The sequence below is a fragment of the Dipodomys merriami genome, unplaced genomic scaffold (assembly GCF_024711535.1).
Source record: "Dipodomys merriami isolate MVZ:Mamm:240054 unplaced genomic scaffold, mDipMer1.0.p SCAF_9, whole genome shotgun sequence".
NCBI classification, from domain to species: Eukaryota; Metazoa; Chordata; class Mammalia; order Rodentia; family Heteromyidae; genus Dipodomys; species Dipodomys merriami.
Window position 1 is genome coordinate 10,082,083 of NW_027206512.1, and position 125,217 is coordinate 10,207,299.

General features: G+C 38.8%; 1 protein-coding gene across 2 annotated transcripts; it reads left to right on the forward strand.

Annotated features, from left to right (window-relative positions):
- Positions 1 to 54,097: 54,097 nt before the first annotated feature.
- Abcg2 (ATP binding cassette subfamily G member 2 (JR blood group)) lies at positions 54,098 to 109,654 on the forward strand. 2 transcript variants are annotated; one of them, XM_070012812.1, is made up of 16 exons: positions 54,098 to 54,438; positions 73,332 to 73,545; positions 81,415 to 81,474; positions 83,488 to 83,602; positions 84,436 to 84,588; positions 89,592 to 89,749; positions 91,563 to 91,714; positions 93,255 to 93,359; positions 94,767 to 95,023; positions 98,649 to 98,731; positions 101,109 to 101,198; positions 102,365 to 102,489; positions 103,377 to 103,531; positions 106,713 to 106,802; positions 107,505 to 107,596; positions 109,441 to 109,654. In XM_070012812.1, exons 2-16 carry the CDS (start codon positions 73,343 to 73,345, stop codon positions 109,586 to 109,588), a joined length of 1,986 nt encoding a protein of 661 aa, XP_069868913.1. In that variant the 5' UTR covers positions 54,098 to 54,438; positions 73,332 to 73,342; the 3' UTR covers positions 109,589 to 109,654. The 2 variants fall into 2 exon arrangements, with proteins under 2 accessions (XP_069868913.1, XP_069868914.1); XM_070012813.1 differs by lacking the exon at positions 54,098 to 54,438 and adding an exon at positions 55,293 to 55,301.
- Positions 109,655 to 125,217: the final 15,563 nt, after the last annotated feature.

Sequence of the window (125,217 nt, forward strand, 5' to 3'; positions counted from 1 at the left end):
CAGTTTTCAACAAGCACAGAGAGGAAAGTCCATGAGATTTGAATCTCCACTTAACCACGAAAAAGCCAAAAGTGGAGCTATGGCTTAAGTGGTGGAACACCAGCCTTGAATGAAAAAGCTACGGGACAGTACCTAGAACGTGAACCCTAGAACCCTAGTACCAACATGTACTCTCTCTCTCTCTCTCTCTCTCTCTCTCTCTCTCTCTCTCTCTCTCTCTCTCTCTCTCTCTCTCTCTCTCTCTGTCTGTCTCTGTCTGTCTGTCTGTCTGTCTGTCTGTCTGTCTGTCTGTCTCTCTCTCTCTCTCTCTCTCTCTCTCTCTCTCTCTCTCTCACACACACACACACACACACACACACACACACACACACACACAATCTAGGATTGATGTATCTCAGTCGCAGAATCTGTGCTTATCATGAGAAACACCCTGAGTTCTTTCTCTAGCATCAAATCAATGTCATCATCATCACCATCTTACAAACCTATAGCATGACCAGTCCAAACTCCAGCTACCTGTAATAGTTCATCCAACAGGAAACACCTGTGAGGTGGTAAGCAGGTGTGCACTAAGTACCAGCTTAAGCTATTCCAATTCAGGGGAATTTACAAAATTACAGATGATTTCAGAGACACGTAATCCAATTTCCAGCACTGTCTGCCACCCTGTGGCCCCAGTGTCTCAGGCAAGGCCACTGCCCCCCTTTTTTCCCAGCCTAGAGCATCCCTCCTTCCAGCTGTCCATCCCTTTCCACTTATCGCACAGACTAGAAGATTCAAAATCCTGTCTATGTGGCATATATCCCCTCTGTTGCTTAGGTTCTTTGGAAAAGAGCTGTGACATGAAATGAAACTTGGTCACCCATGACTCTACTTACTGGGGAAGCACAGGGCCGTCCAGCAAAATCTCCCACTGGAGTTTTCACAACCATCCTGAGGGATGGCTCAATGACATTGTTATTTTAACCTTTGAAAGAAGAAATACAGGCTATAGTTAAGCAACTTTTGAACAGGCACAAAGCCAGTGGGCATGTATGCTGGATGTCACTCCATCCCATTCACTCCAACTTCACGTACATCCTGTGATTTTTCTACTTTGGCCTCTTTTCAAGACTTGTGGTGACCTAGATTCTCTACTATGGTTTGCTTACTTGTTAGATCATAGTTTGAAATCTGCATTGATAAGAATCCTATTTCTACTTTTCTCCCCCTTATTTTTGGTCATATGAGGGTTTGCTCTATTACTTGAGTAACACTCTTATCTCCTTTTGCTTTAGTTAGGTCAGGTAAAATCTCAGATTTTTGCACAGGACAATGGTCTTCCTGCCTATGCTTCCCATGTAGATAGAATTACAAGGGTGTCACTACCTGGCTTTTTTGTTGATATCCATTAAGAAAGATCTTAATGGAGACAAAACTTAAGACAAACATAATTGTGTGTGTGTGTGTGTGTGTGTGTGTGTGTGTGTGTGTGTGTGTGTGTGTGTGTGTGTGTATGCTGGTCCTGGGGCTTGAACTCAGGACCTAAGCACAGACCCTGAAGGTGTTTTGTGGTCAAGGCTAGTGTGTTGCCACCTGAGTCACAGTTCCACTTCTGGCTTTATTTTGCTTTTGCTTTTTCTTACTTAATTGGAAATGAGTCTCTTGGACTTTCCTGCCCAGGTTGATTTTGTATTGTGATCCTCAGATCTCAGCCTCCTAAGTATCTAGAAACAGAGTCCAGGTGTGGTGGTGTATTTCTGCAATCCCAGCTACTCAGGAGTTAGAGACAGGCTTGAAGTTTGAGGCCAGCCTGGACTAAAAGCAAAACTCTATCTCAAAGCACAGCTAGTTATGGTAGTAAATATCTGTAATTCTATATAGGAGGTATAAAGGGAGGATTGTGGTCCAAGACTATTTGGTAAAATCACAAGGCCTTATCTGGAAGACACAAGTGAAAAGAACTGGGGGTGTAAGTCCAGTCTGAGGCCCTGAGTTTAGTCCCCAATCCTGAAACAAAATTCTTTGCTTCACAGGAAAAGTTCATGTCAGAGCAATATTTCTCACAGTCATCATGCTTACACCTTGCCTAAGAAGCTGGCTAGCCTCCAAACTTCGATCTCTGGGCCTGGCTCAAACTCTGATTCCCAGGCCTGAGAATGTACATAGTGTTGGATGTCAGGGCAGTTGCAGTCTACATGTTACAAGAACACATTCAGTGAGGGGCTTCACGTTCCCTATAACACAGATCAGGGAGCCTGAATCCCTGAGTTTGAATATTGTGACCATGTCAGGGAAAGCTGTGCTTTTGCCTTCTCATCTGCAGATTGAGAAAGATGGCTGCTACAGCCTACAGTGTGTGAGGACCAACAAGAATATCCACCCAGGTATAAAATGCTCACCTTGACTGTAGGCTGTCATCTCAAGTTTAATCATGTGCAAACGCATTCCCATGTGTGTGTGTGTGTGTGTGTGTGTGTGTGTGTGTGTGTGTGTGTGTGTGTGTATTAAGTCCTGGGCCATTACCCAACACTTTCCATGAGGATGACAGATGGCAGATATTGCTGAGAAGTTGACAAGGGCTTGGCATGCAGGGCCTCCCATGCCATGCTAGGATTTTGACCTTGACTCCTTGTGATGAAAACGATTTCACACAGTTACAAACTGTTCATGTGATCAGAATTGCATCTGCTGGAGGTTAGTGTGGCACAAAATGATATCATAGCTGCAACCTGTTTAGGCTGTTGCAACAGTTCTTGAGAAAAGGATCAGAGAACTGAGAGAGACTCTCATGGTTCAGATATAGGAAGTAATATATGTCTGTACTCAGAGAAGGAATATGCAACCATGTGACTTACTGCCTTCACTGTAGTGCCACAAAATCTCAAGGTCTATATACATATGGTAAGAAAGTGATGTGATTGCCCCAAACATCTTAAGCTTCTTTTCTATATGGAACTATGTAAGGTCTACATTGAGCTAACTGCTATGTAATCCAGTTCCTGGCTCTTGGCAGGTCCCTGATAGATGGTTGGTGAGTGGCAGGTGATAATGAAGGAGAGTAAATCCAGTCCTCCTGCGGTCCACAGGCCCATGACATCTGGCCCCTGCTTTTCTCTCCAACTTCTTCCATTATTTTCTACTCTCATCACTGTTCCTAAAGCGCTGGCCATCCTTCAAGCCTTCAAAAATACAAAGTTTTATTTCTTTTAATTTTTTAAGTTTTATTATTTTGGTGCTGGTTCTAGGCTTGAACTAAGGACCTAGGCATTGTCCCTGAGCTTCTTTTGCTCAAGGCTAGTGCTCTACCACTTGAGCCACAGCTCCACTTATGGCTTTTTTAGTAGTTAATTAGAGATGAGAGTCTCATGGATTTTCAAACCATGATCTTCAGATCTCAGCTTCCTGAGTAGCTAGGATTATAGGCATGAACCACTGAAACTAGGGTGTCCTGCTACTGTCTTTGTTGTTGTTGCTGTTATTGCTTATTTGTTTTTATTTTGTTTTTTGGTTGTGGGGCTTAAACTGGTTCTGCGCACTGTCCCTGAGCAATTTTTGCTCAAGGCTAGCACACAACCACTTTAAGCCACAGGTCCACTGCTGGTACTTGGAGATAAGAGTCTCATAGACTTTACTGCCCAGGCTGGAATTGTGATCCTCAGATCTCAGCCTCCTGAGTAGCTAGGATTACAGGCGTGAGCCACCAGTGCCTGGCTCCTGCTACTGTTTTCAGGAAGAAAGTTTTATAAAAGAAGGGGGGGCACACAGGTTGGTACAATGTCTATGGCCTGTGAAGTCCAACATAATTATTATTTGATCCTCTGCAGGAAGTGTTGCCAACCTCTGCTCTAGTCCTTTGAGCTTGCTGTGGCCTCTGAATGAAAATTTTGCTATCAACAAAGTTATAAGAATAAGCATGGTTTAGCACTAACTTAAAAGCAGATATTCAGACCATTGGGATAGAGAGAAAGGGAGCCCTGAAATAAACTTTCATATATTTGTTCAATGATTTTCAAAAGGGTGTCAAGGCCATTTGATGGTACAGGGAAAAACTGTATGTCCACTCATAAAACAATAAAGTTAGATCCCTATCTCGCACCATATGCAAAAATTATTCAAGACCTAAATATGAAGATTAAACCTGTAAAAATAGAAGAAAGCATAAACAAAATGTTTATGACATTAAATTTGGCAATTTGTTCTTCAATATGATACCAGAAGACAGAGAAAACCAAAAGTTGTTTGTAATCAAAATTTAAAAGTTCTATTTATCCACAATAATTCCAAGAGAATTCAGAGATAACCTACAAAAAGTATTGGCAGAAAGTTAGGCAAATTAAGTCTTTTGTTAGAAATATATATCCAAAATATATAAAAAACGCCTATAGTTCAAAAACAAAAAGCAATCCAGTTTTTAAAAAATAGGCAAAGAGAGGTGCTGATGACCCACACCTGTAATTCTAGCTACTTGAGATGAAAATGGGAAGATTATGGTTCAAGGCCAGTTTGGATAGAAAAGTCTGTTACACCTCTTTCCAAATCTCATAGCTGGGCATAGTGGTATACTCCTGTCATTCTAAGCTATGTGGATGGCTGGGACTAGAAAATCACAGTAGCAGGCCGGATCAGGCAGAATAGCATGCAAGACACCATTTTTATACAGGGAAGCTAAGCATGGTGGTGTTAACCTCTGATTCTAGCAACGAGTAAAAGTAGGCAGAATGTGACTTAGGCACACAAATAGAAAGGAAGTGAAACTCTATCAAAAATTAAAAAGTGAATGTGAGCTCTGGTGGCTCACAACTGTAATCCTAGCTACGCAGGAGGCTGGGATCTGAGGATCACGGGGTGAAGCCAGCCTGAGCAGGAAAGTCTATGAGACTCTTATCTCCAATTAACCACCAGACTAGCCTTGAGCAAAAAGCTCAGGGACTGCACCCAAGCCCTGAGTTTAAGCCCCATGATTGACCAAAAAAAAAAGGTTAGAATGATCTACTTTATACCACTGACATTTTACTGCAATAAAAGATAATAAAAGAACCGTCTTTCAGTACTAACATGACAGATTTTTAAGTATTCTCCCATTTTCTGTTTAACAGAATTTCCTCAAGGAAGTCCTCCTGTTCTTCTATCTAAAATCACCTATTCCCATATCTAATGCATATTTATTCTGTCCTATGCAATAAAATATAAAATCCTTGAGTGGGTGATCTTTGTTCATTCAGTGCTACCCTAAACATTCTTGGCACAAAGTACACAGTCAATAAATAGTTGTGGAGCCAGGTACTGGTGACTCACACCTGTAATCCTAACTACTTAGGAGGCTGAGATCTGAGGTTCATAGTTCAAAGCCAGCCCAGATAAGAAAGAATGTGAGATTCTTATCTCCAATTAACCACCAGAAAACCAGAAGTGGCACAGTGGTTCAAAGTGGTAGAGTGCTAGCTTTGAGCTGAAGAGCTTAGGGACAACACCCAGTCCCTGAGCCCAAAGCCCTACAACCGACAAAATAAGTAAATGAATATTTGTGAAATAAACTAATAAAATATTTACTGAGAAAAAGAAAGGGTTTCACCTGGAGGATTGGTAAGTACCCTGCCAGTTTTCTTGTATTTAATGAAAGTCAAACTGGTCCCGTGCCCCCACCCCACATTTTTATTAGCATAAATTAGCGCTACAACAGCGTTTCCTTTTTACATTTATGAGTATGCTTGATCATCCTCACCCCCAATCACTCTTCCTCCTCCTCACCCACTTTCTTCTCAAGCTAATCTCTCAATAAGTATCATAGTTTCATTTTCCCACCTTGTACCTAGAGCGTATTATGACCATGTTCACAATCCGTCACCTCTCTGTTCCCCCTCTTCTCTCCCAATAGCACCCACCTTCCAGACAGGACATGTTTAACCTTCATCTCATCCATGTTTTTCCCCAAGCATATGTTACTTGTACAAAGAGGTTTCACTGTGGTATTTCACACATCTATTTCCAGAACATTAATCAGCTGGACTCCCTATTTATTCTCACTTTCCCTGTGCCCATTACCTTCTATTATTCCTTAACTTTAGTGAGTTTCACTTTGCCATCTTCATTAACAAATGCAATGGATTGTTCAGTGTCAAACATTCTTGAACATTCTCTTCCTCCTAATCTCCTCAAATGGTCCCACAATGACAAACATGCTGTGAGTTGTATATATATGTGCATGTGCACATGTCTGCATGCTCTGTCTCTGTCTCTGTCTCTGTCTCTGTCTCTCTCTGTCTCTGTCTCTGTTTCTGTCTCTGTCTCTCTGTCTCTGTCTCTGTCTCTCTGTCTCTCTGTCTCTCTGTCTCTCTCTGTGTCTTTCTCTCTGTCTCTCTGTCTCTCTGTCTCTCTCTGTCTCTCTCTCTCTCTCTCTCTCTCTCTCTCTCTCTCTCTCTCTCTCTCTCTCTTTCTCTCTCTCTCTCATTCTCTCTCTCTGAGATAGAATCTTTTGAGATAGGGTCTTCCTTCCTCAGCCTTCCTGAGTGCTGGGATCTTAGACCAAAAGAAAATTTAAATTCATTAATAAGCTCTGTACTAGTTGTGACGACATGATGACAAATGTATCAAACATATTTGTATGGTGTTACATTGCACAAAGTTTCGTTACCACTTTCACCAACTTCCCATTCCAATCTTTCCACAAATTTCTGGTCCCTAAATCCCAAGGGTCCCCTTTCTTTGCTCTTGATCTATCAACCACTCATTTTCCTACTGTGTGTGGCATGTGTGGCTGCTTTCCTGATCCAGACCAGACTGGAGTAGTTGAGACAGACACTTCCTGGCCCAGAAATGTAAAATATTTACTCTCTAGACTTCTGTGGAGCCTGAACTCTGGGCCTGGGTGCTGTCCCTCAGCTCTTCAGCTCAAGGCCAGCGCTCTACCACTAGAATCACAGTACCACTTCCATACATGGTGCTGAGGAATCCAACCCAGGGCCTCATGCAAGCAAGGCAAGCACTCTACCACTGAGCCACCATCCCAGCACAACTCTCCAGACTTTTATAGAAAATGTTTGCCAGCCCAACCCATGTCATAAAGAAACAAAGAAGAGATTAGTTTAATTCGTCCGAGAACTTCCATAATACTCAAGCCAGCCAAGAAATATTTGTTGAGCCCCTGCTATGGCTCAAGCAGTCTCAGGAATCAAGGACAGAAAAGTGGATGAAATGGAAATCTTTACTCCTGTGACTCTCGTATGACGCTTACTTTCTAGACAATAAATAAACAATTATGTTACTATACCATCCTGTAGTGTGAAAACATTACAGCGAAAAACCTTGAATAGCCCAGAAAGCAAAGGCAGGTTTGACATTTGCAGTAGAGGGCTCAGGTTAGGAAGGTGACATTTGAACATATGCATGAGCAAATTATGGAACAGAAGGAAGAAAACCTTCTTGTGTCCATGTCTTGGAGTTTATTTCCCTCACCATCATCTTACATGGTTATATGCACATTCAGAGCTATTGAGCTATTCTGCTCATCTGCTAGGATTATCCTAGATGAGGTTTTTCTTTGTTGTTGTTTTTAAATGTATTATATAATTTCTTGTTTTTTTTGTATTATTCCCCCTATGATTTATTCCCTGTTGTCCCTGTATCTGGTTTTGGTACCCAGGGTATGGTAAATGCATTTATCTGAATTAGGGAAGGGAAGGGGAACAAAAAATAGCAAAACAAAGAGGACAAAGAGGGAACCAATGCAACAGTGATACAGACAGTATGTTGAAAATAATCTGTGCCACTTGAGTCTGTGGGAGGGAAAGTGGAAGAAAAATGAGAGAGGCGGAAACAAGTTCAACAAGAAATGTACTCACGACCTTACTTATGTAACTGTCACCCCTCTGTACATCACCTTGACAATAAAATTTAAAATAAATTGTTGAAACAAACTAAAAAAAAAGAAGCAGGAAGCAGAGGACACCTGGGTAGGAGCCATATTGGGTAGAGGGTATGGAGGTAGGAGAGCTCAGCTTACTGGAAAACTATCTAGGAGATGAGTGATGGTAGAAGAACTGCTCCTTTGCATGTCCCCACACCCCTATAATTGATTTGGGCAATGTGTTTCCGTTTGAAGCATCTCCTTGTCTTTTAGGACAGCATTACAACCTTGTAGGATTCCCCACCTACCCAAAAATCCAGCCATCACCAGCAGTCCGTTCACCAGCCACTTCTCAATGAGGGAGGTAGAGAGTGAATTCTGGAAGCAGAGACCCTTTCTAAGTCTCTCTTACCTTCATATATGCCCATTGATCAGATGCTCTGTAACTTTATGAACATTGCATTGGCAGAAGCTTGCAGGTGGGGGTTGCATGCTTATATCCAGAACACATACTTACCCCTGCAAGAGTGAAGAGCTGTCCGCTTTATCCTTGGAAGAGCACAGAGAAGCAACTGTTGCTTGGTGACCACCTGGTTACCTGGGATCATTGTGACATGGCAGCAACTTTGTACTGGCTTCATTTCTTGGTAGATAGTATACCCGGTAGTAATTATAGCCAGGCAGTCTTGATGAGGTGAAAACCATGTTAGCTCACCCATTCCATCCCATGTAGACCCATTGAGCATGGCCTAGAATGCTTGGGACAGAGGCCTAGTGACATTTCTGCCGTCAGACGGCAATGTGATCTCAAGGTGGTCATCAAATTTCGAGATTGTCCAGCATCATGGAAATCCTTTACCAGACATATCTCCACAACACACAATATCGTCACACTCTGTTTACATTCCAGAAGCCCACACTCATCCATTTGTCTCCAGTGTCTCCATTAGGAATATTTGAAGGATCAATGGCTGCCTGCTAGGTACTAGGTGCTGTGTTGTCTTCTCTAAAAATAACATTCACTGGAACTACCTTGGAGATTGGCATTGCTGAGTGATTGAGGCTGTGGTCCTCTAACACCATTCTGTCCCATCTGTCTGACAGTCATTGCGGCTCAACAGGTGAGTTGGGTAGGATGTTGGTGGAACTGCCACCTGATCTCACCGATCTCTATGGGTGGTAGTAATCGTGATGATTCTCCCAGGGATATAGTAAACCAAGGTTGAGTCTCTCTTATCCAAAATCCTGGGGATTAGGAAGTTTCTGGGTTTGGGGATATTTGAAATATGCCTATTGAAGCATATTGGGATGGTTGTCTTCACTTTTGTATTTCACTTTATCTACATAGAAGAGGAGAGTCGTCTTACACCATCTATATGTTAAATGATCACACATATATGTTAACATGTACATGTATTAATATATATGTATCGTACATCTATGTTAAATACATATGTTTTTAACACATTTGCCTTTCGACTGTGGCCCTTCAAGGTGAGAGTCAGGTGTGGCATTCTCCATCATGGCATTGTATGGATGTACAAAAGGCTTATGTCAGATTGTGAATGTTGGGTTAAGGTTCGTGGTAAGCAGAAGGCAGGATTTTGAAGGTAGATCTGGGTTTGTAGCACCACAGCTGTCACTCCACATGGGGATCCACTGTTAGAGTAACTTGGTCAACACCCATCTTTCCACTCATCTCTGTGAGTTGCTCTTCTGAATCTTTCACTATTTTGTATATGGGAGGAAAGGGGTTGCCTATTGCTGGAAGTGCTGCCATTTCCTTTTCCCTAGTGGGCCATTACCCAGCAGATACCTGTAGGGTAGCAGTATCCAAAATCTATCTCTATGCCAGGATGGCCAGACTCACCTGGAAGCTCTTTAAAAAGAAATTAAGGCTGGTGGCTCATGCCTGTAATCTTAGCTATTCAGGACTTTGCCATCTGAGCATCAGGATTCCAAGCCAGCCCCAGCAAGAAAGCCTGTGAGATTCTCAAATCCAAAAACATCACCAAAAAAAACTGGGAGTGGAGCTGTGGCTTAAGTGGTAGAGCACTAGCCTTGAGCAAAAGAGCTCAGGGACAGTGCCCAGGCCCCGAGTTCAAGCTCCAGACCCAGTATGAAAAATAAAAATAAATAAAAATAAAACTTAAGCTGAGTATGATATCCTGTGCCTATAATCCTAATTTCCTCAGAGACAGAAGTAGTTGATCACTGCTTGATACAGCAAAGTTCTAGAGAGAAAAACTGTATCTGAAACCCAAACCCAAACCCAAAACGGGGGGGGGGGGGGGGGGAGAAGGGGGGGCAGGGCGCGGGCAAGGGATAAGGATCTAGGTCCTGACTTTAAACTCCATACTGAGAAAGAAAAAAGTAAAATAAATTAAAAATGTAAATTCACAAGCATGTGTTTCATCCTACCAAATCACATTCTTTGGCAAGAAGAGGAGTGGGGGAGGAGTAGGAGGGGTCTTAAAAGTCCTAAGAATCATTTTTGTCGTTGTTGTTTTATATTGGTGCTGGGGCTTGAGCTCCGGGCCTTGAGCAAGTGCTCTGTCATTGAGCTGGACCAACATCTCCAAAATGGTCCTAAGAATCAGCGTGGGTCTTCTTTGTTGTTATTTACTTGTTGGTTTGTTTGTTTGGGTTTGTTTATGGAAGTGCTGAGGTTTGAACTCAGTGAGGGCTTCAGACTTGGAGAGAAATACTGTCACTAGTAAGAGAAGAGTGACATAGTAGTATAAAGCAGATATCACCTTAGGCTTTGGACACATTGAATGTCCCTAGTTTGGAGCGATAGAAGGAAAGGCAGAATATACTGGTAAGTGGGTTGTGATCTGGAATTTCCTTTTTACTTATTTTGGTTTCTCTGGAAGGGAAGAAATAAAGTTGTCAAGTGAGAATGGATATGGGAGAGGAAAATGGTAATATTTAAATAGGAGCATAAATAGGAAGCTGAGTGATGGTGGCTCATGCCTGCAATCCTAGCAACTCAGGAAGCTGGGGCCTGGAGATCTCAATTTAAAGTTAGCCTGGGCTGAAAAGTCTAAGTTTCCATCCAAGAGCTAGACTAGAGTCATGGCTCAAGGGGTAGAACACCAAGCTAAACAAGCTGATCATGTGTGAGCTCCTAAGTTCAAATCCTGGAGCTCAGATACATACCTCAAAACTAAAGGGCTAGAAACTAATGAGGGACTTAGCATTGAGATTCTAGAACTTGATTTTAAAATCAGATGAATCATTATTCCTCTGTGTTTTTCTCTGTCCACGTGCAGCTGCAGGAATGCAGGCAAAAAGTAGGGGAAGACTTGAATTAACTAGAGTTTGTAATTTTGCAAAAGAGTGAGTGGCTAAACCTAAGAGCCAAGAGTTAAAAGGGTTTTGCAGAGGTGTGATTACAATGAAGCAACAGTGAATTGTTGGCATAATGGATGGAGCACCGCTCCTTATGGGAGTCAAAAACTTGCAGGAGTTGGGCTACTTAGGGAGCTAGGAGAGAAGTTGGAAAATGGTCAGAGAGTGAGATGTGTAAAATTACATGGTCAGAGAGTGAGATGTGTAAAATTACATGAGTGATAACCAAGTCTGTGATATCACCCAGGAGGGCACAGATGCAGAAAATAGAATGATTAGAGGATAAATGTTCAAGGTCACCAGAGGCCAGAATGTGGAAAGAACGTACATTGTACATCATATCACTGAGTCACTGAAATTACTGAAATTACTGGGAAAAGAGAAAAGGGTCCTGAAGTCTGAAGACAGTAAGGATCACACAGGGAAGCTTAATGACACAATGACATAAAACTTAAAGCTAAGATGATCCTGAAGAGAGCCTGGAGGTGATCCACTATGGGATATTCATATTTTGGAGTCAATTTTCCTCTCAGTATAAGCAGCATCTTGCCCCAATGAACAGCCTCAAGGAAAATGCTTGAGGAAGGGAAAGTTGAAGCTACTCATGCTGCTATCACAAGAGGGCGCTAGAATCCAGAAAAGGATTGTTTTGACATTTCATCTAGAGCTAGGACAACCATATTTATTTAAAAAGGGGAGGAATCACTAGTAATAATTTGGTGCCTGGGTGATATGTGTCCATTGAAACTTTTCCACACAAACTGGGACCTGACTGTCTCCCTGACTTCTGCAATATGAGCATAGCATTTAAAAAATTATTGCATTATTAATTTTGCTATTATTCAATTTAGTTGCATTTCCTGAGAAGGTATTAAAAATGTGCCATTCTTACATAATACTTTTATTTATTATTATTGTTACTATTATTGTTGTTATTGTGTGTGTGTGTGTGTGTGTGTGTGTGTGTGTGTGTGTGTGTGTGTGTGTTGATCCTGGGGCTAGAACACACGGCCTGAGGCTTGTCCCTGAGCTTCTTTTGGGGGGGGGAGGGTTGTGGGGCTTGAACTCTGGACCTGGACACTGTCCCTCAGCTCTTCAGCTCAAGGCTAGCACTCTACCACTTGAGCCACAGCACCACTTCTGGTTTTCTGGTTGTTACTTGGAGATAAGAGTTTCATGGACTTCCTGCCTGGGCTGGCTTTGAACTGGGATCCTCAGATCTTAGCCTCCTGAGTAACTAAGATTACAGGTGTGAGCCACCGGTGCCCAGCTCTCCCTGAGCTTCTTTTGCTCAAGGATAGCCCTCTACCACTTGAGCCACAGCTCTACTTTGGACTTTTTTGGTCATTGGAGAAAAGAGTCTCATGGACTTTTCTGCCCAGACTGGCTTCGAACCTCCATCTTCAGATCTCAGCCTCCTGAGTAGCCAGGATTACAGGTGTGAGCCACTGAGGCCCAGTTTCATCATCTTTTTCTTTTTAAAAAATTATCTTTAAGTTGCACAAGGGAGGTTCAGCTCTACAACAGGTTTTTACTTCCTTCTGATAATGAAAAATCACAACACCTGGATCAAGTCTTTTGTCTCTATGGTGTCAAACACTGAGTGCATGGATATATAGAGGCGAGTGAAACAGCAAAGTTTTTTGGAGAAAAAGATCAGCAAAGCTCTGACTGAACAGGCTGGATTCCTAGAGAAGGTGCTCCTGGGCTGTGTGTGCAGGGGTTAATAAGACACCTTCAGGAGAGAAGTATGTAACGTTCAAGGTCCTTGAACAGCTTGTGGGCCGCATCAGCTCCCCAGACCCAATCAGAGGCTTCACGCAGCCTGCAGGAGCTCTTCATGTATCCTAGCGTTTTGACTGGAAGCTTACTAAGGCCCACGGTGCTGAGGTCTGCTTAGTCCATTTATTGTTTATGTGCAAGTCTTCCAGGGGCAATTAGCCTTGATGTCATGCCGGAGGGGGCCTGACTACTCCAGGCCATGGTGAGCCAAGCAGAGCCTCTATTGAAGGGACCTTTGTCCTGATTGTGTAGCCAGGCTGCTTTTTTTGGGGGGGGGGCAGAAGGGGGTCCGGTCGTGGGGCCTGAACTCTGGGCCTGGGCACTGTCCCTTAGTTCTTCAGCTCAAGGCTAGAGCTCTACCACTTGAGCCACAGCGCCACTTCCGGCTTTTTTCTTTTTGCTTATTTGGTGCTGAGGAATCAAACCCTGGGTCTCAGGCATGCAAGGCGAGCACTCTACCACTGAGCCACCTTCTCAGCCCCAAGCCAGGCTCTATTTCTGTTCTCATTGTAATAGATACAGAAATAGGTAAGAAAGAGGGAAAAATTTAGATTACCCTGTAGCTTTATGTAATTTGTTCCGCACCAATTAAATTAGAAATATATGTTATAAGTGAAGTTTATTCATTTGCCTCATGTGAGGTATCTACATAGGCTCCTTCTGGTTGTAAAGAATGATTTTTACTCAGTATTTTATGTTTCTAAAATAATTATCAAAAATCTGTATGTCCTTTTATTGTAGTACTAAAAGAAGAATGAACTATGTGCTACTTTCCTGATTTTAGAGATGAATGGATAGGTTGGTAATGAATTCACCAATTTGCTGCATGTGTTCTGAGTATGTACTACATCAGAGTATGAAAAAATATGACATATTTTATGGCCACTAAAATTTCCCAGTCACTAAATACCTCCATCTATTACTTTTTAAAATAAATAAAATAATCTTTAAAAGAAAGGGGAAATATCCAAACTTGATTTCATCTTGAAGGAAAGGTCCAAAGACGCCTTGCCTTTACCCCCTAATCCCTAACTATATTGATCTTGGATCCTATTTTTTCTTTTTTATATAGTCCTTGTTTGACTATATCTTCAAGGAAGAGAATTACTTTATTCTAAGTTATCTTGATCAAGCAAAAGTAATCCATGGTGTTCTCTAATTCCCCACAGTTCTGTTTGAGTTCTATTTCTTTTCTGTTATATGCCAATTACTTCTATGTTAGTCTTATTTCTCTAAACATGGATTACATACTAAGGGCATTTAAACACACATGTTGAAAGTGGCTTAAGGGTTTTTATTGTTGTTGGTGGCCGTGGAACTCTGGGCCTGAGTGCTGAACCTGAGTTTTTCTGCTCAAGGCTAGTGCTCTACTACTTTGAGCCACTGCACCATTTCCAGCTTTCTGGTGGTTAACTGGAGAAGAGCCTCATCGTCTTTCCTGTCCTGACTGGCTTTGAATCACAATCCCTAGATCTCAGCCTCCTGAGTAGCTAGGATACAGCTGTAAGCCACCAGAGCCCAGCTTTAGTTTTCTATTTAATGTATTTTTCTCCTATTCTGACATCTTAGTAAGTACAAAAAAAATCAAATCTTGTTTACGGTATCCCTTTAAATAATGTACATATGTAGGTGAGTATAGATAAATTCCCAGCACAGTGGGCTTATTTCTACCTCTCTGCTTTCTAGCAGCTTCTTCCATCATTAGTGAGTGGAAATAAATATAGAATATAGCTCAAGAAGAAAATAAACCGGAGGATAAGCTTGCTCAGAGAGCATTCCAAATTAATCAGAAATGGATTTCCATTTGTTTTTGTTCCCTTCAACTAGAACAAAAATATTAATTTGTTCATGTCTTTTTACATGATCACATCTAAACTAAAAGATTTAATCATTAACTTATTTTTTTAAATTTCTGAGCAACTAGAGGGGCTTTCACTCAGAGCCCCATGTTCACAACTGACTGCTGCTTTATGCCCAACCATGTCTCTTAAGGTGAAGCAATTCTCTTCCTTGAAGATACAGTCAAACTAGGATTGCAACCTATTCTTAATCAGAGACAATCTCTTGGATTTTTTTTGCCTGGGATGGTTTTGAACCATGGTTCTCTATATCTCACTTTCATGAGTAGCTAGGATTATAGGTATGACCCACTGGTACCCAACTACTTAATTTATAAATAAAGTAGCATTCTAAACCACTAAGGAACGCTAACAAAATGATACTCTTACACATTATATCTGTGCAGTTTTGTTCGTTTTTGTTTTTAAAGACACATTTTTTAAGTATAAAGAGTTATCTACCATGAAAGAACAAACATAACAAACTTATTCAGTCCTCTTAAAAATGGTTCCAAAAATCATAACCAACTAGGGAAAACAGTGAAGGCTAGAAGAGGTAGCAATTTGTTTTGTCTATAGGTTGTCTTTGGGGCAAGAAAAAGCATGTTTGTTGCTAATTATATATTCTTTTGAATCTCAAATTCATTTGTTTATTTGTTGTTTGCTTGGCTGGTTTTGCTTTTCTTAAGGTAAGGTCACTCTACATGGCTAAGGCTGAACTCAAAGTCACAGTCCTCCTGATTCAACCTCCCAAGGGATTGGGATTGTCTGGCCTATCATTATTATATTTTTACATGCCATCGCTACAAACAAAACCCAATAATTAAACTGAAAATAAAAACTTTTCACTTAGAATTTTAATTATTCACATACAGTGTTGTAAGAAATTTTGACTGGAGACTTCAAAAAGCCATGTGCAAACCTAAAAAAGGAAAACAAAAACAACATTTCTGGCTAGATTGCTTCTAAAAGTTCTTCGCCTTCAGAGATTGACTCTGCTGAATTGCCTTTGACTGAATCATGGTTGTTTCTGGTTTTTATACAGTTTTGGCCTCTGTGCCTTAAAGAGTCTTGCTGACATAGCAGGACTAAATAATCTGTAAAGTAACTGAAAGCCATAATTTCTAGGTTCTTTAGCTGCCCTTGCATTTATACAGAGTTGACTTAAACATTCCGAAACATTGCTAAATATGGTCATGTGCCAAGCATTATCATTCTGGTCCAATTACAGACTGCATATGCAACAGTGGTCCCATAAAACTTTGTCCTCCAGAGACATTATAAATGTCCCAATTTGTGTAAGGAAACTGTGGTCACACAATGGTGACATCATCTAGTGGCTCTGAAGGTTAAGCAATACATGACTGGATATTGTAATGTCTCTTTCTATGAACGTTTTAGTAAGGAGTTACCCAGAATTATTTTAGCAAGTTTCATCTTACTCTTTAAAGGGTTAGATGTTCATGCTTTTGCTATTCAGGCCAATAAAGACAATATTGACTCCATCATCATGACTGTCATGTGGCCAGCAGTAACTAGGACATGCCACTGATTGAAAAACTCATCCTGATTTTTAGTGAGTTTAAGTTGGGGGAAAATGTGCATCTACTACATGAATGTGTGTGTGCACGTGTGTGTGCCTGAACTAGGCTAGAACTCAGGGACTAAGTGTTGTCCCTTAGCTTCCCCCCACCCCACCCCTGCTAAAAAAAAGCTAAATCAAACACCACCACCACCAACAACAACAGCAACAATAACCACTAAAAACCCATGGGAAACATCATGCTTATAAAGTCCCTCATACAAGAGATTTTGTAATAAAGAGATGTCATAGCTACCTTTTCTTAGGAAAAAAATGTTTTTTTCAATATAGCCCAAGTATGATAACATACATTATAGTGGAAAACAACACATTGTATCAAAATATGATGCATATCAGAGAATCTCCTTTTCCAGACATAAGTAAAAAAGACCATTCAGTGACACTGCTATGGTTTGAAGTGAAGCCATTCTAAGCATGCCGTGCATAGAAATACTACTTTGTGTAACACAAAGTGTGTGTGGAAGGCACAAGAATGGAGGGAGATGGTGGTTACTGCATAAAAGGAATCCAAGTGAGATTTTTCCAAATAAAATGTCAAATACACTCATTTTCATCCCAAAAGATATAGCCAGTGCTCTGTGACAGGACAGGACAGTCACACCAACGGTTCTTGTTTCCAACAGGTCAATGCATTATATACATCCATTGTCACACCCTGTCACAACATCCCTCTAACCACCACCTCAAGGAGTTTCATCATGTGCTGTATACAAGCGTATACCATCCTCTCTATACGTTCATGTGCATACTACGCTTTAGTGTGTGTATATTATGTGTATATGAGAATATTTTAGGTCCCATATCCATGTTTCAGAAGAAAGATGAATTTTTAAATATTTCATTATTTGCATGATAACTCTGTAAGAATAATATGAATACTGACAGTAACAATTCTTCCTTTTATAATAATTAAAATACTGTGTTTCACCCATAAAATAAAAGATTGAATTGTAGAAGGTGCAAAAAAGGAAACAGAACAGGCACCAAGAAAGCTCTCATAATTGGCAAAGCCAGGAGATTACACAGCTAAGGGCCAGAAGTTCCTCTAACAATGGCTCTTGTGTCTTAATGTATTTATTTATTTATTTGTCTTAATTTATGTCACCAAAGAAACCCTGAAGCCCATGTATCTTCAGATAGGAATTTTAACCAAGTTTCCCATGATATATGATTGGGATCAAAGGCTGATCTTTATCTAATTCCTCCATTGCTACTCAACAATCACAGGAGATTTGGAGAATACAGCAGAAATGCAGACCCCTGCACCCGCCCAGACCCACACTCAGAGCCTGCATTTGCAGCTAGATCCACAGGTGATAGTACAGTCACTGCTGACAGCGCTGGTCTTCTGCTACAGTTTCTAATTAGTGGGAGAGAATTTGATTTAGTTGGTATGTCATGGTCTAGACTTTGGCATGATAAGAAAAGATAGTTCTATAATTTTTATTTTATATAATTTTTATTATATAATTTTTATTATGTATGTTTCTGGGGTGCAGGTTGACATTAAGTACATGTGTACAATCTATAATGGTCAGCATCTGCTGATTGACAGATTATCATGTCAGACATGTGTTGGAAGCATTCAAAATCTCTACTAGTTATTGTGAAATATGCATTAATTATTGTCAACCATAGCTATTCTGCTATAGAAAATGAGAAGTTATTCTGCCTATCCAGCTGCAACTGTGAACCTGTTAACTGGCATCTCTCCACTCCAGCCTTCTCTAGGTCCTTCCCAGCCTCTGATAGCCACTCCTCTAGCTTTTACATCTATGAAATCAACATTTTAGCTTCCAGAGATAAGCAAGAACCTGCTTACTTTATTTAACACAATGACCTCCAGTTCCATCTGTGTTGCTGCAAATAACAGTTGATTTCCAGATTGAGTAAAATTTTACTGCTTGCTTATACCAACATTTTCTTTATCTACTTTTTCATTCACTGAAACCTATGTTGGTTCTATATGTTTTGTGTGCAGTGCCACAATAAACAGAGTATAAAGCCCTTGGACATCCTAATTTCAGTTCCTGTGGTTATCTATGCAGTAGTGGAATTAATGGATCACATGGATGTTTTCTTTTTAATTATCTTGAAAAACTCCATACCATTTTACATAATAGCTATACATTTCCAACAACAGTATATTAGGCTCTGCCTTTCTTTGCATCATGCCAGAATTTGCTTTTAAAAAAATAATTATTGTTCTAGCTAGAATGTTGAGATATCTTACTGTGGCTATAATTTACATTTTCCTGCCAATAAGTTCAGGAAAGCCTTTTTCATGTACCATTTGGCTGCTTATGTATCCTTTTTTCGAAACTGTTTGGGTCACATGGACTGGATTATTTATGAACTGGATTAGTTTTGAACTAGATTCTTTACTCAGTTTCTGTTCTTGTATTTTTAATGTATTTGAAATGTTAATACCCTGTTAGATGAATAACATAAATACCCTATTAAATGAATAGTTTGCAATATTTTCTTCCACTTTGTAGGTTTCTCTTCCCGTCTGCTGATAGTTTTCTTTCTTGTGCAGAAGTTTTTGAGTCTGATATAATCTCATTTCTTTGTCCAGATCAGTTTAATAGAAGACTCCTCTATGGTTTTTTCTAGTGCTTTCATAGTTTGGGGTCTAACATTTAGGTCATTGACTCATTTTGAGTTGATTTTCCTACATGATGAGAAATGGGGTTTCTTTCTTCTGCATACTAATATCTGGTTTTCCCAACACTATTGAAGAATCTGCTTTTTTCCCATGTAAGTTCTGTCTTCCCTTGTCAGCTCTCTCTCTCTCTCTCTCTCTCTCTCTCTCTCTCTCTCTCTCTCTCTCTCTCTCTCTCTCTCTCTCTCTCTCTCTCTCTCTCTCTATTTTTTCCCCATGGTCTAACTCTTATGCTCTCTTTACCCTGGATATTTTGGAAGTTCTCCAGGCTATTTAAAAGTCAGGGTCAAAGGGATGCTTCCTCTGCCCCAGCAACTTGATAGGTTATATCTATGAAAATATTTATATTTTTCTACAATACATAGATTATGACAGTATTTAATAGTAGTCCTTGAATTGTGCAATCAGTGCAAATGAATTCTGCAGAGAAATAGAATTGAAAACCAAGTCCTGAGTTGCTAGAAGCCTGTTAAATACAAAACATTTTTTCAAGTCCCACAAAACAGGAAGAATGGACTGGCTTGGTTAGTGCTGCTCAGCCACCTAAGTGTACTGCCAATTCTTAATGTTGGCTTTGCTTTCCTGAAGCTGCTTCCTCCTTGGCCAGGATCTGTTTACCTTTTCCTGAAGCTAAGCTAGCAGCCAAGACATACTAAGAAATGTCCAAACAATTCCTGTTGTTAGTTCTATTTTATTCAACTTCCACGGACAAAGACCGTAACAACCTGTACTCTTCTCTGAAGTATAGTCATCAAAGCTGTTGGCACTTTGCTTTTTCTCTACAAAGCCCCCTGAGACCCTGGCAGATTGTAGCCTATCATTTCATCAGTATGAAGGTTGTCCCCTTTAAGTAGGAATTTGTGACTCTTCAAAAGTCTATTTGGTAAAGCCAAGATATTAATCTTACAAAGCAGACAAATTAGAAGGTAAATATTCCAATTCTTTTTTTTTTTTTTTGAGTTTCAGGCTTGCTTCCTCTCCCCATGCTCCATCTTGAAAAAAGTAGCAATCTAAACTTCCTTCTTAACCCTATCTTTATATACACATTTCAACTCACTTGATGTAAAAAAGGAAAACTAAAAATATAAATGACCTAGAGAAGCATGCTTTCATTCTAATAATTTGCCCTTCCTCTATTCTTTCTAAGATATTCTTATCTTCTGTATGTAGTAACTGGTCTTCTCCATCTTCCTTCACAATGTTTGAGGATTTTTTATTACAGGCATGGGACTGTAATCCCAGTTATTTGGGAGGTGGATAAGGGAGGACTGTGGGCTGAGACCAGAGCAAGCAAAAGAAATTAGTCAGATTCTACCTCAAAGAACAAGTCTGACAACAGTGGTGCACATTTTTAATCTCAGTTAGACAGGAGACATAGGTCAGAGGGTCATAGATGGAGGTTGCCCAGGCAAATAGTGCAAGGCCGTTTCTGAAAAAAATTAACTAAACCAAAGCGAGCTGGGAACATAGTTTGATTGGTAGATTGGTAGATTAAGTTGCCTACCCAGTACTAGGCCCTCAGCTCAAAACCCAGTACCACACAAAAAGAAAGAAAGAAAAAGAGAATTGTAAAATGTTTTCTTCCTATCATTGACTGTTGAAAACTTATCCATTTGTTTCTGTACTAAGAGAAGCAAACCCAGACATCTGAAAAGCAGTGCCACTACATTCTGTGATGGAAAAGCATTTTCCACTCTTCTTTTGGAAGACAGTGAGGCTTTAGTATGAAGAATTCTCACGCACCCCACAACCATGCCTCTTACCTTCTCACTTGATCCCTTTCTTCACACTATCCATTTCCATGACTTTCCCCACTCTCCCATCCCCTACCAGAGCAGGAGTCTCACCATGCTTTGAGTTCGAAACATTTATTCTCACTTCCCTTCATTCAGTGTCTCATTACTCACTGCCTCATATCTCCATTATTACTGCCTCACACTACCATTCAGCTTTAGAGAGGTTTGCATCTTATTTCCTCAACTGGTCTTGATGCCTTCCATCCATCCAGCAAATATATTCTGGGATTACCAAGTGTTAGATGTAATGCTAGCTATGAGCAGGAGATCTCTGGGGTTTTTCCTTTATCTGTATTTATCAAAGCAGTTTTTTTTGGTGAATAACAAATATGCTTCAGTTATGATGACTTGAGAGCCCTGTCTCACATTCTTCGTCATCTAATGAAGAAATCTGTCAGAGACATTGAAGACTAGTGAAAGTCTAACTTTCAGGGGCTAGATGTGTCACTCAGGAGGTAGAGCACCTACCCTGAGTTCAAATCCTACCACTGCCATTAAAAAAACAAAGCAAAACTAGAGTTTATTAACTTTTTTTATTATGGTGCAATGAGTTCCATTGCAGTCCCTATCTACACATTCTTCTGTGAACTTCATTCCTTGACATCGCCACCAGAGGCTGACTTGAAAGACTTCACAGGGATAAGATATGATTACTATGTAGGGGGATAAGTAGGACTGAGTCTGAGACTCCTTTTCTGGCTGTGTATATGTGCCAGTACTGAAGGACTTAAACTCAGGGTCAGAGACAACCCAGTAGCTTGTTTGCTCAATGCTGGTGCTCTTCTACTTGAGTCACATCCACTTCTGGATTTTTGTTGGTTACTTGGAGATGAGTCTAATGGACTTTTCTGCCTGACATGTCTTTGAACTGGGATCCTCAGATTTCAGCTTCCTGAGTAGCTTGAATTTCAGGTATGAGCTGTCAGAGACTCCTCATCAACAAAAGTTTCAGTGAGATGGAACTGCAGAGGATGTAAACAAATACCTTCCACCAAAACAGATTAAATTTGAGCCTTTCTAATCCCACTGGGGATATGTTTTATGGACTGAAAAGCCCACTCAAAAGCTAACCTAGGTATGAGAAATAGTTACTCAATGATTCTAATTATAAATGTAAGATGTTTCTTTTCCTCAAATTTGCTGTATTGATAAGTCTAGAAAATTTTAGTACTCACGTCTATGGAATCTGCCTGCAGTGTTTAATTTATAATTTGAATGAAACACCTCCATACACTTTATTAAAAATAAATATTCAGTGAGTTCCCTTCCTATGAGGGGTGCCCTGTGTCACCTTCATGTTCAGAGACTTTCTGAAACACTTTTGGCATATAGTTTCCTCCTGGCTAATACGTATTGCACAAAAAGAGTGCACATAGGCAGGAAGAGTCTGTAGAACTTACCCACAGATTTCTTCAGGGTCTCTCCTTCCTATGAGGGGTCACAAGGCATTCCTAACAGTGAAAATGTACCACAAGACTCAAGTCTTTGATTGGGTTTGCCAGATATGTGGGATCTTCCTAGTATGTTCCAAAATTTCATAGTCCCAGAACGAAAGGAGGTGGTTCAACACAAATAGTTTAGACATGGTGAATTACCTTTGCCAGTTAACAGGGAACATTAGCCATTTTCCAGATGCTCAACAGGGCCTAGGGAAATAGGCTCTGCTAACATGTTTGCTGGGCACAAAGGTACTTCCATTTTCTATTTAAAAATTAAACTTTCTTGTTACCTAAATCAGGCAAATATGGTGAAATTGTAACTACAGCCAAAGTGACCTTTTTCAGTATCCCATCATTTTTCCAGACTTCTAAGATTTCAATTTTAAATAAAAAACCTAAAGCAATTTTAAATAAAAAAACTAACGCTTTTGAGGCAGGGTCTTAGTATATAAATCAGGCTAGCCTCAAACTCCTTCCTCCTCCCTCCTCCTCCTTCCTCCTTCCCAGTACTGAGTAATTTAACCTTCTGTTGAATAAATCGTGTTAAATAACATAAATACTGTATAAAAACAAAAAAGTAAGTGAAGACTCTTTAATATGAACATGGGGTTGATTATCTTAAATCTTACTGTGATTGACTGTAAATCTTCCTATAATGTAAAATGTTTCCCTATTCAGGAAATATTATAGAGCCACTACCATTTTTGGTTTTAAGCTGGATGAGCTCACAAGACTCTGAAAATTGGCAGGTATTTCAAGGATCAATTTCATACCCTAACCTTGACTAGTGAATGCTCAAATATTACCTTAAGCTTACTGTGATAACCTCAAGTTACTGGAATAACTGAGGTTACCATAACCTCAAGGTTACTGTGACCTAATTCTGATTGCCAACCTAAGTCTGCAACTTAAAATAGAATAAGTATTGAATATTGGTATATATTTTTTGTTAGCTGGGAAAGAGAATTTTAATATAATTGTTTTTAATCTAAACATTAAGCATTTGAATGTAATGGAATCCTTCACATTTATCTTTTTATTTTTTTAAAGATTGCTATCCTATTTAAATTAATTTATTGTTTTTATCAAAATGATGTACAGAGGGATTGCAATTGCATGAGTCAGGCAATGAGTACATTTCCTTTCATACAGCGGGTTCTGTTCCCTTACTCTCTCCCTGCCATTTTTAAAATGTTTTTTTCAGGAATGCAAACCTTTTGAGATACAAAAAAACATCGTCTGGTTAAATATTTAATATATATTTATGGTTTATTAGCCTTAATTATGGTTTTATAGTGGTCATAATTTTCAAAGTATTATTTCTCTTTTTTTTCTTAAACACTTGTATTGGGGCTGGATATGAGACCTTGGGATTCATTCATTGTCAATCAGCTGACCAGGATCTTTTGCTCTACCCAGATGGATATTGTGAGTATTCAATGAGGAGAAGCTCTTTCAGTATTGGTAGCCCCAGGCCCTTGAGTGTCCAAGCTCAAGATGTTGTACTAGCAAATCCAGAGACCTCTATTTCCAAGTCTGGACATCTAGGGACCTCTTGCTCCAGAATTTAGAATCATAGCCTTATAGCTTTAGATACTGAAGTTAAGAGTCTCAATGTTCAGCACTTAAATCATAGCAGCCTAGCATTGGGTAGCTATTGTAATGCTTGGCTTCCAGCAGCAATTGCCGTTGACAGCAATAGCAGTAGCAGGCATTTCTTGCTCATGCTATAGCTCCTGCATGGGCTTTAGTTCCTTGTAGCAACTGGTGAGATATGTTTCAGGCCAGTGCATCAGATCTCGTATCCTTTAATGTTTGTCTGCTCTCTAGAACTCTTGTAGTAATCTGGGTCTACAGTCTCTCTGCTCTGCTCTACTGTCTCTGATCATCATTTCTGCTCCTTACTTGTTCTCTGCAACTCTTTCAGCCACACTCTTGCCATTACTGCTTTTTCCACTGTGGCTGCTGCCTCCTTAACCACTGATTCTGTCTGCTGCTGCATCTGCCATCTCTTCTATTAGCAGCTCAGGTCTCTCAAACGCAGAAAAGACCACTGTCGAGAAGATCATTAATGGACCTCATGCTGTAATACCAGGCAAGGAGTAGCACAGGAGGGTGGTTTCCATCTGACTCAAAAAGTGAACAGAACAAGAACAGCCTGCTTGTATAGACTGAAAAATGTGTAGCAAAGATGTTTGCACCATTCATGGCACAGTCCTCCATGCAAATGAAGGACAGTACTTAACACCAACCATGGATGCACAACATCCATGCAAATGAAGGAGTGCGTTTGTACCAATCATGGCACACCTATCCATGAAAATGAAGGACTAGGTTTTCACCAATAATAATCTTTTTTATGGGCTACAAGGGGAAGTGCTCACCCTCCAGCTTGTGAGAAGTGGCTACTAAAGTTCACGAGGGCTTGTGATAGCAAAAATTCGAGCACGTTATTTGAAGTAATGCTTTTGGGAACTAAGAGTTGTGTTTTGGCAGCAAGAATCTGTGGTTAGGGTTCAAAGTAGGTAGACTACCATAAGAGCAATCCAGCCAGCTACAAAAGAGGTCTACTGAGTTGACAGTCCTCTGCTCAAGGCAGTGCGGCACCAAAGAAGGATCTAACAATCATCCATTAGAAAGTCAAATTCCCTAGTCCCCAGCATCTAAGCTTAATTTGAGGGAAAAAAAAGCATCCAATATGGGCCTACCATAGTGTCTTCCCAATATTTAACAGTGCTTTAATTACTTTAACTCTTAGTCGAATATCCTTGAGAAGAGTTAAGTCATTTTCCCCTATCTTATATCCCAAGTACTACAAGCAAACAACCCTTTATATTTTAGAGCAGCTCTAGGTTCACAGCAATGTGAAGCAGACTACAGAGTTCTTATACACCTCTTGCCCCCACTACACCCCAAATACCACCTCTGTTAATGTTCAGTCCTGCACAAGACTAATAGCTATGTGAAAATCTATGAACTTACACCAACATGTTGTTTTCACCCTAAGTAACTAACTCATATTTGGGTTTTCTCTTGGTGTTGTAAATTGTGTGGGCATGGGTAAATGTATAATCAGGTGTTCACCATTGTAATTCATAGCTTCACTGCTCCAAAATAAGTATGCTTCACTATCCATCTCTGTTTTCTCTCTAAGCCTTAGTAACCACCAGTCTTTATATAACCTATAAATTTCTTTATCTAGACTGTTACTTAATTGAAGTTGTATTGTCTACAGCCTTTTGAGATATTTTGCTGGGGAGAATAAGCATTTAAGATAGTTTTTAAAGGCTCAGTAATATTTTATTGTTGTTGTTCAGTCGTAGGGCTTGAACTCTGGGCCTGGGCACTGTCTCTCAGCTCTTCAGCTCAAGGCAAGCGCTCCACCACTTGAGCCACAGTGCCACTTCTGGTTTTCTGGTGGTTTATTGGAGATAAAAGTCTTATGGACTTTTCCTTCCCAGGCTGGTTTTGAACCTTGATTCTCAGATCTCAGCCTCCTGAGTATCTAGGATTATAGGCGCCCGGCATCAGTAATCTTTTTTAAAGTTTAATAACATGTACTCATTTGAATATATAATGATTTATTTATCCATTACTTACTCAATAATATTTTAGTTATTTGCAGTTTAGTTCATTATGAATAATGCTCCTGTAAACATCCATTTGCTGGCTTTGTGTGGATACATATTTTTAAACTCATTTGGGTGAATACTGAAGATGATGATTTCTGGATCCTATGATGAGAGTAGGCTTAATCTTGTGAAAAATTCCCACACTGACTTCCAAAGTAGTTACATGATTTTTTTTCCTTCCTTCCTTCCTTCCTTCCTTCCTTCCTTCCTTCCTTCCTTCCTTCCTTCCTTCCCTCCTTCCTCCCTTTCTTCTTTCCTTCCTCTCTCCCTCCCTCCCTTTCCTTTCTTTTTGTTGTGGTATTAAAGTTTGAACCAATACCACAAGTGTCTTGCACTTGCTAAGATGGTGCTCTTAAATGAAGTTGTTTTGTAAATGAATAATGTTCAATGTTAAGAATACCTACATTCTTTCTGTAGACGTGTATGATTTTTGAAATTGTGAAGGAACCCAAACCAGAGACACGATTTTAGGACTTTTAGGACTTGAATCGGTTCTTATTTGCTTATTCTCATCTTACAAGTTTTATTTCAAATACTTTATATAAACAAATTAAGAGTTCTTTTAAAGATGGTGCTCTTACTGCTGAGCCATGGGAATTTTGCTTTCTCACTAGGAATGAGTGTTTCTATTGGTTTATATCTTACCCAGCATTTGTTGTGGTCAGTGTCTTAGATTCTGACTGTTCTGGAAGGTATGTAATGGTGTTTCATTGACATTTGCATTTGTAACTAACTAATGGCATATGATGTGTAGACTCCCTTGGTATGCTTATTTACCACCTGTATTTTGGTAAGGAGTCTGTCCAAAGCTTTGGCCATCTGTTTTTTTGGGTTCTTTTCTCTTTGTTAAGTTTCTGATTTCTTTATATATTTTTATAATATAGACCTTTATCATCAGATATCTGCAAATATAACCTCCCACTCTATAGCTTCTCCTATGATGATGGTGATGATGATGATGTTGCTGTTGCTGCTGCTGCTTCTGCTTCTGCTACTGTTGCTGTTGCTGTTGCTTCTGCTGCTCCTGCTGCTGTTGCTGTTGTTACTGCTGCTGCTGCTGCTGGTAGGGATCAAACTCCGGGCCTCAGACGTACTAGGCAAGTGCTTTAGAGCTGAGCTACATCTCCAGTACCTTGTATTGTTATTCTTGACAGTCTTCCCTAGAGCAGACATTTTTAATTTTAATGAAATCCAACGTTGTATTTCCTTCATAGATTCTGTCTTTGGTGTTATATCTAAAAGATCATTGATATGCATATCCAAGGTCTCCTAGACATTCTTTTATGTCAATATGGAAGAGTTTTATAGCTTTGTGGTTTACAGCTACTTATTATTTATTTTATATTAATTTTTTAAATTTAATTTTATTTTATTTGTGAACATACTGTACAGAGGAGTTACAATTACATGGGCAGGATAATGCGTACATTTCTTACCAAGCATTGCAGCCTCCTCCTTTGTTTACCCTTCACATCCCTTCCCAGCCTCCCTCCTCCCCCCCAATCCCAATCCTTCTCCTTCCCCCCCCCCCCCGCACCAACATTGTAAAGCTCGTTTTGGACATGACAACTTGTACTTCTCATTGTTGCATTTATATTAATTTTTAAGAGTCTATATATGCTTAGTAGAGATAGATTACTTTGGTCCACAGTTGGTTGAAACCACAGATTTGGAAAACATGAACATTGAATGCTTACTTTTGCCTTCTAAAAGACATTCCAGAGAATTGGTACAATTTCCTCCTCCAGTGTTAGCAGTATATACCAGTGAAACTTTCTGAGTCTGGGAATTTCTATTTTGGAATGTTATTACTTACTGAATTAGTTAAAAGTACACAGGACTACTCAGATTGTAAATTTATGTTTGCTCAAGTTTTGGCAGATTATTTCAATGAGTTGGTCTGTTTCATCTAGGTTATGAAATCTATGAGAAGAGATTGATTTATAAAACTTCTTTATTATCCTTTTAATATCTGTGGAACGTGTTGTCTCCTCCTTCATGTTGATTATCAATAATTTTAACCCTTTGTTTTTCTTACTGAGGTTAGAGACTTAATGATTTTTTTCAGTCATTTTGTGAATTATCTTTTACTTCCTTATTTTCTGAATTAATCTTTTTGTTTTAATTTTACTATTTCAGCTCTAAATTTTATTTCTTTTTCTGCTTATTTTAATTTTAGCTGGTGTTTTAATATGGTAGTTTAGACTGTTCATCTTAAGATATTATTTTCTATTCTATGCCTTATATATCCCACCATATTGATAAGTTGTATTTTCATTTAATTCAAAAGGCTTTAAAAATCATTTTGAGGATGTGGCGTTGTGGATCAAAATGGTAGAACGTTAACCTTGAGGAAAAGAAGAACTCAGAGATAATGTCCAGGCCCCAAGTTCAAGCCCCACAACTGACCCCACCAAAAAAATAATATCACTTTGAGTTGGGTGCCAGTTGCTCATCATTGTAACCCTAGCTACTCAGGAGGCTGAGATATGAGGATAGCAGTTTGAAGCTAGCTCATGTAGAAAAGTCCGTGAGAGTCTTTTTTCCAATTAACCACCAAAAAAGCTGGAAGTGGAGCTGTGGCTCAAGTGGTGGAGCCCTAGCCTAAAAAAAAAGCTCAGGGACAGCACTCAGTTCAAGCCCCAGGACTGGCACATACACACACAAAATTCACTTTGGGACCTTTTCTTTGGTCCATGTGCTAGTTAGAAATGTGTTGTTTAATTTCCAAACATTTGACCTCCTGTTGGTCTGCTCGGCTTTTAGGATAGCTTTCATTGTGCCTCCCTTTCATGGACAGTTCTTAAATTGAGCAGTTCAGTTTGTTCATTTTTTTTAATGTGCAATAAAAATGTCAGTACTATTTCTAAGCTTCTCACATGCCTACCAGCTGGTAGAAGTCTGCAATATGGTTAAGTTCTATCCTCAAGAGTTATAGAAAACATCTTGGTGTCTAAACTATTAAATGATGAGTTGCTGACTCAGCAGCAGTACTTACTGAAGAAACTCATACTTGCCTATTCATAATAATTGAGCTCACAGGAAATTAAGGTATCAATTAGAATGGTATGACTTGTTTTCTGTTTTTCTTTATGAGATACTCCTTTCTGTACATGAAGTACACATGTTCCTTACAGAGGAACATGTAGATATGCTCAACAGAGGTTTTTTTTAAATTCAAGTAATGAAAAAAAAACTTACAATCTGTTTTCATAACAGAGAAAATGATTTTATATTTTATATTGTTCTGATCCAATATTAAAAGTATAGTTAAGAATCCTAGTTCTGGAGTGAGAAGACAAGAGTTAGTTGGGTGGTGGGCAAATATATTGATAATCTTCTATATATCTATATCTGAGAAAAATAGCAAGGCCCTCAATAAAAGAAATAAATAATAATAAAACTAATAGCTCAAAGTCATTATGGATCACCAGACTTATTTCATCTGGCTCACCATTAACCCTCACTCCATCTCTAACAATTATCTCTATTACTTGTACTTCAACCAAGATTTTTTTTTTAATCTTGTCACATTGTCTATGTGACAAGAATTTTCCTACCTCAGAGCCTTGGTTTGGGCAAGACTCTCCATCTGACCTATTCTTATATCAAGATAGTTTAGCTATAAGACAGTGCTATAAATGACACAAACTTTAATCTTTCATGTTCAAGAAATCCATAGGGCTGGAAGTATTGCTCAAATAGTAGATCATCTGCTTAGCAAGCACAAAGCACTGAGTTCAAACCCCAGTACTACCAAAAGAAAAGGAAGGAAGGAGGGAGGGAGGGAGAGAGGGAGGGAGAGAAGGAAGGAAGAAAGGAAGGAAGGAAGGAAGGAAGGGAAGAGTATTCATCCCAAAGATGGTAGAGTCTTCCCGCCGTATTTACAAGGTCATCATTCCTGAATTCAACTAACTGATAATCAAAAATATTCTGAAGAATTTCTCTGTAATCAATATGTCCAGATATTTTTCCTTTGTCATTATTCCTTAAGGAATACAACATAACTATTCCCATAGCATTTGCATTAAGTATTATATGCTATCTCCATGTAGGAGAATAGACTCAGATTTTGTGTGAATACTATAGCATTTTATATAAGGGTCATAAGTATCTGTAGATTCTGGATGCTTTGGGTGTCCTGGAACCAAGAGGTATCTGTACAGCTATCCCTGACTGCAAGAAACCACACTCCTATCTTGCTGCTTCATCATAAGTAACTTGCATTCTTGGTCATTTCACCAGATAGCTCAGGGATTCTGGTCCTTGTGTTTGTATTCCAACCAAGAAAAAGGGAGTGTCCCATGTTTCTATTTTATTTTCTTTAAAATGTTTTTTATGGGCTTGGGGGTATGGTTCAAGAGCTAGAATACCTGCCTAACATATATAAGGCCCTAACATATACAAAGCCCAATACTGTCAAAAAAAAAAAAGAAGGTTTTTTTGTTATGAACTATTATTATAAGTACAACCTTATCTTCTACTTCCATGGCAATCCTGAGTATACTAAGAAGGTATTCCTTCAATTGAAGTTGTTTCTAATGAGCTTATAAGTAAAATCTTTAATATGGACTTTGCATCATCTGTGACCTAAGAGAAATCAGATTTAAATAAAAATAGTTGACCTAGTGCCAGTGGCTCACACCTGTAATCCTAGCTACTCAGGTGGTTGAAATCTGAGGATTATGGTTTGAAGTCAGCCTGAGCAGGAAAATCCATGATATTCCAATAAACTACCAAAAAGCTGGAAGTGGAGCTATCTCTCAAGTGGTGAGCCACTTGAAATAAAAAATATAAGGGACACTCCCAGACTCTCCAGTACACACACACACACACACACACACACACACACACACACATACACACACACACACACACACACACACACACACACACACAAATTGTTTAGGCAACAGAAATCTTTTTAAATCTCTATATATACATATAAATATACATATAAATAATGTATCTGCTGATGTAAATATAATTTTACATTAACTTACTGGGAAGTGTGTCAGTGGGAAAAAGTGTGTGTGTGTGTGTGTGTGTGTGTGTCTGTGTCTGTGTCTGTGTGTCTGTGTCTGTGTCTGTGTACTTTGGGCCTGCACTCAGGACTCCAACTCTTTTTTTTGTTTGCTTATTAACTTTTATTGTAAAAGTGATATATAGAGGGGTGACAGTAATAAGTACATTTCTTCTTGAACAGTGTCACATCGTCCCTCATTTTCTCATTATTTTTTCCCTCCTGGCCACCTCTCCCACAAGTTGTATAGTTCATTTTCAACATAGTGTCTAGTGAGTATCACTGCTGCATTTGTCTGCCCTTTGTCTCGCCATTTCTGTGTTCCTCCTTACAGTCCCCAAAAGAGATAAAGTTACATGCAAGACAAAAGGTACAGAAATCAAAATCAGCGACAAAGAGAAAAACAAAAACAAAAAGCAAAATAAAAAAAAAACTCCAATTTCTGTTTCTTGGAGTTCATTTAGATAAACATCATTTAATATGATCATATATATGCACATTGCTATTGAGCCTTTGTAATCCTGTCCTAAGAATATCCTCCTTTGGTCTCAGTGTGTAAATGTTTAGAGTCTTATTTAATTTATCATGTCTAAGTGTAATTTTTGTCTTTTACTATCCATTGGGTTTAATTGTAGATTTATGGGCACATTCTAATTACTACAAATGAGAGAAAACATGCATCCTATGTTTGAGTATGATTTAACTTCACTTAATATAATTTTCCCCAAATCTTTCTGTTTCCTTACAAAGGGGGCAAAATCATTCTTTCTGATGGAAGCATAGAATTCCATTGTGTATATATACCACGTGAGGCCTTGTTTCTGGTCTATTGGATAAATACCCAAGAGTGGAATTACTGGGTCATAGGGTAAGTTCTATGTTTAGTTTGTTGAGAACCTCCTTACTGCTTTCCAGAAGGGTTGAACAAGTTTACATTCCTACCAACAGTATAGTAGCATTCCCTTTTGGCCACATCCCTGCCAGCATCTGTTAGTGTTAGTTTTCTTGATAATGGCCATTCTAGCTGTGGTGAGGTGGAAACTCAGTGTTATTTTGATGGCCAGAGATATCGAACATTTCTCCATATATCTATTGGCCATTCTTATTTCCTCTTTAGGGAAGTCTCTCTTTAAGTCTTTATCCCACTTAACAATGGTGTGATTGTTTCTTTGAGGATTTGTTTTATGGGAGGTTTAATTTTTTGAGCTCTAAGTATATTTTGGATATGAGGGCTTGTTTGATGCATAGCTAGTAAAAAAATCTTCTCCCATTCTGTGGGCTTTCTATTTATCTTGCTAGCTGTGTCCTTTGCCATGCAGAAACTCTTCAGTTTGATACAATCCCACTTATCCAGTCTTTCTTTGATTTGTTGTGATTCTGGATCTTTACTTAGGAACTTTATATATAAGGACCTAGCTTCAGTTTTCTGCATATGTAAAGCCAATTCTGCCAGCACCATTTGTTGAAGAGGCTTTTATCCCATCCTTTGGTTTTGGCTCCCTTATCAAATATTAGTTGGCTAAAGATCTGTGGATTCACTTCTGGATCTTCTGTTCAATTCTTTTAGGACCTCCAACTCCTGCTTAGGTGTTTTGCTCATCACTGGATGGCAGTTATCACCTGTGTCACATTTCTACTTCCAGATTTTTTGCAGCTTAATTGTAGGTAAGAGTTAGATTTTTTTTTATGTCTCCTGTCTGGCTTCAAACAACAATCCTAAAATTCCATTTAAATCCCATATGTTTTGCCTTCTTTTTTCTTTCTTTCTTTCTTCCTTTCTTTCTTTCTTCCTTTCTTTCTTTCTTCCTTTCTTTCTTTCTTTCTTTCTTTCTGTCTTTCTTTCTTTCTTTCTTTCTTTCTTACTGTCTTTCTTTCTTTCCTTCCTTCCTTCCTTCTTTTCTTTCTTTTCTCTTTCTATTTCTTTTTCTTTCTTTTCTTCTTTCCTTCCTATCTTTCTCTTTCTCTCTTTCTCTTTCTCTCTCATTCTTTCTCTCTCCCTGCTTTCCTTCCCTCCTTTCTTCATTTCTCTCTCCTCCCCGCTTTCTTTTGGTGTTGAGATTCAGAACCTCCTGAATACTAAGCCTCTCCTTGCTGTAACACTGAGCCATACCTCAACTGTTTTACCTACCTTTTGCCCTTTGAAGTGATACTCAGGTTTGAACTCAAGGCCTTGTTCTGCCAGTTGAGCCACACTTCCAGCCCTTTTTTGCTTTAATTATATTATTTATTTATTTTTCAGACAGTCTCATATTTTTGCCTAGGAATAGCCTCAGACTACAATCTTCCTCTTTGTCATTCAAGTACCTAGGATGACAGTTTGTACCACTCTTATTCTTTGAGATAGAGTGTCATTAGTATTTTACCCATGCTGGACTCAAACTGCATTCCTCCTGTGTTTTAACTGTGAGCCCAGGTACCTGGTTTATTTCATTTATTTTATGTGTACAATCCAATGAATTTCAATGAATATGTAGAATCATATAACTACTACCAATTCCATTTTAATACATTTCTTTCAGCTCACAAACATTCCACCTGCCTATTTGCAATCATCTCTACCATGTGTGCACCAGACAACTGAAGATTTCCCTTCCTAAGGGGATGTGGTGGTTTATATCTGCAATCCCAGCTACCTGGAGGCATCAGTAGGAGAATTGTGGCTCAAGGCCCACACCAGGTAGAAACACCTTATCTGAAATATATCTAAAGCAAAATAAAAAGGGATGGTGATATAGTTCAAGCAGTAGAGCAGACAACTGACACTTGTGAAGCCTCAAGTCCAAACATCCCTTGTGCCAAAACAAAAATGACTTGCCTGCCTAATTATTCCATTGAATAGATCATAGAGTCCTCTAACATTTATTCCATTAAGTGGAATCATAGAATCCTCGAATATTTATTCCATTAATTTTCATTTAGTATGATTTTGAGCTGATCCTTCATGTAGCATAAATTGGGTCTTGTTATAATCAGATTTATAAATCAGATTTAAAGTAGTGTTTATCACCATAAATAAAACTATTTTTTTCTAAGCAGTATCCCATTGTATAGTTTTACCACATTTTATTTGCCATAAACCAATTGTTTCTTTGCACTGCTGGGCTATATTATTTTAACAGGCTATTTTAATAGTTCTGTAATGTTGGCTTATAGGAGTTCTAGACAGGCATTTTGCCACTTGAATTATATGTTCAGCTTCACCTACAGAACTCTATGAACATATTGGTCATTTCTCTTTTTTTTATGTGATTTTCAAGAAACTATCAAATTTTCCAAGATGATCATACTGTTTTTTATCCCTATTATCCAGGTGTGAACTTTTCAGTTTCTCTACATCCTCTCCTCAGTATTTGTTAATATCTGTGTTTCCCACTGTAGCCATTTTGCTTGTTTATTTAATTAATTAATGCATTTTTTGTTGATCCTGGGGCTTGTACTCAGGACCTGGACACTATCCCTAAACTTTGGGCTGAAGGCTAACACTCTACCACTTGAGCCACAGCTCCACTTCCAGCTTTTTGGTGATTAATTGGTGGTAAGAGTCTTACAGACGTTCTTGCTTGGACTGGCTTCAAAGCCTGATCCTCAGATCTCCACCAGTGCCCAACTACTGCATCCATTTAGTGAATATTAAGTGGTAGGTCATTGTGGTTTCAATTTGCATTTCTCTAATGACTAATGCTGTTGAATATTATCATATATTCATTCATATAACCTTGATAAAATACATGTCTATTCCTTTGACCATTTTATTTTATTGTGCTAGTCCTTCAGCTTGAACTCAGGGCCTGAACACTATCCCTGAGCTGCTTTTGCTCAAGCCTAGCCTCTGCCATGTGAGCTACAGCTCCATTTCCATCTTTCTGTTAATTAATTGGAGATAAGTCACGTGAGGTTTCCTGCTCAGGCTGGTTGTGAGCTTTGCTCTTCAGATCTCAGCCTCCTGAGCAGCTAGGATTACAGGTGTGAGCCACAGGCACCCGGCTGCCCATTTAATTTTTAATTAGCCCTCCTGAGCAGGTAGGATTACAGGGGTGAGCCACTGGCACCTAGCGGCCCATTTTATTTTTAGTCAGTGCTTTTCAAGTCACATTTATTGGTTGTATGAAGGGTTTCATTTTGATTGACCATATATGCATATGGACTTATCCCCTCAATTATTCTCTCAACTCCCCTCCACACTTTCTAAGCATCCTCAACAAGCTTCAGTTTTCCATTTTGATACATGTACAGAGTATTGACCCTCTTTCATGTTCTCTGTTTGCCCTGCCTATTCCCACTAGTACCCACACCCCAGAGAAGACATATATATATATATATATATATATATATATAAAATCTCAATATTTATTGATAAAGTACCTATTAATTTTTAAAAAGGGATTTATCATGGTATATATCATATGAATATACCATACTTTATATCAGATTGATCATATGTTTGGCTTTTACATCTAGCATCTGCATATGAGAAAAAATAAGTTACTTTTGACCTTCTGAATCTGACTTTCTTTTGTTTGTTTTGTTTTGCAGTAGTGGGGCTTCAACTCGGAGACTTGGGGCTTTTTCTTTCAGGGCAGGCACTTTACCACTTGAACTACAGGAGGTGTAGTTTCAGCTTTTGGCTAGTTAACTGGAGATGAGTCTCTCAGATTTTTCTGTGTGAGCTGTTTATGAACCATGTCTCCTGAATAGCTAGGATTGTAGGTGTGAGCCATTGTTACTCAGTTAATGGCTTACTTTGTTAATATAATGGTCTCAGATCCATCCATAATTTATGACATAATTTCATTATATTTTGACTGAATAATACTCCTGTGTGTGTGTGTGTGTGTGTGTATCACATTGACATTGTATATATACCATTGTGTATATATACATATTTGCTTGATCCACACATCAGTTGTAGGGCATCTGAGCTATTTCCATTGCTTGGCTATGGTGAGTAGTACTGCAATGAACATATATATGTAGATGCTTCTTTTCTTTTTTTTCTTTCTTTTTTATTTATTTATTTATTTTTTGCCAGTCCTGTGACTTGAACACTGAGCCTGGGCACTGTCCCTGAGCTTCTTTTGCTCAAGGCTACCACTCTACCACTTGATCCAAAGCACCATTTCCAGCTTTTTCTGTGTATGTGGTACTTAGGAATCAAACCCAGGGCTTCAGGCATGTTAGGCAAGCACTCTACCACTAAGCCACATTCCCAGACCTAGGTGCTTCTATTATATCTTGACTTACATTCCTTCAAGTAGATGCTTCATGAATGGAAGGCAAGCACTCTACCACTGAGCCACCTTCCCAGCTCCTTTGCTGAGTTTCTTAACTCTGTTTAGTACCTTAGGACAATCGGACTTAAGTTTTCTGCAAGTGATCATTTTACTGAGGCTAAAATTTAGCAAGCTGAGTAATACACTTATGGTTGGGTGGGGTTGCAATAAGCCTTACAATTAAACATGTAAATAAATCACAAATCCTGGCTTTATAGACTACTGGAGGCCCAGATAGTAACTGTGGGTAAACAGAATTTAGAACTGAAGGACTCAGCCTTGGAAATATAATGAAGTGAGAAGTGCTAGGCATTTCTTTGTTGGCTTAAGATAAAAGAGAATTAGGTCTCAAAGCAAAGGAAGGAAGAACTTTGAACTCATAAGGCTTTAAAAATAGATATTCACTGAAAAGACAATTATATTGATTTTTAAAAGGCCAAACAAAAGATTCATGCATTAAGGTAGTTTGATGTATGAAGGATGAATTTGCATATTTATCACAAATCACCCCATCTTTCTTTCTTTCTTTTTTCTTATTTTTATTTTTTGGTGCTAGTCCGGGGGCTTAAACTCTGGGCCTGGGCACTGTCCCTGAGCTTCTTTTGCTCAAGACTAGCACTCTACCACTTGAGCCACAGTGCCACTTTCTGGCCTTTTCTGTTTATGTGGTGCTGAGGAATGGAACCCAGGGCTTGATGCATGCTAGGCAAGCACTCTACCACTAAGCCACATTATAGATAAATTTAAAACCAACTTTATGTATTCATTGAACCATTAAATGAATTGATTTGTGTAAAAATTTATTGAACATCCATTATAAAATTGCACACTAGACTTAAAAAGTAATTCATAATTTCATAAGGGGAAAGTGGAAATGGCTATGGACCAAGTATTGTGCAATTTTATCTTAGTAGACTTGTAATAATAAAAGTGATACTAGGAAATAAAAAAGTCTTTCTTTGAAAAGGTAAACAAATATTGAAAAATATTTACCTTGATTGACCAAGGAAAGCAAGATGACTCAAGTTACTAAAATCAAATGAAAATGAGTACACAACTACCAAGTGTATAGAAAAAACAGGATTATAGACAATACTCTGTACAAATGCCTATTGACCATTTAGATAATCTATATATAGTTGACTCAAATGAAATGGAAACATCTATAAATACTGATTCATGAAGAAACAAAGAATCTGAATAGACTTACCACTAACATGAAGAGCCAATGTGTAGCCATAAACATCTTCACTAGTAATCGAACAATAACAACAAAAAACAAATAGCCAGAAGATTTTACAAAGGAAGTCTATCAAACAGTTTAAGAACTAACATTTCTTTCTCAAAGTGTTCCAAATGTTGAAGAGGAAGAAGTACTTTTTAACTCAAGTTGTAAGCTCAGCATTATTATACTGATACCAAACCAGACAGAAGTAATAGAAAGCCTTAGATCACAATCCCTTACAAATATTGATGTGAAAATCCTTAATAAAACACCAGTGCACTAAAGTCAGCAACATAGTCTCCACCACGATGGAGACAGACTGTGGACTATCTGCTTGTCAAAACTAGAAAAATCGATGCTAAAATTCATATTAGTCTCAAGGGAATTTGTATAGTACATTTCTTGAAGAAAAAAGCAAAATTAGAAGTTTCCTACATCTTTGTTTTCTTTGTTGAGACTCTGTAGCATGGGCTGTCCTGCTTTATTTACAGTCCGTCTTCTTCCATCTCTGAAAGGCTAACTGGAATTACAGATGTGTGCTACCATATCTGGTCAAAGTCTCATAGTTCTTGATTTACTACAGAACTATCACAAGCAGACAGTGTAGTATTGGATACAGACAGATCTTTAGAAAAAATAAAACAAAATACCCAGAAAAAAAAAAAACAACCTTTGTATATATGGGCAATTGATTTCTTCCTTGTTGACTAACAGGGAAGGACCCATTGTTACAACAAGGAGGGTTGGAAAAACTGAATATCCATAGCATAGCACATTTATACACAGTAAGAATTTATTTGGGCCTTTATTATATATATTATATGAGCTAAATACAAGGTATATTATGTATATATAACAAAAGCTAAATATAAGAACTATATTTATAAAACTTAGAAGAAAACATAAGGGAATTTTATTTTAACCTTCAATTTTGTCAGGGACTTCTTAGATATGACAGTGTTGCCTACTTTATAGGACATTTTTGATTCCTGAACTATGACCAATAATGTCAGTAGCAACCCCAAGTTTGATGAAAAGAAATGCTACTAGACATTTTCAAATATCCGCTGTGAAATGTAGACTGCCCCTATTGAAAATCTGGGAATCTTTGTGTGCACTGTTCATAGTGTATGTTCAGATAGGACAGAACATTATGTAATGGAGTATATTTTCTGCCCATGTCTTTGTCAGACAGGTGAATTGGTTCATAGCTACTTTGGAAGCTTCACTTGTTTAAAATTTGCTCTTTTCATAGGAATAACACATCTCAATTCAAACAATGCCAAAATATTTTTAAGGGGAAGATTAATCCAAGCAATGGTGGCTCATGCCTTATACTCCTAGCTACTCAGGAGACTGAGATATGGAGAATCTCTGTTCAAAGCCAGCCACAGCAGAAAAAGGCTGGTCCTTGAAACTCTATCTCCAATTAGGTAACAAGCCAGGCTGGAAGTGTGGCTCACATGGTAGAGCACCAACTTTCAGCAAAACAAGCTAAGAGATCATGAAGATCAGAGTTCAAGCTCTGGTGTCAGCAATAAGAAAATAAATAAATGCACACATAAACGTGAACAATTAAAATAACAATCCTGAGTTCAAACCCAGGACCACAACATTAATAATTTATATTTTGAACTTTATTTCTTAAAAATTAAACAGGAAGTGGCACTGTGACTCAAGTAGTAGAAAACTGGCCTTGAGCAGAAGTACTGAGGGACACCACCCAGGCCCAGAGTTCAAGCCCCACAATGGACAAAAAAATAAACAAAAACATAAATCTCCCTCTGCTGAAATAATAAATAGTTGGAGCTTATATGAGTATGTGTTAAATTGTTTCTATTTTCAGTGGTACTGATTAGTTCCTAGCCATGAGAGAAGAGAATAGCACTCACATTTCATCTTCTTTTTCCTGCCACTGAATTTTGTTACTTATAAATGTTTGTTTCTAGCATTTCTATTATGTTTTGCAATTATAATTTCACAAGTGGGAGGTAGTATTATTTCTATAGAAATGAACTTAATGGACACTACCTATAACTTTGCTACCTTTTACTCAGAGTTGTTGACTTTTTTAACCTTTTTCACTAAGTGAGGCTTTGTTGTTTAGTATATTTCCAACTAATATTCCTTTCTTTCATGGTTAAGAATTCTTTCTACCACTTGACTAAATATATATATATATAATATATATATATAATATATATATATATATATATATTAGTGCTAAGTATCAAACCCAGTGCTCTACCACTTGAGCTATGCCTCTTTGAGCATTTTAAATTGAAGATGGAGTCTCTGTGACTTGTCTGCTTGGCATGACTTCTAACCTTGATCCTCTAGGTCTTAGCTCTCTGAGTAGCTAGGATTACAGGAATGAGTCACTGATGCCTTACAAGACCATCCTTTAACCATTTTTTCAAATATTGTATCTCCAGATATCATCACATCCTTAGGTATTGGGAGTTAGGAATCCAATATATGAAGTCTGCAATTGTAAAGTTATAGCTTTATTTATTAGGATAGGTATCTTCCCCAAGTATCTAAGATGAACAAGCATACAGTTTTCTCAGATGATTAGACCCTCATCTCTACAGAGAGACAGCCACTAAAACATAACTCATCATAAACATAATAAACAATTGTAAAGTAATCAAGCAAATCACAATGGGACCACATTTACTACAGATACTATAATTATCAGAATCATAATAGAAATTAATTCTTCTAGAAAAGTTTTAAAATATTAAAAAGGCATAGAAAATAAATGCAAGAAGTGACTACCAAATAGTTAGATCAAGCTCTGAGCAAGTGTAAAATATTACATTTAGAGCCAGAAACTGTGATAACTGAAATGAAGAATATAAATGGCAGAAGTTGAGTAGATTAATTTAACTATACAGGGCATTAGTAACCTGGAAGATATATCTGTAGAAATTACCCAAGATCTAGCCACAGAGAAGAAAGAAAGACATAGAAAGATGTAACAGTGATATATGACACTAGGTTGGAAATGAATTTTACAACTTGGAGGGAGAGAGTTGGGGAGGGGGGGTAGGGATAGCGGGAGAAAAATGAAGGAATTTCGACAAAGTTTGACAAGAAATGTAAACATTACCTTACTGATGTGACTGTAACCCCTCTGCTCAACACCTTTACAACAAAATTTTTAAGAAAAAGATGTAAAGAAAACATATGGAGGTTTAGGGATATGGAGGGTTAGAAGGAAAATCGATGGCTTGTCTGTGCATCCCTGTTTCCTGGCACTAGAGCTATTCATAGGCTATGTTCCTTGCCAGAGCAGCATATCAGTCCTGTTTGTTTGTTTGTTTGTTTGTTTGCTGAGGTTGGGTACAGGTAATGGTAGAGTGTTCCTGCGCCACACACACTTTTGTCTAGCAGTCATCTAGTCAGTGAGGTTATTAAACACTGCTGGCAAGTACCAAGTACTCAGCAAATACTGACTATTGCTCTTAGCAGGAGTAAAGCTTCAGATTGGCTTATGGTTTGCAAATGTACATGATTTTATTTTATCTTTATTCAATCCTGTGGCATGAATATGATCACTTCATCTGAGGGATGGAACAGAGACCTGTAGAGAAGAGATGAAGAGAACTGGACCGGCTTGTGTATTGTGACACAGGAACAAGTAATGTGTGTTTCCTAGTCTCACAATAGTGATCACACAGAGAAGAGTGAAGTGTAATTGTGGGTGAGGCCTTAGTTTTGCTGCTATCATCTTTTATAATAGTAAGCATAATGGGTAGATCATATCATGAGTCATAAGTATCATTTACTGCCCACTATACTTTATAAATGCATATCTCTACAAGTGGTAAAAAGTTCATGGGGTCAGAAATATGTCAATAGAAAATGTAACCACTGTTACAGCATGCACAATTCAGATAAGGGTGGCTGAGCCCATGAGTTACATAAGATTAAGCTATTGATGAATACTTTTTATGTTTTTATTGTAAATATATATACAGAGAGGTTACAGTTACATGAGTAAGGTAATGTGTAAATTGCCTATCGAGCATTGTTACCTTCTCCTTTGGTTTTCCCCTACTATCCCTTCCCTCCCCAACTCCCTACATCCCCCATCCCCGCCCAAAGTTATAAAGTTCATTTTCAACATAGTATCTTGTGCATGTCATTGATACAATAGGTCAACCTGTATCCTTGTTTCAGCATTTTGTTATTTCCCTTCCCCTCCCCAAATTAGAAAGATGTATATATAAGATGCAGGGCACCAACATCAAATACAGTGAAAACAAGGGTTATACCATAGGGGAAGAACATACAAAAAAAACAAAAAAAAATCACAGAGTATATTTTAGATTCATTAAAAACAATAGCAAGAAAGAAAAAAACAAGTTGTGTCCCTATCTTGGGGTTCATTTCACTTAACATCATCTTATATGGTCATATGTACATAGCTTTTGACCTTTTCTGCTTGTCCTAAACTTATACTAGTTATTGCAAATAAGGGAAACCATGGGACCTATGCTTCTTTAGGCCTGGCTTACTTCGCTTAATCTAATTCTTTCTAAAGCCATTTCCTCTAAACTCAGGAACGAGACAAGGATGTTCACTCTCTCCACTACTCTTCAATTTAGTATTAGAATGCCTAGCTACACAAATAAGAAAAGATGCAAACATAAAGGAGATCTAAATAGGGAAAGATGAAGTAAAACTCTCCCTCTTTGCAGATGACATGATCTTGTATTTAAAGAATCCCATGGACTCCACTCCCAAATTACTCGAGCTGATTCAAAATTTTGGCAAAGTAGCAGGGTATAAAATTAAACCTCAAAGATTAACAGCTTTTCTGTATGCCAACAATGAGAAGACTGCAGATGAAATCAGAAAAGCAACTCTTTTTGTAATAGCCTCACCAAAAATAAAATACTTAGGTGTTAACTAATGAAGTGAAGGACCTCTATGAAGAAAACTTTAAAAACCAAAAAAGGAAATTAAGGCAGAATTTAGGAAGTGCAAAAGCCTCCCATGCTCCTGGATTGGGAGGATTAACATCGTGAAAATGGCAATACTGCCAAAGGCTACCTACAAATTCAATGCAATACCTATCAATTTTCCAACCTCTTTCTTCAATGAAATAGAAGCAACCCAAAAATTAATATGAAACAATAAAAGACCCAGAATAGCAAAACAATCCTTCACAGAAAGAACAGTGCTGGAGGAATATCAATACCAAATTTCAAACTCTACTACAAAGCCACAGTAATCAAAACAGTTTGGTACTGGCACAAGAACAGACCTGATTATTATTTTTTGTACTGGTTCTGTGGTACTGTGGCTTAATCTAAGGACATTGTACTTCAGTGTGCTTTTTTTGCTCACAGCTGGTGCCTTACCACTTGAGCCATGCCTCTAACCCAGGATTTTGCTGCTTAACTGGCAATAGAGTCTCACAGACTTCTGCTCAGGCTGACTTTGAACCCAGATCCTTAGCTTCCTGAGCACTTAGGATTATTACAGGTGTCTGTCACAGCACAATGATAAAGTAACTTTTATTACTCCGGTAATCAGAATGGTGGTGACCTTTTGAAGGGATAATGACTAAGGTGTGCATGTGAAAGAGGCTTGTGGGGAATTGCTTATATGCAGTTAAATAGTCTAGATGTCAAATATTCAGGTGTGTTTACTTTGTAAATGGGAATCAAGCTGACTAATTAGATTTCTTGTGCTCCTTTAACTTCTTTTAGGGTTGAGATTGAACCTAAGGCCTCAGACATGCTCAGACATTATGTATTCTACCACTGAGCTATCCACATAATCCCTGCACATTCCGATATTACATACTGTACCTTGATAAAAAGGTTGCTTAAAATTTACTTTTTTTCCTTGCTATTGTAAAGGTGATGTACAAAGGAGCTACAGTTACACAAGTCAGGTAATGAGTTCATTTTATTTTTCTTTTCTGCTTTCCCCAAACAAAAGATTTTTATGGGTACTGAAATTTGTTTTGTGAACCCTGCCCCTTGAACATTTTAACCTCTTTTTCAGGGACAAATATTACATTTGTCTACTTCATTGACTGACTCTTTGGGTTAATCATCAAGGAATACTCAGATATTTTGTTCTACTAGGACTTACCTGCCTGTGAACTTTATGACTAAGTGAGTTATGTCTTACTTGGTCTCTTGGCTGCTGCATAAAACAAGTTCTATGGATCTAGATCAAAATGTCCTGTTCCATCTTGGCCTTAATATAATAATTCTGGCTTGCTACATAAACATGTATGGGAACACACACACACACACACACACACACACACACACACACACACACACACACATTCTGTTCACTTTCTGTATGTAGAAAACATACTGACATCTTGTTTTTGGCATATCTTTCCTAAGATTATAACTATCCTATTAACTTCGGTATTTATTTTAAGGAATAATCCATTAGCCTGGCTTCTTTGGTGTTTGATCAATTTAACTTCACCTCCAGTGTAGACATAATTCTAATGGTTTTATGTTATCCCTAGTCCCTAAGATTCCAGTTCATCTTCTAGTTATTTCATTAAACAGTAATCCAGGGATTGATCTGAGGGACTCTTTTATTTTAATTTTATTTATTTGCCCTTCCTGGGGCTTAAACTCCAGGGTCTGGACACTGTCCCCTAAATCATAGTGCTCTTCCAATTGAGCCACAGAGACACTTCAGGCTTTTTCTGAGTAATGTATTGGAGATAAGAGTTTCTCAGACTTTCTTCCCCAGGCTGGCTTTGAACCATGCAAATTTCAGATCTCAGCCTTCTGAGTAGCTAGGATTACAGGTGTGAGCCACTGGTGCCCAGTTTAATTATTTTGTTTTTAAGATAAGGAAGGTCTTGCTCAAATAGGCCTCAAACTCCTGGTCTCAGGTAATCCTTTTACCTCAGTCTCCTGAGTAGCTGGGATTATAGGCATACACCATCATGCTCAGCTTGATGTGAAGAATTTTATAGGTCCAATTAAAAATAGGGATAGATTAACATGGTGAGATCACGGATTGAGACCAAAACCCTTCAAAAGGCAGGAAGAGAGGCAGAAAGATCCTAGGTTTGAGAAGACAGATCACATGGAAAAGTACAGGTAGCCTAGAGAAGCGGGAGTGACACCAGCTGATAGGTTAGCAAAAGCACAGGCACTTCAATCACAGTATCAAAATTCCCAGATTACCTCCACCCAGACTCTGCTTAGAAGTGGACTATTCCAACAAGAGCCTCCAACTAAGGCTTCAGCTAGCTGACACTTTAATTTGGCCTATGATAACCTGAGCAGAGCCTAATCTAGCTTGAAATGTCCATTTCCAGTCTAGGAGATAATGAATTCTGCTTTAAGATACTAACAGTGTTAATCTAATCTAGTTCTTGTTGTTTCTTTGTTTTTTGCAATAGAAGACCTATAAGGTTTAAACAATAAAAACTTTTTTATTTTTTTTGGATCCGGTCGTGGGGCCTGAACTCTGGGCCTGGGCGCTGTCCCTCAGCTCTTCAGCTCAAGGCTAGCATGCTACCACTTGAGCCACAGCGCCACTTCCGACTTTTTTCTTTTTGCTTATGTGGTGCTGAGGAATGGAACCCAGGGCTTCATGCATGCAAGGCAAGCGCTCTACCACTGAGCCACCTTCCCAGCCCCTATTTTTTTTTTTAAATATTAGTGTTTGGAGTTTAGATTCGGATTCGGGGCCTTTCACTTGCTTGTGGCTGGCAGTCTACCACTTAAGTCACATCTTTAGCTCAATTATTCACTGGTTGTTTTGAAGATGGAGTCTAGCAAATCTCTTTACCTGAGCTGGCCTTCAACTGCAATTCTCCACATCTCAGACTCCTTAGTAGCTACGATTATAGGTGCTAGCCCCCATTAACACTTGTAATGCCAGTGTTAAATGCTACTAATTCTACCAAGTGGCCTCATCCTCCCAGCTCAGCTCCTTCGGGTTCTGAGGGGCTCCTGCACATGTCCACTTCTGTCTGTTGCTGTCTTCATGTTCACAGATGCTAAGTTCCTGTCTTCTGTTCTCCTGCTCATTCCTCCACTGCCTCACCCCAGGCCCCAGCAGAAACCACACCTTGGATTTTATTCAACCGTCTACCTTCACATCTTTGTGCAGGAGAAAGCCACACTCATTGGTGCTTCTCATACCACTTTGCCTATAGAATCCTCTTTTAGGGAGACACATGGAGTACCTGCATAATTTTGCTGTGAGTATCAGAGGAAAGTGTCTTCTTCTATTAACTTAAGACATGGTGGCTGGGAGCTTGCAAATTAACCTACAATAGACAACTGAGAAAACAAGACTTATCAGTTTCTCAGTTACCCATGTTGGGGTGTATCAGTGGACAAACTTTCTGAACAGCTAGGGGTAATAGTTTATATGCCAGCTTAATTTAGGGATGCTCTCCTAAGAGGGGATTTGGAGCAACTTCTCTCCCAGAAGCTTCTGCTTTTACTGAGACCAGGGGAGGTCCAAAATAGTTTTCCTCCCTCAAGGTCCTCAGTTAAAGTAATCTCCCAACCAACTCAGTGGGTTCATGTTTTAGGATCTTACAGTAGACTGAACGCTGTGTTCCTGAAGATATCATTGTCTTAATCCCTAGGATGTAGTGAAGACAGATGGCAAAGGAGAAACAAGGTGATAGATAAAATTTTAAGGCTATAAATGTTATACAGTAAAAAAATTTTTTTAATGTCATCAATTTAAAGAGTCATTAAGAGCCAGGCAGCTCCTAGCTATTCAGGAGGCTAGGATCTGAAGATGAGAGTTCGAAACCAGCCCAGGCAGAAAAGTTCATGAGACTCCTATCTTCAATTGACCAGAAAAAAAATGGTGTGACTCAAGTGGTAGAATGCTAACCTTGAACAACAAAAAAAAGCAGCACCAGGACCCCGAATTCAAGCCCCAGGACTGGCAGGCGTGCACACACACACACACACACACACACACACACACACACACACACACACACACACACACACACACACACACGAGTCATTAAGGACAAACATGCCAGTAGTCCCAACTCTCAGGAATGTGAGACAGGAGGATTATAAATTCAAGACATAAGCTTCCCCATGGATATTCCTATGGTATCCCTATGGATACCCAGATGGAAAAAACATAAGCATCATTAGACATAGAAGAAGGCAACAGGAAAAAAAAGTCACAGAAATGTGATGATAGAAGCAGGACAGAGAAAGGCTGTATTGCTGGCTTTGATGATAGATGACTGGGCCCATGAGCCAAGGAATGCATGTGGCCTTATATATGCTTTTCAAAAGCTCCAGAAAGGACTGAACACCTTGACATCTTTTTCCCAGCTCAGAATCCAGATCCATGTTGGATTTCTAACCTGAGGAAAGGTAAGGTGATAAATAGATGGTTTTACATCACTACATTGTGGCAACTTGTTATACATCAAGCAAGAGAACGTGAATCTAGGTCAGGTGTGACATTCATTCTTTTCTCCAATTCACTGTCTTACCATTTATATTTCTGCCCTGGGAAAAAAGCTGGTTATCCTCTCCTTTCACATGCAATGATCAACACAAACTTTTGTGGATTTAAAAGGTGGAAGTTTTTCCCTCTGCCCAGCAAGCAAGCCTTTACTGTATAGCAGACACCAGCTGCCTGTCCTGTTATCCAGTTCACCTCATTTACTGGAGACAATCACTCTTGAACCCTCAAGGTTGAGGCCTCAGTCCCTAAGACTGTCTCCACTTCAAATTGTGTTGGAAGGTTTGGCCTCTGGAACCTCAGATTGACAAGCTAAATTCCTATGATTCCCAGGTTCCATGGGGATTGGCTCATGGAACTCAGGAACCAAAGAGGCAGCTAGATGAAAAGATTCACACAGGGTGAGATCTACAAGGATCCCAGGCACAAGAGTTTTCCTCCTTGGAGTTGGGGTGAATCATCTTCCTAGCATGTTCACCCTCCTGCAGCTTTCCACGTATTTATCTCTTCCTGGACTCATCTTGTTGTGTGTGTGTGGAGGGGTGGTGGTGGTTGGTTGTGCTTGCTAGATAATCACTGTACTACTTACTTGAGCCAATTCATCATCCTTTGTTTGTACTAGGTTATTTCCCAGGTGAATCTCCTTTTATGTCAAAACAAGCCTTCACTATGATTCCCCAGCTTGTGCTTCGTGGTGTCACTGGAGATGACAGGCACATGCTACCATGTCCAGCCATTGGTTGAGATACAATCTCTCAGACTCTTATGCAGGGCAACCTGGAACTTTGATCACCATATCTCCATCTCCCATGTAGTTAGAGTTACAGATCATTTTGGATTTTATGGAGACCTCATTGCATAGGCCTGAATACAGCATGGGCAAGCTAATTGCACGGGATTAAACAAAAAGATGATGAAACAGAATCTAGCAGACAAGAAACTCAACAAAGCTCATCTGTCCACAAGTGCATGGGCAACTTGTGATATGTGTTGCTTTAGGGCTGGGGATGTAGCTCATGGTACAGAACTTGCCTAAACTGCCTAAAACCCTGAGGTTGATCCTGAGCACCACAAGATTAAAAAATATATATTGGTTGCCCAACTTTTGCTTAATTTACCTACTTCTTTCTAGAGTCTGGAGCACAAAAGTAACTATGTTGCCTCCTGTCAAACACAATTAAGATTAGAATTTTTGTAATCTTCTAAGAGAAAGAGAAATGAGAAGAAAGGAAACAGAGAATGTAAAAAAGATAGAGTCTAAGAGAGAACTGCCCTTCCTCATGTTTTTACCTTCTGACAAGACCAACCCCTTAACACACAACCCTATCCACATCCAAACTCAAGCACTGAGGAGCCTGGAACAGCCCTCATTTTAATTTTCTTTTCTCTTCTTTTTTTCTTTCTTCCTTTCTTCCTTCATTCAATCTTTTCTTCCCTCCTTCCCTCAATCTTTCTTTCTTTCTTTCTTTCTTTCTTTCTTTCTTTCTTTCTTTCTTTCTTTCTTTCTTTCTTTCTTTCTCTTTCTCCTTCCTTCCTTCCTTCCTTCCTTCCTTCCTTCCTTCCTTTCTTTCTTTCCTTCCTTCCTTTCTTTCTTTCATTCTTTTCTTTCTTTCCTTCCTTTCTCTCTTTCTCCTTTTCTTTTGTGCCAATTCTGGGGCATGAACTCAGGGCCTAGGTGCTGTCCCTGACATGTTTTGCTCCAAGATAGTGCTCTATTACTTGAATCACTGCTCCATTTTTAGATTTTTTTTTTTTTGGTGGTTCATTGGAGTTAAGAGTCTCATGGACTTTCCTGCCCCAGCTGGCTTTGAACTGTGATCCTCAGATCTTAGCTTCTTGAGTAACTAGGATTATAGACAAAAAGCCACTGGCCCTCAGCTCTCTTTTAATGTCTTTGGTTCTCTTGATATACACAGTTTGGGGCCTATCTAAAGTAATTTATCCCAGTTGTATATCTTTTCAATTTCCTTTTCCTTCAATAGTGAATCTTTTGGGAAGAGTGGTTCAAGCTCTGCTTTTGTTCCTTAATTCACTTAATTTTTTTGGTAATAACTAAGAACCATTTCCCATAGCTGTAAGCAGAATTATGGGAGGAATAATGTACATGTAATATAGCCCCTGTTCAGTCATCTTAACCTGGAGTAGTAGTGGTAAAGATCAGCATACTTTGGCCAATACAAACGTTAATCCAAAGTGCCCCAGATATGTGATAAACCTTACTAAAACATGAACTTGTCACAGAGAAACAACTCTTGGCAGTTCACCAGTGGCATGATCACAATGCAATGATCTTTGCAACTTGCATATAGGCACTCAGCAAGATTCCAGAGTTGGGAATTACTTGTAAACACTGGGCATCTATACTTAACAGGTAGCATAAAAGAGACGTGTGACACAAGGCAGAGGGCTGTGCCTTGGAGATTTTGAGTGTCCTATTTGGCCCTGGTCAAATTGATCACCCTTGGATTGTAAAACTTAGGGGCTTTTCTCTCTTCCTGAAATCCTGAGACCTAAAATGTCCAAACACTAGAGATGAAATCAAGACATTTGAAAACAAATAGACATAAGTAAAATACCTCCTCCTTCCCTCTCTTCCTTCCTCTTTTCCTCCCTTTTTTACTCCTTCCCTCTCTTCTTCTTTCCTTGTTTTTCAGGGCTGAACTCAGGGTTTCCCCCTTGCTAGGTAGGGCCTAGCCCAAGCCCTAAAGCAATTCATTTTTCTGCAATCTAATACATTTATAAATTTCTGGCTTTAATCTGAATTTGTCAAATATTGTTTCCTTTACTTTTTTCCCTTCCTTCCCTCTTTTTTCTTTTTTTGTCCCTTCCTCCCTCCCTCCCTCCCTCCCTTCCTTTCTTCCTCCCTCCCTCCTTCTTTCCCTCCCTCCCTTCCTTCCTTCCTTCCTTCCTTCCTTCCTTCCTTCCTTCCTTCCTTCCTTCCTTCCTTCCTTCTCTTAGTCTTCTTTGTGCTGGGCTGAGGAATCACACTCTACCCAGATGGCCTGATACATGTGTTCCATCACTAAGCTGAATCTCCAGTCTCCTTATGTGTACATTTTAATGACTTATTTTATTTGTAAACAAAATTCATTTTTATTATCAAAGTTTGTATTTTCATTAAATAAAATATTTTAAAAAATTACTAAAGTAAGGAGAAAAGACATTCATGTTACTATCCAGAATGTCTAACACATTTTTTTTTAATTGTGAAAATACCATACAGAGGGGTTACAATTACATGGGCAAGGTAATGAGTACATTTCTTATCAAGCACTGTTGCCTCCTCCTTTGTTTCCCTTTCCCATTTCTTCCCATCTCCCACCCCCTCACCCTCCCAACCCCCCACCCTCCAACCCCACCCCCTGGCCAAAGTTTAAAGTTCATTTTTCGACATAACGACATACATCTCATTGTTGCAATGGGTCCACCTGTATCCCTAATTAAACAATTTGTTTTTTTCCCTCCACAAATTATACCAACATCAAATACAATGAAAGCAGCGGTTATGGGGGGTGGGGGTGGGAGGGATATACAAAGCAACAAAGAAATCATCTTATAAATATGTTAGAAACAATCTCAAGAAAGAAAAAACATTTGAATACTTATCTTGGGGTTCATTTCACCTAACACCAACTTATCTGACCTTTTCTGCTTATCTCAGACATATACTAGTTATTGCAAATAAGGGAAACTATGGGACCTATGTTTCTTTGGGCCTGGCTTACTTCACTTAATATAATTTTTCCAAGTCTTTCCATTTCCTAACAAATGGGGCAATGTCATTCTTTCTGATGGAGGCATAGAATTCCATTGTGTATATATCCACATTTTCTTGTTCCATTCAACTACTGAGGAGCATCTGGGTTGGTTCCATATCTTAGCTATGGTAAATAATGTTGTAATAAACATAGTTGTGCTGGTATCTTTAGTATGGTCTTGTTTGTGATCATTTGGGTAAATGCCCAAAAGTGGGATTGCTGGGTTATGGGGGAGCTCTCTGTGGAGTCTTTTGAGGAACCTCCATACTACTTTCCAAAGTGGTTGAACTCTAACATGTTCTTGTACATATAGGTTTGTGGTATGGATTTTGCTTTTGATTGATTGATTGTTATGTTGGAGCTTGGTCCCAGGATACAAACACCCCTAAGCAATACCCTCAGCCTTCTAGCTTCCTTGTTTGCATATTTCCCTGAGTTATACATTATTCTTATTTCATATCTCATTTATTTATTTTACATGTGCTAGGTCTCAATTTTATGTTTTTGTTGTTACCTCTTAGAACTGTCTTCTGAGCTTGCAGGTGTGTTCTTTGAAGGGTGCTTCGCAGATGTGTGTGTATGTGTTTAATCATTCAGAACCAGATATGAAAAACATATCCTCATCATTTTGGATCAAAGTAAAGTATGATTAAAATGTATTTGCACTAGGTGCCAGTGACTCATGCCTGTAATAGTAATTACTAAGGAGCCTGAGATCTGAGGATCTCAGTTCAAAGCCAGCAGGAAAGTCTGTGAGAGTCTTTTTTTCAATAATCACAGAAAAAGCCACCAGTGGCACAGTGGCTCAAGTGGTAGAATGCTAGCCTTGAGCAAAAAAGGGCCTAGGGGTAACACCCAGACCAAGTTCAACCCCACAGCTGGCAAAAAAAAAAAAAAAAAAAAAAAAGTATTTGTATTTGTATGTGAAGCTTCAAGAGAATTTCTTTTTAAAAAAAATAGAAACAGAAGAGAAAAGAAAATGTTTGAAATCTATTTCTAGGCTTTGGCTTGTAGGAAGGTAGTGGAATGTTTATCTAGCATGTTATCATGCCCTGCGTTAGGGTGTGATTCCCCAGCAGGACAAAAGAACACACACACACATACACACACACTGATGATGGCTAGATCACAGGCAGCCACAGTCATGACATTGATTTGAATTGATTTCTCCCTACAATCTGATTTGAAAAACACACAATTTGTTTCTGCGGCAAAACCATAGTCTCTGTAATTTAAATCATTTCCCTGGTTGAAACTTCAGTTTTTCTTAAAATCATAAATAGTTAAAAATTTCCTAACACATGAACTCCTAAATCTGGAATGTATTTTGAGCAGTTCATTTGATCTAAACAAATTCAAGAAAACCATTCACATTCCCTGATTGGTTAGGGCTTAAAATGAAAGTAAAAGCAGCCTGGGGGGAAATGCGCTGCAGTAGTGACCCAGAGAACACACCATGGCTGGTTCTTCTCTCAGGATAATGCAGCTGGCAGAGGCTTCTCCTAAGTGGGTGTCATCTAGTGTATGCAAAGTCTTCTTTTTGGAGATATTCAACCACCCCCATTCATTGCTGCTGTACATCGGCAAAGCAGGAGTTCCCTGAAACAAGAACTCCCTGGAGAACCTGGGGTGGAGGCCCAGGCTTGAAGCTTACACAGTGAGACCCTGTCTCTAGTTCACAAATAACTGATCTAACTTATTAAATAAATAAAACAATGAAGAATAACTCAGCAATCAGACTACATAGGAGACTCTTCCTCCTTCCAGGCAAGAGGTGCTGCCCTAAATCCTAGGGACTCTGCTCAAATCAAGCAGTGGGCTAATCTGTGCCCATATTACCTAGTGAGCTTTGCAGAGTCCTTGAAGGTTGAGCCCTAGGCCAAGCTGCCTCTTGAGCTGGAGCTCCTGGATGCCTTGTAGCAGGCTCACATCTCCTGCAAATCTTTCTTGATTGTAGCCTCAGCTGGTTTTCCTGCAGAATCTCTGCAGGCTTATTGAATCTTTAAATGGACAGAAATAGATTCAAAAGAATATTTTTTCAAGAGTAATTTTACCCACATGTTTGGGTGCACCATGGTTATATATATTATCTATTACAAATTTTATATTTTATACTATATATTATATACAAATGTATATTATATATTTGATGTATTATACATATATATATATATATCCAAGTTCTGTGGAAATACACAGCATAGTATTTTCATTATTCTAAAATGCATCATCCAATTTCTTACTTAGATTTCTTGACTAAGATGCTACTTGTGAGGAATTATCATGTTCAGTGTCAACTTAGACAACCTAACTAGCATTGTGGGCATTTGTGAATGCTAAACTTAGAAACCATCTCTCTAGGACAAACAGATAAGGTCAAAAGCTATGTACATATGACCTATATAGGATGATGTTAAGTGACATGAACCCCAAGATAGGGACACAAGTGGTTTTTTTTCTTGCTATTGTTTTTTTAATGTATTTATAATGTACTGTTTTTTTTTCTTTCTTTGGTATGTTCTTCCCCCACAGTATAACCCCTGTTTTCACTGTATTTGATGTTGGTGCCCTGCATCTTGTATATACATTTTTTTCTAATTTGGGAAGGAGAAGGGAAGGGAAATAACAAAATGTTTAAATAAGGTTACAGGTTGACCCATTGTAACAATGAGACAAGACACTATGTTGAAAACGAACTTTACAACTTCGGGTGGGGAGGGGGAGGGGGGTGGAGTTGGAGAGGAAAGGGATGGCAGGGGAAAACCAAAGGAGGAGGTAGCAATGCTGCATAGCAAATGTACTAATTACCTTACTCATGTAACTGTAAACCCTCTGTACAGTATTTTTACAATTAAAAACAAACATAAAAAAGAAACCATCTCCATTTCGGAGCTAATTTCCGAGGTAGACTTTGAGACCTGATCACCACCAGTGCCTTTCCTGGGGGTGAGTCACTTCCCAACAGCCAAAGTCCTTATTCCTGCAGTATGTAGACTAACAATTAATTGTGCACAATAGCATCGTTATATAACTGCTTGCCCCATATTTGATTCTTTTTGACCCTAAGGCATAAACATCTTCCAACATTTAATTTCTCCTTAGTTCATTTCTAAGAAACCAGCCCTTGTGTCGTGCAACTTAAGCTGAGAAACCCCAACCACACATTCCAGGGCATGGGACCCCACTTGTCCAAGCCAGCGGGGGTGGGGTGGGGTTGGGGTGGGGTGCAAATCAGCTGAGGAGAGGAGATTCCAGAACTGAGCGCCTAGGTCCCTTTGTCAGTCTTCCTGGTGACCCTGGCTCTCTGCGCACGCTTATCTCGGCCAGGCAGACTGAGCCACGCCTTCCGGCCTCGTCTGCCCTGGGGAAAGCCCACTGCCAAGGGAGAAAAAGCCCTGTGCTCTCGGGTCATTATCGCCAAGCCTGGTCCCGGAGGCTGTGGCCGCCGCTTGCCGCTACCCGCGCTGCCGCACCGCGGTGGGTGCCCGGCCGCGCGCAGCGTGGCGTGAGCGTTTCCCTTGCGCAGGAAGGAGAGGGGTCCTGAAGCCGGGAGAAGATCCCGCCCCGCTGTAGCTGGGGGAAGCAATGCGATCCTCGGAGCCCCGCTCAGAGGCTGGACGTCACCGCGGAGCGGAGGGCGTGTTTGCAAGGCTGATGACTCAGGACAACGTGTGTGTTTAGTGATTCCCGGGCTCTGCGTCCCTGCACACGCGTTATCCGGAGATCACTGCTCTCGGCTCTCCGCAGCGCTGTTCACCCAGTGAGTACGTTTAAGCAGGATGTGGACTGCGGGTATGGTGTGGATAATTAATTTAGAGTAGCTCCCGTGGCGGGGATGGCTATGGAGAGCTTGCACGGGTTCATTTGAAAGTGAGTTTTGAAATCAGGCTGCACTGATCATTTAGAGTGGATTCCAGACCCTGTAGTCTGTGGTAGGTGTGGTGGGAAGGTACGACTCTCCTTCAATTGTGTAAATAAAATCAAATAGAGTTGATGTTGGATGGATAAAGCTTATTCAATGTGTTACTATAGTGAAGAAGAAATTTGTTGATATTTACTATTTTAGGAAATTGGCATATCTATTTTTTTTTCCAGGACATAAAATTTAACCGTAGTTTTAGCTCCCTTTTGTAATTATTCTGTGGATACTTCTTCTGTATGTGTGATATTAATATTATTATAGGCACAAACCATCAGTGCCTGTGGCTTATATATTCTCTCTCCTTCCCCCTCCCCCCATCCCCGTGTCTGAGTCTGGGTCTGTGTGGGAGGGGGGTGGGAATCAGAGTTTGGGCGCTGTCTCTGATCTTTTATGCTCAAGACTAGTTCTCTACCACTTGAGCCAAGCCCCACTTCCAACTTTTTGGTGGTTAATTGGAAATGAGAAGCTCTCAGTTTTACCTGCCTAGCCTAGCTTGGAACCACGATCCTCAGATCTAAGCCTCCTGAATAGCAGAAGCCATATTTTAAAAAAAATTATTATTTTAAGAAACTATGTTTCCCCCATAGGCAAGGAATCTTGGGCTTCAACAACCAGTCCTGCCTCCAGCCTCCAAGTAGCTGTGACTACAAGCAGCACACCACATAAAGCGCTGTTGAGTTTGAATAATTAACTGCAAAAAAGTAACCAGCTTATTGTAGCGCTTGTTAAAAATAATGTTGAAAATAATCATAGGACACGAAACAAATTAGGTTGAATTTTAGCTCTAAGTATATACTTTATTTGTCCTCTTATGTTTGCCATAATTTTAGAAGTGTTAGAGCTGAAACCTCTTTCAAAAAAACAGTCATAAATATGTCTTGGGTAGCTTTCTTCCAGCCTTTAGGCATTATACACGAACTCCACTAAGAAACACATTGTTTTACTTTAAGATACAGTAAAGTCCACACACATACATCGTGAAATCAACAGGTGTAGACTGGACTGCCTTTTGTTCCTACTAAGTTGTATCCTGAATGCCATAATACACAGGATGGATGACAGGAAAGAAGGATGAGAAGGAAGCATTCTGCCTCTTCAGATGCTTCTGCTGCATTTACTTTGGAGGGAAATGTATCCTTGGGGTGGCAAGAAGGCTGAAGAGTGTAGCAGTGAAGTGCATCAGTGCCCTGCCTGCTACAGGCACCAATGCCTATTCTTAGCACCCTTCCTGAGATGACCCGTGGAAGCTGAGGTTTTGTGAGCCTATCCTGGTGGGTCTTGTTCTGGGACAAACCTAAAGTGTATGCAGATTGGGTGAACATTGTATTCTTTAGCAGATGCTTAGTAAATGTCTTTCTCTCCCCCTCCTCCTGTTCTCTGCCCTCCCCTCTCTTCCATTCTTCTTCTCCTCCTCCCCTTCCCTTTTCCTTTCCCTTCCCCTTTCCTTCTTCCTTCTTCTACACATACACACACACACACACACACACACACACACACACACACACACACACGTGGCCTCACACTTGCTAGGCAAGCATTATACCAAGCATTGTACCTTTAGCCCCTCTTTTTTAAATGGACATATTGTAATTGTAGCTATTTATGGGGTTCATTGTGACATTTCAATTTACAAATGTAAAGATGAGCTAAGGGTAATTTTCGTACCTGTCACCTGCCTCATACATTTTGTCAGCAGGTTTTTGTTTTGGTTTTGGGGTCTGAAACTTGTTGTGTAGCCCAAACTGGCCTTAAATCCATGGTATTAGAAATGATCCTCTGTATCTGGTCTGTCAATAGTTTTTGGTACAAGTTTGGCAGCAGTTGAAGAAAAAAATATATGTGGCAAAATGCATACTCTGTTGCTCACTGGAGTAATAATTTAGGATTAAAACTTAAATGTCCTGCATGGCCACCTGCCTATGTCAAAATGTTTTTTAGGCCTAAGGGAAACTAAGTTTGTTACTATAAAACAGTGCTCAGCTCACCTCAGACAATGAACTAGAAATTGATCATTGAAATGATTTTAGAATCATCTTTCCTTTTTCTTTTCAATAATGGCATTTTATGTCATATACATGTTATTTAACTTACAGACTTAGGAAAGCATTGGCGTATTTGGAGTGATTCAGCATCTCATTCCCATCTGCTCTTCCCACCAACTGATACTGATGACTCCCTTTGTTCCCCACTCACTGGCAGGCTGAAAAGAATGGCTATTTAATTTTGAGCTACATAGTTAACTTATTTATAGAATTATATGAAGTATTCAGAGAATCCTATTCAAAGACAGTCATAAAATACTTATTTAAACTGAGGGTGGGTTGGTACATATACAGCAAAACCCCTTCTCCTGTTCCTGCTCCCATCCTAAAACTCCTCCTGTTCCTGCTCCCATCCCAAATTCCTTCTCCTGTTCCTGCTCCCATCCTGATAGATATCATTGAATAAGTTTGTTTTCACAAGAAAGGTGAGCAAAGTCTTGGAATGTGAGAGAGAAAGATAAAGACACAAAGGAAGAAGAGGAGGAGGAGGAGGACAAGGAAGAGGAGGAGGAGGAAGAGGAAGAAAGAAGAAGAAGAAGAAGAAGAAGAAGAAGAAGAAGAAGAAGAAGAAGAAGAAGAAGAAGAAGAAGAAGAAGAAGAAGAAGAAGAAGAAGAAAGAAGAAGAAGAAGAAGAAGAAGAAGAAGAGGAAGAAGAAGAAGAAGAAGAAGAAGAAGAAGAAGAAGAAGAAGAAGAAGAAGAAGAAGAAGAAGAAGAAGAAGAAATTCCACTATTTCAAAATATGGAGGGAAGAGGAAAGGAGAGGTAAAAAGGGAAAAGAGAGGAGGAAGATAGGAGGAAGATAGGAGAGAGATAGAGGGAGAGAAAAAGAGATTTACCTAGCATCTAAAAAATAGAATATTCAACTGTTGAACTAATATTTCTTCACTTGGTGGATCACTAGGCCAATCTGTGCTTGGCTGGAAAGGTCTTGTTACTATTTAAAGCAGTTCATGGCTTAAAATGAGTTCTTAGGCCCAGGTCACATTCTGTAAGTCACCTCTATTGAGTTCCTCACATTATCCTGAAGGCTTAAAAGAAGACTGTAGAAAGTGATCTTCATTTAAAGGTTGACTGTCTCATAGTAAAAGAGGAAGACTGCCTTAGAGATTCATTAACTCACTATTCCTGGATTTGATGAGCTGTGTAGAAAGTGATCTTCATTTAAAGGTTGACTGTCTCATAATAAAAGAGGAAGACTGCCTTAGAGATTCATTAACTCACTATTCCTGGATTTGATGAGCTGTGTGAACTCTGGCATCACTCTATACTCCCATCTCCTGTTCTTTCCCAGTCTCCAAAGAATCTTTACAAAGCTTCTGTTTGGTTATGACCTTATTGTAGAATTGTGCCTCCTGCTGCAATTGTGGGTCTTTATTCCCTCCCATCCTTAGCTTTTTTTTTCTCCTGCTTTCTTTCTGTTTGCTTGCGGTTTTTAAAAGTCCCTTTCCTGGTGCTTGAACTCAGAACCTGAGTGTTTTGGCTGGGCTTTTGTGCTCACAGCTAGCACTCTACCACTTGAGCCACAGTTCCACTTAAGACTTTTTGGTAGTTGATTGGAGATGAGAGTCTCATAGACTTTTCTGCCCAGGATGGCTTCAAACCATGAGCCTCAGATCTCAGCCTCCTGAGTAGCTGGATTATAGGCATGAGCCACCAGTGCCCCAGCCTATCCCTTCTGAAAGATTATTAGATTTTGCCAGAGAACCATGCAGACATCCAGGTACAGAGAATAAAGAAAGGTTTATTGCCAGGAAAGGGGCTGGCAAGACCTCTTCTCACAAGGGAGAAGTGAGAAGCATTGGCTATTGTCTGAGATGACTTATATAACCTAGGAGGCTTAGGAGAAGCTAGAAGGGGCTAGGAGGTGGAGACCCTGGTGTGGATGTGTGGGCCCAGGTCTCACAGGAGACCCTGGTGCATACATCCACATCAGGGTCTCCATCATGGCAGATTAGGATTTATGGCTGCTATCCAAATAGTAGATAGGGGTCCTGCAGCTGCCCAGACCTGAAGGTCACTCTGAGGGGTTCTTGTTCCCTTATATGGTGGTAGCTGCCCCAGAGAAGTGCCATTCCAAGGTAAAGGGGGTTGGAAGTTGATTACTTACTGCCTTTACTAAATGGACCTAGTGTTGCCTACAGAGGGAGCATGCTAAGCTGTGGAGAAGGGAAGGGAGTGTACTAAACTATGGGAAGGGAGCTCATTTTGCTAACACCTTTCTTCTTATGAGCAAAGAAGAACCTGCTGTAGAAATGTGTTGCTAAGTTCTTGGGTGTGCATTTTGAGAAACCAAATACATTTGTGTTTCTGTACTTCCTGAGTGTTTTGTGTCTGCTTTTGCATGAAGAGGTGGGCAGCAGTCTGTAAATAAGTATTTTTATTTACACCTAGGTATGGCTGGGTACCTGTGGTTCATGCCAGTATTCTTAGCTACTCAGGAGCTAAGATCTGAGATTCACAGTTTGAAGCCAGCTTCAGCAAGGAAGTCTGAGAGACTCTTATCTCCAGTTAACTAGGAGAAAAAGATGGAAGAGGGGGTGTGGTTCAAGTGATAGAGTACCAGGCTTTATGAAAAAGCCAAGCAAGAGTACAAAGCCTCGAGTTCAAGGCCTAGTACAAACATACATAAAAAGAACAAAACAAAAAGAGAAAGGAAAAGAAAAAGGAAAGGGAGAGAAAAAGAATGGCAAAGGGAAAGTAATTGGGAAAGGGAAAGGAAATATCCTCAGAGAGATCTCCACTATAGACCTATCTCCAATTAACCATCAAAAAGCTGGAAGTGGAGGTGTGACTCAAGTGGTCAGTGAAAGAAAAAAAAGCTATACATATTACTCAGGCCCTGAGCTCAAGCCCCAGTACTGGCATACACACACACACACACACACACACACACACACACACACACACACACACACACACACACACACACACACACAGTCACCCACCACTACTCTCATCAACAATAAACACCCATAGTTAGATTATGCTTTTTCTTTGCTCACAGCTATTTGGTACAGGCTGGCCTCATTCGAAGCCAAATCCTTTTTGGAAGACTTTCCTCTAACCTTCCTGTCCTGTTGTCCTCTCTCCCTCCCCAGGCCTTAGTCCTCTTTTCTTCCAGAGACAAACACTTGGACATGAAATGCTCCTTCAAGTGAGCAGCTGTGGGTATCTGCTCAGCACAGTTTTAGGAAGCGCCTTCTTTACCTGCCGGTCCTCTTCCCTTCCCTTTTGCTGTATCATACAGTTGCCTGACAACTTTCCAGGAACCTCACTGATGAGAAGGATGTTTAGTTTTGCTTACTGCCCTATCTCCATGTCCTGACACATCCATAAGTCTAGTGAATGCTGACTTAATTTTTTAATAAGTTTTTTATTGTGAAAATACAGTACAGAAGGTTACAATTACATGAGCAAGGTAAAAAGTACATTGCTTATCAAGCATTGTTGCCTCCTCCTTTGTTTCTCCCCTACCATCTCTGCCCTCCCATCTCCAGGACTACCCCTTCTCCCTCCACCAAAGTTGTAAAGTTCTTTTATCAACATAGCATCTTGTACATCTCACTGTTGCAATGGCTCCACCTTTATCCCTATTTAAACAATTTGTTTTTTTTCCCTTCCCCTCCCCAAATTATACCAACATCAAATACAGTGAAAACAGGGGTGATATCATGGGGGAGGGACATACAAAGCAACAAAACAATCACCTTATAAATATGTTAGAAACAATTGCCAACTTGGTTTTGCAGACAAGAAAGAGGCTTGGGAGACTAAGCTATTCTTGCAAGGTTACACAGCTAGTAAGTTTAGAGGACAGAAGAAACACAAACCCCACACATTCTCCTCTGGTGTAGTAGCATTTGATGGGCAAGCAATATTAGGACAGCACATCTAACTTGCTATCCTCTGGGAAATTGGTGACCAAGTTATAGATTAGATTTGAAAAGTCTGGGGTTTGATACACATGGAGGACACACCTGGCTTTAGTCATTTGAGTTAAAATGGACTTGTTTTTTTAGTTTTGTTTTTCACTCACAGATTAACTTGCATATCTGTAGGAATGAGAAATGGGAGTTGGGGGTGGGGACAGTCGGCAAGATTAACATCGTGAAAATGGCAATACTTCCCAAGGCTATCTACAAATTCAACGCGATACCTATCAAAATCCCACCCTCATTCTTCAAGGAAATAGAAGAGGCAATCCAAAAATTCATATGGAACAATAAAAGACCCCGAATAGCAAAAACGCTCCTCAACGGAAAGAACACTGCTGGAGGATTATCAATACCAAATTTCAAACTCTACTATAAAGCCATAGTAATCAAAACAGCTTGGTATTGGCATAAGAACAGACCTCAGGACCAATGGAATAGAATTGAAAACCCAGAAATGAACCTACAGACCTATAGCCATCTAATCTTCGATAAGGAAGCTAAAACAATAGAATGGAAGAAAGACAGCCTCTTCAGTAAATGGTGCTGGCAAAATTGGTTAACTACATGTAGAAAACTAAAGCTAGATCCTTATATATCACCCTGCACCAGAATCAACTCCAAATGGATCAAAGACCTTGAACTCAAAGCAGACACTCTGAAAACATTACAGGATGGAATAGGAGAAACCCTAGGTCTCCTTGGCTCAGGCCGAAATTTTCTGAATAGAGACCTGGAAGCACAACAAATCAAAGAAAGGTTGGACAAATGGGATTGCGTAAGATTGCAGAGCTTCTGCAGGGCAAATGACATAGCTAGCAAGATCAATAGAAAGCCCACAGATTGGGAGAAGATCTTTACCAGCCATACAACGGACAAGGGTCTCATATCTAAAATATACTTGGAACTCAAAAAATTAAACCACCCAACAACAAATCCTCAAAGAAACCACTGCCCAATAAATAAGTGGGCGAAAGACTTAAAGAGAAGCTTCTCTGAAGAAGAAAGAAGGATGGCCAATAGACACATGAAGAAATGTTTAACATCCCTAGCCATAAAAGAAATGCAGCCAGGCCCAAAGAAGCATAGGTCCCATGGTTTCCCTTATTTGCAATATCTAGTATAGGTATGAGTGAAGCGGAAAAAGTCAGATAATGTGATGTTAGGAAAATGAACCCTTAAATATGTATTTTAATGTTTTCGTTTCTTTCATGCATGTGTTTCTAACGCATTTATAAGATTATTTCTTTGTTGCTTTGTATGTCCCTCCCCCACAGTGTAACCCCCGCTTTCACTATATTTGATGTCAGTATAACATGTGGAGTAGATGGGGACAAACAAGTCGTTTAAGGATTCAGGTGGACCTGTTGCAACAATGAGAAGTACAAAATGTCATGTCAAAACCAGCTTTACAATGTCGTGTGGGGGGGGAGGGGGGTATAATTGGGTGGGGGGAGGGGGGTAAAATTGGGTGGGGGGAGGGGGGAGGCGGGGAAGGGAAGTGAAGGGTAAACAAAGGAGGAGGCTGCAATGCTTGGTAAGAAATGTATGCATTATCCTGCCCATGTAATTGTAGCCCCTCTGTACAGTATGTTCTCAAATAAAATAAAATACAATTAAAAAAAAAAAGAAATGCAAATCAAAACAACATTGAGATATCACCTCACTCCAGTTAGAACAGCAAAAGTCACATGGAGTTTTATTTGCGCTTATTTAAAGAAAGTACTTAGATTAAGTTGACAAGAGACAGTTTCTCTCCTTTTTTCCTTTTTTCCTTTTTTAGTAAACATTTTAGTTTAACAGCTTAAAATTTAAATTGATTTTTAACTGATATAAAATCATGTGTACTAAGCTATCTGTTATGTTTCAATACATATACATGTGTCATGTTTAAATGAGGTTTAAGTGTGTTAAATTCTTCAAGCACTTCTTTTTGGTGAAAACATTCAAAATTCTTCTTGGCTGTGTGTATGCTGAACTTAGGGGCCTCAAGCTCTCACCTGGCTGATACTCTACTGTTTGAGCCACAGTTCCACTTCTGGCTTTTTGCTGGTTCATTTAAGATAAGTCCCCTTGACTTTTCTTCCTAGTCTGACTTTGAACTGCCATCTCTCAGATCTCAGCATGCTGAGTATTTAATATTATAGATGTGAACCAGCAGTGAGTGGTTTCTTCTGGTTTTTTGAAATGTGAAATGTACAGAAGATAGCTTTCTTATATAGTTAAGTTAACTACTTATGTAGTTAAGTGGGGAGATGGTTTTCTTTGGGGTGGTGTCAGTGGTTTATACTTGATAGCAGAGCTTACACGACTCTGTTTTCAAAAGACTAACCTTTTCCAGAGGAGATGGGGACAAACAAGTCGTTTAAGGATTCAGGTGGACCTGTTGCAACAATGAGAAGTACAAAATGTCATGTCAAAACCAGCTTTACAATGTCGGTGTGGGGGGGGAGGGGGGTATGATTGGGTGGGGGGGAGGGGGGAGGCTGGGAAGGGAGGTGAAGGGTAAACAAAGGAGGAGGCTGCAATGTTTGGTAAGAAATGTATGCATTATCCTGCCCATGTAATTGTAACCCCTCTGTACAGTATGTTCTCAAAAAAAAAAAAAAAAAAAGACTGCAGAATGCACTTAGAGTGAATCTTATTGCTTATGATGCTGTTTGCTATTGTCATTCCATAGCAATAACAACTAGTTAACTTTAGGTAACTAGTTAACTTTAGAGTTGACTCTATGCTTTACTAAAACAGCTTTTTCTCTTTTGGTAATAAGTCACTGATTTCTGTCAGTGATTAATTTTGCAAAGATGCCCTCTGGCTTCCTGAGGACCTTGTCAGTGCTGGAAGGTCAGGATGTCCAGGTTGAGTAACAGTAAAGTAAATGGGAATAGCACACTCAAGGATCCTCTGGGCTTCCATAGTCATGACTTAGCTCCTAACTGGGCTTCATCAGCTTTTGAAGGTATTGTTTGTCCCTCTCTAGCCTCATTTCTTCCTGCCCTACTCTGAAAACTGAACTTTGGCATCTCTTTAGGCAAAGGATTTTGTATTCCTTTACTCCATTTTCTCCTTTCTTCTTTCCCAGCATGTGGTCTGGCTCCTGTGGAGCCTAGATCCTTCCACAATCTAAGATTTGTGCTTCACAAGGATGGAACTGTAACTTAACCTCTCAGCTATTGAATGATTGTGAAGTTGTAGGAACCGAGATAGGATAGGATATTTTGAGCTAGAAGAGTGACTTTTACATTAAAAACGGCACCATTATATTTTCAGTGGCCTAGAGCTATTAGTAAGTTGAGTCCTTATGGTGGTATTGTTAAGGATTTGTCCTTCCTTTAAAAAATTCAAAGCTCAATATTTGAATTTCTGTACATCCTCTTTTTAAATTGTGTACATAGTTTAGTAATTGTACTAGAATCTTATCTCCCTATGGGAATTCTGTAAACCTACTACTTAAATAATGCCTAGTTACTTCTTGCTACTGTTTATAATAATTGTGGTACCTTGTGGTTGAGTCTCTGTGTGTGTGTGTGCGTGCGCGCGCACGCGTGTGTGCGCACACGCACGCGCGCGCACACACACACACACACACACACACACACACACACACACACACACATTGGATACTGAGGCTTAAACTCAGAGCCTGGGAACTGTCTCTTAACTTTTTCACCCAAAACTTGAGCCAATGATCTACTTCTGGGTTTTTGGTGGCTAACTGAAGATAGCAGTCTCACAAACATTACTGTCTGGACTGACTTCAAACTGTGATTCTCAGATCTTAGTCTCCTGAGCAGGTAGGGTTACTGGTGTGAACAGCCAGTGCTTAGCTGTGATTGTCTTTGATTCTATAGGAATCATTGAGAATGGGGTATGAGAAGACCCAAGGACCCAACATAGGGGACATCAGGTCCCTAGGGGCCTTTTCAATCATTACTGTCAGCTGGAAAACTGGGTTTTCAAAAGCAAACACCATTTTAGAAGCTGAAGATTTGCAATGAAGTCTAAGGAAGGTGCTTCTATATAATAGGACTCATTTATTTACTTGTAATGTAGGAGATCTCTAGGTCATGGGCAAGAGAAGCTTCCTGCTTTCCTGTTTTCAAGAATGATTTAATGCTGAAATATTGAAATTATAATCCAAATGCCGGAATCCATGGTTAGGGATCTTTGAGAACTTTGTAGGTGAACACTGGAGGTACCAGCAGGGTTGTGGTTGTTAAAATCTTTCTTCTTTTTCTTTCATTAGTCTCCTGTTGCTGTTTAGGATTTTGAATTAAACACTGAAATTCATGTCAGGAACTAAAATATTATGCTTTCATAAAAAACATGAATTCTATTTAGAGTTGGATCTAATTCTTCAGGAGTTACTTTGTTTTTCTTATGGAAAATGCTTAGACGGCCAGGAGAAAGCAGGGGTAAAAAACAGAAGCCACATTTTCTTTTGAGCTAGTGTCACACTTGCTTTAAAGATGTGCTTTTCTCAGTCTGAAGCACATAGCACTTTTCTAGCTGCTTTGTAAGTGTCTTCCTACTTTTGAACAAATATAATGCTACCACAATTTTGGGCTACCTTGAAACTCCGGAATGAATTTGTTAGATACATAGGTGGTGTTGTATGAAGAGAAAACAAAGCCACATTTTGCAAAATTGAATTGGGAGTCTTTATTAAAAGGTTGCATAGTAGACTCCTGTATCAAAGACCAGCAGCCAGCAAATACACTTAACACTGGATGAAGTTTAAAATTAGCAATTTCCTTTGAGCCAACAAATTACAAAAAAAAAAATCACTTTATAGTAATCTGCTTCGGATGTATAAAAGACACTACAAATAGGAAACTGAGCCATGAAGCCTGAAGAGGAAAGATATAACAAAACAATACCAACAAACAAATTCAGTTCCAGTGGAGAGCTGAATGGGACACCATGGTGACCGGAGAAGAACCAGGAAACAGGAAACAGGACACAGAGACAACGTGGCATGGTGTCCTGGTGCCTAAGCTGATCCAGGCCTAAATGAGGTCAGGTCAGGGGGCAGGTTCACAGGAAGTGGAGTCCCAGGCACTGGACTGACAGGTTTAGTAACCTATTATCCAAGTCCCTGCCCCTGCCTCCAGGGATTCAGGAACACTCAAGACCTGGGAGGTAGGGGCTTCATCTTCCTCCACCATGAAGACAAGATGCCAGACCCTACCATCCACCATGAGGCCAAGATGGTGATGGCCAGGCCTGATCTCCCCACTTTAGTACCTTTTATGGCATTATAAATTTGATTTAATTTTAGCTAACCCAGCATTGGAATACATCTTGAGACAGTAAACAGTGTAGACTTGCATTGTCAAATATGATAGACACCAGCTAGATGTTGAAACTGAATTGAAATTAAGTAACATTACAAGTTGAATTCAGCCCCATTACCTCCCATCATATGCTGAGTAAGTAGTGAATAGATATAAAGGACAGTGACTACTTCATCTTTGTTCCTTGTGTGTTCCTGAAGAAACTGAAAGAAGCACTGAAGTTTTTCATTGAGCTGAAGTACAAGAGAATCACTTTTGAAGCTTCTATATGTAGTGTCTTTTATACATCCGAAGCAGATTACTATAAAGTGATTTTTTTTGTAATTAGTTGGCTCAAAGGAAATTGTTAATTTTAAACTTCATCCAGTTATATACCCTAGTTGGTACTTCCTAATCTCTATGATTTGAAATATCCCATCTCAGAGTGTCATTGAACTTCTTGGTCTACAGTGTAGTGGAACAGTCATTTTTTTCCCTCTTCTTTCTTAGGTTCAGTGCTTGGAGCCAGGTAAGTTTTACCTGACAAAGGCTAGATTAGCAAGAGAGTCTTCTGATTAAAAGCCCAGAGGACTTATTCTCAACTGTACATAGCTATCTTCTATGACAAGCTCTCTGCCTTTCTGTCCAAATTGGGTCTTGGTCTCAGATCACTGCTACAACAATGTGAGGGGCCTAGAACAATCAGTGGACTGATGCCCAAATGAAATTACTGAACAGCCTTAAAGTGTAGTTGATACTTGGATACCTTACAGTGGTTGTGTCCAAGGAGGAACAACATGAGAACACTTATTGACAGGTCATCACAGACTGGATGAGGGCTTCCCTCACTTTCCCAGCTTTCACACAAACATCACAAGTCCCTGAGGCCACTTGAGTACTTCGAGATGTCTCATAAAAAGAAAAAGTCTCACAAAGTGCAAGTGTTAGCAAGGACTTATTTTAGTAAAACAGATAAAGTAGATGATGCTATCTATAAGTACAGTTCTCTGCCAGGTGAAGAATTAAGAGCAGAGGAGTAGTGAAGTATGGTAAAACAGCAAGCTTCCTGAAAAGCAAAATATAGACACTCCATAAAGAAGGGTCCTGGAGCCTTTCCCCAGGGGAGTGGCCTTTATGCTTTATTGATTACCTTCCGTCTAAGGCAGGAAAGACTAAGGAAAAATGAGACCTGGTGAAGGCAACTCAGAAACAAGGTATTTAGAAACATAGACACACTATCTTTACTTCTAAGAGAGATAATAGCATACATTGTTTATCACAAGGATAAGCATCTGTTTTATGGCAGGACGCCTTCTTTCCAGGAAGGAATGCCCCAAATGTCCAGGAGCTCAGAAAGTATAACACCAGAAGTGATTAGAGCAAAGATAAAACACCTATCTTTGCCTAACTTTCCAGTCAGACTCCCTGCCTTTATCATGTAAATACTCCTGATACTCTCTGAAAGCACTCACACTTGGTTAGAGTGTGCCCCTGCCTTTCTGCTGTCTGTCTGCTTTCTGTCTGTTTTCCTGTTTGCTTACTTCATAAAGCTCTGTCAAGTTTTATTTCCATTATGATTTTTTGAGAAATTCTTATTCAGCAGTCAAAGTCAAGGACCCTAAGAAGAGTCCCCACTTTTAGAGGGAAACTTCACAAACCCTCACCTGGATCCAGTGACACTACCATGGGAGGATGATTGGTTGGTAGGGGCCCATGGAACCAACTTGGGCCCCTCATTAGTCTCTGCCACTGGGCATAAGCACAGAAGTGAATCCAGTTGGTCATACCTAATGTGCAGTAGCCAGTACCAAATTACTGATGTAGGATTCTGAGTGAGAACCCAGGGAATTATGGGAATGAGCACCATTTGGGACAGGAGTTTTGAAGCACTATGAGAACAAGAAGCACCATGATGAGCCACATGTTGGCTGTCCTATTTTATGTCCACCAGTTTTTATCCCTATCTACTTAACAGTTTCCCTCTCTTTTTCTTCATAAGGAGGAAAAGAAACATTTCCTGTTCCCCATGCAGGAAATGGGAGTTATTCTTTCTGAGCTGAGGGAGTATACATTAGACCATCATTTGGAGTGGACAAGATTAGTGCTATTTATTATTCTAAAATGTGGCAATGTATCTGGAACTACCTAGATAATAGTGGGTTTTAGGGCTTCCGTTTCTCAGGTATGCTTCCCATTTTCCTGACTATGCTTCTTTTTTCTTTCTTTCTTTCTTTCTTTTTGTGTGTGTCGGTTGTTGGGCTTGAATTCTGGGTCTAGGCACTGTCCCTGAGCTCTTCAGCTCAAGGCTAGTGCTCTACCACTTGAGCACAGCGCTACTTGTGGTTTTCTGGTGGTTAATTGGTGATAAGAATCTCACAGATTTCTTGATTTTAGCCATTCTAACTGGGGTGAGGTGGTATCTCAATGTTGTTTTGATTTGCATTTCTTTTATGGCTAGGGAGGTTGAGCATTTCTTCATGTGTCTATTGGCCATCCTTCTTTTCTCTTCAGAGAAGTTTCTCTTTAAGTCTTTAAACAACAGATGCTGGAGGGGATGTGGACAGAAGGGAACCTTTATTGCATTGTTGGTGGGAGTATAAACTTGTTCAACCTCTTTGGAAAGTAGTATGGAGGTTCCTCAAAAGACTCCACATAGAGCTCCCCTATGACCCAGCAATCCCACTTTTGGGCATTTACCCAAATGACCACAAACAAGACCACACTAAAGCTACCAGCACAACTATGTTTATTGCAGCACTATTTACTATAGCTAAGTTATGGAACCAACCCAGATGCCCCTCAGTAGATGAATGGATCAAGAAAATGTGGTATATATACACAATGGAATTCTATGCCTCCATCAGAAAGAATGACATTGCCCTATTTGTTAGGAAATGGAAAGACTTGGAAAAAATTATATTAAGTGAAGTAAGCCAGGCCCAAAGAAACATAGGTCCCATGGTTTCCCTTATTTGCAATATCTAGTATATGTCTGAGTCAAGCAGAAAAGGTCAGATAAGGTGATGTTAGGGAAATGAACCCTAAGATATGTATTCAACTGTTTTTATTTTCTTTCATGCAATTGTTTCTAACACATTTATAAGATTATTTCTTTGTTGCTTTGTATGTCCCTCCCCCACAATATAACCCCTGCTTTCACTGTATTTGATGTCGGTATAATTTGTGGAGGGGAAGGGGAAAAACAATCGTTTAAATAGGGATACAGGTGGACCCATTGCAACAATGAGATGTACAAGTCATTATGTCGAAAGCGAACTTTACAACTTTGGTGCTGGGGTGGGGAAGGGGGGCAAGGAATGGATGGGAAGGGGAAACAAAGGAGGAGGCTACAATGCTTGATAAGAAATGTACTCATTATCTTGCCCATGTAATTGTAACCCCTCTGTACAGTATTTTCACAATAAAAAAAAAAGGAGGCTTGGACAGGATAGAGAAAACATGAAAAAAAAAAAAAAAGAATCTTACAGCCCAGGCTGACTTTGAACCACGATACTCAGATCTCAGCCTCCTGAGTAGTTAGTTTTACAGGCGTGAGCCACCGGTGCCCGGCTTCCTGTCTATCCTTTTATAGAGAGTTGTCAAGTTTTTACCGTTTCAAATAGAGGGTCAGATGTTGAAAGCCTTGTCCATCTCCCAGTTATTGTATCTTAGCCTTTAAATGAAGGAAGTTTAACTGCTTTGTTAGCTGCTTCTTATTTCCAACTTCTAGTCTGGCCCATTTTGTTAAAAATGATATAATTTCCCAGTATCTTTACCTATCTATCCTTCCTCAAATAGAAGATAATTTAAATGCAAGGGTAAATTTTGGAAATTAAAAATCTAAGTTTGAAGTTAGAATGGTGTTAATTGGAAACCAGGTTTTTAGACCCCAGGCCTACAGTCCAGAAGTCTCATTCTGGTCTAGCCACTCACCTCTATATGTCAAATGTCATGGTGAAAGGCAGGGAAAGGTGATTTATTACATGGCAACCATGGAAAGACAGCACTTCAGTACATCTGCTGTCTTCAAGGATATAGACATTGTTCTTTGGTTAAATAGTGAGAACTGGAGGCAAGAGGTGAGAAAGGTATGCATAGTCCTGGTCAAGATATTGCCTAGCTGACCATTATTTCAGTCTTTGTCCTTAGAGGAGTTAGTGAGAAGCTGTTATCACTTTATTACTGGAACCAAACAGAGGCAAGTTGTCTGCATTCAGTCTTCTAAGCTTTTGGGTTCTGTTTTTGTTGAAGATGCTAAGAGGATAGCATCACTTGTTGGAGTGGGCACTCTGCCCTGTTTCAAGGTGCTCGTCAGTGAATTTTCTCTTTCTTGGAGCCCAAAGTAATTGTAAAGGAACTGCAGCAGAGAGTAGCTCAGTCAAAGAGCATCGATAAGAAGTTGGTGGACTTGGAGTAAATTCTCAGGGCCCAGTAAAACTATCTTACAAGTTCTCTCTTCTAGGACTGAAGGTGTATGCCATTGTGCCCCAATAATTCTTGATTTTGATTTTTTTAAATAAATTCTGGTTCTTGGATGATACTTTACCCTTTAATTTCTGGTCTTAATATATGAATCTATTTTTAATGTCAATGTTTGCTAGCTCCAATCTGAACTACCTATGGGTCTGTCTCTGTGTTCTCATCTTTGGAAATTTTGGTCACATTTTCTGGTATGGATATCTGATTCTTTTCTTTCCTTTTTTAATTGAATATCTGGGTGGTATGATTTTCTTTTTTTGGGGGGGGGTCTGGTTGTGGGGCCTGAACTCTGGGCCTGGGCGCTGTCCCTCAGCTCTTCAGCTCAAGGCTAGTGCTCTACCACTTGAGCCACAGAGCCACTTCCGGCTTTTTTCTTGATGCTTATGTGGTGCTGAGAATCACACCCAGGACCTCATGCATGCAAGGCAAGCTCTCTACCACTGAGCCACCTTCCCAGCCCCAGGTGGTATGATTTTCTATGGGAATGGATTTAACTTCTAGCAAAGTCTGAACAGATCACTTTGATAGAGTGAGGCTGGTCTTTTACTTTGCCTTTGTTTCCACAGCATAGATTCCTGGGATCTTCAAGCTTGCAGTTTTTTATTCTCCTCATCTTTGTCAAATCTACAGCCCCAAATTTTGTTGCCATAAAAGAAACCACTGAAAATATGTGCTCAGAATATTAGGAATTCAGGAAGATGCTCACAGCAGCCTCTTTCTCCATAGTGTTCTTGAGTTTCGCCCCATACCTGTCCAGTCCATATGTACAAACACCACGACAAGAAAGCAAACAGAGAGCCTGGGAAGGTGGCTCAGTGGTAGAGCGCTTGCCTTGCATGCATGAGGCCCTGGGTTCCATTCCTCAGCACCACATAAGCAAAAAGAAAAAAGCCGGAAGTGGCCCTGTGGCTCAAGTGGTAGAGAGCTAGCGTAGAGCTGAAGAGCTGAGGGACAGTACCCAGGCCCAGAGTTCAGGCCCCACAACCGGACCCCCCCCCCCCAAAAAAGGAAAGCAAACAGAGTTTGCTTATGTGCTGTTACCTTTTTTCTACCCTTGGGCACCTGACTGCTTTGGCTATCCTTATTAGAAAGAGACAGAGACAGAGAGAGCTTCACAAAATTGCTCTTGAGTTTTGGCTACTTGAGGTTGTTTTCAGGAGGAGGAATTGTTTGGAAAATCTATCATATCACAAGCAGAGAGAGAATTCTGTATGAATGATTTAGCTTCTGAAAAACAACTAGATTCATTGCAGTTAGCATTTCAAACCATTCATGAGCTCAGTTTACTTTAAGGTATAACTCTTTTAAAAGTGTTTTTTTTTTTGTAGCTTGCTTAATGACACATTTTATTTTATTTTTTAAAATTTTTTATTGTAAAGATACTATATAGAGGGTTACAGTTACATGGGCAAGGTAATGAGTACACTTCCTATTGAGCATTGTTACCCCCTCCATTGTTTTCCCCCTACCATCCCTTCCCTCCCTACCTTCCCCGAGGTTCTTTTTTTTTAAATTGTGATTAAGTGATTACATAATTTCCCAAATTTCACAGTATTGTGGAATAATGATGCTCATTTAAAGTCACAAGTTCATTCTAACTTTCCTGGAGCAAATTGTCTATCACAGTCTATAACATATAACGGTATACACATATATACCATACATGTGATCAGCAGCATGGGGCTATTTAGTAGTGGTTCGACCAGATGAGTGGAAGTTCTTTGTTTCTTAAGTCCTGTTAATTGTGTCATATCACCTAATATTTTGGATTTAGCACCCACTTATCAGGGAGACTGTGTACCGTTTGTCTCTTTGCTCTTGGCTTACCTTGCTCAACATGATTCCTTCTAGCTCCATCAATTTCCCTGCAAATGTCATTATTTTGTCATTTCTAATGGCTGCATAATATTCCATTGTGTATAGATACCACAATTTTTGGATCCATTCATCTGTGGTGGGGCATCTGGGTTGTTTCCATATCCTGGCTATTGTGAACAGTGCTGAAATAAACATGGAGGTGCACGTGTCCTTGTGTATTGGTTCCTGTTGTTCAGGGTAGATGCCTAGAAGTGGTATGACTGGGTCGTAAGGGAGTTAATGACACATTTTAAATGTTATTTATAGACTTGGATTCCTTTTCTAAAGACATGAGCTGCTTAACTATTGGCTCGATTTCCTTCATCATTTTCATACTTAATTTTAAATCTTCCTGGAGTTTAATTTTATGTTTGCCCATTAAAGAAATGATTATGTCAATTCACACTAGTTTGCAGTTTACCTTTTTGAAGAGATGCAATGTCTGGAGCTATTAATTCACTGAAAATCACGTTTCAGACTGCTCAAGCTTGATAATACCACATAAACTGAAAAAAAAAACACAAAGGAAAAGCAAATATGGGGGCCATGATATCTCTCATGTAAACATGTAAATGAACCCCTGATGTTAAGTTGTATCATAATAGGCTTTTCAAGTCAGATGAGACTAGTCCTCAAATATTCTTTTCCTGTTTAATGAGCTTTGAATAATTTTCACACACTATTAATAATTAGAGTCCATTTACGTCTCAGGATTTTTTTTGGGGTCCGGTTGTGGGGCCTGAACTCTGGGCCTGGGCACTGTCCCCTCAGCTCTTCAGCTCAAGGCTAGCGCTCTACCACTTTGAGCCACAGCGCCACTTCCAGCTTTTTTTTCTGCTTATGTGGTGCTGAGGAATCGAACCCAGGGCCTCTTGCATGCAAGGCAAGCGCTCTACCACTGAGCCACCTTCCCAGCCCCACGTCTTAGGATTTTGATGTCTGTCTGGAAGTAGTCAAGGATGAGTTTTCTCCCTCCCATTATAGTTTCTGTGCTTGTTCTGTCACAATGAAGTAGACTGTTCATTGGAAAGGAATCAACTAATTACAGTTTACTTTTAAACAGATTTGTTTTAAATAGATTGTTATCTAGTACTTAAAATCATTTATCTGAACTGTCAATTTACTGTTGCTTTTCCCTTTACAGATATTCCCGAGATGTCTTCTGGTAATGACCAGGTTTCTATACCCATGTCTCAGAGAAACACAAATGGTCTTACCGGAATGACCTCCTATGACATGAAGACAGTTACTGAAGGGGCTGTGTTGAGTTTTCATAACATCAGCTATCAAGTGAAAGTGAAGAGTGGCTTCCTCTTTGGCCGGAAAACAGTTCAGAAAGTAATACTATCAAATATCAAGTAGGTGCACAAACTTTTTTTTTTCAAAACATTAATTAAACAAAGGAATTATATTGTATCATTTATATACACACATAAAATGTACCTTGAGCGAATTTACTTGTCTATATTATTCCTTAATCCTTTTCTACTCTCTCCCATTTTTATAACAGCTGTGATAAGTTACATTATGCTATTTTCATACATATGTAAAATATACTTCTATCATATTTTGTGCATGAACTTGTTAACTGCTTTATTTACATATGGTGAATTTCAAGGATTTTGCATATTACTAGTAAGCTGTTGTGAATGTCTATATATGTAAATATATATACTTACATATACATACATACACACACATACACACATGCTTTTCTTTCTTTTGTTTAAACTAGATTAGATCACTTGTGTTGTGTATGTTTTATGTGTATGTTTTAACTTTCAAAGGATCTGCCAAACTATTTTTTAATAAGAACTGTACCACCTGCATCTACTTTGTGGGGGAAGGGAGACCTGAACAATTAATGTGTCACTTTGTTTCTCTTGAGTAAGTCTTGCCTTTTGGTCTGGCTGGATGATTTACTGCTTTTTGATTACAGGGATATAGTTGTAACCTGAGGTTTCATTTTCCCATCTGGAAGAGACCATATAGACAATATATACCTCCAGATCCATGCGTGTTATAGAAACTTGGACATTGTTGACTCTTTGTATTCTAGCAGCAAGGGTGTTTAAATGATAGTATATTGTTTAAATGATAGTATAATGGGGTGGTTTGTAGTCTGAACCAATTAATACTTTTCTTCCATTATAAAAACAAAAAAATTTCCATACAAGAAAACTGTACTTTAGCTGAAGTTATGCAACCAAAGTCAAAAATGGTAAGGATTTAGAATCCAATTGAATGCAATCAACTCTACTGTAAAAGCATCAGGTAATTATGATTTGTATTTTTTTCCATTCCATTCAGGGCATAGTGTTGAATGGGTCCTAGAGCAAGGAAAGAGATGAACGTAGAACCTACCTACTACCAGGTAGACTCTAGTAGTTCAGAGATGTCACTACAGTTCATGCTTTTATGATTCCCAAAGAATTTATACTTCTCTATGGTATCAGGAAGAAATTTGCATCAAGCAGCATAATGTATGTGTTTTATTTGTTGAATGGCAGAAAATAATTATTCCTAGGCAAAGCCAGCAAGTTCTTTTGACTATAAAGCTTGGGAATTGGTTTATAAAAGTGTCCTTTGACTCAGTGTGGCTGTAGACCTATATGGAATCAGATCACCCTCCTGTTTCCTTGATGCTTTGTAAGGAGCTATTGTCTTTTCTTCCTAGAAAGAAACTTGGCAGGTCAGAAATGGCCTAGTTTTTTCACAGGGTAAGGCAATGTGAAAGCAGGATAGAACATTACTGGGTGTCGATGGGAGAGAAATGATAAGATTTTGAGACTGACATGGGCCAGAGTCCTGTGCAGGATTAGAACTCTGCCTACACAGCAACACCTACTATCATATGCCTGTTACTTTTGTCTAGTTAAGGACTCTTTATTGAAGAATAAGAAATAGGATGGTGGATGCAAAGCTTGTGTGTGTGTGTGTGTGTGTGTGTGTGTGTGTGTGTGTGTGTGTCCACACTGTCCTGAGCTTGAACTCAGTGCCTCTGCACTGTCTTCCCTCAGCTTTTTGCTCAAGGTTACTTACCACTCTACTACTCAAGCCACAGCTCCACTTCTGGCTTTCTGATATTCAGTTGGAGATAGCGTCTCAGGACTTTCCTACCTAGACTGGCTTTGAACCACAATCCTCAGATCGATCCTGAGTAGCTCCTGAGTAGCTTGAATTGCAGGTGTGAGCCATCAGCACCTGGCAAAGCTTTTTATCTTTTGCTGTCTGCTTAAGCAGGGTAACTTAATGAAGCACAGACAAACCTTTTGTAACTCATAGTAATCAAGAAAATACTGGTAATCTCAGCTGAAAGAGGTGGAAAGTAACAATTTGAATGTGGGCCAGTTGATTAGATGTAAAAATGCATATTGTGTGAGGACACATTTTTTTCAGCTTCTTATTGTTATTATAAAGGTGATTTACAAAGATTTGAGTGCAGTTACATCAATCAGGTAAATAGTATATTTTTTGGACAATGTCACCCTTTCCCTAGTGCTCTCCCAGTTTTTCCTTTCTATATCCAACCCACAAGTTGTATAGTTAATTTTCAACATATTGTCTGGTGAGTACTGGTGCTATATTTGTTCACCCTTTGTCCCTCCATTTCTGTGCCCTCAGTTACATCCCAAAGATAGGTAAGTAAAGAAACAAGGCAAAAAGATAAAACAGCAACAAGCTTCTGAAGTTGATAAATAGTATTTTAGATGATGAGATGCACATAGAGGACACATTTTTTTTCATTATTATTATTTGGTCGGTCGTGGGGCTTGGGTGCTGTCCCTCAGTTCTTCAGCTCAAGGTGAGCGCTCTACCACTTGAGCTACAGCGCCACTTCCGGTTTTCTGGTGGTTTATTGGAGATAAGAGTTTCACGGACTTTCCTGCCTGGACTGGCTTTGAACTGTGATCCTCATATCTCAGCCTCCTGAGTAGCTAGGATTACAAGCGTGAGCCACTGGCGCCTGGCTAGGACACATTTTTTTGAATGTGGTGATTGCCTTCAAGGCCTTGGTCATGCTAGGCAAGTGCTGTGGCACCGAGAAGCTTTTCTGCTACTTTCAAGCTGAGAGAATAGTGATGAGATACACCAAATGTCTCCTGTGCTCAGAGCTTCACAGTATTTATGGTTGAATGATGGCATCTTAGCAAAGAAGAAGGTTTTCCTAGACACATAAAAACTAGACTAATCTTGCAGTTGTTTTTTTTTTTTTTATAATTGGTAAGACACCAAGGGTTGGTATTCATGCTTACTCACATTTCTTTGTGAATATACATGGGAACATCATCCTTTGTTTTTTCTATGCCAGTCCTGGTCTTGAACTTAAGGCCTGGGAATTGTCCCTGAACATCTTTTGGTCAAAGCTCTACCACTTGAGCCACAGCCCCCACTTCTGACTTTTGTAATTTAGTGGATATAAGAGTCTCACAGACTCTCCTGCCCAGGCTAACTTTGAACCATGTTCTTCAGATCTTAGCCTCCTGATTAGCTAGGATTATAGGTGTGAGCCACCAGTTCCTGCAAAAGAACTAGGAATTGTTAGGTGTTACCTATAATCTAAAGTCTTCTTTTGTGTGCCAGTTCTAGGGCTTGAACTCAGAGCCTGAGTGCTATCCCTGAGCTTTTTGTGCACAAGGCTAGTGCTCTGCCACTTTGAACCACAGCACCATTTCCTCATGATCCTTTTTTGACTACACCAATTTCAATTTTTCTCTGGTCTTTGGGATCTAAATTAGAGCTCCTATGGTGTGGGAAGGGATGCTGTCATTATCTTCCTTGGGTTTGATAGCATATCACCATTTAGATCAACACCTATATTCATAAAATATTGAAGAGAATTTTGACTTTTATCTATCTGAATCTTCTATCACTAGGACAGTTGCCAAGGATGATTTTCTGTTTTTATCATTCTTAATTTACATTTCTCAGTGAGAAGTTTCATTTATCATCTATTTAATTTGCTGTATAGATTCATGTATTTATATTTTATTCAATTGCATTCAGAAGTAATACATTACTATTATTTATCTCTATACTTGTATTTTCCTGATGAAGAGTAAAAGGATTTTCAAGGTGAGTCCCTCATTCATTTGATTTACCCTCATCCTTCAGTATTTCCTTTGCTTAGGAAAAAGTTCCAAACATTATATTTAATCTGCTTCGGATCTAGAATCAATTGCTGTTTATTTTTTGGAGTATGTATTTAGAAACCAAGGTCTGGGTGTTGAGAATGATCATTGCTAAACCAGGTGTTGGGGACTTACCTCTAAAATCTTAGTTATTCAGGATGCTGAGATCTGAGGATATGTTTGAAGCCAGCCCAGGTGGAAAAGTACATTAGACTCTTATCTACAAGTAACCAGAAAAAAGTCAAAAGTGGAGGTGTGACTTGAGTGGTAGAGCACCAGGCTTAAGCAAAAAAAGCTAAACAAGCATGTGAGGCCTGAGTTCAAGTCCCAGTACCAGTACAGCAGAAGAAAAAGGAGGAAAAGAGGAGGAGGAGGGAGGAAAGGAAGGGAGGAGGAGGAGGAAAGGAAGGAAGGAAGGAAGGAAGGAAGGAAGGAAGGAAGGAAGGAAGGAAGGAAGGAAGGAAGGAAGGAGAATGCTCTTGCTGTTAGAATTCCATTACTTTGAGGCTTTCTCAATGCAAAGAACTAGGAAATATATTTTCCATCTAACTTTCTTTAGCTGCCTCTATATAGATTTAAACTCTTGACATCTCATTAATGCATGAATTTGAATCCAACACTTTGGATTCTTCCACATTTCCATGTTTGGGAAAGACCTGGATGTCATTAGTCTTAATGTACTTACTACTTTGCTCAAGTTTTCTTCTTTCTTAATGTAAGCATGTGTCTAGTATGGAGGCTCCTCTCATCCTCCATCCTTGAATTGTGGTCTGTATTCTTGGGTAATGTAGTGGCTTTGTCTCTCCCCAGAACTCCCATAACCTCCCTACTAGAAAAGGAAAGGAGGGATATGATTGACACATTATTGGAACCAAAAATAACAAATAAGAACATAACTCAGTTTTTTCCCATTCACAATGTATAAATTTTGAATAAGTTATTTTTTAAATTACCTGACTTTTTATTTTCAAGACTAGGACTTGGACTCTTAATCTGATGCTTTTACTTATTGGCTAGTGCACTACCACCTGAGCCACATCTTCAACCTCTGATTTTATTTCTAAGTGACACAAAGACATAAATAATGGACACATCATTCCCATGGTTTCCCTTATTTGCAATAACTAGTACATGTGTAGGACAAGGCCAAAAGCTATGTACATATGACCATATAAGATGATGTTTAAGTGAAATGAACCCCAAGATAGGGACACAAATATCTTTTTTCTTGCTTGCTATTGTCTCTAATGTATTTATAATGTACCATATGATTTTTTTTTTGTTGCTTTGTATGTTCCTCCCCCACTGTATAACCCCTGTTTTCAAAAGATGCCCTGCATCTTGTATATATACTTCTCTAATTCAGGGAGGGGAAGGGAAAAAACAAAATGCATAAATAAGGATACAACATCAAGTACAGTGAAAACAGGGGTTATACCATGGGGGAGGGACATACAAAGCAACAAAAAATCACGTGGTACATTATAAAGTACATTAGAAACAATAGCAAGCAAGAAAAAAAACACACTTGATGTTGGTATAATTTGAGGAGCAGAAAGGGAAAAACAAATTGTTTAAATAGGGATACAGGTTGACCAGTTGTAACAATGAGATGTACAAGATACAGGTTGACCAATTGGCAGCAATGAGATATACAAGACCCTGTTGAAAAACGAACTTTACAATTTAGGCAAGGGGGGGAGGGAGGAAGTATAGCTGTGGAGGTGGGAGGGAAGGGATGATAGGGGGGAAACAAAGGAGGAGGCAACAATGCTCAATAGGAAATGCACTCATTACCTTGCTCATGTAACTGTAACCCCTCTGTACAGCATTTTAACAATAAAAAAGAAAGAAAAAATGGACACATCAATGGCTTATTTTCTAATTCTTGGCTTTTTAAAATTAAAAAAATGAATTTTTGTAGAACATCGTAGATCTTTATATATATGATGAATTTCAGTGCCTTCTAGGTGCCTGGCTTTGGCTATGACACTAGCAGTACACATAGGTCACTTGTTCACAAGTCTGGTTGTTTAAAGGGAAATTCAGAAAACAAGAGCACTTTTACTACATTGCTCTGCATGATAGAAGGATTCAAAGCCACAGCTCAAGTGGAGGGCTTGGCAAATAGAGACTGAAAATTGAGGACCTTGTACAATGATGTGTGTAGGGAGGTAGGCCATGCTCCAAGAACAGGCTTCACTCCTGTACACACAAACAAAACAAGACTGAAGGTTTATTATCCACTCAAATGTAATAGAAGTGACATGGTTTGATTTCATTAATTCATGTTCAGTGAGGTGCTTGTCCTCAGAAGGAAGCAGCAGGAAGTGGTCTCATTATGGAATGTTCTTGGCAATATTTCATATTATAATAGCAGTGAGATACATGCAAGTATTGTAAAGCAATAAACAAAAGTGGAGAAGAGCTTGTGAGGGATGGCAGAAGAGCAGATGGTGGGGAGAGAAGGTAATGTGGACTGTTGACTCTTATAAAGAATCTGATCATAAATATTTTCAGCTTATTGGTTCATATATTACATTACAATTACACTTTGTCCTTGTACCATAAAGACATCTTCAGACACTACATAAACCAATGAGCATGACTCTTTTCCAATCACACCATTCAAATAGAGAACAGGTGACCAGCTGCAGTATGCTGATCCCAGAAGCAGAGTGAGAACTTCACAAAGGCCAGGACTTTGATTTTTTTTCCATTTCTTTACTGCTTTCTTTATTCTCTGCCTTATCTCATGTTCTGTAAGAGTGTCTTGTGTGCACATAGTTGGTGCTTAATCATTGTGCTCAGTGAATGGAGCTGTGATTAGACACTGATCCAGATGGGAATTCTTGCATTTATGGTACATCAATATTGTGTTCTGTAAAGTTGGAATTTAGTGTCAATGCCAGCCAGAGTCAAGTACCTTTCTTGACACAATCATTTCCAGTTTTGGGTTAAACATTCCAAATTGCTTGGTCTTTATATGAGTAGATCTTTTTAAAATCTGGAAAGGTTTTCTGTCAAGAAATCCTTAGACACTAAGGAGCTATTAATAAATAAATGCATCACAAGCTACAGTTAGAGTTACTTACCCAATCATTGGTGTATTCTTACATTAGACAAAAGAGGAGGAGCATAACAGATGCTGTGGGGTGGGGGGAGGAGGAGGGGAAGATTGGATGGAGGGGGGGAATTGGAAGGGATGGGAAGGGGAAACAAAGGAGGAGGCTACAATGCTTGATAAGAAATGTACTCATCTTGCCCATGGACAGTATTTTCACAATAAAAAATGTACATCATAATGAGAAAAAACCATTAACATAAGGTATAGTTTGTATACATGGTGATAATTGACTCCCTCATTAGGGAGTAGAGAGGAACAATAAACATTTTAACCTTGGCACAGACATTCATCTTATTTCCAAGGTCTTAAGCTTATAGTGTCCAAAACAGCTCTAACTTAGACTTAGGGTAGTAATTTATCCTTCTGTTTTGCTTTGAGTGTTTGGCTTTCTGGGGTCCAGTTCTCAGCTTTCTGAGTGCTATTGAGGTGGCATGCCAACCTCTTAACCCTTTCCTGGTCTCACAGCTTGGCTCTACACACAACCAACCAAAAAAGAAAAAAGAAAAGAAAAAGAAGGAATAATCTTTTCTGGGGCTGCATATTTTGCCTTTGCAATTGGTAAGACAGTTTTCTGGAATGCCAAACAATGCAGCTCTTTCATCCTCTAGAGTGCTTCATGCAAGCATTAGGGTTTCTAACTTAAGATGTCTTGAATTTTGGTGTGATTTTATGAACATTATTTCTGCTATGTTCTACAAGTAATGATTAATTGTGTCAAAGTGAAGTACCAAGTGAAGTGATTTGAACACACTGGTCATCAATGGTATTCAAATGCTGATGAACACTTCAACCAGTGTTAGGAGATACTATACTTTTATCAGTCAACAATTCTTTGTTACTCCTCAAGACTTGGTACATTTTGCTGTTTACAAGTTTATCCATATTCTTGGGTGCATTCAGTGAAGATGCTAAATTTTGGAGCTTTCTGTAGGGTGGAATAATAGATCAGTCTGTTTTCATGTTTGCAGTGGGATCATGAAGCCTGGCCTCAATGCCATTCTAGGACCCACAGGTGGAGGCAAATCATCGTGAGTATCACAGAATTATTCGTCTTTGCTCACTTGCAATCTACTTTTAAAGACTGCTTTATCATGAATGGGATTGCCTGAGCATTTGCTATGGTTGTGGGGTATGGGCCTGGGAACTGGGGAGGCTGTGCAGTTGGGCTGCCTTGTGGTTGTTTCCCAAGCACCAGGAAGTCATATTAGGTCAGCTTCACCAATGGCACATGCTAAATAAAGGACTGGAATTTAATGTTGGCCTATATTATGAGCTAATGGGGAGGGCAAAGAGAATGATATTTAAAATCAACGGAATGGAGCATAATTCAAGATTTAATTCAAGGCATGAGTTTAAATGAGAAAGCACATTGCCTATAATCCTAGCTACTCAGGAGGCTGATCGCTGAGGATTATGGCTTGAAACCAGCCTGGATAAAAAGTTCTTGAGACTCCTACCAAAAAGAAAGATTGGAAACAATAGCAAGAAAGAAAAAACCACTTGTGTCCCTATCTTGGGGTTCATTTCACTTAACTTCATTTTATATGGTCGTATGTACATAGCTTTTGACCTTTTCAACTTGTCCCAGACATATACTAGTTATTGCAAATAAGGGAAACCATGGGACCTATGTCTCTTTGGGCCTGTCTTACTTCACTTAATATAATTTTTTCCAAGTCTTTCCATTTCCTAACAAATGGGACAATGTCATTTTTTCTGATGGAGGCATAGAATTACACACACACACACACACACACACACACTATACACACACACACACACACACACACACACACACACACACACACACACACACACACACACCACATTTTCTTGATCCATTCATCTACTGAGGGGCATCTGGGTTGGGTTGCTTCCATATCTTAGCTATGGTAAATAATGCTTTAATAAACGTAGTTGTGCTGGTAGCCTTAGTATGGTCTTGTTTGTGATCATTTGGGTAAATATCCAAAAGTGGGATTGCTAGGTTATAGGTGAGCTCTATGTGGAGTCTTTTGAGGAACCTCCATACTGCTTTCCAAAGTGATTGAACAAGTTTACACTCCCACCAACAATAAGGTACCATGTGATTCTTTTGTTGTTTTGTATGTTCCTTCCCATGGTATAATCCCTGTTTTCACTGTATTTGAAGTCAGTATAATTTGGGGAGGGGAAGGGAAAAAACAAGATGTTTAAATAGGATACAGGTTGACCCATTGTAACAATGAGATGTACAAGACACTATGTTGAAAAACGAACTTTACAATTTGGCGGGGGAGTGTAGTTGTGGAGGTAGGAGGGAGGTGATGTTAGGGGAAAAACAAAGGAGGAGGCAACAATGCTTGATAAGAAATGTACTCATTAATTCCCTTGCTCATGTAATTGTAACCCCTCTGTACAGTATTTTCACAATAAAAAAAGTTACTTTAAAAAAAAAGAAAGGTTGAAAGTAGAGCTATAGATCAAGTTGTAGAGTGCTAGACTTGAGTAAAAAAAGTTCAGGGATAGTTCCCAGGTCCAGAGTTCAAGCCCCAGGACCAGCACAAAATGAAACAACAACAACAACAAAAGAGCACATTATCAGGATTGACAACTGGGAGGATCTGACAGCAGGAAGAATTGCTTGGGAGGCCTATGATACATCAGCCCGTGTCCTTGTTTTCATATTTGGGGGCTTTCTTGTAGCATATAATGAAAAGGAAGCTGAGAATTTGTATTATGTGTGTATATATATAGACACATAATATACACATATATATTATGTATATATATTATGTGTCTATATATATACACACATATATATATATACACACATACATAGGTATATATACATATGTATGATATATACACCAAACTTTATACATATTAAAGTTATACAAACATACATGCACACACACACTTGTGTCATTTTAGTTAAGCCATAGATTTCTTGGCTAGTTAATTTTTTAATATTAGCAGGATTTAGCTTCAGAGTAGTTGAGGGATATGACCTAGGGATATGGTAGGCAAAAGAACCACACAACATATATATTTTCTTCTAGGTTGTTAGATATATTAGCTGCAAGGAAAGACCCACAGGGATTGTCTGGAGAAGTTCTGATAAATGGAGCACCCCGACCTGCCAATTTCAAATGTAATTCAGGTTATGTGGTACAGGTAAGTATGAGCAGATATGGATTTTAGGTTTCCTCTATTGCTTTGTTGGCACATGCCTTGGCTTATAGTTTAGTGTGCTTCCAGTCGATTGTGTAACCAGCTCATTGATCCAGGTTTCTCCATACCAGCGTTTCCTAATCTCCATAGATGAGGCTGGAATTAATGGACAGGCAGAGAGGACCTGGAATAGGACTCTGTGGACTAGAGGCACCAGCTCTAGCTGGCTATTTTTGTTGTTTTTCTTTGTTTTTGTTTTTGGTGAAGGCCCTGGGCTTGAACTCAGGGCTTGGGCACTGTGCTGTAGTGTTCAATGCTAGTACTCTACCACTTGAGCCACATCTCTACTTCCAGCTATTTTTTAGGGGTTGCTTAATTGGAGATAAGAATCTCATGGACTTTTTTGCCCAGACTAGCTTTAAACCATGATCCTCAGATCTCAGCCTCCTGAGTAGCTAGGATAAAGGTGTGAGCCAGTGGTGCTGGGTGGTAAGTCATTTTTAATGTATGCCCCATTATCCTTTTTTGCCCTTCTTCCCCTTCTCCTCATCCTAGAAAAGGTCTGTGCAAATACTTGTAGAAAGCAGTCTTGCAAATGCCTTGTAAAAATCATCATAATTGTCTGAACTCTGTTTGAGGTTGCATTTGGGGGTAAAAATATTCCAGAGAGTCTGTATATGGAGTTACTGCTATTGTTGAATTACAGAATTATACCTTGGGTATGCTGTTTTTATGGGTTAAGTTGCACATACTTGTGTGTATTTTGCACACATATATTTACATATACTGAACTGAAAAATCTAGTATGTCTCATTAACATACCTTCTTGCCTAAAGGACGATGTGGTGATGGGCACCCTGACAGTGAGAGAGAATCTGCAATTCTCTGCAGCCCTTCGACTTCCAACAACCATGACAAACCACGAAAAAAATGAACGCATCAGCATGGTCATTAGAGAGTTAGGTCTGGATAAAGTGGCAGATTCCAAGGTAATGGAAAAGTGTTTTTGTATCATAGCCAGGACTATTCCTCTGTGAGTAACATGATCTTCATCAGATGTTTCCTAGAAGGTGTGTGAACTGAGTGCCTGCTTTCTACAAGGATTTTTAAAAAAGAAAAAGAAAAATTCACTAGTTCAAGTGAAAAATTCACTAGTGCAAGTGAAGCTGGCAATGCAATCTTAACAATGTTGAGCCCTAGGAATGAAGCGTGGAAAAGTGTCCTCATATGGCTTCTTTTCTAAGTCTCTTCCCCTAGGAGGTTCTAGTCATGGCTTTGGGGTATGTGGATACTTCCTTTTCTTCTTTCATATGTTGCTTTCCTTCTTTAGCTGTTCCCTCTTTTCCTCCAGGAGATGTTTGCATTTTTTAGGCATATATCCTGACTTGAGAAATCACAGTAATCCAAGGACTCTCGGTGTGAAAGTTTTCTTTGCTGTAATTTGGTTTCCCAGACTACATTCAGTCATGTTAGGATTGTTTCTACTCTATGCAGTGCTCAAGTTGCTTTTTCCAGTCCCTCTGTTGGTGTTTTTGTCTCTTTTTCCCTTCTTCCTTCCCTTCTTCCCTTTCCTCTGTCAATATTTCTTACCATACTCTTGCATGCCAGGTTCTGTTAGGTTTTAGAGCTAGGGTATGGCCAAGAGTAACAGAGTAGACAACATAGTTCCTCCATTCATGTGTTATGGAGGAGCAGAAGTAGAAATTGAGATGACTGTGGAAATTTTGAGTAACTATTTGGAGCTTTGGGCAAAAACAAGCCATGTGTTAGCTGTGGTTTAACTCCTGATTTGTCTACTTAGAGTTATAGAATAACAGAGTTTTCTGGCTGCCGTTTCCCCTGACAGTCCTCTATGTGAAGTATATTTTGTTACAATAACTCAGGGATTTATCTTTTAATTTTTATTTTTTTAATCATTACATTTTTTATTGGTTTTATAAAGGTGATATACAACGGGGTTACCTTAGCTTTGATTTTTATGTAATTGGAACTTCTTTATCTTAACTATGTATGTTTAATTTTTATTTTGTCTTTTTAGAAGGTACTTTGTTTTACTCTCTATTTTGCTATCTGGTTTTTTTTTGTTGTTGTTTCTCGTTTTGCTTTTGTGTTGTGATGGTACTCAGACACCTCATGGCTGCTAGTTAAGTTCTCTACCACTGAGCTATGCCCTGCCTTATTCTTTTTTTTTAATTGTGAAAATACTGTACAGAGGGGTTACAATTACATGAGCAAGGTAATGAGTACATTTCTTATCAAGCATTGTTGCCTCCTCTTTTTGTTTCCCCTTCCCATCTCAACCTCCTCCCCCCCCCACCCGCCCTGCACCAAAGTTGTGAAGTTCATTTTTTGACATAACGTCTTGTACATCTGATTGTTGCAATGGGTCCACCTGTATCCCTATTTAAACAATTTGTTTTTTCTCTTCCTCTCCACATCATTATGTATTCATTCCTCTAAGTTTCTTTGGGTGGTGGGGCCTACCAAGGGAAATGTATAAAGGCAGATTTCATAAAATTGATATAATCTAAGTGTTTGAATTATTTAATTTTTTATTACTTTCATGTGTGTGTGTGTGTGTGTGTGTGTGTGTATGTGTGTATGTATGCATGCATGTGTGCACGCATGTGTGTGCGTGCAATACTGGGGCTTGAACTCTGTGTCTGAGCTCTTTTACTCAGTGCCACTTGAGCTCTATTCCCTGCTTTCTGTGGTTAAGTGGAGATAGGAGTATCTTGGACTCTTCCTGCCCTGGATGACTTCAAATTGTGATCCCCTGATCTCAGCCTCCTAAGTAGCTAGGATTATAGGTGTGAGCCCCCAGCATACTTGCCTATTTTTTTTTTTACTGTATTTGTTTGTTTGTGTATTGTCAGTCATGGAATTTGAGCTCAGGCCCTGAGTACTGTCCTTGAGCTCTTTTTGTTCAGAGCCACTTCCAGTTTTGAGTGATTAATTGAAGATAACAGTCTCATGGAGACTTTTCTGCCCCAGCTGGCTTTGAACTGCAGTCCCCAAATCTCAGCCTCCTGAGTAGCTAGGATTACAGGCATGAGCCACCACACCCAGCTAATTTTTTTTATAAAACTTTATATATAAAAAATATAGTAAATATAGTCTTGTTACCATAATGATGTGATTTTTAGATAATTAGTATGGTATACTAATGCCATTACCAATGAGTATTACCAATACTCATGTGAATTTCTTAGTTGTTAGATCTTTTACCAAATCATTTTTTCTGTGAGTGTTGGTCCTGGGACTTGAACTCAGGACCTGGGCACTGTCCCTGAGCTTCTTTCGCTCAAAGCTAGAGCTCTACCACTTGAGCACAGCACCACTTGTTAGATCTTTTAAAGTTTAAAAAATTGTCTTTAAGTAGTTGTACAAAGGGGCTTCAGTTCAACATATAAGTTTATAAGTACAATGTATTTTAATTATTGTCATCCTTTCCACTATTCTCTCCCATCTCTCCTAATCCCTCCCATCCCCTCAAGTTACCTGGATATATATATTCTATATAAAGAGAATATTTTGAATATATGAATATATGTAGGATATTTTGACTGTATTCTCCCACATGATCTTTATCCATTTGTCTACTCACTCCCTCCCTTAGATTTCTCCCCTCTTCTGCCAACACATGTTCCAGCTTCCTGGTATTCCTTGTGTTAAACTCTGTTAGTTTTTCAAAGGGTTTACACCATTGGAATCCTCTCCTGCATATAATAGGTGATTGGCCTATTCATACCAGTATGGCCATTTTCATACCTTATGCTTCGGTGACTTTGTTTGTATGGATATGCTTTTGAACGTGGATATGTTTTCATACATGTTTATAATTTAGATCTAACTTCCACTTATGAGCTTTTGGGCTAAGGCTAGCACTCTACCACTGAATCACAGCTTCACTTCTGACTTTTGGTGGTTCATTGGAGATAAGAACTTCATGGACTTTCTGGCCTGGCCTGAGATCCTCAGATCTCAGCCTTCTGAGTATCTAGGATTACAGGTATGAGCCACCAGTGCCCAGCTCCAATGCCCAGTTATTAGTTGGATTATTAATTCTTTGTCCTGGATGTTAGGCTCTTGTCAAACATCTAGTTGGCAAAGATCTCACATTCTCTAGGCTGTTTCTTTAGCTTGTAACCATGCCCTTCTCTATGAAAACTTTTCAGCTTGATGCAATCCCATTGGTCAATTCTCTCTCCAATTTACTGAGCCTCTGGAATTCTACTCAGCAATTTTCTGCCAATGGCAATAAATTCTAGTGTTTCTCCTCCTTCTCCTCCCTGTAGTACTTTTTCATTGAACTCTCTGATCCATCCTGGAACTGATATTAGTACAAGTGAGAGATAAGAATTCAATTTCAGCCTTTTACATGTGGATGTCCACTTTTTCCATCACCAATTGGCTGTCTTTTTCCCCATGTTTTTATCTCCCTTGTCAAATATCAAAGGGCTGTTAAGTATATGGGTTTATTTCTGGGTCTTCTAGTCTGTTCCATTGTTCTCAAGGTCTGTTTTTGTGACATGATGCTTTGGTGACCTTTACATAGTAAAGTTTGAAGTCCACAGTTGCGTTGGCTATTTACAGAACCTTTGGTAGTTCCATAAGAATTTTTGAATTGTTTTCTCTCTGTGAAGAATGACATTGAGATTTCGATGGGTATTGTATTGAATTTGTCAATTACATTTTCTACTTCCTGGTATCTTCTTCAGTGTCTTTTTTTTTCAAAGTTTTATAGGTTTTGTTATAAAAGTCCTTTACTACTTCTCTATCTGCTCATTCTTAGTATACAGAAAAGCTACTAGTTTTTGTGAATTGAATTCTACCACATAATTTCTTCAGCTATATCCTAAGGGAATAATTTAAAGAAAGTCATATAGTATTTCATCTTCCAATATTTTATATACATCTGTAAAAAAATGACATGAAGCTGAAGCTGTGGATCAGAGGTAGAGTATATTTTTATCTGCACTCTATCACTAGAATCAAATTTTTTTTCTTAATCAGTAAGCAGCCAGCACTGGTAGCTCATGCCTGTTATCCTAGCTAATCAAGAGTCTGAGATAAGAGGATTGCATTTCAAATCCAGCCAAGGCAGGAAAGTCTGTGAGACTCTTATCTCCACGTAACCACCAGAAAAGGACAGAAGTGGAGCTGTGATTCAAAATAATTTTATCAAAGCAAAAATAAAGAGGACAGTTCCATAGTTTATCACAACACTATTGTCAACTAAAAAAATGAATAATACCTTCATAGCATCAATTATGTCAAACCTGTATTTATTCACATTTCCTAAATTGTGTATAAAAATCTTCTCTGTTTATAGAGTTCAATCAGGAGCAATGAGTAGCATTTGATTATTGTCACTTTGGAGACGATTAATTTCAGAACTGTTTGCTACTTTCTGCCTTCCTCAATGTACTCCCCAATGCACACCCACAATGATATTAACTGTTTGAAAACATTGAGCTAAGGGCACTGTAGAATATACTACCTCCTGGATTTATCTGAAAGGATGATCAGGAATTCTGCAGTGAGTTAGGGCATAGAGAGCTTCCATTTGAAAAGGAGTAAGAAGCCTGAAAATGTGCTGATTTGTTATGTAAACTTTCCTACTTTCAAGTTGACCCTCTTCTTCTAAGACTTCTGGCAGAGGCATTTGAGAGAGAGGGTGAAGATGTTCGTAGAAAACCAATAAATTACTCTAGATGCTTTCCCTTTTGTCTTTGTCTTTATCTCCTGTTTCAGACTGATTTCTCTACCATGAATCTGCACATTTGGCTTGATTAGCAACATGCAGAATTGTCGGAAGCATGGGCTTCATGTCAGGTCTAGCCACTTGGCTCTAACCTAAGCTGGTGAAAGAAAGCCTTCCTTTTCTCCCAGGTGTGCATTTATTTGCTGTTCAGAATGAGATTGTCTTGTACAGCTAGCAGAAGTTATGCCACCAAATAATAGTGACTGAGATAATATTTTATTTTAGGTTGGAACTCAGTTTATCCGTGGTGTGTCTGGAGGAGAGAGAAAAAGGACTAGTATAGGAATGGAGCTGATTACAGATCCTTCTGTCTTGTTCCTGGATGAGCCCACGACTGGTTTAGACTCAAGCACAGCAAATGCTGTCCTTTTGCTCCTGAAAAGGTAAATACCACAGAATTTTGTTCTCTTGTTTATTTGTGTTTGCCAACTTCTTCATATCAGGTATTATGGGGAAGGACATTGACAAGGGAAGGGCAAAATGTCTTCTTTATCAGAAATAGTTAACAAAACAGTATCAAGAAAGAAGAAAGAAGAGTACATAACTATAATCCTGGCTCTCAGGAAGCTAAGATACAAGGACTGTAAGTTTGAGATCAGCATGGGATATATAGTGAGTTACAGGCCAACGGAACATAGTGAAACCTTGTCTCAAAAGAGAAAGCAAAGAGAGAGAGAGAGACTGAGACAGAGACAGACAGACAGACAGACAGACAGGCACAGAGACAGAGAAAGAGAAAGCGACAGAGAGGGGAGACAAAGAAAGAGTAAGAGAACAAGACACAGAACAAAAGCATGGACAGCGATGACCATTGTAGCAAGTTAATGCTATTTTACATTGGAAGAGTAATCTAATTGGACCAAAGGGGCAGTAGCCCTGAAACAGAACATTACAGGTATGTCTGGAACATCAAAGAGACTAGAATCCAATCACATGAGAGGAATGGACGTTGTCTAGTCTTCTCTTGTAACATCACAGATTGAGTGGTTTAAAACCAAAAATTATTTTTCTTTTAATTTTCATTACATTTCAGTTTGTACTAATCAGTTTTCTAGCAGCTCTGAAAGCAGGAAGTATGAGATCAGGGTGGGTCCACCAAAACATCTTTCATCGACTTGTAGACGGCTGTCTTCTCCTACTGTGTGCATGTGTGTCTAGTCATCTCTTAAATGACTCCAATCAGGTTCAGACCAATCAGTAACTTCAGCTAATCCTCCTCAGTGTGACTCCAGGAAGCATGGTGGACACTCCATTTCTTCCCACTGAGGAAGTCTACCATATTTAATAAAATATCACAAGTGGCTTATAACAACATTGTGAATATTGAAATGAGATGATGTCTATAGTATTTAGCAAAGATATAGTTAAGTGCTTTTAGCTGTATATTTTACTTTCAGAGAAAAATAATGAAAATAAATTCTTTTTTTCTTTTTGATTGGTTGTGGGGTTTGAACTCTGGGCTTGAGCGCTGTCCCTCAGCTCTTCAGCTCAAGGCGAGCGCTCTACCACTTGAGCTACAGCGCCACTTCCAGTTTTCTGGTGGTTTATTGGAGATAAGAGTTTCTCGGACTTTCCTGCCCAGGCTGGCTTTGAACCATGATCCTCAGATCTCAGCTTCCTGAATAGCTAGGATTACAGGTGTGAGCCACCAGTGCCCGGCTGAAAATAAATTCTTAAATAATTAGCAAGAACAAGACATATTGTCATTATTTTAATATTTAACACAATTGTTTCTCAAACTATAGTGTACTTACATATTTTCCTGAGGTACTTTTTTGAAAATATGGACTCCTTATACCCATCTAAGAGATTCTAGTCAATATCTGTGAAGGCTATTCATGAATCTGTGTTGTCAATAAATACCATCTAGTGAATTTTACTATTCTGATGCACCATCCCTTGAGAAGTTCTAGGTGCTTTTTATTCTTTTTGCTATTAGGGATTGAGCTGAAGGTCTTAATGTGCTAAGAACTTGCTATTCGATTGGGCTATACTAAACCAGTGAAGTAGTACCCCCAGCTCCCATAGTATCTTTACTAGAATCCTTGATTTAGGTTCCCAAACTATCAGCTAGATAATAGGAGATGAGATGGATGAACTGGGAAAAATAGGAACGAACAGTAGGAGTAAATATTTTCCCAAGAAGTACCATGTTGGGATGTTCAATGATTTCTTATTTCTCCTGTTTTAATACAGGATGTCTAAACAGGGCCGAACAATCATCTTTTCCATTCATCAGCCTCGGTATTCCATCTTCAAGTTGTTCGATAGCCTCACCTTATTGGCCTCAGGGAAATTAATGTTCCATGGACCTGCACAGAAAGCTTTGGATTACTTTGCATCAGCAGGTAGGGATGATTATGTGTGTAATACGTCTCTTATTTATAGATTCCTAGAAGAGAACAGAGGCTTGGAAAGGAGTGCTGCTTGATTTTTGTGTAGCTGTACCTCAGATTCTAAAACACCTTTGGTTAGAACCTTTATCTTGAGGCATATCCTATGGTTTACGTGTCTTTCCTTTTTCTGTCCACTCATGTATGCATGTGTGTTTCTACTTGGCCTTTTTCCTGCTTTCTGTTATGGTATTTTTCCCTGAAAGTTCAGTGATGTAGTGAGCTCATAACCAGGTATTCTGTCAGCTGAACGTTTGGGAAAAGCCCAGGATCTTTGCTTTCTTGACCATAGTCAGATGATAGGTAATATATTGAGATCTTGCTCTACCTGAAAGGTCATAGAAAGGCCACTTAATGTTCTAGATTGCAGATTCAGGCTTTGAGTGAATGAACTTCATGACTCACAAGTGAACTGTTGTTAATCAATAAAATGTCTAATCTTAAGTCTGACTTTGATGTTCTGATTTCTGAGCTTCCTTTTCTTCCTTTTTAAGATAAGCGTGAAATTTTTTCTATTTCAGAGATATGTGGATATGGTTATACATGATTTTCCAAAAACTCAAGTAAAAGTTTAATATTCACTTCCTATCATTCTTATATTGCTTTTGTTTAGTTTGTATCCTTTAGTGGCCACAGTGCATTAAGCCTACAAGCTTAATCTTAGTTACTTGGGAGGCAGAGATTAGAGGATCATACTTCAAGGCAAATTTAGGAATTTAGGCATAAATAATTCATGAAAGTCCATCTTTACCAGCCTTTATTGCTGGCTACATGGGGAGAATAATGGCTGGATACAACAGTGTGACTCTGTCATTCTCAATGACATAGGGAAACCAAAGGAGGAGAGTCACAGTCCCCACTAGCGTGGGCATGAAGTAAGACCCTACCTCAAACAAAACTGAGACAATAAGGTCTGGAACTGTGGTTTAAGTGGAAAGGGCTGCTAAAATAACCAATTACCTATGAGTCTTGAAGGGAAGGGAAGATATATTTACAAATCAGACATCAGGACAAGTTGTGGTGATTGTGCCCTGAGAAATTAAGTCAGAGTTCAGGCATGTTAGACTGGCTGTGTTCTCCTATAAATCCTGCTCTTGGGATTTGTTTTCTATTTGGAGTTAGGGCAGGATGTACCTCTCCATTGGTATGGCAAAACTATTACTGTTGACTGGCAGCCTGCTAGCCTCTCATCTACCAGGGGAATTCAGATAGCAGAAGGCGCATGGGCACTTAGCTATTTTTGTGTATATTTATTGATTTCGATATTTGAGGAATTCTTGATGGGCAGCAGAACACCCATGATTCCTTTGGAATTGTTAATGTATTAATTTAATATGTGAGAGGGAAGAGTATATACCTGAGAAGAGGAGAGAGCAAGAGTGAGAAGAGGAGATTGTTAGATTCTGTCTTCCCTAGGCCCTCTCTCTTGAAAATGAGTCCTCTTCAGTTTCCAAGACCATCAGGAAATACATAATTGGGTTTCCTTCTTTCATAGGTTACCACTGTGAGCCTTACAACAACCCTGCAGACTTCTTCCTGGATGTCATCAATGGTGATTCTTCTGCTGTGGTATTAAACAAAGAAGAACAAGACCATGAAGGTATGTTAATCTTCGATAATCACAGATTGATTTTTCCCCCTAATTGAAGTGACTAAAATTTAGCAATGGTGTGGCTCATTAGAACTTGCCATGTAATTCTGATGCTAGTCAATAGACAGACAGTTGTCCATGAGTGCTGGAGGTGTTGTGACTTAATTTTTAAATGGAGATTTTTCTGATACTCTAATTGTGTGTGTGTGTGTGTGTGTGTGTGTATGTGTGTGTGTGTGTGTGTGTGTGTGTGTGTGTGTGCGTGTGTACCAGTACTAAGCTTGAATTCAGAGCCTGAGTACTGTACTTCAGCATATATATCACATTTTCTTGATCCATTTGTCTACTGAGGGCATCTGGGGCTGTTTCCCTAATGGCTATGGTGACTAGTGCAACAGAACATGGGTGTACACCTGCCCCCCTTTTTGCCACTACTGGGGCTTGAACTCCAGGCCAGGGTGCTGTCCGCGAGCCCCTATTGCTCAAGGCTAGCACTCTACCACATAGCACCATTTCCAGCTTTTTCTATGGATAATTGGGGATAAGAGTCTCACAGACTTTCCTGCTCAAGGTGGCTTCAAACCACAATCCTCAGATCTCAGCCTCCTGAGTAACTAGGATTACAGGTGTGAGCCACTGGCACCTGGCTTTGTAGCTGCCTTTAATGTATTCTGACTTGTAATCTTTTGGAGAAATGCCCAAGAGTAGGATTGCTGGGTCATAGGATTGTTCTGTGTTTAGTAAAGTAAAGTAAGTCATGTTCAAAGGGACAAAGGATATATCTTTTCTCTCATATATAGAAATTAGATCTAAATTATAAGTATATATGTGAACATAAGGATCCTATGTATATATACACAAACATATTAACTAAAGTATGGTGTAGTTAGCGTGTAATTCCTTTGAACAACTAACTTACAGCTTAAAAAAATAAATACCAGGAAGCTGGAACAAGTGCTGGGGTAGTAGTGGTGAGGTTACATGAAGGAAGTAGAATGAAGAGAGGAAGAGTGGAGAAAGATGAATGAGTAAACTCAGTTATGATATTCATAAAATGAAGTGAGGTAAATTGAGGGGATGATGGGGTTGAGAGAGAATGATGAAAGGGGAGACATTGATCAAGATTTATTGTACTCAAAAACTGACATATTGAATAGAAACCCTTTTGTACAACTAGGTAAGGACAATCAATCAATAATAAATAAATGAGTTGTGGTTTAAATCATGAAAATGAAGATTATGGCAGGAACTGGTCAATTTGCTGTGTCTTTCTAAAATGTAAAAAAAAACAGTGACAGTGTTAGCAATTTCTTTTATCAAGAATCAAAGGGTTATACAAGAAATATGTCACACAAATGAATTAAATCAGTTTTCATCTGTTAATGTTTTCCTTTTATTTAATTCTTTTATTTTCAGCCAAAGTTAAAAGTCCTGAAGAATCTTCCAAAAGAGAAAAGCCAATCATAGAAAAATTAACTGAGTTTTATGTCAACTCTTCCTTCTATGGAGAAACAAAAGCTGAATTAGACCAACTTTCAAGGGGTGAGAGAAAGAAGAAGAACTTAGCCTTCAAGGAGATTGTCTATGTCACTCCCTTCTGTCATCAATTCAGGTGGATTACTAAACGTTCATTCAAAAATTTACTGGGGAATCCCCAGGCTTCTATAGCCCAGGTAACTGCCCCATTGCTGTTTTGTGTGCATGTATGCATGTGTGTGTGTGTGTGTGTGTGTGTGTGTGTGTGTGTGTGTGTGTGTGTGTGTGTGTGTGTACCACTATGTGGGTCCGAACTCAGGACTTCATGTTCTCACTTAAGCTTTTCATTCAAAGCTAGCATTCTTATCACTTGATCATTTTACAGCTTCCAACGTTTGGCAGCTAATTAGAGTCTCATGAACTTTCCTGCCCAAGATGGCTTCAAGTCTTGATACTCAAATCTCTGCCTCCTGATTAGCTAGGACTTTAAGGCATGAGCCACCACCCATGCCTGACTATAGGAAGCTTGTTTTAGTGGTTTCTTGAAGTGCCTTACACAGACTTGTTCATGATTAGACCAATTGCAATAGTAAGTCTTAATAGAAATTTACTTTGTTTTTGAAATAATGAAGTATGGGCAACATCAGTTACACTGGAGTTTTCTAGAAGCTATTCCATTTTATTCACTAACTCATTCTGCAGTTTCAGCTATATACATAAGTCAGCTTTTTGTCACTGTGATGAAATTCCTGAGAAAATAAACTTAAATGAGGGAAGATGTATTTTGATTCATGGTTTTGGAGATCCACCCCATGGTTGCCTGGCTGCGTTACTTTTGAGCCTGCAGTGAAGCAGAGCATAATGATAGAAGGGGATGGCAGAGGCAAGTTGCTTTCTTCATGGTGGACAGAAAAAAAAGAAGGATATAGAAATAAGGTGTGCCCTTCTAAGGCATGTCCCAGTGATTTGCATCCCATGGCTCAGCCGTATGTCCTAATGCATCATGCAGCTATGAACTCATTGATAGATTAGCACACTGCTCTCATTAGCATCTATTATGGTTTGAACAAGGAATTCTCTGCCACCGGGTCATGTGCTGAATACTAAGTCCCTATCTGGAATCATAATTCTGATAGTTTCTGGAAATAGGATATAGGACTGAGCTGGAGGAAGTAAATCACTAGGGGGAAGCTCTTGTGGGTATGGTGGCCTAGGCATTTTCTTGCCTTGCTCTGTTTTCTGTCCAGCACTAAATGAATAGCATGACTCATGTTCCCACTGCCAAGATAAACTGCCTTACTACAGGGCCAGAATTAATGGAACCAAGTAACCATGTACTAAAGCCTCTCAAACAATGAGCAAAATAGATCTTTCCTTCCATGTTCTCTCTCAGGATTTAGTCACAATGATGAGAAAAGTAACTAACCCAGTGCCTTCATGATACAATTACTCCTCTACAGTTCCATTACCTGGGACCACGTTTTCAACACAGGAGATTTTAAGGGACATTTCATATCTAAACTATGACCTTAAAACATGATTGTCTTTTGCCTTTCAGTTTGTTATATAGTAAGAAAAAATAAGTAAAAATAAAACTTTTTACCTTCATGGAAATTATTTCTGTGTGACAACAGATAGGTTATAACCGAATAAAGAATTAAAATTTATAGTAGGTCAGATAGTAAAAAGAACTAAGAAGAAAATTTAAGCAGAGAGGGCATAGAGATAGGGAGATAGGGAGATAATTGGTTTGCAGATGTAGTGGAGTGATGATAGAAGAACCTTCTCCCTTGAGCTTTTCATCTCCCTGTGCTGATCAGGACAAGCTCTTGTTCAGATTCTAAGTGCTGGAATGTTAATTTAGGACTAGGCAAACCCTTTTTGGTGAAGGGAGTGATAGTAAATATCTTAGATTGTGCAAGCATGTGTGATCTTTGTGTCAGGTAGTCAGCACTGCGGTTTTAATTTGAAAGCAACCATAGGAAACATACAATCAAATGAACACAATAGTGTTCCAATAAAATTCTTTCTTTATGATGAATTTCATTGTTCAAGAAATGATATCCTTGGCTTTCTCCTTAAATCATAAAAATGACTAGAAATTGTGCTTAGCTCATACTTTCAGTGTAAGTAGCTGGCCCTATTTGTCCTTTGGGCCATCATTACTTCCCAAGAGTTCTTTTTGTTTCTCAACATGGGTTATCGAAATGTTTTATGACTTCCTGTTCATAAATCTTGTTATTTATTGCCTTAAATTTGTACTTTGGTTTGAACAAGTTATGTATTTACTTGATCAAGGACCATGGCTTTAGCCAAAGGTTGTATTCAGAAGATGTTGGAATGAATAGATTATCTACATATGAAAATGTAGTGATCATTTAATGTACCAAACATTTTCTGATCAAATGTCTTTGGAAGTCTTTATTCCTACTCTTTCAGAGAGTCATTAGTATGTTAAGCTTCTCGTTATGAACTCATGTTTTATAATGATAGCACAAAATGTAGAGCACTTTGGCTAGACTTGGCACGGTTGTTTTTTTTTCTTTTTTAAAAATTAACCATTGTACTTAAAGCACAGGTTAGATTCACAAGCCTCAGAGGATAAGTTCAACTTATACTATTGACTTTGTAGGTTTTCTATTTTCTTGTGCAAGACAGAAACATACAGGAATGAATAACTTATAAAAACATGAGATTCCTCAGTTTGTCAGTGTTTAAAAGCTGACTGGGAATAGTTGAATTACATATACATTTACAGAACACTCTTAATGATTACGCCCACAGTGTTGTTACACAAGTTGGGATGCAAAAAAAAAAAAAAACCAGATTGTGGAGTGTGTGGTCCATAAAACTGAATGTTATTAAAAGTTATGCAGTAAGATCAGGCTTTTATATATGCATGTATGCTGATGTAAGTAGAGCCATCAGCAATAATTTTGGAAGCCTGATCTGCGTGAATGAAGTACAATACATTATTGAAATCAGTAAAACATGTTAGGGTAAGTACAGAAGGCTGAAAGTTCAAGTGAAAACTCACCCACTTAGACTTTGCTTCACTCCCCAAATCTTTCTCCAGTGTTCTGCTACCCTGTGTGTTTCTCAGGGGTTCAGTGACTAATCTGGGAGGAGTCTTGGCATTTCCAGTAGCTTCTCTGTTGTTGTCAGTTTGCCAAACAGCAAGTAGCATTAATGTTCATTTTAATTAGAAAATATTCTAATAGCAAGCATGATTTTATATATTGTCCCAGGGACTTTGACTAAGCCATTTAAAGTGTGTATCTCAACAAAGAGATCTGCTGGATGAATGGCTTATGTGGTGGAATGCCTGCTCAGCAAGGGCGAAGCCTTGAATTCAAATCCCAGTACAATGACCAAAAAAGAGATACCATCTTAATGTAGATACCTGATTATGTAGTATATCATATATCTTAAAAAAAAAAAGAAATGACATATAAAAAATTTACCTCTTGTCTCAGGCATTGGTGGGCTCAAACTTGTAATCCTATCTACTCAGGAGACTGAGATCTGAGTATTGAGATTGAAAGCTAACCTGGGCAGGAAAGTCTAGGAGACTCTTATCTCCAATTAACTACCAGAAAGCTGAAAGTAGAGCTGTGGCTCAAGTGGTAGAGTGCTAGCCTTGAGCACAAATGCTCAGGGACAGTGATAGAGCACTAAATTCAAGGCCCCATCTGGGGCACGCACACGCACGCGCATGCGTGCGTGTGTGCATGCACATACACACACACACACACACACACACACACACACACATACAACTCTAATTAAAGCTTTTTTATTTTCATTTTTCTTTTTGAAAAGGTAATTGTCACAGTCATACTGGGACTTATAATTGGTGCAATTTACTTTAGGCTAACAAATGATCCTGCTGGAATACAGAATAGGTAAGTACATTTTATTTTTTTTCCCATGTAGCAAAGAAGTACTGTAACAAAAGAAAAGTAGAAAGTTTATTACAGAGAAGAAGTAGAGCAGGCTACACTATAGGCAGAGGAGCCAAATTTGGATCTTGAGTTGGACTTGATGCTGGCACCTTGTTCAAGATTAAGAACATCTGTTAAGAATAATTACAAGCATGACTTAGGACAAATCATGTTAAGTGAGGTGAGCCAAAGTCAGAGAGACAAATGGCACGTTTTCTCTCATATACAGAATATAAATATAAATAATATTTATCAAAATGAACTCCAGGAAAATGGAAAGGAGGATTTTTCTTTTTGTTAAAGAGGATTTTTCTTTATTGTTTTTTTTTCTTTTTTGCCTTGTTTATCTGTCTTTGAAGGAGTTGCGGGGGGACACAGAAATGTGGACAAAAGAGAAACAAATGCAGCAGTTGGTGCTCACTCGATACTATGTTAGAAATGAATTATACAACTTGTGGGTAGGGATGGAGGAAAAACCTGGGAGCAAGTGAGGGAAGTGGGGACATTGTCCAAAAAGAAATGTACTCTTTACCTGACTTATGTAACTGTAACCCCTCTGTGTATCACTTTTATAATAACAATAATGTTTTAGAAGTTCCATTCAGCAGCTACACAATGCTAAATGAAATATTGGACTTATTCTCAGAAGTTAATGGAATTTTTTCCAAAATAATCTTATTTTAGGGTATAAAACAAGTCTTAACCAATAAAATGGAAAGAGCTTCTTATATTCTAATAGCCAACAACAATTGAAACTATAAAACATACTCAAGCACAAGAGGCTGAATAATGCATTAATGAATGAGCAGTAAGATCATCAAAGAGATAAGATCATCAAAGAAATAAGAGGTGGGGGGATTTTACAAACAATTTAAAAGCATTACAGAGTTGGGATAAGAGCCAAACATTAGGGGGGAAAAGTGTTCACAGGATAATCAGAGGCAATAATTTCACTTCGGATGCCTGTGCAAAATATTTGAAAATATTTGAAATCAGCTTGTGGCAGAGAGATCTGCACTGCCATGTTTGGTGTGAACAGTAATTCACAACAGCCAGGTTTTATATATATAGTTACTGTAAATGTCCATGATCAGGTAAATACCTAAGGAAAATGTGATATGTAAACACAATGGATTATAGTTCTGTCTCAAAAATAAAATTTTGTTATTTGTGTCAACATAGATGGAATTAGAGAACACATATGGTAAGTAAAATGAGGCACAAACATCATGAATCTAAAACAATTGAATTCTTTTTTAAAGTGTTTATATTCTAATTTGGTGTTTACGATACACAAAATGTTAGAAATGGACTTTGGTTTACTGCAGTAGAAATATTACTCAAAGATACACTTGTAGGTACAGCTATCTGTACCTACGAATGTATATATACACTCTGTTCCTTATCTCTTCTTTTTTTTTTTTTTTTGTCCAGTCCTTGGGCTTGAACTCAGGCCCTGGATGCTGTCGTTGAGCTTTTATGCTCAAGGCTCACACTCTACCACATGAGCCATAACTAACAATTGAATTCTTAAAAGCAGAGGGTAACAGGTGATCCCAAAGCCTGAGGAGGTGGAGGAGGTGAGATGATGGTCAAAATGTCAGACAGGAAGAATAAAGATTTTTCTATTTCCTTGGAGATATATTCCACAGTATGGTACTGAAAATAACAATAGCAGCCTTTGAAGCTTCTCCTTTTCATGGCTGAGGCCACTCTCTTTTGGGGTATTCATACTATCTTCGGACTATACTTCGCAAAAATGTATCTAAACTTCATTACCTCCAAAAGTCTTTATCTCCAAGTACACAAGTTCATTGGGAGGCTTTAGTGTAAGAATTTTTTTTCGTCAGTTGTGGGACTTGCACTCAAGGCCTTGGCGCTGTCTCTGAGCCTCTTTCTGCTCAAGGCTAGCACTCTACCACTATGACCTACAGTGCCACTTCCAGTTTTTGAGTGGTTAATTGGAGATGAGTCACTCAGGGACTTTTCTGCCTGGACTGGCTTCAGATTGCCATCCTTGGATCTCAACTTCCTGAGTGGCTAGGAATACAGGCATGAGCCACCAATGCCCAGCTCAGTGTAAGGATTTTAAAGTAAATATAATTCAGTTTGTAATAAGCTACAACCACACAATTTAAAAATGTGTTATAATATGGGGCCACATCAGGACCACTATGGAAACACCAAGACCTCAAAGAGCCCTGCTTCCTTTGCTGTATTAACCAGATCTGTTTTTTTTAATCTACTTAATGGTATATTATTTGTGGAATGAGTTCTATGGATAAAAAAAATCTAACCTGAGAATATTGAGCTAACTGCTCCTGTCCTGTCCTGGCAGAGCCGGGGTCCTGTTCTTTCTGACTACCAACCAGTGTTTCAGCAGCATATCGGCTGTGGAGCTCTTTGTTGTAGAGAAGAAGCTCTTTATGTGAGTAGCTTCCAGTTCTGGGAAGGGGCAGCATGACCGTGCCAAACTGAGCACATCCAGTGTTAGACAAGAATGCCAGTATTTTTCTTTTCTCTGTTTTTTAATGTATACATTTGTGTGCATATAATGTATGTGTAGTATATATGCAAATTATGGATATTTATAGTGCACACAAACTTTTCAAAATGATACCATGAGTAATGGAAGTAAACTAATCTTGAGCAAGTTGAAAGGTTGTGACACTAGCTACCATGGGAAAGGAGTATCAATGTTGGGGTATAGTTTGTAAATCCCTGTGCTGCTGGGGAAATAACAGTAAAGGGGATGCAAAGCATCCTTTTGTCAAATAATAGCACTAAAAGTTTGAAGACTTTGGTGGCCATTAAGCAATGGATTCAACAGCAAATTGGAGGTGAGGAGGTAAAGTTGAGAAAGAATGGAGCAAGTTTAGCCCTTGGTGGATAGAGGAGTGGAAAGAGCCAGAGGAAGACTTTAAAGTGAAGTTTTCACTTGTGGGTTTTTTTCAAAGATGGAAGAGCTGTGTCCATGTTTACTTGCTAAGGAAAATATACAGAAAGAAGACATGATGGTACTGGTAGAAGAGTACTAATTACTAGAGGAATACATCAGAAGGAACAAGGATTAGGATTTAGTAGCTGACAAAGCTGCTCTTTGAAGGTGGTGCTTATAGAAGAAAGGAAGTTATCATATTAGAGTAGCAGCAATAAACAGGGTATAGGGACATGCAGCTGCATTGGGAATTTGGAGAGCAGTAACTTCTCCTTTGTAGCCAGAAGTAGTGGTGGGGGGGAAAGCCCCCATTACCTCTGAACTTGATCACTGAAAGACTATTCTCCAGAGCCAGCATCACAGGAGAAGCAGTCTCTTAGGACAGTGGATTTGATACAGACCCTGCTTCACTACAAGGGCAGTTCTGGGCCCAAGGTATACAGTAGCACAAGAGAGCTCTGTGAGAAGAAAGTCAGAGTGAGAACTTTGGTGCCTGGGAGACTGGCACCTGAGCAGGTGATGAACATAGCGGTCAACCCCTTGGGTGTGGGACGTTGCGCTGTTAGGCCCTGAGGACTGCAAAAGTCTATACAACAAGCATCTCATCTGCTCTGTGCATTCTGGAACTAATCTGTGATATACATTTTTTTCTGTAGACATGAATTTGTCAGTGGATACTACAGAGTGTCATCTTATTTCTTTGGAAAATTGTTTTCTGATTTATTTCCCATGAGATTATTACCAAGTGTTATATATACTTGCCTACTGTACTTCATGTTAGGTAAGTAGCCCAAGATTGTGCCTTTATTCTTGAAAAGAAAGTGTACTTAATTCCTCTATGTGTATTCTTATTTACCTCTCTTTGTATCTCTCTCCTGAGATAATAGTGAGATATATCAACAGAGATTTGAAAAATTAATATCTAATGGGTGAAATTGACTTTGGGGGGGGCTTATTAATTTCATAAGAATATTTTCTTTCCCCAGCCTCACTGTATTAAATTCCCTTTATACCCACCAACTTACCCCCAACCCCTCCACAAATATCTACTTTGACAAAACACTATAGAATAAGAATTGCTGAAGTTATATTTCTACTTTACAAATAAAAGTTGTGCCATATAGAATTCTGCATGGAATCTAGATGTCCAGAATTCTGGGCAAAATCTTCTGACTTGAATGACCTAAGAACCCATTATAATTTGTAAACTATTCTTAAGAAGCTTATTTAATCCCGACTTACTATCCTAGAATTAAGTGGTTGTCTAGGACTACCATGGTTTGCATGCCCTCTTCCTCTAGCCTCTTGGTGAATGTAGTTGCAACAATTACTGTGCACACAAATGGATAAAAAAGTTTCCCTCTTATGCATTTCCCGTGAGAGGAGACAGTAGAATTTGGGCCAATCATGTGTTGCCTATAGCTCAGCATCACAGAATTTGTTCATAATTACACATAAAGGAGCACAAGTTTTATGAGCTTTTGCAGGAAGTGTAAGAAAGAAAATTGATGATAACTTAATGCAGTTACATGGAGGGAAAAAATGTGACCCGAAGTAGTTGGACTGTAAAATGCCAATATGACTTTCTCCAGTTATTTACTGTGATTTATACAACATCTAACTTTGGTGACATAGACAGCTGGATTGAGCTTTTCTTTTCTTTCTAAGGACTGAGACCCGCAGTGGAGGCTTTCTTCATCATGATGTTCACCTTAATGATGGTGGCTTACACAGCCAGTTCCATGTCACTGGCCATCGCAGCAGGTCAGAGTGTGGTGTCTGTAGCCACACTTCTCATGACTCTGTCTTTTGTGTTTATGATGGTGAGTATGAGCTATGCTTCCCCAAGATGGAATTTTCCCCATGTTCCTTCACCACATTCACCTGCCATGTAAAACTTGCTAGGAGGGTCTATATGTGTGGGAAAGTGGCTCAGTGGTAGAGTTCTTGCCTTGTATGCATGAGGCCTTGGGTTCGATTCCTTAGCACCACATAAGCAGAAAGAACTGGAAGTGGCACTGTGGCTCAAGTGGTAGAGTGCTAGCCTTGAGCTAAAGAGCTGAGGCACAGTGCCCAGGCCCAGAGTTCAAGACCCACAATCCACCAAAAGAAAAAAAAGAACCACTAGCTATTTAACCATGGCAGATGATATGGCTGGAGTCACTACTCTTCCAGAGGATAGTCAAGTTTAGAGCAAGTGAAAATGTACAAGCTCAGCAATATTGTTTTTATACCCTAGTTCTCCTAGTACTTGTTATCTCACAGTTTATGTGAACTGTCTAGATGTCTATTGTTCTTGAGAAGTTCTTGCCATCCCCATGAATAGCTTTACCTGAAGATACTGGCCACATTTTTACTACATTGTGCTACCAGTTCTTGGCTTTGGGTTATTCCAAACTTGCATTTGAATGCCACATCATTCCTGAAGTGATGGATAGAGTATAATTCTTTGGAACTAACAAATCCCTGTTGATATATGGAATTAGAGGAATATGAGATGTTTACTCAGTGCTTGAGTTTATTCTGGCCCTACATTGCAAGGTATACTAGGGACTACACAGAAGTTGTATGAATCACTAGAATTAGAATCATTAGTACAATCTTCCTATTGTATGCATGGATTCCTGACCTGAAGACTCAACGAAATATGGATCAAAACTGCACAAAAATTATGTAGTTACTACATCGTACAGACATTTTTCCTGGTTATTATCTTCCACAGTATACAGAATAATAACTGTTTGCATAGCATTTACATTGCATTTGGTAATATCTGAAATCTAGAGATTACTTTAAATATATAGCCTATGTATATTTGAAAGTAGATCATAGCCTGTAATCCTAGCTACACAGGAGGCTGAAATACAAAGAATTGTAATTTGAGGATAGCCTGAACAGAAAAGTCTGTGAGAGCTCATTTCCAAAATAACCAGAAAAACAGCGAGGCTGGAAGCATTGCTCAAGTAGCAGAGTACAAGCCTAGCAATGAGAGGCCCTGAGTTCAAACCTTAATACCTTTAAAAAGGTATAAAAGGGGTAAACTGTAAAAGGGGGCACAGAAATTAGAGACAGAGGGTGAACAAATGCAATAATGGTACTCACTAGACCCAATGGTGAAAATAAACTATACAACTTGTAGGTAGGGGATGGGAGGGAAAAACTAGGAGAGAGTGAAGAAGTGACATTGTTCAAAAAGAAATGTACTCTTTTTTGTTTTGCTCAGATTTATACTTACTGTATTTCATGTCCAACATTGTACAAACAACCACATTTTTTAATGATATACATTTTACATGTATGCAAGATGACACTTAATCCAGATAAAATAATGATCTTAAATAATAAATATTTTGTGCCTTAGTCTTTCATTCTTATGAAGACCTTCAGATTAAGAATGAGTAGTCTAAATGTAATAATCTCACAGTAAGTGGAAACTGGTACCTAATGAGTAGAATAGTATTCATTTGAAAACACATCCCTCAGTTAGCTGAGAATAAATTCTACTTTGTTACTTTAATGTTGATAGTCATCATCTTTTAAAAATGTGCTTTCAAGTCAGCATGAGCTTTCTTACTTCTTTTTTTAAAGCATGAGTTGTTCACAGTAAGAACTAATTAGCTGCCAAGAAATGTGCTCTTTGTCTGACTTACATAACCATAACTCCTCTGTACATCACCTTTACAATAACAATGAATAAATTTTAAAAAAATAAAAAACTGTCACCAAAAAGCTCACAATTAGTGAGATGAGAGTACAAAGCAAATTGTGTCAAAATAAAAAGCTATTAAATAAATTGTACCTAAATTTCAATTTGTAATAAATATAATAATATTATTTATTAAAATAAATGTCAACCCCATTCATCTTGTAGCTCTTTATTTTGACACCATTTTAAACTTACAGAAAAGCTGCCAATTTGGAACGAAGACCTTCCATATATTTTAGTCATTACCTTCATTTACCACTGTCTGTAATTTCCCCAATATATACATATCTAATATTAGTTATATAAAATTTTTATCAATTTTACTACAATAAAACCTAATTTTATTCAATGCATATCCTATAAAATAGTGAAAATTGAGGGAAGGATGGGATTGGGAAAAATGGGAGAGAATGATTAAAAGGAGGACATTGATAAAGATATATTACATTCATAAACTGCTTTGCTGAATGGTAACTCCTTTGTACAACCATCTAACAATTATAAAAAAATAAAAGCAAAAAAGTGTAAAGAGTATGAATGGTTTATATTCAAATTCAGTAATATTTAAAAAATAAGAGACATGTGTATCTTAAGATTTTAGCATATGTGTTGGAGGTCCTGAACTAAGTAAGCTCCCTTGGGCCTGAGGACAAACTGTACTCCTTGACTCTTCATTGTATACAGCTTCACAGTTCAAGACATAGTCTTGAGGATTAAAGATGTTCCAAATAACTCGTAATTTATAGTATAGGTAAATGTCCTCTGAAACCATAAATAGCCTTAGCTACACAGAGGTATACATATGCAATGAAGGATGATTAGAATAATTTGGAAAGCTGGGCACTGGTGGCTCATGACTGTAATCTTAGCTACTCCAGAGGCTGAGATTTGAGAATGGCTATTCAAAGCCATCCTGAGCAGGAATGTCCCTAATACTTTTATTTCCAGTTAACCAGAAACAAACCAGAAGTGACTTAAGTGGTAGAGCACGATTTGAGGGAAAATGCTAAGGGACCACACCCAGGCCCTGAGTTCAAGCCCCAGTACTGACACACACAAAAAAGAATAATTGGAGTTACTGAGAGTTGACTTGTTTAAAAAGATGTAGAATTCTTTTTCTTTTTACTTTACTTTCTCAGTGTTTCAGTATAGCTCAGACTGGACTTGACATCATCATGCATGTAATGAATACATGCATGTGAACCTTTCTACATATAGGATTCTTGAAGAAAGTCTTATTTGGAATTTCTCATGCAACTGCTGGACTGGTCTCTGATGCGTATCTTTTACTCTTGTAGATTTTTTCTGGTCTCTTGGTGAATCTCAGAACCATTGCATCTTGGCTGTCATGGCTTCAATACTTCAGCATTCCTCGATACGGCTTTACGGTAGGCAGTCCACATGGTCCCTGAGACTGATTCCTTTCTGGGAACATCCAGACTAAAGTGTAGCTGTATCATTTTCCCTGCCATGAGTATGAATGTCTCCCATCCATTCCACCTCAGCTTTGGTTAGCACATGGTCAGGGACTCATGTGGCATTTTCCTTGGTTACACTATTGTTTGGGAGGAAAAGTTGGGGAGAAATTCCCACTCAAAGGGAAATAAATGAGAGAGTGATGCAGTTTTTATCAAAAGAGAAATTAGAAGGGAAAAAAATAGGTTTTTGAAAGTTATTCACCTCCGAAGAATACCATCTGTGTCTTTATACAATTAATTGAGTTTCTAACTCTCATAATTATAACTACTTTCATTGAAAACAAACATGTAAAAATTGTTGCCTTAAGTCGACATCATCTCATTTTTAGTGTTTATAGGAATACATAATATGGTTGGAGGAAGAAGGAAGCTTTGTACAGATCTAGCCAGAGGCCTCTCTTCTTTGCCAGTATAAGAAACATCCCAGCTCTGCGTCTCTGCATTGCTAAGAAAAATAACTCTAGCTGCTTTGCTGAAGTAAAAACAGCGAATGTGAAAGTTGGCATGTGTTTAGAAGTAACAAGGTCAAATTAGAGAATATAACAAATATTCTTTGGAAACTTTTGGAAAGTTCAAACTATTTACCTATCTCTGGTCCATTTTGAGTTACAGGCTTTGCAGCATAATGAATTTATGGGACAAAACTTCTGTCCAGGACTAAATACAACACAGAACAATAGCACCTGTAGTAATGACTATACAATGTAAGTATGCATTTGATGTCCTGATAGGCTTGCTACTTATCATGGGGTGATTTAGAAAGGCTATAGGAAACAGAGTTGATACATGTCATTTTCTGAGCATGTTTTTCCATCTATAAAGGTAATTGCTCACTAATGCATGTGAACATGTACAACATGTGTTCTGTTACAGTCAGGCTTATGTTTAATGTGGAAAAATTTTCCTATGAGTTATTTGTGTGTAGGTGCTAATCCTAGGACTTGAACTCTGGGCCTGGGTGTTTTCTCTGAGTTTTTGTGCTCAAGGATAGTGCTATAGCACTGAGACACAGCTTCATTTTGGCCTTTTGTTAGTTAAATGGAGATAAGAGTCTCTATGTCTTTCCTGCCAAGACTGGCTTTGAACTGTGATCTGCAGAAGTAAGCCTCCTAAGTATCTAGGATTACAAGCATGAGCCACCATCACAGTGTGAGTGTGTGTGTGTGTGTGTGTGTGTGTAAGAAATACATATTCACCTTAGTGCAAGTGGCTCACGTATCCTAGTTACTCAGGAAGCTGAGATCGAAAAATGTTGATTCAAATGTTGATTCAAAGCTAGCTCAGGTAGTAAAGTCAGAGACTCTTATCTCCAATTACCCAGCAAAAAGAAAACAAAGGTAGAGCTTTGGTTCAAGTGGTAGAGCACCAGTCTTGGGCAAAAAAGCTAGAGGACAGTGTCCAGGTCTTGAGTTTAAGTACCAATATCCCCCTACACACACATACACAGAAACACATATTTTGGGAAGTTGAGAAATAATTTTTATTTGTACAAAATGTCATTAGAACAAATGTGGTAGGCTAATAGAATTAGAAGATTTTGCTTAAACATATTAATCTTTCTCTGATGGTTTTTAATGATTGTGGTCAATACATAAATTAACAAGAGAAAAACAAATGCTGGTATTCTAAATCCTGGATATTTAAATAATACATAAATAAATAGAAATACAACCAATTTCTCTGCTGAGTGACAGACAGGGTAGCCCACTGGAAGGAAAGGCTTTCTTTGTCCTTGATTTGATCTGGGTGAAATGTCCGTAACAGAAATTCCCTGCCAGCCTCCTAGTAAGAAGGAAGTTGACAGGAAAAGTGGGATCAAAGAGGAGTTCCCGCTGGCCTCAAGTTTGCCTAAACCCTTTCTCAAAAAGGGAAGAGAAAATGACTTCTTAATAGCATGGCTATCCTTGCTGCTGCTAAATCCCAGGTGATGCTCAGGAAGGTAGCAGGCACTAATTATGGCTGCACCAGATAGCTTTATTATTAGGTGCTTTTCTATCACTGACAGGGCTACCCTGCCCTCTCTGCTCCAGCTTCTGTGTAAGGTTTAAGCTGATTCCTGAGCTGCTGGTGACATCTTGTAGCCGAGTGTCTGCCGTACTCATGGCAGTCTTGGTGCAAGAGCTGACAGAATGTGCCTGTGTCAGGAAGCCTTGCTCCTCTGTGTCTAGTGTACAATGCAGCCTGTGTTCTTTGGATGTCTGTCTTGGGGGTGAGCAGAACTACAAAGAGCCCAGATGATCTCTAGTCATCACAATTTAAGGCTGATGTTTTCGGCATCAGGAGTGAGTGAAGAGTTACTTCAAAAATGCTTCTGCCCTTAGAAGAGGGTGGAATTAGAGAGGAGTTTAAACTACTTAGATGCAAATTGCTTAGTATAATATTTAGCCAAATTGTAAACTCACTGAGTGTTAGCTATGGCATATGAAGGGATAATTATTTAATGATTTGGTTTACCAATAGTGTTCTTTAACAAAGGAACAGTGACTATTCAGAATACAATTAGACCGATACTGGAAATGAGTTCTGTTCTTTTTGTGATGATTTTCAGATGCAGTGGTGAAGACTACTTGATCAATCAGGGCATCGAACTCTCACCTTGGGGTTTATGGAAAAACCACTTGGCGTTGGCTTGCATGATGATTATCTTCCTCACCATTGCATACCTAAAATTGTTATTTCTTAAAAAATACTCTTAAATACTTTTAATGTCTATGAAGCCCCCTCATATTAAAAAAGGATTACTTGGATTTATTGTAAGTATCTAGTGACGCATTTTTGTTGGCATTTTGTTCAGCTACCATCACACTGTGGTTCAGTAAAATTACTTTAACAGAAGCATAATATACATCATGACAAATGAATTATACATATAAATATACTGTAATAACCAGCTCCCTTATTTACATCTTCATTCTAATCTTTGCCATAATAGAGAATCAATAAGTAAGTATTACTGAATACTTAATTTATCAATTAAGAACAATGTAGCATAAAGTACAGTTTGGCAAATTTCCATAAAATAAAGACACCTATGCACCAACCCATAGTCCAGAAGTAGATCTTATCAGTAGACCTGGAAGCTCCTCACCACACTCCAATCACTGCTTCTTCTGACTTCAGGGGCTGTTTCTGAATGGACCCTTGTGATTTCCTCTCTTTTGTAATTATCAGAGCATCAATTCAGCTCAGTTTCATGGTTTTAGCTATAATCTAATTTTTGAAATATTTTTAATTTTAATCAACAGGAAAGTTGCAAAGTTAGTATAGAAAGGTCCATGTGTCCCTTGTTCAGATTTTCTAACTGTTAACATTTTACATTCTAAGATCCATTGGTCAAAGCTAAGACATTAACGGGATATTGTTGTTTATTAAGTTGTACAGTCAGTTCATAGTCCATCAAGTTTCCACTGACACTCATTTTTTTTGCTCAGGATCCACCGCAGGAAAACATATTACTCCATTCTATTTTTCTGTGTGCCAGTCTTGGAGTTTGAACTCAGGGCCTGTGGACTATTCTGTGCTTAATTTGCTCAAGGCTAGCACTCTACCACTTGAGCCAGAACACCACTTCTGGTTTTTTCTGCTTATGTGGTACTGAGGAATTAAGCCCAGGGCTTCATTCATGCTAGGCATGTACTCTACCACTAAGCCACATTCTCAGCCCCAATACTACTCTATCTTTTAAAAGCAAATACTGTCAGAAGTTAAAGAACTTGGGCAATCACTAGAACTTTGCTTTGATGTGTCATAAATGACCCACCTGTCAGTAAGTGCCTTGTCAGAGTATTGCAACATCATTCTGGGTCATGACTTTGTATTTTTATGTTTGAACACTACTAACTTCCTACTTGCTCAGTTAGCACTCTACCACTTGAGCTAGGCTTCCACCCAGGTTTTTGCTTAATTGGAGATGGGGGTCTTGTGGAATTTTCTGTCTGATCTAGCTGCAAACTAGCATCCTGAGTAGCTAGAGTTATAAGCATGAGCCACAAACACCCAATAAGGACTCATTTTTATTAGGATACAAATCATAAAATACTGGCTTTCCTGCTTGCTGTGTGAACATCAAAGTAAATCTATTTTTTCTATTTTGAGTATATTCACTGATCTTTAATATAGCTATTTTACTCATAGTTTCCTTCATACATGCTTATTATACACAGAAAGAAAAATATATCTATATTTTATATATCTAATACCTTACAAAAATACCCAGAAATTGTAATGCCTATTTTTAAAATTTCTAAGCTAGCTTCCAAATATATTTATTTGCATTACCTTCTTTTTGTATATTAATCACCTTTTATGTATTTTAATTTAATTTTGTTAAGAAATAACATAAATTTACTATCTTGCCTATTTTTAAATTAAAATGGTACGTTATTTTCTGTAAGGTAAATAAAGAAATTGTTAGCTTGTAGAATTTTCTCCTATCAATATGAATACATGTGGCTGGAAATATGTTTCAAATGGTAAAGGAGCAGCTGAACAAAAACCCCAAAAAGAAGTTGAGTTCACATTCTGGTACTGGCACAAGAAAAAAAAAGAATATGTATATCTTCTTATATGTATATATTTTTTTTTCTTTGCCATTAGAACTAATTTGTATAGTGGAGACCAAATAATATGGTTTAAAAGAAGCCACAGGAATAATTGTTGAAGGAATGCTAGTTGCTATATATAGTCCAGTTGCTCTTTATGTGCTGTTAGGAAAGGCTGCTGGCCATGGAAGACCCCTCAGTATATTGGAGAAGAAGAGAAGATAAAAAAAGGAAAGAAAAATTGAGAATTAGGAGAGAGACATTGAAGACAAAATTAAACACCCCTCTCTCCCTGTCTTTGAAGCCATCCTCCTCAATCTTTAGATGTGAAGGATTTTTAACTAGCATAGCACCTGTACACATTTAAAAAGTATCATTACTTATTTGAGATGTCTTTTGGTTTCTCCAGTACTGTTCAAAGGGTTTCATAACAGAATCACCAAGGTGATGGGGTTGGAGGTTATTAATGGGTTTTCCCACAGTTTCAGCTATCACAGAGGCTGATCTAACAGCCACTGCCAATGCTTGTTTGAGCTGTTAGCAGGGCTGATGCTCTTATTAGGATCCTGCCCCTCATGGAGACCTGACCAATCAACAATCAATTCAGATCTGTGGAGGTAGATGACAACATGCCAAGGAAAGCATTCAAAGGAGGACTGCTGCCTACAGTAGCAACTTCGGCAACAACCTGAATCCTGGAGTGTCTTTTCCTGTCTCTGTTTCATACTTTAGTTTCCTAATACAATTCCTAAGTAAAACATCTTAGTGAGTCCTTGTCTTGGTTTGTCTTTCAGAGAAACATAAACCAAAACATAGTAAAACCATAATCAACTAAGAAATACAGTGGATCCCAAGATTGTGTTCCTTGTCTCTACAAAATCATACACTAATAGGGGCTATAAATAGTTTTAAGAAATTTTGAGGAACTACTAATGTACATAAGGGAAAGATGAATAAATGGAGTGTTATCTGGCTTTGAGTACTATAAATATGTCAGCTCTTTCCACGCCAATAAAACACAACACACTTCCAGTAAAATTTCAGTGGGACTTTCTCCTTTTCTTCCCTTCAGAAAGTTAGCAAACTTCTAATATTTTCTGGAAAACAAAGGTGCATCAAAATCACCCTAATGAATATGAGAAAATAAAAACATAAAAATAAGCTGTTGTTGTTGTTGTACTAGATATGAACACATATTGATAAGAAATAATGATAAAAATTGTTGTGTTTCATATATCATCTATTGACATGAGGATTAGGAGTTCAAAACCACACACACATATATGTGAATTTGAACTATATAAGTGACATTATGAACTAATAAGTAAAAATTATGTATTTAATAGAGAAGGTTAGAAAACTGGCTTGTATTAGCAAAAATACCCAAGGACTTCATAACAACTTGCTCTTACCATATGTTAAATAAAAAGTCAAAAGTTTAAAAAAAGAAAAAAGAAAAAAAAGTGTAAGTTCAATAAATAAGAATTTTGCGACTTTATGAATATCTCTTCAAGACCCCAAAACCCAGTAGGTGTTGGTGACTCAGGCCTGTAATCCTAGATCCTCATGAAGTTGAGATCTGAGGATCACAGTTCAAAGACAGACAGGGCTAGACATTTTATGAGACTCTTATCTCCAATTAAATACCCCTCTTCCAATAAAAGCCAGAACTGGAGCTATGTGTAAAGTGCTAGAGTGGTAGCCTTGAGCATAAAAGCGCAGGGAAAAAGCACAGGTCCTGAGTTCAAGCCCCAGGACTGCAAAACACAAAAAAGACCCCCAAATCAATTAGGAAAAAATGTGAGACTTCTTTATATAAAAATGAAGGACCCCTTAAGTTATCATATTAACAGTATAGTCTAATAACTTGAACTATACATTTTTATTAATCTACAAAAAGTACATTAGTCTAGGTGAGAAGTAGATAATGAACAAAGTATATTAGCCATTAGATGAAAACATAAAAAGTTTAAACAGCTAAAAGTTAAATAAAATTAAAACTGTCAAACAGTTAAAGTTTAAATAGTTAAAAGTTAAAGTTTCCTTTTAAGAAAGGAAACTCAGAGGCTGGACAACTACGCAAGGATGTGTTCAACCTTATTAGGAATCAGACAAATGCAAAATAGAATGAGTTCTCACTTTAAATCCATTCCACTGGGAAGCTGGATATAGCCATTCTGCTTAGGTTAGGCTAAAACCTTACATATATAGAGTTGTAGATTGTGAATCTCTTTGGGAAAGCAACTTCACAGTCATGGGTAAAAACATTTTTATACGTGGGTCTCAGTAGTAAGATCCTATCGTATGCTTTACAGAGGAATCCAGGTAAAGCCAATAAGGGAGTTAGGTTATATACAAAGATTTTTAAGATGGAAAGATTACAGCCGATTATATATGATAAGCAAAATATGCAGGATGGATGTAAGAAAATGACCCAATAATCAGAATAGCTTATTAGAGCTATGATACAGTACAAACATACCTTAATAGCATGCTGTAAGGAAAAAGAAATGCTAGTTGAGTAATACAATTGTATTTACTTTTAATAGTATAAATTCACTTATTTAAGCTCAGACACAGGCCTATTTTTCTTCATATGCAAAATTCTAAGAATGAGCCTTTATGAAGGAAATGGAAAACAAAATTTAGTAGAAGTAGATCAAAGACTTTGATTGGGGTTGGTAGGTAGGAAGCATATAACCCATTGTACTTCTGGGACATGGGTCACCACACCTACTAATTAATACTTTTAACTATCTTGTAGTAAATATTCAAATGGCAGGTAGATGAGAGTTTTACTTTAGGAGAAGTGTTAAAAAGTCAGCATAGCGGGCACCAGTGGTTCATGGTTCTAATTCTAGCTACTCAAGAGGGTGGGAACTGTGGATTGTGGTTGGAAACTAGAAAAAATTTAGGTGCCCTGACAATTCTTTCCCTCATTCAGCACATTATCAATTGTGCAATTAACCAGGCTTCTCTTTTTGAAGTTTCTTACAAAGCTTAAGCCCAATTAAAATAAAACTAAAATACAGTCTTTAGTCATAACAGATACATTTACAGAATGCTGATTTAGTGTCATCAAAATAGATTATTTTCACTTTTGTTTTTGCTCTCCTCTTTATTTGAATATTTTATTGCACTTAATACATACGGTCATGTTCTATACTCAATTTGAATAAACAGGGTACTAATATATAAGAGATAGCAGATTGACAGAAACAGAGACATCTTCTTGGTCGTACTTGATGAATATTGCCTCTTCTGTGCATCCATATGACCTTTTCCGAAACTATTGAGAAGGACGCATGTGAACTCATTCTGTACATGATCCAACCCACACTGAGATGTTAAAATGCAGCAGGAAAGAAGAAAGTGTTAGTGGTTGCCAGGCCTCCTTTTCCAGCATGTACCAGAATGATACCTACCTCTGAAACACAAGTGTGTCTCTATGAGTGTTTGCACCAAAAAAAATCCCTTCTCATCAAGAATCTATCTTTAGTATGACAAATTTCCCAGGGCTCAGGAAGTGACTCTTACCCCTTAAGAAAGATCATCAAATTTTAATTTGCCTCCTCCTCACTGCAGAAACTGAAATGTCATCCATATTATTTTTTTTTCAATTTCTATTTAGCCAGGGCTTTATGGTAACCCTATGGGAAAAAGAAAACCTTGTTTAATTTATTCTCCTTTTGCATTTGATTTACCTTTCAGTAGCTTCTGGTACCCTAGTGCCTAATGGAAGATGGCAACTCAATAAGAATGTGGTGGTGAATGAATAGAGAGTATATCCACAATTCTTGTAGAAGAGTTATGTGGGAAGGGGCAAAGCCTTCCTATACAGCAAGAAGAAATAGGCTCTTTTCCTCCTATGCAAATTCACGATTAGGAAATTGAAATGGAAATCACTACATAGGACACATAGGAAATGTGTGACATTTCTAAAGAATACCAAGAAATATCAGTTACAGAAGGGTTATGTTCTCTTTGTCTCATTGTAAGGAATACCTTTATATCTGCTAAGTATGTTTAACAAAAAGCCAGTGCACCATGATGGAGGGATTTTTCCACTAACATGCTTGAGGCAAGGCTGGGAATGCAGCTCAGTGGTAATGTCTGCCGTGGCAGATGTCCAGCATTGACACTCGGCACCACAAGAAAGGCAGGCTCTGCTTTGCAGGGTAGTGAAAAAGAGTAAATAAGTGTCTCGTGGATTTTCCTGCCTGGGCTGATTTGAGAGCAATCCTCAGATCTCATCTACATAAGTTTCTGGGGTTACAGGTAAGTGCCACCAGTGCCCAGCTAAATCTTTATTTTTTTAAACTGAAATTTGAAAAACTATATTGAAAATTAAAGTCTTTTGTTTTATTTGGAAAAATATGGATTCAGTATAATCTGAACAGTGCTTGTGCTCTCTATTTTTTAGCAGTTGGCCAAGGGATATTTTTACAATTCCAATAGAAAGCAAAAATAGGCAACGTGCAGCTAGCATTCCACGTTAGCAGGTCTCTTCCTTGCTCCCCCAGAGCAGAACTAGAAGCACCTGAAGCTCTCTGGAACTCAAGACAAATCATCAATCTGGTTGCTTGGTATCATAAGCTGGCTTCTAGCCATGGCTGCAGCCTCTGCAGTCAGCACAGCTGGCCCTGGCGTAAGAGTCTTTATAAGTCTCATGCTGCAGTATGAGCAGAAGCAGTAAACACTCTGATCCAATCAGAGTGAGAGGAGGCCTGCATATGTAGAGAAGGAAGAGGAGCAAGAGGAAAGGTAACAAGCAGGCCTGGTCCTAGCTGCTTAGTTATGCTGGCCTGCATAGATAAACTGGGCCTACCTTTCACAGCAATCATGGGTGGAGAAGGGACTACTAGTAGACCTGAGTGGGGAATCTTTGAAGTAACTTTAGAGAGACAGAATTATTCAGAGAAACTGCTCTGTCTTCAGAAACTCTTGGGAGAATAGAGTCCTCCTCTTCCATCTCACTTTGTATTCCTCAAATGAATGTGAAACCAGATTTTTAGACCCCAGGCCCAAAGTCCAAGAATCCTGAGTTAAGACCTACTACTGGACAGAGAAAGAAGATTAATTACATGGTAGCCATGGGAAGACAGCACTTCAGCCATGTTCAAAGGTACCGACATTGGCTGTAGGTTAAACAGGCAGAATTAGGGGTAGGGAATGAGGAAGGCATGCACTAGGGAAGTAGTCCCAAACCACAGGTATGGCCTAGTTGACCATTAGCTCAGTCTTTGTTTCTGGAGGAGTTCTGGGAAGAACAAGAACCAGAGAGTCTCCTGAGTTTTGGGTGCTATTTGCTTTAAGATGATAAGAAAACATTGTCTGAGGGGCAGTTTGCCTTCCAGATAACATGGCTATCAATTGTCTTTTCTCCTGCAAACAGGTGGTTGCAAAGCAATTGCAGGAAAGGATATCTCATATCAAAGGGCACAGAGCTGATAGACTTTTACTTAATTCATAGGACACAGTAAAAAGCATCTTTTAAAAAAATTTTATTGTGATTGATTACATAAATTTCATAAATTTCACAGTATTGTGAGATAATGATACTTAGTTAAAGTCACAGACACATTCTAACCTTCATGAGGCAAATTGCCATTATCGTGGTGTATAAAGTTTGTGAATTTTATGAGCTTTGACAATACAGCTATTTCTTCCACATCGGGTGGTATGTATATTTCTTTCCTTCTGCTTAGGGTTACCTGTTCCCTCTATCCCTCTCATTCCCTCCCTCCCTCCCATTGCTGGCCTTGAGTTTCTTAGTTTGCTTTCATCAATGCCCAGTGCAGCTGACGGGCCCCTCTTTTGTATGCTTTCCCCTGTTTCCCTCTGATTCTGTGTCCTCCTCCTAGTTTCCCTCAGATGGGCATATATATATATACATATATGTATATATGTATATATATATATGTATGTGCAATATATGTGGTCAGTAGCATGGGTTATAAGTTCTGAGAGTTTGGGGGTGGAGTTTTTGGGAACATTGAGGTATATCATTTCATCTGCAAAGAAGGATAGTTTAACTTCTTCCTTCCCTTTAATGTCTTTTTCTTGCCTTACTGCTTTGGCTAAGGATTCCAGAACTATATTGAAGAAGTGGTGAAAGTGGGCATCCTTGCCTTGGTCCTGGTTTTAGGAGAATTAGTTGTTGTTTTTCCCCATTAATTATAATATTGGCTATTGGTCTGTCGTATACAGCTTTTATTGTTTTAAGGAATGTTCCTTCTATTCCTATTTTCTCCAGAGCTTTTTTTAAATATTAATACATTTTTATTGTGAAAATACCATACAGAGGGGTTACAATTACATTAGCAAGGTAATGAGGACAGAAGTTTAAGTTTTCCATACCCACATGACTCACAGACAACCTGGTTCAAAAGCTTGAACAACAGAAAAAAACAGTAAAGCAGCCACTATATCCCACCAAGGAGACAGAAGGGAACAAACTGGGTGTTTGTTGTTGTATAGTTTCATTCTTTAAGCCAAATAAAGAAGTCAGCCTGGAAAGAACAAAGCTGACCCTCTTTCCTGTCCTGCCCTTGTGGTTAACAATGTAGCACTTCCTGAGTGAAGGTCTGAAGTGGAATTCCCAGAACCAGGTCTGCAGACTAGATCTCATGACTTTTCCTTTAATTTACAACTGCCCAGGAGATCACTAGGAAAGGATAAATTAGTAAAAGGTAAATGACTAGCATTTTGTTTAAATGGTAATTGATAGAAGCACTAGAAGTGTCTGTATGTACTCCATCCTCTAGTTTACTCTGGACTCGAGATCTGAAAATGATAGCCAACCAGAGGAAATCTCACAACATATGAGAGCTCTCAGCTCCAAGATTCTTGGGAATTGAATTCTAGGGAACTGAGTCCTACATAGCAGCATATCCATAAGCCATAGTACACAGATTGTGAATATGTGTATCACTCCTCAAATACAGCAATGTGCTCCATTTAAAAAATTCCAGTGAATCAATGATGACTTAGAGTTGGACTGCAACAATGTTCATTTTATATATGAAAAATAAACCTGAGGACTAGAAACATATTCTACCCTTTTGACAAATCTGAGTTTTACTTCAGCTTCCCCCTGGGTCCAATCAGTTCTCAGTCAGTTTTCACTTTAAAGTTAGGATTGTTCATGAATGTGAAAAACTCTGTAAATCAAAAGAAGGGGATGTGGGGCATGAGTGGTTCATGCCTGTAAATCCTAGCTACTCTGGAGGCTGAGATCTGAGGATCTTGGGCTGAAGTCAGCCTGGGCATCCCAGGCCACTCTGATGCAGGAGCAGGTCCAGAGTTTCACATGCTGGAAGTGAGCAGAGGAGGAAAAGGATCTTAAAGAAAGACAAGTTGGGGGACAGGGTGTGGGAAATGCAATGCTACACCTGGAAGTGCATACTTTTAAGGGTGAACCAAACATCTTTTCTGCATTTATCCATATAATTGTGTCTATCACTGTAAAAAAAAAATTAGAACAAATTGCAAAGTTACCGAAAATAGTGGCTTGTTTCAGAATTAGAACATGCTCACATGTTTCTTAAAAATAGAAATGTCAGCACTCTTGAAGTTAGTTGCAATCATGACTCTACATTTCTCTCTTTTCTGTTTGATTTTTTTAAAGTAGAAACTGACAAAGCAAACTGGAGCTAGGAACTCAAGAGCAGTATTTGAAGAAACTGGTTTATGTTAAGATCATGCTATTCTGTTTGAACTCACTCATGGCATATACTAGAGGTTGCCTACCAATGATCTCCAAGTATTAAATTTAAAAAGAAACAGACTTAATGCAAGATAAATAAAAAAATATTATCAAAAGTAGACTTTTAGTTTATTTGATACAAATACACATTTTCAACACTTTCTGCCCAAATTATGGTTTCTTTTGCTTTTATGGTAGGACCAGGACTTGAACTCAGGGTGCCAAGTTCTTTTACTCACTTATCTTTTTCATTCCATATGCTAATTAGGCTTCAGAGGCAATTCTAGCTAGAATTTAGGTATCAGGAGACATAGACTCATCCTTGGTAACAAGAATGTTTTATGGAGATCCACTAGTTTCCTTGATAGGAAATAATGAGCAGTTTTGGCTGCAAAGGCAAAATCAAATTCTTCAGTGTTTTATGTGATTCATGTTAATAGAAAGAAAAATGATTAAAAACTCAGAACATGACATATATAAACTAACTTGACCCAGAAAAAAATGGCTACAATTATTTGGGCACAATGGTACATTATCTGCAATCCTAGCAATCAGGAGGCTAAGTTTGGAGGATCAGAAAGTCAAGGTAAGCATAAGCTATAGAATAAGACTCTACCTCCATAGAACAAAGCAAAGAAAAACAACACACAGAGTTCAACTGTTAAACTGTATTTGTCAGCATGCCAGATGCTCAAAGTTGGGAAAAGTTCTCTGGTCTGTAGGAGTCCATTTAAGTTTGATATGTGTGTGTGTGTGTGTGTGTGTGTGTGTGTGTGTGTGTGTGTGTGTGTGTGTGTGTGTACATGTGCACTCAAACATGCTCATGCCCAGTGTGTGCATGCTCATGCCCAGTGTGTGTGTGTGTGTGTGTGTGTGTGTGTGTGTGTGTGTGTGTGTGTATGTGTGTGTGTGTGTGTACATGTGCATGCAAACATTCTCATGCCCATCCTGGACTTGAATTCAATTTTGCTCAAGGCTGGTGCTCTACCACTTGAGCTACAGCTCCACTTCTGGTCTTTTTTTTTTTAGTAGTTAATTGAAGATAAGAATCCTATGAACTTTCTTTCCCAGGCTGGCTATAAACTATGATCCTCAGATCTCAGCCTTCTGAGTAGCTAGGACTATAGGGCATAGTTCACCTGCAATCTGGCAGGTTTGCGACTGTCACTAGTTGGAAGATTAAAAAAGTACCTTCAGTACTTTAGACATATATAACTTTAACTATTTTATGTTTCTTCACTAATACATGTACTCCAGAGTAAATCATAATTATATTTACCCAGTAGCATTCACAAAGTCACTCATTAAAGCACCATCCTGACTACTCCTAAAACACTTGAATTGTTTCCACTTCCTTTTCTGAACTAGAAAGCCAGTGAGTACATGTGCAACTTTGCACAGTCATGCACAAGAGCCATGACTCAATGACAAACTCAGATACCATGGGAAAGCCTTCTGCCTTTTCTGCAATCTCATATAAAGAATTTTTCACCCCTTTGTTTTCTTGGTCTTGTTTTGAGTTCTTTTATTTTATTCTTTTATTTTATTTTTCTGCTTTTCCTCTATTTTCCATGCATTATTTCTCTCATCACCAAATATTTAACAAATGGTACCTTAGAAATTAGGGATTTGTTCAGATACGTTCAGCTTATCTGACTTCTTTATCCCTTTTAGACGCATTCAAGTAGTTGACAATGGTTTGCTGAAAGAGCATGTAATCACTATGGTTATCAAAGTAAATTAAAGTTTGCCAGAAAAACCACACAGACACCCAGGTACAAAACACAGAAAAGGTTTATTGCCAGTAAAGGGACCAGGGACCAGCAAGACCCCTTCTCACAAGGAAGGAGTGAGAAGAAGTGTTGGCCATTGTTTCAGGTGACTTTTATAAACTACAAGATTTGGGGAATCTTTTCTAAATTGTTGATAATTCCTTAGTTTTTTTTATTTCAGCAATATTACTCCATTTGTTTTAAATATTTGAACTTATATTTTGCAATAATATGCAGAAGAAAATGTATACATTACCTTTTTTGAATGATAAACCATGTTTTGAAGGCAGCTTGCATTAATTCACATGTTCTTGTTTGGTGGTCTCTGTTTTTTTTTGTTCTGGATTCATTTATAAAAAGATAGAAAGTCAGAGTTTAAAACAAGAGCTAATTAGTAGATGAATTATGTGCACATGAGCTATATATGTGCTTTTTTTCTGGTTGGAGTTTAATGTCTCTACTCTTGCCCTCATTGAAGGCTACTTCATGCCATGGGAGAATTTTTTCACAGTTTATTTCATTTATAGAGCATGAGCACCTACCACAAAGGGTGGTTACTGAAAGAACTAGTTCTATTGCAGTTGAAAAGTGCAAAAGGCTTCACATACTATTCCTTACTTTGGCTTTCATGAAAGCCCCAGATGTTATTATTCTTGTTTTCTAGATGAGAGCATTCAAACTCCAGAGAGTTAAAAACCTGTCCCAGATCCCAAGACATCAAATATTTAAAACAAATGGAGTAATATTGCTGAAATAAAAAAAAACTAAGGAATTATCAACAATTTAGAAAAGACAAAAGTGGAAATAATGGGAAACTACAAAACAGACAAGAAAATTTTGACAAAAGCATGCAGTTGAATGAGTTCACTAGATGAAAACGTTTCAATAATTGATTGAAAAACAAAATCACCTCTAAAATTTTATACAAAGCCCACTCAAAATAGAATTAAAAATAAATTTTTGAGAAAGTACATCAAGGATAAAATCTTTTAAAAAGATGTTACATGTAATTGTATTTATCTGGCAAAGGGACCTTATAAAGGAAGTATTGAATCTGATGTAAAGATTAATTATATGCTAAATGGAGTTATGCAATGATTTAGCCTATAAATGATTATGTGCTGAATAACAAAGCATCTAGATTCATAACACAATGTCTGTTAATCATATGGAGAACATTAGTAAAATCACATTGCAATTGAAAATTTAACCCTGCACCTCGCAATCTTTGACAAAGTAGACTAAAATCACTTAGTCATAGTAAGAATTGGAATTGAATGATGCAAATGCATATGTTGCGTGGGTAGCTCAGTCTTCATGAAATTTGAGCATCTGTAACATGGCAATCTTAAATCTAAAGTTGCTTCAATATCTGCATCAAAAAATCTGAAACTTTTTAACAACTTGATATGATCCTACAAGTGGAAATTTCAATACTCTAAAACTTCATTTTGTGCACAAAATTATTTAGAATATTGTATAATTATCATAAGTTATATCACTAAACATTATATAATTGTGGGGCTGGGAAGGTGGCTTAGTGGTAGAGCGCTTGCCTTGCATGCATGAGGCCCTGGGTTCGATTCCTCAGCACCTCATAAAGCAAAAAGAAAAAAGCCGGAAGTGGTGCTGTGGCTCAAGTGGTAGAGCGCTAGCATTGAGTTGAAGAGCTGAGGGACAGCGCCCAGGCCCAGAGTTCAGGCCCATGACCCGACCCCCCCCCCAAAAAAAGAAAAAAGATTATCTATTTTAGAACTGCTGTGATGCAACAGATTCTGGGAAAGATGGCAGGTCCCTCCAAGTGCTTGTCCCAGGCCAGTGGCCAGCTCTGGCACTGGCTGCCCAAATGTGATCCAAGGTAGCAGAGGATTGAAGGCATTGGAGGAAACAATTTAGAGAGGAAACTGAAATCTAAGAGGCTAAGTATTACCCTGACCTGATCTAAACTTAGAACTTTAGTCCAGGAAACATGCATCATTTTATAGTTCATTAAGTTCAAGTGAAAACAAGGTCTCATTCTGTCTTTGTCTGTCTGTCTGTCTGTCTGTCTGTCTGTCTGTGTATCATCTGTCTCTCTTTTAGTGACAATACTAGAGTTTGAACTCAAGGCCTTGCTCTCTTACTTAGCTTTTTTGTTCAAGGCTGATGCCCTGCCACTTGAACCACAATTCCACTTGGCTGGTTAACTGGAGATAAGCGTCTCATGGTCATTTCTGACTCAGCTAGCTTTGAATTTTGAGACTCAGATCTCAGCCTCTTGAATAGCTATCTGCCTTCAGAAGAGGGCAGAATTAGAGATCAGGAAATAAAGGAGCCTGAATTCCTAGTTACTTCTTTCAGGGTGTGATTGTGAACTTGTGCGAGTAGGTTAAACCTACTTGCCCTCCTCTTTCAAGTGTGTATAATGTCTATCCTAATTTGGGTTCTTTTAGAAATTTATCTACTCAACTATTAAAAGCAGGCTGCTTAGCATATCATTTGGAAAAGTTGTAAGCACTCGTGAATGCTAACTATTACATATGAAGGCATAATTGCAACTTGGTTAACTTTTTTTTCAGTTGTGGGGCTTGAACTATGGGCCTGGATACTGACCTTGAGCTGAAGAGCTAGTGCTCTACCACTTTGGGCCACCATGCCACTTCCAGTTTTCTGGTGGTTAATTAGAGATATTGGAGGTAAGAGTCTCACGGACTTTCCTGCCCAGGCTGGCTTTGAACCACAATCCTCAGATCTCAGTCTCCTGAATAGCTGGGATTACAGGCATTAGCCACCACACTCAGAGGAATAGTGAATAATATAATGAGTAAAACTTGATAGCTGCTAGGGATGTAGTTGGAATTCTTTTGTTTGTTGAATTCCAGACACACAGATGAGGAATTACTGAGATTCCAGGACATGGACCTCTCGCCTTAAGGCTTGTAGGGGAACCACATGGCAGAGTTGTTTGATTATCCTTCTAATTACCTCCCTGTGATTCCTGCATTTAAAAAAAAGCCTTCTCAAATTCCTATTCAATTTTCTTTGAATTAGCCTCTGTTTAAAAATGAGTTCCTTGGGGCTGGGAAGGTGGCTCAGTGGTAGAGTGCATGCCTTGCATGCCAGAGGCCCTGGGTTCGATTCCCCAGCACCACATAAGCAAAAAGAAAAAAGCTGGAAGTGGCGCTGTGGCTTAAGTGGTAGAGCGCTAGCCTTGAGCTGAAGAGCTGAGGGACAGTGCCCAGGCCCAGATTTCAGGCCCCATGACAGGACCCCCCCCAAAAAAAACTGAGTACCTTAAGTTTCTAAAAAAGACTTTTTTTGTCTTCTATTCAGTTTCTATCACACTGTGAAACAGCGATGAGCATGCAAGTGGTATGGGGGGAAGGAGGCGGGAGGTCTTCAGGGAAATAAAATTATCAAGGCAGAGTAGGAAAATTTCAGAACTGGGAAGGATGGTGGAAATTAGCAAATCCAGGGGTGGTCAGTCTTCATGGAGGTAGCTTTGCCAGTGCTGTTTGCTGGACCAAGGCAGATGGATCTATAGGCAACTTCATCTTAGTAAAGTTTCCTTAGGAGATTCTGATGCTCTATGACACACCACAGAGCTCTCCTGAGAAGGGTAAGTTCTCAAGAGAGAACTAGCCTAAGACCTATATAATCTACTGCACCTGAAGTCCAGATTTCAGCCAAGATGTCTGAGGTACAGCGCCACCATTTTACAGCAAGGACTACCAATCTAAACTAAGCTTCTCAGCAGTTCTTTCTGTCTTCCTAAAAGTCACACTGATTTTTCAAACATTTTAGATTTCATACTTTACAGATTATTTACTAAACAATGACAGATCATAGATTCATTGACTATTAAATCTGCAGGGATAGTGGTCTACCTACCTACTCATCCTAATGATGAAGAAACTGATACTAGTTATTCTAGTAAGTTCCTTTCAAAGGTCAATAAATGACAGTAGATTATTTCATATTTACTCTCTGATGAGGGGAACTAATATGCTTTCATTTGGGGCTTACCTATAATTGTTTGCTGTGGTTTTTGTAAATGAATCTGTGAAAATATATGATAGACAGAGAAGCTACTATTGTGTGATCCATTGACCTGCATCATCTATCTGTAGGGAAAGACTGGTTTTAATGCTAGGGTCTTCAAACTTTTTAAAGGGACAAAATAAATATTAGGCTTTGTGCACCATAATGTTCCTTGAGACAACTACTTGGACATCAAAGGGCAAAAACTACCATATAATATAAAACCAATTCTGTAGTTAATGACTCCACTGAGCTCCAAGGCCCAAGACATTGATACGGGGAGA

Bases quoted from the DNA above. Each gene is read 5' to 3' on its own strand.
- Abcg2 (XM_070012812.1), top strand. From the start codon at position 73,343: ATGTCTTCTGGTAATGACCAGGTTTCTATACCCATGTCTCAGAGAAAC. The intron at 83,603-84,435 runs GTAAGTATGAGC...TCTTGCCTAAAG, and splicing joins ATTCAGGTTATGTGGTACAG to GACGATGTGGTGATGGGCAC. The intron at 98,732-101,108 runs GTAAGTACATTT...CTGTCCTGGCAG, and splicing joins CCTGCTGGAATACAGAATAG to AGCCGGGGTCCTGTTCTTTC.